Genomic DNA, 122,033 nt, shown 5'->3' with positions numbered 1-122,033 from the left:
GTTATGCAGATTTTTAAAGAATGCATCATGGAAAAAGAGTTTGTATCACTATAAGAAAAAGCAAAAAGAGACATTTTGAGGGTATTTCATATTCCACCAAACATGCCAAATGGAAAGTTGTTCACACGATACATCACACATCCATGTCGCTTTGCCAATAGGCGGATCTCCAGAGCATTAGTGATTGCAATAGTCAAATGCTCATAACTTTCTCATTATTTGTCTGATTTTTCTCAAACTTTCTTTCTTCTTATTCTTTGATTTTTATGTTTCGACACAGGCCTACTTGTTCCAAAGGTTTCAATCCCCCTTTAAGTGTACAAAGGAATTGACGTTATATTGAAGAAAAAACGACAGAATGGAGAGGGAGAGACAGGGAGGGACGGGGAAAGAGAGACGAGAGGGAGGGGGGGTGAGTGTTTACATAATGTTACCAACATGATGAAATGACCAAGGTTGATGTTAATTAAATTTATGTGTGTGTGTGTGTTTTATTGCATGCACTACCAATGTAACACTTCGTATTTTGTTGAATAAAAACATGCACATAATTCATTAAATTACCAACTCAAGTTATGGGTCAGTTTCAGGTGCGTTTGTGTTCCCTGTGTGTGTACATAATAATGCATTGCGGGGTAGCTGCATAAATGCAGGGATATGCATATCCCTGATAAATGAAAACAAATATTTAATTTCCTAAGCCGCTTTATATCTTAGCATGCACGTCACCATTATGACAAAAGCCCCGAGACAGGGCGAGGGAGGTGTGGGGGAGGGGCTATCTAGGCCGAGGGTCGAGGAGCCCCCCCCCCATCAACGATTCGCGTAATATTTTCGCCGCGCGAATTTTTTTTTACTGCGCCGCTCGCTGACTTTTTACTTTCAAGTCGTGCGCAACTTTGAGTCCAATTTTATACGTATGGAATGATAGATGCCCTTCATGTGTGGTTATTTTTAGTTTTGGTGGTCTAAATGGATATAATTTATGCTATTTATGATCTCAAGAGTCCCCGACAAAGTTCATCGAAAAACAATGAAAAACAAAATGTCCAAAAAACAGAAAGGTCCAGAAATACCATAAAAATTGCCAAAAACAATATAACACATAAGAAATTGATCTGCTATCGCATTTTTTTACCTAGATTTGCTGAGAAAACCATAAAGACTTTATATACCAAAATTTGAACATTTGGAGCTTTATTTAGGGAGTTAGAGGAAAAAGTATGATTTTGCATATAAATTAATATAATTACTTAGAAGTGATTTGCATGCAATAAATTACGATATAATTTTATAGATATGTCCCACCTGCGTGCTAATTTTCGGCACGATCGACGACCGAGTTCTCAAGGGGGGCACCCCGGCCATATAATCTCCCGATTTACCACGGCTTAGATAGGTTTAACCCGAAATAGACTGTTTTACTTTTACAAACGAAGAAATGGGCAGGTTCTGGAATGGACTTTGTGATATTTTTGAAATTGTAAAGTAATACTAACATCTAAATGAGGAGGACTGGCGAATGTTCGCTTTGCATGTATAGGGGGTCATAAATTTGCTTTATATTCATTCTCTTTTTATAGAAATGAGCATACATTGATAAGAAATTTGTGATAATTATAAAGCAAATGTTTACATGCTTTTCCCTCATTCATTTTGATGCTGACTAATTGAATAAGATATGTTCCTCTAAAACGACAAGTTTGCTGTATCTAGGCCCTGTATAGTAGAAGATATACAGATGATATCCGTTCCAATCCTTTTTTTTGCGTGATCACGCTTCAAAGAAACCTATTTTGCAGTATGACTTTATTTGCTGTCCATGAAATGGCCAGAGTGGAGGATCATTCAATGAAAAAAAAGGGAATTAATGCATCGCTTCGAGAGCAAACCACTTCATCAAAAACTATTATAGTCATATATGGATCTATACTAGTATGTCCATGTAAATACATTGTACCGAGATTGCGAACATACCGAAATTGAAATTCTCCGGATATGTGGAATGTTTGAAGAAAAAAAATTAAATCAAACCACTTGTAACTTAAATCTGAATAGAGAGCATAGAGTATTTCAATGTTATTATCAAAGTAAGTCTTGACCGGTGGATTTAAAATATTAATTTAAAAAAATATGTAAAAAAAAAATAATCTTAGAATAAAGACTGTGGAGCACGTCCCTTTGGCTTCATGGTTGACCTATTGGGATGTGCGTTTGCATCTATCAGCAAATTTGTCGATTTCTTTTAGCCTTCTACATGGACTGTGTAAGTATGAAGTTAAATATTAAAAAATAAAAGAAATCAGAGGCAAACCCGAGATCTTGGTTTCGTTTTAGGCTATCAAATTCAAGAAGCATATCTTTGAACAATTTACATTATTTCATTATGAAGTAGTAAATTTCACGACGAAAGCACAAACCAGATTAATGGAGGAATCTTTTGATATCTGATATGTCTTGCACTGATTTCGAGGTTTTCAAAATAGAGTTGTATGAAAGTAAAGATACAGCAGTAAAAAGTAAAAAGAGAGAAAATAGAGACGGGGGAGGGAAGAGAGCAAGAAATATATGTATACATAAATATATACATATATACGCCTACCATTGTTCTCTTCATCCATTTCTTTACACAATATTTAAAATAAAAGAGTTGCCAAAGCTGTTGTACATGTATAGCTTCACACACATTTGTATACTTTCTCCCATACGTGTACTGTATCAAAGCACTAGCTTTGATCCAGCTGAGGTATGGCGGCTTGTCATTGTTCAAAACCCAACTTTAACCAAAAAAGGAAATTACAATTGGAATGGTGTCGAAAATCTGTCTATCTGACGGTCAATTGGATCAGGCTCGCCCTAACTACTAACCCGTCTATGTGGTCTAGTGGTTAAGGCACCGGCGTTCAAAGCTGGGGGCCCGGGTTCGATTCCCGGCAGAGGCATTTTTTCGGCATCACCAATTTTTCCAAAGGGCAGATAGCTCTGGGGAACCTTGATTTAAGCTACGCCTCCAATTGTTCTCTTCATCCATTTCTTTACACAATATATATATATATATACACACAGAGAGAGAGAGAGAGCGTTAGGGACGGTAGTTTCTCTCTGGTGTTGTGAGAATCCATGTACAAGTCGAACGTATAAAGTTAATTTGTGCCCCGAATGATTATATTCACGGTTCTAACATGATCAAGGTTTATTAATTTACACTAATTTATTTTGAAAATACGGGAAGTTTCTACTGCCATGAACTTTTGATTTACTTTCACTTTCAGATGGGTGTTTATTTTGATATATGTACGTATATATATATTCATGTTTAAGGTCATATTTATCTACAATAGCTCTACCATACCTCGCCCGTAAACCCATCGTACTTATCACAACGAAACGATCTCCTAGCTTAGACGACAATTAGCTCTGATCGAAATATTATCGTACATACTACTTAATTAAGTCATAACGGGCATCGTATTTGTCCAGTATGATGTTCTCTAAGCCCGTATCCCGTAGATTTGCCGTAAATATCACGGCATGTTCATCGCATGGGAATTGTAGGTAGGACGCGCAGATCGTAGAGTAATCGTAAGAATTTAGTTAAGCTTGCAGGGTAGATATAAATCGTGCGGATATCACAAGGCCTCCGCACGATCTCTGTATGCTGTAGTACGATTTACGCACAGAGGATGATGAAACAGCTGGACAATGAAAAAAAATGTCCGATTCACGAAGACATTGCGAACAAGGACGATCGCAGCGACTGAACATGCTGAAGGAACCGCGGGGTCGTACATGAGATTACGACGTTTACAGTCAATTGTGACTTCAGCATTTACTAAGAGGGAGTGCTTGGGCCAGCACATTTATTAACGGAATATGATTGTAATGATTAATTTTTGCAGACAAAATCCTACTAATGCCACCTGTCGCATGTTGGAAATGCTTTGGCTTATATCCAGATGTTTGTTCCGCTTCAAATATTGGCATCGCTGTGGCAGTATTCCTGTTACAAGAGTTAAGGCCGATACAGTAAAACAACAGAAGGAAAAGTCCTAAAAATATATTGAGATTAAATAATTGATTATTAGACAAATTCTGCGAATCTGAAGAAGAGTACATAAAGCATTCGAGGTTAACGTGGTTAATAGATTTTTATATTTTACTTCGATAATAAAGAGCATGGTCGGGAACATGATTTGCAAATAATCATTTCACATTACACATTGATATACATATATAAACACATATACAGGTGTTGAAAGTTCAATATAAGGGTGTGATGATGAGGAAATACTCGTTGTAAGTGATGCGAAAGCTATATCTTTTCGAAACGAAGCTGACGAAAGATGACGTTTGTATTCATATCCCCAGGGACCCGCTGCATAGTTACGTTCGCAAAAAAAACACTTTGGTAAATACCAAACTTTTCCCCTAATTTTTTTTTAAAGAATGCCAATGACGATAAGAATTCTAGCAACTTTTTAAAAGAGTTTTTCAGGTTTCTTTTTAAAGCTATAACACCAAGTTTGTTTAAACGATACCAGTAAGTGTAAAAACAGCATTTCATATGATTCTACGTGTAGTTTCAACACTTCCATAATATAGAGAGATACTGTGCTGCATTTTCGCTTTTTTTTTGCAGCGGATTCGCTAATCCCATTGTGCATTTTGTGCTCGATAGAACGGTATTACACTGTTAGTAATAAAGTATTATAAAATTCACGAATGTTCACTTTCCTTTTGCCAATTTTTTAAGAAACCAATTACAAGGGGATATGTTCATAGACTTATCAAACTGTACTCATGCCCGACATCAATGAGACCGGCACGATTATAGCCATGTTCATACCGTTCAAACTGACTCCAAACTAGCCATCGGTTTATGAGAGTCGGTTTCATTGGCGTGAGTGTAGGTTAGATTACCACCAACATTGAGAAAAAGCACTTATTCCACAGTGGTGAAAATAATGGTGGCGACTGCACGTGGACAACGTTTTCGCAACTTTGATAAAATTTTTGACAACATTTTGTTACCTAATTCGATTTACAAACTAGAGTATATATATAAAAAAGACTTGCAGAGATTTAAATATTTTGCCTAAAGCTAAGTCTATGATATTCAATAGAAAAAAGTCCACGAACCCTTATTGTGAATTAACAGTTAGCGGTATAACGCATTTCAATTGTTAAATTCATTTGTCAAATTTTAGATCTGTCATTCTCATTCCTGTGGGCGTATTCGTGTTCGAACAAAAAGACATTTTCCAAAGTTATCTCTTTCCCTGTATAGCTCTCAAAAACGCAGATGGTTCTGGAATCCTTTTCCAGTCACAACGCAAAATGATCCTGAAGATGACACGAAAATGAGGATGGTTGAAGCCATAAATGATGGGGTTGAGTATACTCGACGCGGTTACCAGCACACCTAGGTAGACCAGCACCTTTCCGCTGTTCGGAATCGCAACTGCGATCGCGTACGGTATGATGGATACGAAGAACGCGCAGACGACGTAAAACAGATTCCGCGTGATTTGCACCTCTCGACGCGTCGGCAGTTTCGCGCCCTTTTCAGTCTCCCCCGCAATTACATTGCCGTTCATTTCCTTGACGCTGTCCTTGGTAGCCTGCGTATTCGATAACTCCGTTGATGACGTACTTGGAGCGACGCGACGGGTGTTGCCGCCGTTTGATGCGAATTTAGGTGATGGAGATCGTTCAAAGAACATCTTCTGGCGCAAGAAGCGATATATCAGTCCGTAGCAGACCGTGATGACAACGAAACAGGTCAATTGGATGATGGCGGCACCGAACTCGTAGATGAGAGCGTATCTGTGATTTCCGTCCATGAGACAAAGCTTATATTTATTGGTATAGCCGATCCTGCCATACCCAATGGCCTGTGGGAAAACCATCGTCATGAATGGGAATAGCCAAGAGAACGCGACCATGAGGAACACGTTGCGAGGCGAAAAGATTTGCTCGTAACGGCGTCGGTCGGACGTAATGATAACGTAACGGTTGATTGCGATCTGCGCGAGGGTGATTACACTTGCTATGGCGGAACTGATTGCGATACCGCCGATAATGTTGCATAACGCATACGGTAACATCCATCCTGTCCTGCTCAAAACACCACTGATCTGGAACGGTAGCACGAGGCATGTCAGGAAATCCGTTACGCTAAGACTGACGACGAAGGCGTTTGTGGAAGTGTGCAGCTTTCTGGAAACAGCAACAGCCATTAAAACCAAGCCATTGCCGATGATGCCGACGATGAAGATGATGGCCATGAGGACTGCGACGGCGATTCGCTGGTTGTAATCGGTGAACTCAAATATTGGATCGGCCGTTGGCTCCATGTTAACCAGGTTCGAAACACTGGCCGTTTCCATGTTGCGAAAATTGCTCCTTCGAAAAATCAGATTACCTAAATCATGTAAATGACATTCATCGTTAGTATGGCATAGAAGGTTTGTAGTAAATCGATTCACGTCACTACCTCTTGTGAGAAGTCAAGTATTCGGGGTTATAAAGAAAGGCATATACCACAAAGGCAAGTCACCACAACAGTAGGTTTTTTTAGATGAAACACTATTTTTATACACCAGTTTTCAAAATAACCAGAACGCGGGCCAGAACGGAGTTTATTCTGTAACAAGCGAATTTAGGCCCACTGCATCACTTTTGCAAAATATGATTTTGATGTAGGCTTTAATATACATAAACCTCTAAACAAAGTCAAATTGATATTTCTTTGATCCTTTATCCTGAATCAAACTTAATGTTTGCCTGGCATGCGTTCGTGTCTCCGCATCAGTAACTAAGCCGACTCATTCGCGATAATTTTCTTCCTCCAAAATCAGACTTGGCAAAGGCACATACAAATTTCGCTGATATTGACAAATCAAAAACGAGATTGCAATCCTTAAAATCCTTTCCAGACTAATTCATCTACGGCATTGGCATGAAAAGAGTACAACCTGCCTCCCCGGTCCACGCATCAAAATGTTCATTTCACAAAAAAAGTAATATCAATATTGGTCATGTTGGTGTTTGATTTGCAAAGTACATGACCCTTTTTCAGATTGTGCGGATTCTATCTAGCCTGTCTTTTGATAAACATGATAAAAGGCATATTTTAGGTCATGAAAGTTGAAATTATATATAAAAAAGCCACGTATGGCGCCACTTTCGACTTCTCCCTCAAATCACGTAATCGAATAAATTGAGCGTTTCAAATAAACAGAAGCAAAATACTTTCAAAGGTCGCTGTACACTGTTCTGGAAATATCAGTTCCAATCATTAAGAGTATTTGACTATCAGACAAAGTTAATTTTCTAATAATGCCATTAATGTGAATGCTTTCTCGCGAATCATCGCGTCCTTTAAAACCAATATTTTCCCTTTTCAAAGTATGATTATCGACGGAGACTGCTCACCATGTTGACGTCGGTGTGGTTGTTCAATTCGACGTCGAAAAATAAGAAAAGTCGCTGCCGTCGTATGCACGATCCAAATGCCAATTTGTTAATCATTCTGGGAAATTGTCGTTATCCATCTTCCAGTTTTAATTCCCGACAACCACATCATCTTAAAGATCCTCTTGAAATGCCTCGGTCAACAGAGTAGGTAATTACCTCCATCTCAAGAACTTCCGCACAACAGCGAGTTCATTAAGAAATAGCTCACTTCACGCTAACAACCTTGCACGTTGACCCGTTTTGGCATAATATGAAATCGGTAGCGTGCATTCGGTAAACGATCGCTGGCGACTAATGAAATTGTTCGGCTTCCGTGATGGCATTGCGCGCCAAAACGTTCAAAGGTTCGCTGAATAAGCTTGGTTCGGAAATGAAGTTGGCGGTCATCTCGATCTGATGATTGTCGTTGATTTATCTCTGTCTGATGGCCTTGTTCCTTGTCTCCTCTTTTTACGATGTCGAGTGATTACTCGACTTAATTTGGAAACATGATTTGATTTAATGAGAATGACTCGATTTAATCAGAAACATGATGATACCTTAAAGATAATTAGCGATGGAAATTCGCCCTTTCTTCAATGTACATGTATGTCTCTGTGCAAAGAAAATAAGATGATAATAATATAAATGATTATGTTCCATTTAACACAGCTGCTATAATTGCATATACTCTACTGCGCTTGATAGCTTGGTATCACATTATTACCCTGGCTGTAGCTGAGCCGCCATCTAGGCTCTAAAGCATTCGAAGAATAAATCCTACCGGGTACCCATTCACCTCACCTGGGTCGAGTGCAGCACAATGTGGGTAAATTTCTTGTTGAAGGAAGCCCACGTCCATCTGAAAGACGTGAGACGTAACCACTAGACCATGACCCCCCCCATATTGAGGCATCTAATAAAACAAAATCAATGATAAACATACGTTCAATTCTTACACGAGTTAACGATTCTCGTATTGAAAATTTACGAAATGAATAAAACACAATTATGAGCGCAGGGGCGGATCCATTCTTCGCCAATAGGAGGGGGCTGGGGCGGATTTTTTTCAGTCATATTTTTCCCGATATCGATTGAAGATGATTTTTTGTTTGTTTCTTTGAAGGGGGGGGGGTAGTCCTAATAGTCATTTCTTAGCTTTATTCTTATCAATCAACATAACTACGTAATATCATAATCCTTATTTTTTTTAATTGTACGCATTTTCCCCTACAATTTGAATATTCTGGGTTTTTATCCTGAAAAGATGTGTCTGCAACTAAATAATTACTACGAACGCGAAGCGCGAGCAGAAAATGTTTATATACGTTGTGAACTGATCGAAAAGGTGACTGTTAAGGACTGCTTGCACTAAGCCATGAAAACGATACAAATTTCAACAATCAAATAATGCGAGTGCGAAGCGCGAGCTGAAATTTTTTGACATTTCTACAGAAAGAATGGAAAATTTTAATCAATTTGTGTAATCGAGAACAGGATAGCTATATATAACTAAACAATTGATGCGAGCGCGAAGCGCGGGCTGAAAAATTCTAGATTTAGACCTAGAACGGGACACCCTATTCATGTTTTGTAAATCATGAAAAGGATGAGTAAGAGAGGAATCTTTCTACATTAATAATGCGAGCGCAAAGCGCGAGCAGAAAATGTTTATATACGTTGTGAACTGATCGAAAAGGTGACTGTTAAGGACTGCTTGCACTAAGCCATGAAAGCGATACAAATTTCAACAATCAAATAATGCGAGTGCAAAGCGCGAGCTGAAATTTTTTGACATTTCTACAGAAAGAATGGAAAATTTTAATCAATTTGTGTAATCGAGAACAGGATAGCTATATATAACTAAGCAATTGATGCGAGCGCGAAGCGCGAGAGAAAAAAATCGAGATTTAGATCTAGAACGGGACACTCTATTCATTTTTTGTAAATCATGAAAAGGTTGAGTAAGAGGGGATCTTCCTACATTAATAATTCGAGCACAAAGGGCGAGCAGAAAATTTTTGATATTGCGATCTGAAACTGGACTCTTAATAAACATGCGCGCGCGTATTTCAGAGTTAGACCTAGAATCTAGGCATTCTGAATACATCTTTTATCATTAAAATATTTGATATTCCGATAAATTTTATCTTTATATTTCAAGCACTTTGTAGGAAAATTATGTGGTGGATATAAATCGTACTTAATAAAGAGCTGATGTTTTTCGTTATTATAATGTTGAGACATAGGACCGGGACATCCTTAGGACATGTCATCATAATTTCTGAAAAAAGATGACTATCTTCCTATTCCTCTTGCTAAGCTCGAGTTTTAACAAAAGGGACAATTTGATTATTAAATTGATATCTTATTTATCAATTCATAATGAGTGCATGGAGTCTGATGATATCATCGCCTGAGCACTGTGTGTGTGTGTGTGTATTTGAGTTTTGTCAGACGTGTATCAATCAGATATGATTATTTACGTCTGGGACCGACCTTTAACGTCACCATCCGAAAGACGTGACCAGGGCTCGAACCTCGAACCTCTGCATCAATTTGTAACTTCCCCACAGCTTGGATTACAGGCGCACGCCACAACGCCCAGTTGTACTGTACATTTCAAAAGCTTTTATAATTATGAATAGGATGTATCAGTTAACAGTTAATATATTTGTAACCATTAATGCGAGCGCAAATCGCGAGCCGAATTCTTTTTTATAAATTCTCATGAAAAGGGAATTTTAAGTAGTTTGTTACATAATAAATATTGAGACATATACTCGCCAATCAAAATGCAAGCATTGCAGCGCTAGCTAATACGTTTTGACAATCAGACCTAAAAAGGGATATTTTGAAAACTCTATGGAATGCACGAAAATGATAGGTACCTGATAAATCAAAATTCACGAGCACGCAGTGCGAGCATAAACTGTTAATACTCAGACCATAAAACTGACATTTTTACAGAGCACTTTTTAAAAATCAATGTGTCTATGTCAAACAAAATAATGAAAGTTCGATTTCCGAGGAAAAAAATATTGTGTATATTGACTTCCAAACTTGATATTTAAGCTCCATATTGAACAATGCGAGCGCGAAGCGCAAGCGAAAGTTTATATAGTGACATGAAAGATCTTTTTTATAACCAAGTCTTCCTTTCATCTTTTTTTTTATTTTGTCGTCTTCTTCCTCCTCTTCTTTTTTCTCTTCTCTTTTCCCTCTTTTTTCTCTTCTCTTTTCCCTCTTTTTTCTCTTCTCTTTTTTTTCTTTTTTTGCTCCGCCAATAGGGGGGGGGCAGGCCCCTCGCCCTCCCCCTGGATCCGCCTATGTGAGCGTAAATTGTTTTTATTTCATTCAACATAATTTATTACACAGGAGACCGTCGCAATTCGATTGTTAAATATCAACGACGATCGTGTAGTTCGTGGCACCCTCGAAATTTTCAATGAAACCTACACTGGAAGAGGAAGGTGTTATCTTTAACACCAAACCAGCAGTTGTTGAAAAGTAATCACACACGTATTGCCAGGGGGTGGCATCAGGATATTTTGATTTGAGGGGCGCGGCAAGACAACCTATGTGACGTCATTTGATCTTTAATGAACAAATTACTTTTTTATATAATATATCTAATCTTTGTAATTTTTCCTCCACTTTTGTTTTCAAAATCACTTTGTGACATCCCTTTGGTGCTGCCCCAAATCCATAAATCAATAAATCAAATCAAATCATCTCTTCCCTACTGTAACCATGGTAACTGGTTATGTTAATGACAATGCGTTGTTGCCGCATGGATTTTGTTTGACACCGACTGTACTCTCATAGATATAACAACGACTAAGCCGAAACCTAACACCCTGTGTTGTTACAAAGGCGTATTTTTTTCAACTTGTGGTACATAGATGTGTTAATAAGTGAACATCGGATGTTTAATTCGAGAGTAGAATGTCGCATAGTTAAGACAAATCTATTTCGAAATTGTATAGCCGGGGAGGGGGGCTGTTTTGCCCCCCCCCCCCTATAGATTTTTTTCAAACAAGTGCACACCTAGTTACCATTAATGCATATAGCATTTCCATTTATTTTCAAGCAGGATAAAAGAGCATTGTAGATTAAATGCCTTGCTCACAGGCATATCTGCCGCGGCCGGGAATCGAACCCCGGACTTTTTCATGTATAGCCAGGCGCCTTAGACCACTCGGCCACGGCACCTCCCCTAAGATCTCGATCATTGATCACGCGATCGCGCCGAAAAGGGTCGAGCATGCACGTCTCTCATGATGTAATGTCGGACAGTTAATTAATTATATCAAAATTATTCAAATTTATTGTAGACTAATTATGCCAATTAGTCCATAAAAAATGACTTAACTGCTTAACTTTGTTCTCCAAACTCTTTTAGGATTCTTATCAAATGAGTATTGAAAAAAATGGTGATATAAAATTTTCCTATATATTTTCCTTGTTTGTAAATTTCTTTGTTTTTCGATTTTTTTTAAATTGTTTATTTTTTTCTGTGGAAATCATCGGCGACATTGTTTCAGTCATAAACAACATGAAATAATTTGGTTTTTATCATTAAATGTAAAGATAAATTTATGAATTTTTGCTAAATGCAGAATGTGCATTGGATTTGTACATAAATTACGTATTTTGAGTGTTTGACATGCACTTACAAATTCGCGAATACGGTTGTGAAAAAAATCACAGATCTTTGCGGTGCAATCTATTTTGCATTACAAATTTATAGTAGAAACTGTCGGCGGGGGGGGGGGGCAAAACAGCCCCGAGTAAGGGTTAAGCAGTTGTTATACGAACCTACCAATAATAACAACAACCATTCCCAATTCCCTTTATAGTATAGCTTCAAAACGTCACCAATTATTATATTTTTGAAAAGGCATATATGCATGCTCGTCAGGATGCTCGTTCATATTGGTTGCTTGAACACTTAAAGGGATCCTCCGGGCTGAAAATATATATATCTAAATGAATAGAGTGATAATCACAGAGCGAAATGCTGAAAATTTCATCAAAATCTGAAAACAAGTAGCCAAGTTATTGAATTTAAAGTTTAGCAATTTATCGTGAAAAACAGTTATATACACGTCGTCATGAATATTCATTAGGTGGGCTGATAATGTCACATCCCGTCTCACCCCCCCCCCTTTTTTTATTTCATTACATAAAATTATAATTGTTTCATTATTTCATTCATGTGTAAATGATGTGTCTCCATTATGATGAAATAAGTTGCGGCAATAAATAACTAATGCACTTAATCAGTTGTCAATCCAATTATTTTAGTTCTTGGTAGACAATTTTTGAATAAACCTAATTTCATAAAAAAAAGTATAAAAGAACTAGTGGGGATATGACATCATCAGTATGCTTATTGAATACTCGTGAAGGCATTCCTAGAACTGTTTCACCGGAATAATGCAAGTCTTCAAAATGCCATAACTTTGTTATTCCTTGTCCGATTTTGATCAAATTTTAATTTTTTTGTTTGTCTGATTTTTATTAGTCTGTTCAAATCATATTATTTTCAGCCTGGAGTACCCCTTTAATGAACATAATTAACGTGACATCATTTTCTCTCATTGCCTATAGTCAAGCTGGGTAAACTGTTCAGTGAAACTATTTTGCGCAACAGTTATAAATTATCTAAATTTCTGATGTCAAGTTCGTTGTTTTATTTAATAGGGCCTAAAAATATACATACATTAAATTCAAATCAGTGTGCTGTCTGGGTTGACTTTTTCTTTAGATATCTCAGGACTTTAGTGTAACTTTAATCGATGCAAGTTAATGGGAAACTCGGATAGCGTACTAAAAATCGGGCGGACATTTTAATTGCATGCAGGCCTAAATATCTAGAGGCAATGCTTTGTCAAGATAATACTTTTAAACATAATACTGTAATTATCGTTATCATCAAATCTATAATTGCTCCCACTGAGAAAAACAGATGTGGCCCACACCTACAGCATTTTCTATACAGTGCGTATTAAAAAAAAAGTTTACACTTTGAAAACGCTCTGGTAATTAAAAAATATACAACACATGGGTAAATTTTTCACATATAATCTTGGGTTTGGCTCTCATCTATCCAATGAAAGTAAAAGTTTTGACAGAATTTTACACTTGACTGAGCACTGTCCATTTTTGTAAAGCTCGCAGAAATCTGTTTGCGCAGAAATGCTTGTTTTCACACAGAGTCAAGGGAAAGGGCGAAATCAAACTTACCCTGCGTCCTACATTTCCCTTGCACTTGTAGTCAATTAAGATAAAACAGATACATTCAAGCATTTTTAAACAAATTCGCCACCCAAATTGAAATTTCAAGCACAACTTTTACCCTTTTTGTGCCAGCTGGATCTGATGACATAACTGAATCGGAACAAAAGTTTACATCAGACATCTCCAGAACTTTTTCACTAAGTTTTGATTATTTAAAGTGGATTGACATTTAATTTTTCATTTAATACTTGTTTCTCCACACTTTTCCCAAGCTTGACAATGATTAACAAAATGAAAATCAAGCCTAATTCATTTTATGTAAATAACAGCTCAGTGTAAATCAAATATCGTCTTGATGGCCTTGGTGTGTGGGGGAGTGGGGCGGGGCGCAATGCACTCTTCGGAGTGTATTGGGCAAGGAAACAAGTTAAAGGAGGTCAAAGATATCTTCATATCAACTTTACTTGCTAAATTCTACGTGTTCTTCATGATAAAGGTTTACTTTTATTCGCATAGCTAATTCAAAGTTCTGCGCAAATCATTTTTCACTAACTTTTCAAAAGTAAGTGGTGCTCACTCAAGCGGAAATATTTTTCGATAGTTATATCGTCATTTGCTTAAATGGATCTGTACCAATGTTAAAATGTGGAAAAATCTTCAGGATATTACAAATGTATAATTTTACAGGATTTTTTCAAAGTGTAAACTTTTTTTTGATACGCACTGTATAGGCATGTTTTGATTGTGCTGGATTGTCTTAGAAGAGGAGTGTTCATTATGGTATGATTTGAACCAATGAGCCTAAAAATGCTAGGAGGACAATCTCGATCTCCAATTTCATGAAATAAGTGGTAAACAGATAAATTATAGACCTTTTAAATCAGTCTTTATTTGTTTTTTTTCTCAAGAAAACAAGTGCGTTCATGGGATAAATCAAATTACGATAATTTCAATCTCAAAGAAAAACATATCAAAGTACAAAGTAAAATTCAAAGTAAAAAACAAAATCGAGTTCACGATCAATTTAGGATGAACTGCCAGAGATGAATGATTGAATAGACTAATCATTGAGGCTTGACTAGAATAAATGATATCTAAAAAAATAAAAAGCATTATATAAATAATTGATGAAAGCAAAAAAAAGAAAGCAAAAGATTAAGTGAAAATAAATGACTTAATGAAATAATACATGGAATATGTTAATGAATAGTTGCTTGAAGGAAAGATAAATGAATGGACAGGTGAAGTGAATAAACGATTAAGACATACACTAAATGAGCCTAAACAATTAAACTAACAATAAATAGAAAATGATGATATTGAGGATTCATTACATCTTGTGAACACAACAAATAGTCTAAGTTTTTTCTTTAATTTGTAATTCGTCATTGTTCTAATTTCCTTAATTAACAAGTCGCCTAAGAGTGTCAACTCAACAAGGAACACCAACCGGAAGGAATTGTCTGTACCAACCTTTTCCCACAGGTCAAGTTCGCTTCGGGCTATAAATGACGTCAGCAGTATGATTAATGAAAATATAAAAACAAAAATATTGTATGAGAAATGGGGGGAAACCGATATCACTCGCCGCACGGTGAGGCATGGCCATGAATCCAAACGAAGATTGAGAGCAATATCAAATCATCCTGTCTATATATAATTATTAATAAGAATGAAATAAGATGACCACGTATTCGGTAACAAAAATTAAAAGACGATAAAATTTGTGAAAGGGGAGAGTTAGGATAGCGAGAGGTGATACTAATTTTGTGTTCCGTCTTTTTTGACAGTTGAAGGAGGGCCTTGAATTTGTGTGACAGATTGTGTGGAAAATTAAATTGGACGATGCCGCTTACCAAAAAAAAACTAACAGAAAATATTTTCCTATCATCAGTGGATATACATTTACGCGCTATATACCTAGACGAAGTTGGCGAGCCTGGTCTCAAGGTATGTATGGGATAAATCAGATTAACTACTACTACTACTACTACTACTACTACTACTACTACTGCTGCTGCTGCTGCTGCCGCTACTACTACTACTACTGTACTACTACTACTATACTGCTGCTACTACTACTACTACTACTGCTACTGCTGCTGCTGCTGCAACTACTGCTACTACTACTAATACTACTACTACTACTACTACTACTACTACTACTACTACTACTACTACTACTACTACTACTACTATACTACTGCTATTAATAATGATAAGAATTATATTATTAATTATAATAAAAAACAGAGAATGATATATTTCCAAGGGCCTATTTAGATCAGCAGGTCTTGTAAATTACCGTCTTGAGCTTCGGAGCAAAATGAATTTCTTTTTGTATGATAGTAAAGATTCTAAAAATCTGGGAAGGAAAATATATACACATAAATATTTAGATCGAAATTCTATTTGTCTGTAAATAAGCCTTAAGTTTTTGTTTAGTTCTGTGTAATGACCAAACTGAGTTTAATCCCATAAGAGCCATAACGCCGATTGCATGATTTTCACAACGTAGCTCGGAAGAGCATGATCGAAGTTTATCATTTCTTTACAACTTGATAAAGACTTTGGACTGTATGGGTGGATGATGTATTAAATACATATCGCAGTTGTCAAATTTCTATTATGCTCTATTTCATAATGTGTTTTTTTCTATATTTAGATTACAGTCTTAACTTAAGTCCTTCTTGCAATCACCGATTCTGTTAAATATCAGTTAATTTGTATTTTAGTATCAATTTGTATAAAATAGAATTAAAAATGGAACTAGTATTGAATCTGTTGAATCACGGTCATTTCGCCTCTTTGTAAAAAGAGGGGAAAAGATATGACGTCATACTTAGTTGCTCTTTCAAATACCTTGGCTCCACCCTGGGGCATTAGATATCTTTCATCTCATGATATTGTGGCTGTCGGCCGCACACTTCAAAAGTAGGGCAGGGTCACTGGCTTACCCGATAAAGATGGTATTTTTTACATTTTGATGAAATACATTAAGTTGTTTTCCATAAATAGATTTAACAAAGAACTTGGCCTAAAGTTCGGATATAGGATAAAGGGGGTTTAAAGTCGCTCTTAACTTACAAATGGCTTCAGGAAATTCTCACCTGGTGAATTCACAAACAAAATGAGAAAGCAAATGAAGTGGAAGAGATAGAGTGAGGGACGGAAAAGAAGAAGAGGTTAGTGAAGAGGGAGAGAGAGAGAGAGCGAGCATTAGAGGGGGTGGGGTGCACTGTAAAAACTGTGGTGTTAAAACTGACACCAATTGGTGTTAATAGAGGACCACACCCTGAGGTGTTAAAATTACACCCTAAAGATTGAACATAACACCAAAGAGTGTAAAAGTAACAACCAAAGGTGTTGTAATAACACCTATAGGTGTAAAACTAACACCACCAATTTAACACCGGTCTAAAATAACTGGTGTGGTCCTCTATTGTACACCGGTTAACACCACAGTTTTTGCTGTGTGGCAACAGAGTGAGGGATGAAGAGACGGAGAGAAGCGGAAGAGGAAAGAGGAGGGAGATGAATGGAAGAGAAGAAAGGGACTCGGGATGCCGAACGAATAAACTGTCTTATATTTTCAGGCGTAGGAATGGACAAAGAAACAATCTGTTCTGTCCTTTAACTTGACTCGAGTTGAACGTTATATAAGAGGATTTACTCTATAATCAGATAATGAAGAACAACTACTACAGTGCGTATCAAAAAAAAGTTTACACTTTGTCCAGTATAAGATATATTAAGTACGATAATAATTCTCAGGGGCAGATCCAGGATTTGCTAAACGAGGGGGGGGGGGGTTTGGAGGACAATTTTGACGAGCCAACAACAAAAAAAAAGGTTTTCAACCGCAAATTAAGGATATTTCGTACCCGAAAAAATTGACAAGCGAAAGGGGGGGGGTGATACATGGCCCTTGTGCCCCCCTCTGGATCCGCGCCTGATCATTCTTTTGGAAAGACAGGACCAACCACACACACTCTTTCCTTCTCTCGATACGGTATCCTTGCTGGTCAAGAAAAGTTAGAAGGGGGCACCCGGATTTGAACCGGGGACCTCTCGATCTGCAGTCGAATGCTCTACCACTGAGCTATACCCCCTGTCTTGGAATTTAGTTGCTAACTAAGTCATTTATCTATATTTTATGTCAGGCGTGTAAATATTGATCAAGTATTACAAACCCTCCACTGTTTGAGCAAAAGAGCAAATTGGTGCATGTTGTATGGTGGAATTGAAGTTATGTTTTCGTTGATGTTAATTGTCATTCATAAACTGATTAATCGAAAACAGAATTTCGATCTCGTGATAATGGTTCTGTGTGAATAAAAACATCAACAATTTTATTTCAAATAACATGTAAATATAACTTTCTTTGAGAAAAGACTTGGAACAAAATGGGTAGGGACCCCATGATCTGCGATGGAATGATCTACCACTGAGTATGTATACCTGACTAACGAACTTTATGTCACTCGGTACATGAAAAATATATTGATTAAGTGAACTATTTATGTCAGATGGGTAAATATTGATTCAATGAAATATTCTACTTGGAAAAGAAAAAGAATGGAAAATGTCGGAGGGGGCATCCAATTTGCACTCGAATGCTCTACCACTGAGCTAATTTCACTCAAGACATGTTCGGGGAATGATCTCGCTAACTTAATCAATATTGCATATTGAATGTAAGGTGTGTAATAATCATCGAATGAAAATTTTCCACCGTTGGCACATAAAAAGAAATTGACGCATATGATACGATGGGATATATGAAGTTTATCATTGATGATTATTATACGAATAATATTTTCGTTCATTAATCGAAACGAAAGACATGAATATTTTGTAATATTGATTATGAGTGAATGAAGACCATAAATTTATCTTAATAGTCAGGAATCGGTGGTCAAAACTCCGATTTCTTCGAGAAGTATTTAAGATTTGACATCCCTGCTTTAATTGGGCAGAGCCGACGAAAAAGAAAACAAAAACCATCCGAGGGGGCACCCGGGTTTGAACCGGGGACCTCTCGATCTGCAGTCGAATGCTCTACCACTGAGCTATACCCCCTCTTATTAAGTTCAGAGACACGTTAATCCATTATTGTACTGTTTATTTTCATGACATTTTGTGTCAATATTGATCAAAGGAGATTTTCCACTATTTATTTTGGTACATTTTGTACATGCAGTACGATATTCTCTTTCTTATACGAATGATTAATATACATAAGAACTACACAAATTTTACAAAATTCAAATCTGCTCTTTTGTGACATCAAAATATACTGAATTCATTTTAACATAATGTATTGTACTCACTCTCTTGAAATAAATGGATTATCTCCAGGCCCAAGATGGGTGATATTATAATTTGCCATATACCCTTCATGAGAAGTGGCCAATGTTGAACCCGTGGTTTTTAAAAATCCATTGATTTTTTTTTGTAAGTAAAGACTATTAACACTTTTTTATTCATTCAGGAAAAGGAGGTCTTTAATCCGATGTCTTCGAGAAGTATATTAAATGTTTTTCATTTTCTGCACACACTGTATTATTTTTAATGTAAATTTCATTGAACAAAAAGAATTGAAAAGTTAATTTTAAAATGGTTAATCTCCGAGGGGGCACCCGGGTTTGAACCGGGGACCTCTCGATCTGCAGTCGAATGCTCTACCACTGAGCTATACCCCCTCTCATGGAAAATTGCAGCAAACTTAATCAATTATTTTCCTGTCTGTCTTTGTGTCAGGTGTGTAAATATTGATCAAATGAAATATTCCACTGTTTGAACAAAAACAAGCAAATTGATTCATGCAGTATGCAGGGATCTTTGTTCATTGCTGTTTTATACGAATATTTCTCATTCAGTAATCATGGTAATATATATTTTTGTATTAAATTCAAACAAATAATTAGTTTTTTTTCCATTTTCACAAAATATCATTTTTTTTCAAATATAATCCATACAAAATTATTTGTCATTAAAAAGTGTAAATATGTACAAGATTTGTTAACAAAAGAAGGTGTAATTTCCTCAGGGGCGGCGATCTTGGGGGGGGGGGCAAAGGCACAATACCCCCCCCCCCCCCATTTTTGAAGCACTGAACTGAGGTGCCTTTTTACGCAAGAAAATTATATACATGTACCCCTTACGAACGTGCACAGTGCCCCTTTCACCGGAAGAGGACCCGTTTTAAATATTTCCAAGTGCCCTTTTTTGTATAAGCGCCACCCCCCAAAAAACCCTCATGAACGTATTCTGTGCCATTTTCACCTGAGAAGGACCCGTTGTATGTGTTAGCATATGCCATATCTCGTATCAGTGTCAATAAAATCCCCCCCCCCCCCCTCACGATCGTGTTCTGTGCCCCTTTCACCTGAGACGGACCCGTTTTATGTCTGAGCAAGTGCCCTTTCGCCATCTTATAGGTGCCTTTTCTCGTATCAGTAACCCTTTTTACCTCAAAAAGTGCCCCACGAATTTGTTCTGTGCCCCGTTCACCTGAGAAGGATGTTTTTATGTGTTAACGAGTGCCCCTTTGCCTTCTCATATATGGGCATGTTCTTAATATCAGTTAAGTTGTCCTTTAAATCACTTTTTCGTGCCCGGTGAGCGCCCGGTTTCTTTATCTAGCGCCGTTCTGCCTCGTAAGTGCATAATGAATGAAAAAACTTGACGTATTAAAAAAATAATCCTACGTGCCTTAAAGGTCAAGTCCACCCCAGAAAAATGTTGATTTGAATAAATAGAGAAAAATCAAACTAGCATAATGCTGATTTCATCAAAATCGGATGTAAAATAAGAAATTTATGGAATTTTAAATTTTCACTTATTTTTCAGTATAATGATTTCTGAGCTTCATTATACATCATGTATTAACTATGATTATGAATGCATTTTCTTTTTTTATGTATATAAATGCATTCTCTTCATTAGTGTTGTTCGAAAGTAGTATTGAAAAAAAAAGGAAGCACATGATGGCGCTATTGAATGTGGTGTTTGTGTATGATATAGTGCGGAGTGGGAGAACGAGCCAGCAAGAAAAATACATCATTTTCATAACATAAAGTGAGGAGGCATGCGATCTTTTTAACCCTCCCCCTCCTCCCACACACATCAACATGCAACCAGGTATACAGCATTTCATTTTCTCTCAGAAAAAAGGTAATTTATTGATGAAAAAAAAATATTCGTATTTAAACTGATAAAGTTGTCGACCAGTAAGTAATAGACTATTTCGAATTATGTTCCACCTTCACAGCCAGATAGAGAGAGAGAGAGAGAGAGAGGGGGGGGGGGGGGGGGGGGGGGGGGGGGTGGGGGAAGGGAGGGGGTGGGCAATGCGTTACTGCATTAAAGTAATATTTATAATTGAAAAAAAAAAACAACTGGTATGTGGAAAGGACTTTGGCGCAACTATTCGGGAGGGAGATTATGGGGGGGGGGGGGGGGGTGGCGTGAGGTCTACTAATAAGGTTATATACTTATATAGGCCTACAGGTTTCTTAAGTCCCTTTGCAGGTATTTACCAGAATTTCAGCATGCTTCTTCATGAAATATTCCGATATAATCTTTAAGGGCATATCCATTTTAGCCCCGGATGTTTTGGGATTTGACAGTCTTAGCAGTTCATCCCATCAAAAAAAGATAATAACCACTTTGATTTTTTTTATAAGTATGGCCTATTTGATTTCATATATTATTAGGCCTATTTACTCGCATGGTGATTTCAAATTTACTGGAATATAACACAACGACCATGATCAAGAAATGACAACAGTCAGTCAACGACTCAACTACAGTCTAAAGTGAAGCTAGTAATCTTTCCTGGGTATTTATCAATGTTGAAAGAAATAAATGATTTAGGGGGGGGGGGGGGTGGGTACCTGTCATTTATGGTTTCTTATGCACGCCCCTCTCCCTTACACCCCTCCTCCCTCTCTCTATTCCTAACTATACGCCATGATGGTGAAGGGCTTTATCAGAATGATGTTTCTGCATTTGCCCTTTAGTTTGAACAGCTCAGTGACCAGTAGGCCCATTGTTTGGGAGTCAATGATATTTGGTTGTGATAGTTATTATTATTGTTAGATATCATTATCATTTAAAATTAAAAATTATCATTTTTTGAAGAACTAGCAGCAGTATTTGTGGTGGTGTTTACTACTACTACTACTACTACAGAAGATAAACATGATTTCATGAATTTGGATATAGAAGACCAGGGAAAGCATAAATAGAGAAATAATCTTACTGTTTTATTTCCCTTCTCAAAATCTGTATAGTCTGCATATTGGTCGGGGGGTGGGGGGGGGGGTGTACAGCCACCCGAAAGGATCTGTTTATCTGTAAGCGGCACTGATCAAGCTTACTCGACGAGATTAAAGAATGTCCCAATGTTGTCTTGAATAAATTTTATTGATATAATAAACCTCGGAATACGATTGCACAATAATCGCCAAGGTCCAAAGAGCAGCATTGTATTGTTTAAATGGCTAAAAATGAGTCATGTTTTGCCGGCGAGGCAGTGTGGATACATCGCTCTTTACTCGAGACTTGGTCTCTCGTCGGTTCTTGGATTGGCGGGTTGTGGGTTCGAATCCCACCATATGATCCTCACGCGCTATCCGGCATTTTTTTTCAGTTAGTGTCAACACGGATTTGAATGCTAATCTCGCTGAAGCTTGACCTGCCCCATCCCAGTGCCCTTTTTGTTTGCTATATAATAGGCCTACACGTTTAAAAAAAAGATAACTAAGAAAATTACATTACGGGGCCAGTTGTGCTATTTCTACGCGGAAACGACTGCGGATAACGAAGCACAGCTATTCTTACTATTTACTGTAACCCCAACAAACCAGTGGCGTATGCAGCCGGCGGGAGTTACAGGTGTTCAAACCCTCTTCAATTTTTCTTGATACCCCCCTAAAAAGGTGAAGACCTTTTTTGTTTTGCTTGTCGATTTTTTTTTTTTTGCTTTGAAATGGCTGATTTTGTGGACAACTCTCCATTTGTTTGTACACAATTTTTTCAGATTTTCCCTATTATCTCTAAAATTGCATATTGCCTCATTCTGAGCATAGCATATGTCATGGGAAAAAATAATTCACACCACATATGTCAGGCCAGGAGGAAATGAAACGAAATATGTAAAATAAAGGGGGAAATGTGGAAATATGTGTACAAAACAAAATGTTGTCCACAAAATCAGAAATTTTGAAGCATGTTTGGCAATTTGAGGATCCACATAGAAAGTACAAGACTTTTCAAACTTCCATAACTCGCTTATTCTTTAACCAATTTTGATGAAACTTGTTTTAAATTGTTCCTCTCATTTAACTCTTTCCAAACAGATTGCTTCTCTTCTTGGGTTTTGGTTTCTTTTAAGTCAAGCGATTAAATGATTGAGCAGAAAGCCCCCCCCAAAAAAAAATATATATACCCACCATTCGTTATGTTCATGATATTAAAAAGGTTTTTAAACTGTCTCGTTTCCAGGTCTTAATGTAATTTATTTTAGCTCGCGCTTCAGTCACTTTAACATTATTCAATTACTGAGTATACGTCTATCATTTTCATCAAATCCTTCAAAAAAGTTGTTGAAATGTCCCTTTCAGTTCAGTATAATAAAATTTACACTTATACTTCAGTTCCTGATTTACAAAACGTTGTAAGTAAAAAAAAATCGTGGTTTAAATCTTAATCTGCCAAAATTTCGGAACGGCCTTCGAGCATAATTAATGAAGGAAGATTTTCAATTACTCATCCTTTTCATTATTTACAAACATGAATAGAGCGTTCCATTTTTAGGTGTAAGTTTTGAATTAATGTGCAAATTTAGGTGTAAATCTCGAATTTGTCCTCGCGCTTCGCGCTCGCAGTAATTATTTATTGGATACACATCACGTTTAGGATCACAAACATTGCCCAGATTTTTTTAGGGCAAAATACATGAATAATAAAAAAACTCGCGCTTCGCGCTTGCACTATTTAAATAAGGCTTAGGAGATTATCAATTATATATTTATTCGAGCGGCCAATCGGGGAAAATGTGGCTGAAATGTTTTTTTTTGCCCCCCCCCCATTGACGAAGGCTGGATCCTTCCCTGATATTGGTAGGCCTATAAGCCTATTACTGGTCAATTGATAATTTATAGACCAAATGGTTTGTAGACGAATGGTACTGGGATGAGATGAGCAAAACGTAAAGTAGAGAAAAGCGATTTCTGTGGAACCGATTCTGATGACGCACGAGATGTGCATGGATCGCATCATTGGCAGGTAGTCCTACGTCATAATTATAGTAAACAAGTTTTCAGTGAGATTCCCACCTACTGGGCCTACTTACTGGAAGTGAAGCAACTTGTCGATCGTTCGCCAGCTAGTTGTCAACTTTTAAAAGTCATGACTCATGGCCTGAAACAGCACATTTTTTGTACCTAATGACCAGGGATGGTTTGACGTTATAAAGTAGCATAAATATCTAATCACAGCAACGTTCTCAACATAATTTGAATCATCATGATTTGAATTGAAAACAAGTTTTCAGCGAACTGGATTGATACTCCGAATGTACATACACGCCCCCCTGACCCCTTGACTTTCGGGGAAGAGCGAGCTCGGTCACCGACCAACGCGGAGAGCGCGGGTTTCCTCGCATATTGCACTGGAGTGCGTTCATATTTATTTTGTTGGTGATGGGATACGCAAGTGGTAGTTTTGCTGCTGGCTTTCCAACTGAATTTATGGAATCTATATCTTCCCGCGTTTTGATTTCCGCATGAAGGACTAACAATGGAATCTCGTGTAGGGATTTGTTTATTTTGTCTGACTTTGGTTGCGACGGTACCAAGTAAGTTTTTACAGTTATTAAAAAAACCCAACTTGTTCTCATATTTTTGTATGATGTTGGGACAAGGGGTTGTATGGTTTGTTATGTTTTACTTTTTGAAAATACAGTAATAGATGAAGAGGTGTTGTAACTTTGGGATCATGAATGTAAATAAAGGTTTAAAAACTATTATTGCAGGATAAGAAAGCTTTTATTTTTTTCTAATGCTGTTATGATACTTGTAAACAGTTTAATTGTGTTTGATTGTTATTTACTGGTCTGTGTTGACCCAAATAAAACAGTACATACAAAAAAGAGCTTGTTTTTAAAAGCACCCCTTGACTAGTTTTAGTTTGAATGTGACTGTTTTCTTTGCTTTGCAATTTAAAGATCTATATGCCTATTTAGGCCTGTATATAATATTACCAGGGAGTAGGTATGTACTATGTCGAAATTTGTCTGATTGATGATTCTGGCTTAGTATATACTCTGCAAGCACAAACTCATATTTGACACTTCAACCGATAACAGGTCTATACTAGAGACTAGTGAAGACTAGACACCAGAGCAGAGACAGTATGCACCTTGTTAGAACCAGCCACAGTACAAAGTGAATCTAGTCTCACTACATCAGACTCTGCATTATGAACTATGCAATTGTGAAATGTTGAAAACCATGGGTCTGTGCCTGCAGACTAGTTAGTATTTTGGAATTTTTATTGTGAATTGCAGAATTATCCATATAAACAAAACTATCTGAATTTATCTGGAAATTAAAAAAAACGAAGGGACAAGAACTTTTTGAAAGAATGATACAAAGATGGAGAAGAATGGGGAAAAAGTGACAAAGAGAGGGGGAAATGGAAAATAAGATAGGGAGAGCTGGGAGAGAGAGCTAGAAGGAGAGGGGTGGGGGTAAAGACACTTGTTCATGAAGCTTAGAAAATGTTTTTATTTGCACGGGTATCTTGTGATTTATGATTTAATTGCCTATTTATCTTTTTTTATAACTCAATGTGTTCAGCAGAAAAGATACATGTACAACCACACTCATCAATTTCAATGAAAATAGGAGCCATTCTTCGCAGAAGAAAGTGGCATTATTAAAGGGATAGTCCAGGCTGGATATATTTAAATTTCAATTAATACAGTAAAATTCACAGAGCAAAGTGCTGAAAATTTGGTCAAAATCGGATAACAAATAACATAGTTATTGAATTTTGAAGATTTGCATTTTTCCGGTGAAACAGTTCTAGGCATGCCTTCATGAATATTCATTAGGTAGGCTGATGATGTCATATCCCCACTTGTTCTTTTGTATTTTATTATATGAAATTAGGTTATTCACAGTTTTTCTACCAAGAACTAAAACAATTGGATTGACAACTGATTTAATGCTTCAAATATTAATTGCTGCAACTTATTTCATCATATGGTGACAAATCATCTACAAATGTGTGAAAAAATGAAACAATTACGATTTCTTGTAATGACATAAGAAAAGGGAAAGTGGGGATATGACATCATCAGTTCACCTAATGAATATTCACAATGATGTGTATATAACTGTTTTCACAAAATATTGATAAACTTTAAAATTTAATAACTTCATTATTTGTTATCCGTTTTTGATGAAAATGTCAGCATTTTGCTTTGTGAATTTTACTCTATATTTATGTAGATTTTTCAGCCCAGATCATCCCTTTAAGCCAAGGCCTTCAATGTGGGAAAAGGAAAAAATGAAACAGAAATTGTTAGTTTCACTGTTACATTCTTTCCTACATTCCCATCATTCTATTTTTACTTCTCTCTTCCCCACCTTTTTTCCCCTCTCCCATTTCTCCCCTCTTTCCTCCCATAATTACCTCCCCCATCATTTTCCTTCCTTCCCACTCTCCCCTTTCCTTTCTAATCTCATCCCTTCTTGTCTCCCACTTTCCTTTCATTCCTTGCCATCTGCCCCTCTCTCACTCTTTCTCATTTCTGATTTATTTCCCCTCTCTTTACTCCCTTGTCCCCTTTCATCTCTTTGTATTTTCCCTTTCTGTTTTTTTCCCTGCTAATGTTATCTAAGTATTTTTTTTATACCAGAACACACATTTTTTGCATTTTTAAAGAATTTGTTTACATTATGATGATGGTGATGATTAATATTGTATTTATTATTATTTTTAATATTATTATTTCCCTTGTCCATATAACTTGATGTTATGTTGGTATATTACAAACAGCAACCAGACTTCCTCCAGAAATAGGCCTATAGGGTTATTGTTCTATATTCTACCAAATGGGTCCTCTTCTCATTGTTCACTTAACTTTTTAATTCAAGACCTTCCGTAGGATATGAGCTGTTCCAAGTAAGCTTGCCTTCTGTATCGTTTCAGAGGACACCTTGACTCCTAGAACCATCAGAAAGCTTCTGTGTCTTGTTATCACAGTTCCTAAGGCTCCGATGAATATTGGTACCACCTTCGTCTTCACCTACCATATCCTTCTCAGCTCCCATGCCAGGTCGTTATATACTTCTGTATATTTTCCTCCTCTTAACGCCAAGCTCTGCAGTCTCCTGGAATCGCAATATCTACGATGAGACATTCCTTCTCCTTCTTCTTTAAGAGAATGATTATTATAATTATTTTGATAAAATTTTATTATTATTACTCTTATCAAATTCATTATTAATGTTATTGTTATATTTGTATCATGTTAAACAATATCAGGGGGGGATGAGGATATAATTACGAGGTCATGAAAAAGAACTTTATTATGAGTAATTGGGGAAATGCCAAGTTAGAGGAAGTTAAGTGGTCTAATCCTTTTTTACAAACCTAACCACCTTATCATAGAAGTCTGGTTTTGTAGGTATCCTTGACCAAACTGAAAAACACCAATACCTAATTGTCAAAACAAATGATATTGATATCAGGACATTATGCATGGGCATGACCACCCCTGAATGTCGAAACAACTTTCAAGAATGATTGTAAATTATCATATATTTAAAACATGATAATGTTTATCATTCAACTAACAACTTCCAAAACAGGGAGTGGTCACTTGGTAATGATTACCCTTTCTTTAGCCCTGCAAGGATTTTACAGTGCGAAAGGCCTGATCTAAAGAATGTCATATTTTTATGAATATAAATTGTTGATCATTTTCCTTGAGTGTGTGGAAATGCGAATTGGATAATGGTACAGTACTTTTCAAGCAGGCCTGTATTGATTAATATATTCATCCTCGAGTATCCCTTTAACCAGAAGTAACGTTTTTTATCCCAGTATCCACTCTGGGCAACTAAAATTCTCATAAAGGTGTAACTCAATCATGGCTAAGTCTAGACTCACTTGGTCTAATTAGAATAAATTTGGTCAAACTATTACTTTGTCTATTGAATACTAACTTGGACTAGATGTCATAACTCATTTCTGCCCAGTTGGTCTTATTTCCACTTTGTGTACTGAATCTGAGTCTAATGAATTATACTTTTACGACGTTGAATGAAAATATGGTGCATAAACACATCATCTTTATAGATTAAGTGGTGTTAGAAGAATTGGATATTAGATAAAATGGGAAAGTATTTTTTGAGACAAAGTGCTAAATGGGCTAATTGGCAATTAGACAGTGTTGGTTTTAAAGAGATGAACTAGGATTAGAGGGACAATGTGGCAGGCACTCTACCACTGAGCTAACATGCCCCAAACAGATAGACAAAGTGGTTGTAGACCAACTGGTTATGTACAGTTTCTTATAAACATAAAAAAACAGTAAAATATTTTATCAGATATCAATGTGTTTTGCTTGTTTGACTCACCAACCAAGCAAAGACGAATCAGTTGTCTCCATTGATATCTTGGAAGTGGGAGTGATGTTGTAACTGTGTTGATGATTCACAGTATACTCTAATCCAATACACTTTGAGCAGATAGTCTTCATCACAAACCTACTAAAGTCAAGCAGACAAGGACTGTTGAAAGTCTTAGTTGAAACATAATAGTTTCTTGGCATCTATGTTCTAAACGAAATCACTACAGAACCCCTGTCTTAAACTATAAAAGTGTGTGGACGGTGGACTGCCAGATCAATTATCCTTCAGGTGGACATGGACTTGTTATGTCAAGTGTTTACAAGCGATAATGACAAATCTGTTCATGAATTTCCACATCATTACAAACATGTTCTGGTTGAATATATATAGGCCTATATGCTATTTAAATTATCATTATCAAGTGATTGAAATTGAAAAAGCTTTCTTTCCACCCCCCCAGGAAAGACCGCCCCTTTTCCCCTGCTGATTGGAAAGATACAATATTGAATGAGGAGTCTCTTGTAGTTGTACATTAAAATTTACATCCAATTATGAACCTATACCTGAATTATAGTTTTGATATCAAGATATTGAAATGTTTTTATCAGGAATAAAATGTGTTTTCCCACAATGTTGCATGAGGTTGAAGGGGTATCCCCTGCTAAAATTTTTAGTTTCTCATAAAAAGATGTAAAAAATCTAATAAGCAAAACACTACAATTGCTGTCAGATAAAAAATACCAAAGGTATTGCATTTCAATGTATTCCAGTTTTTTGGTGAAACAGTGCATGTTGTCAAAAGAGAGTCACACTGCGCATTTTTTTACACCAGTGTTAATTTCATGGATTTTAGTTCTGTAGGCCTACCTATTGGTGTTCTCCCGTTTGAACCAAATTATCATTGTTTTACTTGTTCATTACTCAGGTCAGTCATGATTCAATTTAAGACCTGAGTAGCCTATTCTCCTACCACTTTGTACCTTTCCTGATTCATTGTAATTTTTAGCTTGGATTCTTCAAAACTGCAAAGCCTTGATGTGAGTTCCATTATTTGTTTGACATTGAATTCTTCCTCTAAGAGAGGAGACTGACTCTGAGGATCTGAAAACAACAAATCGGAATAGAGGTCAGACCCATGCAGATATGTCAGACTCAAACATGAGGCAAAATCGTATTCTGACAACTAAATTTTGTCTTAAACCATGAGGGTGTTTCACAAAAAAGTTAAGTGTGACAAAGATCATGCTTAAGTGGCAACGTGGACATATCACTAACATGGATATCTCATTGATTAATGTGTGGAAGAGTACACATAGATCCCATGAGCACAATAATGCTGTGATTTGTTATGCACCAGACGTAGCTGGGAATTTAAAAGTGATTTGAGTCAAGATTGATGTTTGTGAAAATTCCCCCTCCCCCCAAAAAAAAAAAAAAAATGAAATATACAGAAAAGTATATAATCTTGATAATTATCAACATATTTTGACCATTTATTCTGTTCTGTTCAGAGCATGTCCTTGGGACTTTCTATGTCCTGTGTTCTGAAGTTCAGTTTGAATAGGCAATGGTCTACTTGCAGTTAAAATTATGGGAAGCCAACAATTCCAAAAAGTCCTCTGCATTTATATATTTGATTTGGCTCTTTCCTCATGTTTTAATGATGAAGAGAACTATATCAGTAATTATTCTTCATCAGATACATGTATGACGGACTTGATTGCCAAGTAGCTGACAAATTGAATCTTGTAAATTTTTTTTTTGAATTTTTGGTCACAGTGGGCTATCCATAGTTAGCCTGAAACTTTAAACCAGAGTTTAAATCAAACCTGAGTTCAGAATATGGACTTATATGGCCTTGGTACGTCCAGGCCTTTGATATTATAAAACAGGAAGTCTTTCTGTCTGGTTCCCAGTTGATGAGCTCTGCATGACCAGGCAAAATTATGTATCGCATCTGTGAAGTAACCAGGTTCTTTGTTTTGTTCTTATTAGGACTGGTTGAAACAGTAGACCCTAATCATGTAGATCATGGCCATGACCAAATGGACAGCCAGGGCCACATGATGGAACCTGGACAGCCATTGGTGACCCCTCCCCCTAGAGTTGCTACTACTGGCAGAGCTGCAACAGTCAAGACTTCAAGTCCAACTCTGTCATCCTCCAACTCCACCATTGAAGCCAATACAACGGTTGGCAATTCTACATTAGCCACAACAACATCCAACTCTACGACCGCAGTGACTTCCGTGACCAGGAGGTTGACCCGCTCATCAACAGTATCTAACTCGACAGGGACAGTGTCTTCAACCATAAGGATGTCGTCGGCAAGAGCACTCCCGTCCGCAGAAACTCCTACATCTCCAGACAAGAGTACAGTGACAGTTCCAGAGCACCAGGAAACAACAGATGAAAACAGTACCACACCTGTTGAGCTACATTCCACACATCCACAGTGGACATGGTGGGACTATACAACAGAAGCAGTCACTGGTACAAAGACACCCACAACAAGAGCAGCAACCCTTACAACAAAACAACAGACAGCTCAAATGCTGACAACTCCCTATCCCCAAAGTACCACAAATACCCCACAGACAAGTCAGGTCCCTGTTCAAACCACTCGGCCTACTCCAGTCCAAACTCAGCCAAGGTCTACCACCACTTATGCTTTACCTATAACATCTGAAACTGTTTCAACAACAATGCCTACAACAGTAAAGTCAACTATTGCATCAACAATTCCATGGCACTGGCCCTTTCCAGCTACCACAAAAGAAACAACCTTGATGTCCTCCACAAGTCAGGTCTCTAGACTCTCCACACTACCAGGAAACACTCCATCTGAAGAACATCCCGTCAAGACTCCTACTCTGTATCCAATCACCACCCTGGCTCCTCCTGTTGCCAATGCATCCTACAAACTTCCCACCTACCTTCAGCTTCGCCTCAGCACCACCTGGCAGAGGTTCTGTCCAGGCAGTGATGATGTCCAGCTATCCCTTTCTAACTTTGCCCGTCAGGTCCTGGGCCAGTCTCCCTATGACAAGGTGGAAGTACCGTACCTGAACGTCAGGGACCACTGCCGGGAAGCCAGAGTGAACAGGTTGAAAAGGACCCTGTTGTTGGTTGTGATACCCGTTGATTTCTTTGTCACCGTAAATAGCTCCTATTATGAGAATGCCACCCGAAAGGTTGGAGCTGAACTGATTTATGATCATTCCATGCTCCAAGATGACATCCCTTATCAAGTAAGTAAGCCATTATTCTCCTTTAAAATGCAGTATTCCTGTTTTGCCTTTGTTATATTTGATATTCTTGGCATATCACATTTTTTTCTAGTTTGATATTCCATGTTACCTTCAATGGAAGAAGATGTAGTTTCAGGGGAATGACTTATCTTAAAGAACAGCAAATATACCCCTTGAAGATTTGTGGGTGCAATGTTATTCTAATCATGAGAGGTCGAGAAGCAGAATAGTGTAGACTTACGAAGTACTGCTATTAGAAGGACTCACTCTGGACTATAGATGTATTTGAACTCCTGATGAATTCATGTACAGGTTTCCCAAATAATACAAACTCTGCAGTCAATTTCCTGCACTGGTTACTAATGATTTAATCAAACATCAACATTTGCTCTTAGATAATTCACTGAACATTATGTTTTATATTCATCCATGGTTTAATTCAAATTCTAAGCCAGTGGCTGAATTTTACACAATTTACATTTTAGAAATGATACAAACATGATCATGATGAAAGGCATAATATTAAAATCCACAGTAAAATTTCATATGAATAATCAGAGATAAAAAGTAGTCAGAAATAAAAAAAAAATAATCAGGAAAATTCAGACTATATTTTTCTTACTGTGCCCATTAATTTCAGACTTATTGAACAATTTTAGGCCTATAGGTCCTTACTACTCTGATCTGCACTATTTGAGGGTAAATTCATGAAAGGGAGCTTTAAATTCATTAAGAAACATGGATAACTGTGATTAGTTTTTTGGAAGCAGCAGACAGGAGTAATAGAATCTCTCCTTATCTTTTTTGGATTAGCTAATCCAATGCCATATGGTTGCATATTCCTGATCATCTGATTTGACTACTTCTAGTCATGGATGATGATAAATTAACAGGAAGAAAGATATAAGAAACAAACTGAGTTGATGCTGTACATGTAGGAGATTTAAAATTCATCCTGTTTTTAATCTGAACATCTTTAATTATCTTGAAGGCTTCCTTATTGATTATGGTTTCCTTGGCAACAGAAGGATTTGCTTTATCTGCTTTTTCCAATGAACAGAGAGAAGTTGATTCATTTGAATTACTGTTAGCTATAGTACTTAATTAGCTTAATTGTAAAAGCCATGAAATTAAGTTGCTGTTACATTCATTAGCATATCTGCCATCTTGGTTTTTCCAGTAGTGACACTGATAGACTCCAGAGAAATTTAGGAATTCAGGGAATTTCTCAAGGAAATGAAGTGAATCTTTTATGATCTTATTAATTTCTTTGATAGATCTATAGTACATTTTCCTTTTCACTACATCAAAGTCATGAATTACATTGTTTTTACAAGGAAGCAGGACATCCTTTTGTCTGTCGCTTGTTTGAGTATCAAGCAATTTCCTTTTAAGTTTGGATTTCAATTTCCTTTCATTTATCAAGTTCCCCATCTGTACTGTAATATATCACAAAAATTTTACAAGGTTATTACTCTTATGGTAAATGATCTCTCTATACACTAGAAAAATACATATAAAGTAGCATGTGTGAGACATAAAAAATGAAGAAAATTTTATAGGAAATCCATTATTTTTTTTATAAATGTGTGCGGTAGGCTGAAATGCTGATATCTCAATCAGGCACGAAAAAAAGGTTTATTGATAAATAAAGTAAACTAACAATGGGGATGGTTAATGAAAATGGTCACCATGACAATGGAATAATAATTCATGATGATGACGATAATGATTAAATATAATAGAATGTAGTCCATGAAATTGAAGCAGTGATAATGATGGTTCTCGATAATTCCACATCAGCGTGTCATATACAATTTTATTCTAAAAATAGTACAACTATGTGCTTGATACAAAGCATGTGCCATTGTTGTTTTCTGTACAAAATAACAATCAATCCGTTTTACTTATGCTGAAAAAATATCAATGTTTGAAAGGGAAAACAAGTAATGCAGTATAGCAAAGGAAATTTGATTAAATTTTATCATTTTCCAATGATTATTTTATACCCTTTTCTCTGTATTAGATTATCTCGGCTCATATGCTTGTTATCAACAAGCCAGTCACCCCAGCCCCTCCAAATGACGGGAGTAGCCAAGGAGCTGTTATTGGTGCAACTCTGACAGTGTGTGCTCTGGTGTTTGGCGTCATTCTGTCGCTTGTGGGAATGAAGGTAAAAATGGAAATAATGGATGAAATAGAAAAAGAAAATGGCTAGAAAATTAAGGAATATGGAGATAGTTATTTGAAGGTGGACATTATGCTCGTCCATGGATTTTTTTAAAAAAGGGCCCTAATAAGTAATCTTGCTTTGATTTCAGAGTACCCTGAACAATTATTTTTTCCATTTTTCCCCATCATAATAAATTAATGTCTCAAATGTTCTAAATATTTTCATGATAGTTTGACATACCCTTCCCTTCACCATACAAATTAGGCTGTTGATAGTGTATCATTAATGAGGCAATTCTGATACCCATTTCACTGTATTGCCTAATAAACAGCCCTATTTATGTCTTTTTTCGGACCAGCATAGTACCCCCGGGCTTTCTGCAGAAAACCATGTCATTGTTATTGATCATTTTAAACTCAGAGCTAGACAAAATTCTAGAGTTAAAATATATACAGTATTGTAAATCAAGAATTGATAGTACAGCCTACCACTGTCTGTTTTTATTGGGAAAAAGGGTGCAGTATTATAGGCCTGGCACCGAAACCCAGCCCTTCAAGGGCAAAAAGCGCAGGCTAAAGACATCGGCACTGGAAAATCAAGATATTTTACACTGTTCAGACAGTTTCACACATTATTGCTTTCATAGTACTCTTACAATAAAACAAATATATAAGACATTATTGATACACTTTTTTCATGCTGTTCATACTATGTTTTCTCACTCTTCTGATAGCCCCCATTCTTTTGTAATTGATATGGGTAACTGCAATTTACTTTTACCTTGTATGTTTCCTTTTAATTTAATGTTGGTATCTTAGTTTGCCTTTCGTTAACATGAATTTTGTATTTTTGTCTGAACTGGAAGTGTAAACATCAAAGCTAGATGTTGTTTTCAAGGCCACTGGTATGGTTGCCAAGAAAAATAATCTCAATTTTTTCAGGATAATGTTATTTTTTGGCCCGGTATCTTAACTTAATTTGCTGTTTCATGCTTGACTCTACCTATTTGCAAGCAGCACTTCTTTTTGTAATTTTCTAGGTTGTAGGGGGTTATTTTTCAATTTGCAATAAACAAATGATAAATGTATACAATATTGAAATTACTTCTAAACATGTATATTTTCTTTTGGTTTGTGCACTTCAATAAAATGCAAATACATTATTGCAATCATGAATATTTATCATCATCATCCTAATCCTCACCATCATTACCATTTTCTTCTCTTAATTGTTAATTTTTATTACCCTTTGTTGTTAATTTTACAGGCCCATATTCACAACATTTGGCTATGATATGAACATTTTTTTTGCTGATACATATAATATCAATCGTTTAAAATAATCTTATTCTTTTATGACAGAAAAAGTGAAATTTAGTTACATGTATTACACAATTCATTTCCAATGGAATATTCTTTGGAATCCCCAGGTCTATCGAGTGCGCAAGTCCCATGCCAGCATCTCGGACCGCTATTACTTTGACGGCAAGCAGCTCCAAGATGCCCTGAGTGAGTCCCACCAGATGGCGGGGGTCTCGCCCCATGGAAGGGCTACCGGAGGGGTTGCCCACCCTACCCCAAGCTACAGGGAGTATATCCTAGCGTCAATCAACAAGGGACTGGTCATGGATGACGAGGACTCGGCAGTAGAGCTGGATGCGGTAGAGGTTAGTCTTTTTTTAACAAAAATTATGCATCAACCTCTGTTGGTGAAAATAGAACACAATTATCAATGATGGTTACTTTTGATTTAAGATTTTGTGTTCCTTCTTGTTTGCTTTAATATGTGTAGATTTGTTTTTCTTTTCTTCTTTTCTTATTATTAGCATTAGTATTGTTAGAATTTTGAAATATTTTGTTTATTCGTTATGATTTCTTTTACAATTATTATTCTTTTATGTTATGTCTTTACAATGACTAACTACAAAATGTATGAAAAGAGGCTTCTAGATTACACTAATAAAATAATTACTAATTTGTTCTTTATGAGAAATAAAAAGTTTGATTTAGGTTTGCCTAAATATATTTTTCTCATTATTTGATGTGCCAACATTGGGCTCAATGTCCGTCTAACCTTAAAGATCAAAGCGACAGGCAAATGTTGAATGGACACAGCATAGCACAGCAGTACAGAGAACACTTTTGAATAGATGGAGAAAGTTCAAATAACTAGTTTTGTCAAGACAATCAAAAGAGAACAACATTTTTAGAGCAAATCTTATATCAAATTTACAGTGTAAGAAATGAAGAACTCTCACCAGACCTGTGCTTTTACACCACTTACATCACAAAAATACCCAATAGTATGCTAAAGTGAAGACAAATTACTCCTGATAAAGCGCTCTTGTTGCTATGGAAACGCTCTCAGTGGGGTGACACGTTTCGCGCGAAATTCGAAACCGCAGAATAGGCATTCTACACCTGTCGTGTGGAGTAGCCCGCTCAAAATGTGCGAAGATCGCTTCCCGAAGAACGGTTGTGTCCTCACCTACGCTAAAACCAGTTTAACAAGGCAAAGCGATCTTGAAAACTACATCGCGAGGTGGTTTTCCAAACTGGTTTGGAAGATCGCTTCCAAGACCGCTTTGACCGTTCTCACTACGCGTTAAACTAGTTTCCACTAAACTAGTTTCCAGTAAACTGGTTTTAGGAACGTAGTGAGAACAGCCTCTAAGAAAACTTTGTAGGGTTCAGGTAGGTTTGAATTATGGAGGGGGGGGGGGCTATAAAAAATGAAAAGGCTTGAAGACTTTATTTACAGGTATTTTTCTGATCATTCTGATATGAATAACCTAGCCATGATGGATGATTAGGATGCCAACTTGACATAGAGCTAAACTGTTTCTTATGTATTAGAGTTTGAATTAGGGCTAAGCCAAATATTGATCCATCAAGTCTCTGCTCTTTGATGGGCATTGACTTTTTATTGATGCCAGGAATGCAAGCCACAATGTGAATCTGATACTCTACATGTAGTATCAATGAAGAATGAACAAGCTTTGGAACCGTACCAAGAAATTAATCAGTGCAGAGTGAAACACTAGAATATAATATTATTCATCAACTTCATCTACTCTGAATTTATGTTGTACTATTATCATTTAGATACATTTTTATAACAGTTTATTTTCTCTTTTATTTTGGTTAAGGTTAATTGTCTAACATTGATATAATGTACGTGTTAGATTTGCAACAAATCTTATGTGATAGATGTAGTCATTGTGCAGAATATATCTACTACTCCTTATCATGCGTATTATGAGTAACAGTATTTTTTGGCCATCATACAAAGTAAGTCAACTCAGACATTTATTTGACAGTTTATCTGTACAATACCTGTTTTGAATCAAGGTAGAAGTAAAGGTACAAAGTTCCCTTGGATGATTAAATTAAGCCATGCACAGTAGTATGATGTAACTAGTGGCATCAAACTTTTCCATGGCTAATAGATCGGTGAATACCTTGTATCTAATAGGGCTCGAGCAACAGCCAAATATTGATATATCAATTCAGGAAACAAAAACAGGATAGATCTCAGTTTTCATTAATTGATGAGAGGGGGGGGGGGGGGGGGGCTTATACAGGAAGTTTAATGGGTTTTTTTTTTGGGGGGGAGGGGGTTGGGTCAGAATTTTATGTCAAAAACTAAAAAAAGAGCAAGATTGGTCTACCATAGGATGATATAATGGAGATCTAGGATTTGATGGTGGGGGTGGTGTAAATAAATAAAGTTGATTGTTTTATTTTATGTCGCAGAATGTTGTGTTAAAAAAGGAGATTGAAAAAAGGGAGAGGGAGGGTCTGTTCCTCTGAAGACTTAATTGTTTCCAAAGAAAGGGGTGCATACTCCCTGTGCCCCCCGCACATAGTATGCACCCATATGCATGAAAGGGAAGCTAGGAATCATTAAATAATCAAAATTGGTGTCTATGTAGGAATTGGAATTAACCACATTGAATAAATGATTAATTAATTACAAAGTTGTGAACACATGCATTCAGGCTTTGATTCAATAGTTTCACAAATCTAATTACTGTGATCAGTAATACAAATAATGAGTGCATAATCAATTAAAACAGATCTACTATTGAAAGCTCTTTCATGCAGCTCTCTGACATTACTACACTGCAGCAAAACTGAATATTTATGTAGAGATTTCTGTTAAATGACTCCACTGATGTATAAAACAAGGCTTATGCCTGAATACAAGGAAATGTTTGCAATTTCCTCTCGTTCAAGCACATGACACATGTATGTGTAAAATTATGTGTCCATGGTATAGGATTTGACCTCATATACATCATTGTCATATATGAGCCATGAAGTGGGGATAACTTTGACATTTTGTGACTAACTTTGTATGGACATCATTTGACATTCTGCAGTGTCCCAAAAGAATGACTCATGAATTGATATTTCATTGCTACAATGATTTTTTTTGGTGTTTATACATTGGCTAGCCATCAATAAGAGCTCACCCCTTGAACTACATGTAGGTAAGATGTTTGTCCACACTCACTGACATATTAAATCTCGAGCAAAAATCCCTTTAGATGATTAAATTGTAGAACAAAATGATGGCAAGAATAGCACTATAAAGTTGATTAAGAAACTAAGTTTTGAGTTTGTTGATAAATTAAGACCCACAGTCCACACTACTCAAAACTGTGAATGCTCTCCCCCTTCCCCCCTTTTCACCCCCTCTGAGATATTCACCGCAAAAACGAATCATTTTTTAAGAAAATGGTATTTTGGGGATTTACTTGACATATGGAGGATGTACTCATATTTGTGGGGATCACAATATGAAATAAAAAAAAAAATCATAACTCCATTATATTTTGACAGATTTTCTTAAGACATTCACCAATGTGTTTCTCTATTTTCTTTGATGCCTTTATCAAAATTAACTGTTTTGTTTAGTCAGGATGGACTTCCTATTTAAAGTTTCCTATTAAAGTTTTTAATGCATCCACAACTGCAAGTTAACCAACATAGTTTATCGTGTGAACCTAACTAAAAGAAACTATCCTAATCAAACTTTTATGGCAGAACGAGGGAAGTATGTATAATCTGGGAGATTATGTGACCTCTTTCTTCCAGCAGTCATCAGCTGAGTACAAGAAGGACGTAAAGTATCCGTGAGTTACACCCCTTTGTTAGTGGTGAATATTGTAATTCCAGATTGCTCGAAATCAAAGTATACAAGAAAAGAAGGTCATAGGTCAAGCATGGTTACTTGATACATATAGATAGATATCTGATGACAGCTGATAGCCCTTGTACTTGAATTAAAGTGCAGACTGAGAAGGATTTATTGAACAGCTATTCGCTTTTAGTTTTTACATGGATGGGATACTTCAAGCCAGACTGCATTTTGTTGTTAACCAGACCCCTTTTTCAATTTCAGTCCTATAAATCCAGGAATTAAAGTAAGACAGTATATGTTCAAATTAAATTATTAACATGTTTATTTGTAAGACAATATCTTAAAAAGAAATAAAGTTATTTAGTGATAAATGCAGGGGACCAAATAAAGGGAAAATGATTAGGAGTATAATTATTTAGTATGCAGTAGGCCTAATAGAGGAAAACAAAGAATATGAAAATATATGTGACAACATATTTTCACAAGTGGCATAGGTTGTCCATTGTTGGGTTTTTTGCTTACTACGTGCCATTGCCCCCTAAGAAACTGCCCCTTAGGCTTATGCTTTATATTCTAGACTGTTTTATTCTTAGTGCATATGCACATGAACCCATATTCACTACCATATCTTGTTGAGGGAAAAATTAAGGTCAAGTCAACCCCAGAAATATGTTGACTTGAATTAATTGAGAAATATCAAGGAAGCATTATGCTGAAAATTTCATCAAAATCAGATGTAAAATAAGAAAGTTATGACATTTTAAATTTTTGTTTATTTTTCACAAAACAGTGATATGCACAACTCAGTGACATGCAAATGAGACAGTCGATGATGTCCCTCACCCACTATTTATTTTGTTTTTTATATTTTGAATTATACAATATGTCATTTTTTACAGATTTGACAACAATGACCAACTTGATTGAACCATATAGTATTAAACAATGCTAATTGCACATGTTCAGGGAGGAATAAATTGTTGTTTCACAAGACAACAGGGAAAAATTTGGAATATATCATATTTCACATAATAAAATACAAAAGAAATAGTGAGTGAGTGATGTCATCAGTCTCCTCATTTGAGTATACATGTAACTGTTTTGTGACATTGAGCGAACTTTAAAATATCATAACTTTCTTATTTTACATCCGATTTTGATGAAACTTTCAGTGTTATGCTTGTTGGATTTTTCTCTTTTTATTCGAATCAACTTTTTGTTGGGGTGGACTTCAATATTCAATTGCGTTGAATACTGCTCGAGTGATTGCAAAAGCTGTGTCTAGACTTGCGTGCATTGCAACCCTGCCGGCATCGGAAATTTATGAGCCAATAATCAGATGGGCAGATTAAAGCATTACTAACTGTTGTAATGATGACATGCTCTCTTATCTTTGGATTTAAGAGGATTGAGAGAGCTATGTGTATTAGTAATGCACCTATCAAGATTTGATTCATATGAATAGACATGATAATCATAAGAATAACGTTGACGATAATTATAATGATAATAATGAGGATGATGATAATGATAATAACATTAATAATGATATTAATAACAGTAATAATAATGATGAAAATAATAATGGTAATGATGATAATGATTATAACGATAATAATAACACAAGTAATAATAATAATGATAATAATAATAATACTGTCATTAAGTGCTACTACTTACTACTACTGCTGCTACTACTACTACTACTACTAGCTACTACTACTACTACTTACTACTACTACTACTACTACTACTACTACTACTACTACTACTACTACTACTACTACTACTACTACTACTACTACTACTACTACTACTACTACTACTACTACTACTACTACTACTACTACTACTACTACTGCTGCTGCTGCTGCTACTGCTACTGCTACTGCTACTACTCCTACTACTACTACTACTTCTACTACTACTACTACTACTACTGCTGCTGCTGCTGCTGCTGCTACTGCTACTACTACTACTACTACTCCTACTACTACTACTTATAATTCAATACTTATAATAATGTATCCTACAAACCACTAAAATCCACTCTACAGTATATACAGACTTATTAAGAACTTAATATAACGGTTTTGTGCAGGTTTTTTGCTTTTTCATTAGATGATGAAATCACATTCATTTTCCTGACTTTCTAAGTATTTTTTTCACAATATCACCATTTTGAAAATGTTTTCCCATGAAATATCAATTGCTTAAAATATCAATTTGCCATTAAAGTGAGGAATTGATCCTTGAGCAGAAAATGTGAATAATTAAAATTTCCAATTAAGTAATTGTTATGATTAGAAAAACAGGCCTGTTGCAATAAAAAACATAGTTATTATAAAAGATAAACATACTATATATTCCCACTCAAATGGATTGAGCAATTACCGAAGTCCTATAAGATAATTTCAAGAGTTCATTTACTCTGTAATATGCTTAAGTGGCTGTGAACATGAATGTAAACAAAGAGTAGCTATTACTTTGGTATGAAATCGCACTTTTTGATATCTCAAGTAGCTTTGGTAAATGCAACCGAAATAGAATAAAGTAAGTATATCATCAATTGATTAAGTGTGAAGTAATAGATATTGTAGTTCTAAATAACTTGTGATGTACATATGATAGACTTATGATGATCGATCATGAACTGAAATTTTTAAATGTGCCATTTGGATGAATTTAGGGCCCCATACTACTAAGAGAACTTTACAGTTGATCTTATCAACTTCAAGTATATATGGAAACCCATCAGTGCCATAATTTTTATTTAGGAAATTTGCACAATGCCCTTTGAAAACAAAGAGAAGCAACAAAACAGTTAATGTATGAATACATCATGATCTAGAAATTATTTTGAACAAACATGTGTTTTAGATGTTGACATTGCTGGCTTTCCATAGTTGTCATTGATTGGATCATTTGTATTATTTGTTGAAAGTTGGTGACAGCGGCACATTAGGCGGTGCTGCACCAGCCAGAGTTTGCTCAATCTCGAGAGTTTAATCCGATCGGCCCTCTTCGCGATTAATCTCGAGATTCAGAAACCCCGTCTCCACCAGCGCAAGAAGAGCAGTTTGTGCTCGAGCGAGGCATCGATGCATTATTATTGTGTGGCGCGGTGAATAAATAATCCCAAGTGTGACTGCACCTGCGAATTAGCAGGATAATTCGTAAATAGCGCGCTCATTTTGCAAATAATCCTAAGTTGACTTGGGATTGCAATCTCGAGATTAATCTAGTGAAGTATCCCGATGATTGCATCTCCATTACAAATAATCTCGAGTTTTTTCAGATCGGGATAATTTGCCGGATCAGAAATAGTGCACTAATTTGAAAACTTGGGCTGGTGCAGACGGCCCTATTGAGAGTTAAGATTAATAAAAAGGTGATTGACAGACACCTGGCTTTATCTTGTTTATAATCAGGCAACATCTTTTTGTCGGAGAGAGGGGGGAGGAAGGAGGGGGCTGAACATAGCAATCTGGGTCATAAATTTATACATGTGAGCAAGCAAAGGGAGCAAGAGAAAAAAATATGTCGGAGAGGGGCTGAACATAGCCATCTGGGGCTTACTTTTAAAAAAAAATAGTAATTTTCTGATTTTGTCAATGACCACAACATTCTATTTTTTTTTTCTTAAGCTCTCTGATCTTTTTTATCAATACCAAAATTGGTTAAAATATTAGCGTACAAACTGTTGGTTAATTCACTTTGCAATTGCATGCAATTTGTTTTTAACAGTTCGTGGGTTCATAATTGAACCAACATAGGAACATAGGCTATATACACAGTAAGAGCGATGTTTAAATTTTATACAATGTTGTTTACTGTCTGAACCTTACAGTAGTTGTTTACAGTTTTAATAATCATGCTTAATTTATGGAATCAAATTGAATATTAAAAATTAACTGTGTCGCTGAAGATTTCAAACACTTGTTTATACCGTTTAAACAAGTACTGTATTGCTCATAAAACAACATTGTATAGAAATGTCAAACAGCGTTTTTACTGTGTAGGTTGGTTAAAAACTTTCCAAGAGTGTAGTAGGCTGATGTTTTCTGTTGATGTTATTATTGTATTTTTTTATCACTATCAAAGTTGCCATCACTTTTTGTATTGGTAATGATATCTGGCAGACACTCCTTGTACTCCACAATCATAATCAAGAGTTTTATTAAATTTATAGATTAAACAAATATTTGCATTTCTGTACTACAACCATAACATCAGCAGATTTCTGTCATAATAATCTGGTATTATTAGATCATTGCATAGTGTTTGATTGTTCTTGAAGCCATTTTAGTCGAGCAGTGCACCTGTAAGCTGTTGAGTAAACAGAATTTTGAGTTTTATTCCTGATCTGCAAATACAATCAAGGTTCCAAGTCTTGTTTTAATTGACCCAGTTTATAAGCAACCTTTGGCTTCTTGCGATGCAGTACTTGTTTATTACCATCAAATATCAAAAGTCAATACCTGTATGCGCCCTTCAAAGTTTATATTTGCATCCTCAATATTTGAATTGTTACACCATACAATATCCTTGAAGATACAGTTGCAACAATTTTTTGAAGCTTTGAGACCTCAATTGGGTTGAGATGGTGGTCTGATAATTTGTTATCAGGAAAGGGCCTTCTGAAAACTTTTAACATACAACTTACAAAATACAACATATATGTGTGTATATACATGTATATATATATATATTTTTTTTTTAGGGGGTTGTAGGAAACTTGACTATATTGAAACCACAGACTGTCCCTATTTTCTGTTTTTCAAAATAATACTGTATTTATTTTACTATGTTTTGGTGTTCGATGTAGTGAATGTACCAGGGGGGGTGGCGGGAATCAGCCAGGAAGTTTTAGGGAGCACAACATCATGCATTTTTAAGGAAAGAGTAATAATATGTGACTTTTTTTATGTAATGAAAATCTAAGTTTGTGATAGGTTTTTGATATTATAATATTCAAAAAATGATATCATGTTTCACCCTTCACCTTTCCTTGTAATATTCACCATCTTTTTCCCTCACTCCTCCCACTGTGAAACATTCTCCACCCATATTAGGGATTTTCTACCACAAAAGTCCAGACATATATGGGCAAAACATAAATTCAAATTGATTTACTTTAAGAACAGTCCCTTCACTTTGATATTTACCTCACTTTTGGTATACATGTACATGTAGCTTACCTTGCTGTTCCTCTCTTTTTGTGTTTGTAACACGGAATCTAAACATACCAAGTGCGTGTTGCGTCTTAACCATGAAAACCTTCCCTCTTTTTAACCAGTTTTTGTGGATACATGTTGCAGTGCCCCCAAGTTTCAAAGGTCATGCCAGGCTTTTAGAATTAAGAAGTAAAATAAATTGTGTCAAGTAATCCTTATATTTGAAGCGTTTGGTTATTATCGGTCAGCCATTTAAGAGCAAATATTGATGTGTGGGGCAGTTGTAAGGGATTTATTCAAATTTGTGCTTTGTTTGCAGCAAAAATTGGGTTACTTTTACACGTATATTCACATATATTCCAACTTATTCAGGCCATATTTCTCTAGCATTTCTGTAGTAGTTTTGAAAAAAATATTTACCCTATTTGAAATCATCTAAATTTGAGCTTATTTGACTATTTTATGCTCTGCAGGCACATTTTCTGTATACTAATGGGGACAAAATTAAAAAAGTAATTGCCCTTGCAATTGTGCAAAAGTACCCCCCCCCATTTCCTTGATTTCCCAATTGTAGAATTCTAGTATCACTCTAATTCTGCTGTTGGTTTTGTGGTGATATTTTTCTAAATCAGATGATGAAAAGGGAAATTAATATCATTTTTATAAAAAAGAAAATGTTACCGCAATGGAGGATGTGGTATATATTTCTTTCCCTTGCTCTTTTAGTTATGGTTTGAAGATGATCTGTGGTTCGTACGGGTGACGATAATTGCCAAGTTTTTTCTACATTAATTAATTGAATTCATGCTATTAGTAATTCATTTTGCCTTCATAAGTAATAGACAGCTGTTTGATCATTAGTATGAAATCAAATCTAACTTATATTAATTGAGTTAGGAATTATTTTGTGGGGGGAAAGATAAATCAAAGGAGTTATATGACATTTTTAAAGCAATTATCAAGCTTTATTTGATTTAGAGGAATATTGTCTTCACTAGTTGATATATCATGAGTCTACCAAGATGCATCAATGGGTATTGAATGTATGCTCGTGAAATCTATAACTAATCAAATTATTTGGCTCATATTATGAATAAATTGAATTATGAACTGAATGAACTATTTTCCTGCTTTAAATTTGAATAATGGTTTTGAATCTGAGTTTTGACTATAGACAGCCAAATGACAAAACTTTGACAAACCTGAAACAGTAGATACTCAGTTTATTAGGTTATGTTGAATTAAAATCATTGAGAAAATAATATCTAGAAATCATTAAGAAACTTGTTGTAATCAATGTTGAAGAATTGTAAAGGACCTTGGTAGATTTATACCATAAAACAAAGTTATTGATAATAATAATACAAAACATTTATAGGGCGCTTAATACAGTCATTTCTAAGCATGCTGTTTTCTGTATTTAAGGGTCATTTCACACTAAGTGTACACTTTTAGTCTCACTGGGGGTCAAAAATGAAAGTTGTTGTTGGGTGAAAAACTTCACAGATTCTGAAACTTAAGGATATATACCTTTAATATCTAAAATTACAGAGCGTCAAGTCCATTTTTACATGTTTAAAAAGTTAACTGAAATACGGTAAGAAAAATAGGCATCTGGAGAGGACACTTTGTTTAACAAGAAACACATCAACTTTATAACCCTGTAACTATTATACAAATGGTTTTGTGTTCATTTGTAGGCATCTGTATTGCTTATCAATTGTCAATATACTCATTTCACCTTCACGCATTCTGTATTCTGCCATGAAATTAGTGTGTGGTATGGCAAAACGAGAGACAAAGGGGTAAAATTTATGTAATAACATCATAGAATCCATTTTTTTCTTTTGATATAGCATCAAATTTGAATTACACTGTTTTATTTAGGTCTAAACTATTTATTTAGGGGTATAATTATCAAGTCAGTGGGAGACCTAATCAAATATGAGCTTCCAAACCTTCATTTATCTCAGTATACTGGAGAGGACAATTGTTTAACAATATTCCCTACATGTATGAACTCCAAGAATGTGAGTTAATATGTGAATAACTGTGCATCAATAATATTTTATATAACATGTCAAATGTTACTGCAATGTTACATAGCAAAATGACACATTTGGGAATAATATAAACTACAAAGTTTTCACCTTAAATGCAACTTAAATATAACATGTCAGAAAATATGGCCCTAATTTGTTTAAGTTTTTAATAACACACACTGATATATCAAATAATCAGTATTTTATCATTAAAGTGATACCTCTGAAGTTTCTTGGTGTGTTCATTATTAATGTTATTTAGACTTTTGTATTGTGAGCCCTCGAAGTGTTACTCATTGATAAGTTCTGGAGAGGACATTTTGTTTAACAGTTTATTTGAATGCAACTTTCTTGCTTGGAACTAAATCATTTGACATTCTTTGCTTAAGAGAAATGCAAAGTAAACATATATACCCTACATACAACAATATAAGTAGTATTTACAGGTGTAGGAATTTTATCTAAAACATCAGCATATATTATCCAAACCAACGTTCCTTGTATATTTAACTGCTGGTGCAGTAGTAAATGATGAATGCTTAAAACACTTAAAATGCAGCCCATTTGCCAAAATGAAAACTTACACAGGTGTCTTGTAGTATTATAGGACAATGATTAACAAAGTACATGTACTATTAATTATTAAAATACATGTAGGCCTACCTTTAATGATACTGGCACAGGCCTTTCTTTTTTCATAGTTAACAGGTCTTCATGAAAAATAACGTCACATTAGTGCACATTTAGCACCTGCTTTTCTTTGACTACAGTATGTTAAACAAGATTAATGAAACATTTTTTAATTATTTACCATTATTACTATAATATTAGTAGTAGTTGTAGTAGTGTTTTATTATTATTATAAAAAATTGTTATTTTTGTTGTTTTTGTTATCATTATCATTACTATTATTATTAATAACATTATTATAATTATGATTATTATTATTGGTATTGTATTCGAGTTCATATAGAACAGTTAAATGGCAGTATGGAAATGCAGAGAGTGACTAAATACCCCCGTCTTTGGTTTTTTAGCTGAAGGAACTTTTTTTAACCAACTCTAAGAAGAAACCCTGAAAAGTTTTGCACTGTAGAGAGAGAAAAAAGGAAGCTAAATCTGCAAAGAGGTCTACTTTCGACAGTGCTAAAATTTATGTGATATAAACTACTAGGCTACTACTAAGTAGTAAACTCCCACATAATTTGTGCCTGTCGATTTTTCAAAAAAAAATATACATGTGTTGCCAAGATGATATTCAAAGTGCACACTGGAACCAAAGACAGAGGCAAAGTGGTCTGCAGGAAAACTTGACTCCTGATTGTATGTGACAACTTGAATCACACAAAGAACAAAGTGTTGGCAATCTGATGGACTAGCAGCAATGCTGTTTAAAAACCAGTATATTTGCAGAAGCAATACCAGTTCTTAAAGCCAGACAACAGATCAATCTGAAGTAAAATTTCTTGCGACCTAGCAGGGAAAAGGTCCAGTTTTAAGGAATCAGGGTTTTATAAAGCATGATGTCTGAATGCAGGTAAAACACAAAAGGCAATTGTCACGAATGGTTCAATGTCTTCCACTCCTGTTGCTGCTGCATCAGGTATGATGAATTTCTGTGTTTCACTTATGAATCAAAGCGATCACAGAAACAGAAGCCTTATTCTGCAGTCATTTTTTCAGAAATCAAAGCCTATCAAATAGAATCTTTTCAAGGCGTATGGGGAGTGTGGCTGCATACCAGCTTCTGGAAGATGCTCCTCTTGATGAAAGTAGCATGCCCACATATGATACTGTCCATTTCGGTAAGACTGACTAGTGCTACATGTATGCTGTTGAGAATGAAGGGGTCCTTTACCCAGGAGAAGTAATTGCAGTAGGAAATATGGGTGACTACCAAGTTATAGTCACAGAACGAGTGCATTGATAGTGACCAAATCCTAGAGATAACATTTTCTATCGCAAGAAAAGCTTGAAGATCAAGTAAAATAAACCAGATTTAACCAAAAATCACAGCCATTTCAGGTCTTCTGATCACACCTTTCTCAGACTTTTCATCAATAATGATGAATGAAACTGTATCTTTTGTTATACAAGTCGATATGATTATTGCATTTCTACCATTTTGATACTACATGTACATGAACATTGCTTTCAAGTAGAAATATAAATTAAATGATTAAACCTGGGTGAGAATTACAAATGGATACCAACCAATATACATGTACATCTGCATTTGATTTTAGTTTGGTAGAGGACAAAGAGTAGCACTTTCTGTTCTCATATTTTTTTTTATTGGGGTATATTTTCTTTCACCAAGAAATGCAATAGAGAAAATGTTTTGATCAGAGTAATTTAATTATCTTCTACGAGATTATTTTGTTCTTCAAGAACATGTAGTTATAATGTACATGTACAAGTATCATCAGATAGGTTTGCTTGATTCACGTGTTTGGTTGGATAAGATTTTAAATACTCATTTTGCTAGTTGTTAAAAAAATAATAATTACTAAAATCTTAAAGGACTAACTACAGTTAAGATATAAGTGTCTCCTGAGTGAACCACGGAAACTTGCAAGTAATTGAATTTTTAAAAATAATAGAACAATATTTTTCACTCTGCACCACTTCACTTAATAAAATGTAATATAAGTAACAAAAATATTTTACTTGTATGTTGACGAAATACATGCAGGTTATAAGAAACAGTTTTACGCCCCAAGTATTGAATAATTATTTATCTAAATATTCAGCTTCAAGCTGTTAAAGTTTCATGGTGAGGAGCATGACAATGATTATGTATATATGTGTAACATGATGAGTAAAACTAATTTTGGTAAAATTGTCAATCATTATGTTTCTAAAATTTTGAACTTTAACATGTACACTTGTGAACCTCTGCCAGAAATCACATACCCATTGCCCACTGCTTAGTATGTACATACTGTACAGTGTATGAGGACTTTTTTTAATAAAGACATGCTCTTATTAGTACCAAAGGTTTGTATAATTTCCAAATTTTCTGATAAACTTGTTGAATCAAATTATAATAATATACCAAGGTGTATTAAGAAATCACACACCTTGTACAGAAAAGAGATTGTCAAACTCCATGGTAAAAAATGTGGCAATTACAATATATTCTAGGGTGCCTACAATGTGTCATTTGAGCAACATTGAATTGCCCTGTAGTAAGAACCATAATGCCAATTAGCCACCCTACAACTTTAAAATAAAAATAAATCAGTAGTTAGCTCTAGATATGTGTACAAGTGACCCAAGAGTAAATGCAACCATCGTGTTAAAATAAATGTCCTCTCCAGAACAACATGAAACCATACAGTTTGCTGCTTGTAAGGGTAGTATATAAGTGCTAGGATCAGCAGATTTTGTCATTTACACAATTACAAATAGTATCACATTAAATTTTCTAGAATATCCAAACATGGTGTGAGGATGTTTTCGTCTGATCCTCCTATATTGCCCAATTATATTGATAATGTAAAATATAATTCAATTGAAAATGAAATTCTCATAAATAAAATGATATTTTATGAATTATATCTCTGTGACCAACAACAGATCATTATTTTCTTACATAAAAGAAGGGCTTTTCTTGTTAAAATTATTATTTCTGTGCATTGTTAAAAAATGATGAACCTTTGTGCTGGAGAGGACATTCCATTTAACATTGCATAAGTGTGAATTACTCACCATCTATATGAATTAAGAGGGAAAATTGAATCTCATTGTGTTGAACTGAAGTATTCTATTAATTCCATACCACAACAATGGGTATCAGGTTCCTTAGTGCTTCAAAAAATGAAAAAGTCTTGCGTTCTGGAGAGGACGCACTTTTAACGGAGAAATGATACATCAAAATAGCCAAGAGATAAAAAGTATCCAGCAAAATAGAGTCCAAGATTTGACATATGTCTTGACTTACATGCATTCTGAAGATTGAATTAGCAGAGTTTTTGCACAAATTTATCAATTTTATTCACTGCTGGTGACATATTTGTTCTGGAGAGGACATGTCCTTTTTGTTTAACGGAGAAAACACATTTTACAAGAATATTCATAAGTTTCTCATTTATAGGTCGAATTCGATCAAATAAAGTTTATTGTATTGCTTACTAGTTGTACTTTTCCATAACATTAATATTCAACACATCTCTCTTCAAATTTATCCAAGATATCAATTAACTTTTTGGAAAATGTTGAATGAGACTCCATTTTCTGTTGAAAATGCACAAAAAATGCCGAAAATTAATCGAAAAAGTACTTGAACCATCATGAAATTGCAACTGTAGATTGGAATAGATCAGGTGCATCAAACCAAACTGCAAGTACAATCAATTGAATGTTACAAATCAGCTAAAACAGGGGAAAGTCCATTTTTTCAAAAGTGTACACTTAATGTGAAATAGCCCTTAACTTAACCTGGGGAAAAAAAATCAATGGGCATAATAACACAAAGTACGGTGACAAAAATAATTAGGAGATAGAGAAAAAATACTTTACTTAAGTGTTCAGAATATGCGACATTTTAATCTTACTTAGCCATTCCTTTTTGAACAATTTGCAATTGTTGAATAATTTATTAAAGATCTTTTTATGCAAATACTACATATTAAAATTTACACCATCTTTTCCAGTTTCTAAAGAAGTAAGTTGTAGGGAGACAACTTGCGCATATTTTCCCCCCAGAAATCATGATTGTATTTTTAGTGCCATGTATGTCTAGATCATATTCCATAAAAGGTCACCCATTTAAGAATCTCTATGATATACATGTTTATTACAGAAAATAAGATCTATCTAATACACCCAGTCATAACAAAACCCCTTCATTAGTCATATCATATTATGTCTTACTTTTAAACAAACATGTTAATTTAAGGAGACATTTTCTACATACATGTATGTATATCTTGTTTGAATAAGAATATAATATTTCAAGATTTCACCCATTTATGAATCTCTGTAGATCTATAAATAGCTGCCCACATGTAAAACATGTCTATTAATGCAAACATATAGAGCTGACACTTGATCAGTCATATCATATTTGTCTATTATTATTTGATATGAGCTATCACAGTGGAATTGCTTCTTTAAAAATAATCTTTTCTTCTTTTTTTGTTTTGTTTTCTCCTTTTACAGGCGTTGCCCTCACACACCCTAACCAGCAGTGCCCTTGCAAAGTTCTACAGCTACAGAGAGGCTATTTCTGAGGAATTCGAGGTGACTGTTATCTCATTAACCGTGTCTCTGCTCTCTGCATAAGTGCAGGGTGGCACAGGGGCATTAATTGTTTCCCCTCCCATTTTTTAGCAAAAAAACCAGAAGTGAGACATCCCACCTTTTTTCAAAAGCTCTACATTTTAAAAAGATGAACATTAAAAAAAAAGGAATATTGATTTGGGGGAAGTGAGAGTCTATTTCATTATTTCCTTTCATTTTGATTTTCATTTTTTATTCAGCACATTGCCTATTTTTAGAGGGGGATGGTTAGAAAAATTGTAGTGCTTGGTAAAATGAAAAATTGAAAAAAAAGTGATTTTTATTCAGTGTTCCCACATACATTCATGAATCCTTGAATATAAAAAAAAATCTTTACATGTGAAATGAATCATGCCATTTTCCAGTTCTAAAACTTTTTTATAAACAAACCTCATTACAAAAACTTGCCAAAACCCGCAAGCAACTTGAGTCTCTATTGGAGTATTAAATGATGACCTGTTGTCCCTTTCATCACAACACGGCGCTTCGTCAGAAAACCTTTATTTTGATACTTACATAAAAAACTACCTGAATGATAATACTGCTGATCTTAACTCAAACTTTGACCCAAATGACCCATGTGGGCAGCTTATTACTTCACAGTATTTTACAGAACAACATTTTAAATCTTTAATTAATTCTAGCAGTCTTGAAGAAGATATTTTTCTTCTCCATCTGAATATTCGTAGTGCCAATAAAAATTTCGATAAGCTAAAATTATTTCTTGATAGAAATCAGTTCCCGAAACATTCAATCATTGGATTAACTGAAACGTGGTTTTCGGAAAATCCTTGTTCTCTTTTTGCACTCTCCGATTTTAATCTAGTTGTTAATAACAGAACTCTTAGACCTGGTGGTGGTGTTGCACTTTATATACCCCAGCAATACGAATATAATCTTATAAATAATATGACTTTATCCAATGACGCTTTAGAATCACTCTTTGTTGAAATCATCAATCCAAAAGGAAAAAATCTGATACTGGGAGTCTTATACCGACCTCCTAATTCAAATACTCGACATTTTCTGGAAACCCTCAATGACTTTTTACTCAATCCTTTTCTGAAAAACAAAGATTGTTTTTTTATGGGGGATTTCAACATCAATTTAATGAATTGCAACAATAACAATATCTCGCAAGAGTTTCTCGAAATGTTTTTGACTAATTCTTTCTTACCACTAATCACTAAACCAACGAGAGTGACTAACACTTCTGCAACTATTATAGATAATATTTTTAGTAATGTAAATTTTCCTACCCCCCAAGCTGGTATAGTTCTTAGTGATATTTCTGATCACTTTTCAATTTTTGCGAAGCTGTCTAAAAATAAACTTTTTAAGAATGAATCATATAATACTTCCTATCGTAAAATAACCGATGATAACATTTCTCATTTAATTAATGATTTAGACAATACAGACTGGTCGACCATTTTTGACTCCACAGAGGTTGATGTAGCTTACGACATTTTTATTACCAAATTAACATCTTGTCTAGACACCAATGTCCCTCTTATCACCCACCGAAAGTCAAATTATAAAAAAATCCCAATACATCCGTGGATCACTAAAGCTATTTTACGATCTATTAATCGTAAAAATAATCTTTATTATAAATATATTTCTAAACCTAACGAAAACTCTCGTTCTAAGTACACTTGTTATAAAAACACCCTTACCACATTATTACGTATTGCCAAAAGGGAATACTACACTTCCCAATTGAACATTTACAAAAATGATATGAAAAATACTTGGAAGATTATTAATAATGTACTGAACAAAAAGAAAAAAAGCTCTACAATCACAAAAATAAAGTCAAATAATACTATTACAGACGACGCTAATAAAATCACAGGAGAGTTTAATTCATATTTTTCAAATGTTGGCAACAACTTGGCTAAAAATATACCTCGAACTAACAAATCCTTTTCTGATTTCCTTGACGACCCTAACCCCAATTCTATGTTTTTCAGCCCTACTAATTCTATGGAAATCATTAACATTGTTAGCAATCTACAGAATAAGAAAAGCCCGGGGTATGACGGTATACCAAACTTTCTTCTAAAAAAAATCATTGCAGCCATCGTTGATCCATTGGTACATATTTTCAATATCTCTCTTACCACTGGACGGGTCCCCAATAAAATGAAAATCTCCAAAGTCATCCCACTGTTCAAAAAAGGTGATAGCCAACTCGTTTCTAACTATCGTCCAATATCCTTACTAACTTCACTATCTAAAATTCTAGAAAAACTGGTCCATACCAGAACTAGTGATTTCTTCAAATTACATAACATTTTTTCAAACTTCCAATTTGGATTTCGTAAAAATCACAGTACTTCCCATGCAATTTTGTCATTTATAAATAAAGTCACCACTTCCATCGATAATAGTTGTCATACTGTCGGTATCTTCCTGGACTTCTCCAAGGCCTTCGACACTATAAATCATGAAATTCTCCTTCATAAACTATGTCATTATGGAGTTAGAGGGAAGGCCTTGGAGTGGTTCAGGAGTTACCTCACTGATAGGACCCAATTTGTATCAGTGAATAATTGCAATTCGACTACTCTTCCAATTACTTGCGGTGTCCCCCAGGGTAGCCTACTAGGCCCACTTCTTTTTATTACTTACATCAATGATATTAAAAATACATCAAATTTACTTTCATTTATACTTTTTGCTGACGATTCAAATATTTTCTTTTCCCATGATGATATTAACCAACTCGTTAGAACCTTAAACTTTGAACTAACGAATGTTACAGATTGGATCAAGGCCAACAAACTTTCACTTAATCACCAGAAGACAAACTACATGCTTTTCAGTAATAAAGTCAATACTCTAACTGACAGGATTTTCTTTGATAATTTTGTTCTTAATAATGTTTCCACTACTAGATTCTTGGGTGTCCTTATTGACGACAAATTATCCTGGAAGCCTCATATAGATAGTATATGTAAAACAATTTCTAGAAACATTGGAATTATTAATAAACTTAAACATTTTCTCCCTTCCCGCACTTTGTTAACATTATATTACACACTTATTCTACCATATATTAATTATGGAATTATTGCGTGGGGATGTGCAATACAAACACAAATAAATAGAATATTACTTCTCCAGAAAAAAGCTCTAAGAATAATTTTTCAAACACACTTTAGATCACATACTGATATCTTATTTTTTGAAAATAACATTCTTAAAGTAAATGACATATATCTTTTCGAACTTAGTCAATTTATGTTTAAATTAAGCAGGGACGATCTCCCCGCCATTTTCTTTAATATGTTCCGTAAAAATGCTTCCGTACACAGCTACCCAACAAGGCAACGTCTATGTTATCATCTTCCTTTAACAAGAACTTTATTTGCAAAAAACTCGTTTGTCTTCTCCGGGCCTGCCTATTGGAACTCTCTGCCTCAAGATTTCAAAGAATCCCCTAATGTTAATATTTTTAAACGCAAACTGAAAAAAATGTTAATTCTAAAATATTCGTCGCAAACAGGTCAAGCTGAATAACTAAAATAACTAATTTAATCACACTCAACTTTTATGTATATGTGTTTATATTATATACATATAGTCATGTATATTATTTGTTTTACATTCTTTTTTTCTTAAAACTGCAATTAGCCAAGTACCTGCTCCTGCTGCCTGCCATATTTCTTTTCTACTTAGTGTATTGCACTGCTCTGTCCCGTCTGTCCCCCCCCCCTCACCTCCCCCTCTCTTAAAATATTGTATAACGTAAATATTTCTTTACATGACCCATCAGTTACGTTTTTTCAAGTGCACAAAAATTGTATTTATTTTTAAACAAATTTATTATTACGAACCAATATTTATTTGTTGTAGTTTTATATTGAAACTAAGTTAGGGGCTTGCCTCCTGTACAAGCTTTGCTTTTTTCGGCAAGCCCCTCCGTTTTACTTTCAAATACAAATGTCATTTCAGATAAATTTATTTACTCAATTGTGTTCTTTAAATTTATGATTATTTATGTATACATATTATATTTCGTAGTATTTTCGACCTTGTTTTGTTATGTTTATTATATTATTGCTATGTTCATTATACTATTGTGAAACGGAAATAAATAAATCAAATCAAAATCAAATGAGAATGAAGTGAACAAATTATTACATGGAAATGTATGTACCAGAAAAGAAAGTGTTTTTGAGAGTGTTTTAGTGAAAGTAATAAAGTACAATGAACCCTCTAAATTTTACTTTTGTTTCCAGTATGTTGGAGAGGTCTTACAATATGTAAATGTATCCACTGGTGTACTTATATGGGGAATCCTCCTCAAGTTTGATTAATTTTTGGTGATCTGAGCCTGTATAAGTTTGTCTATTCATTATTAGTTCGTAATCATACAATGTCATAATCTCAAAGCTCCCTCCCTCAGAGGATATAGGAATACGTATGTAAACAGGGTTGTCAAGAGATTCACCAGCTCAAGATCACAAATGCATGCAAGGCATAGGCCTAGCTATAAATTCTCATGCATGGTGGCACAATGACCTCAGTGCATAATGTCTATCATTCAATATCTCTCTCTCTTTCACCCTTCCCATCTTTGAAGAATCTTCCTGGACATCACCTGATTGCCTCGGACACAAAGAAGAAAATGCCGGTTCCAATGACATCCAGGCCAAAGTCACCCGTGATCCACTCGCCAGATCGAACTAGGGTACCCTTACCTCCTACTAGTCCGACTAGCCCTAGTAACCCAGGCTCTAAACCAGCCGATTTTGTGCTGGATGCTAGTTTTATCAGAGTGAGTATTTTCATATTACATGACAATAATAATCTGCTAATTCATAAGGTGCTTAAATCAAACGCTGTATAGTATTTATCTACAATAAGCCCTCACTGTTAATTATTGCATGGTCATTGGATTCAATAGCTCATTCCTGCACATATTCCCCTCCATGGGAGTTTTTCAGCCAAAGGTGACTTTCACATCCCCACTTACTTAATCCTCTTCGCAGTACGTACATAAGGCCTCCAGGGCTGAACACCAGTTTCTCCTATTCTGGGCGAGTATCGCCTGCCCATTCCGGGTTGTTCTATCGTTTTTCTCCATGCCCCTTTTGGTCTGCCCCTCTTTCTTTGCCCGTAACACCCATCAAGTTATGTGATTGATTTACAAAACTGGTAGTTTCATTCCATAATGCATAATTATTATTTCATTTTATTTTCTTTCTATTCCCAATGATTACAATATAAAGTGTTGTTCCGTACGTCTTGATATTATAGTGAGAAATAAAACAAAGCCAAAAATGGATAGTCAAGATTATCTTACAAACAGGTTGGGAATTGAGGGGTTGATAAAAAGCATAGCTTGAAGTTGTAGAGTGTGGCCTCCTATTATTTTTCTTATAAATAGTACAGGCCTAAAACCTCAAGTTCAACAAGATGACAACTTGAGCATAAAACCAGTTATAGTCATCTGATACAATTATACACTTTATATTTGACTAAAGAAATTGTTTGTGAATTGTATCGATTAAAACATTATACACAGATTTATTCATCTTCACTCCTTTTTAACTTAATCAAAAGATTGTGCATTGAAGAGGATCATTCTGGTTAAACAAGGAAATTTATTGGGTTAAAGGAGTGGCAAGGCGAGCTATTGTAAACACACAATGGCTTACACCTTTTAATTTCCGTCTGCTAAGAACATTCCGGTTCCAATGATACTCTGTCAGTATCGAGATAGACCAGTTCATGAAAAGGAAAGTATTCAAGGAACTAAATTCGCAACACATACAGTAGCTTAATTGAATGTTGGAGCATATAAACAGTCGAATTAAGAGAGAGTACGTGGCAAAATGCACCATCGTAGGTTAGAATGTGGTTTGTGGGAAGAAAGGAACAGGACAAGATAGCTCTTTCGATGATTATCATGATCTTAATGTTCTAATTGTCACTTTCACCATAAGAGTATTGTTGACACTATATCCGACAGCTATATTTTTCACAGGAAATTGGGCACAGGATGTTACTATACATTACCTGATTGCTCTGTTTTTGTTACATGTGTATACAAAAGGTGAAAGCATGCCTGCAATTGGGCAAAGGGGGCTTTGACAAAAAAATTATCAGAAGTTTCCCTCCAAATTATATAAATTGCTGTAAATATGGAAGTCGGAAAACATCCTCTCTACAGCATCTGGCTTCACAGAAATGTTAATGAAGCCTAGATGCGGCTCCAAGATTTCTGGAAGGGGTTAGGTTGTTTTCTGTCAAAATATAATTAGTTACAAATGAAGGAACTTTGTCTCCTTAAAAACTTGACAAGTAACCACCCCCCCAAAGTTAATCAGGATCTTCTCCTTGCTCAATTTCTTTTTACTGAATGTGCCTTCCTTTACTTGTGAAGTTTATTTGATGCACTCGCCCCTACCACCCCCCTCCCCCTGGATCCATGCCTGAAGTCATTCAACAGAGCCATAATTCACACAGTTTATTAGATTCTTTACTTTTACAAATCCCATCCTCAAAACAAATGTAACGATAAGTGCTCGGGCATTTGATTTTTCAGTTCCCACACTCTGAAAAGAGAAGCTTATCTCTGAAAGTCAGGAAATCACCATCAGTGAACAATTCCAAATAAAAACAACTCTTTAATTAATAAAGAGCATATCAGGAGCTGGTATACAGCGCTGTAAAATCATACTATTTTGGGATAATTTGTGTGCTTTATAAATGAAATTTGTCCTTTAAAGAGTATTGTTTGCCTATGTTGCCTTTCAGGGCTATGATTCCAGTCACTGTAGCTACATCGGGGCCAGGGTGAGCGGAGCAGACTCTAGTACAGCGTTCTGGAGAACAGTTTGGGAGCAACAATCCAGGACAATTGTATGCCTTTGTTCACCTTATGAACTTGGAAAGGTACTTCTGACATTTTTTTTTGTTTAATGAGATTTAAGGGTGACTAGAAATCACACTTAAATTTCCAGTTTTATGTTGTATGTAGCGCACTAATGCATTTGTCAGATCTATCTCAGATCTTACTCAAGGACTTGCTTTACTTCATTAAATAATTAAATTTTGTGCGCGCATTGGCATCGAAGCGGGATTCAACATAAACCTGTGTGAACTCCTGTTTAAGAAATTTTAATGTATTTGGAATTAAACTATAATAATCAGGATGTTGACCCACTTTAGAAGTTATTTCATTGATTTTGCAGGAGAAAATTGACATGAATTATATATTAATCTTTCATTAATTCAGGATTTCAGGCTAATGATCACAGAAAAAGTATGTCAAGTTGAAAAAGGAGAGAAAAGGCATTTACTAACAAGGAAAAGATACAACATACCTATTGCACAACGGAATCTGTAGACTAGCTCAATAGCTGGGCCGGGTAATTAAGGAGCACCTTGAGCACCGAACAAGGTGGATATGTGCACTATACAAATTTCCTATATCATTATTAGTTCCATTCAGCAAATTGTCCCACTCTCACCAATGTTCAGTCATCCCTTTGACCTTCACCTAGTTTTCGCTTGTGCCTTGAATATACTTTACATTGGGCCATGCAGACTGGTAATATTTTCATTGTTCCCATCTCTAGGTGTGCCCCCAGTACTGGCCCACGAAGGAGGGAGGTCCAGGTACCCAGTTATATGGCAACATTCTTGTGACCTTGAAGGGAGGAGCCAGTGGGGAACACTACTTCACATCATCTTTGCTTATTAGGAATGTGGAGGTTAGTTTATTTTGGACTTTGATTTAGGCAATCCCACTGCTGCCACCATATGCCATGCTAGTGTGCAAGCACATGCAGACTCAAATTTGACATTTTAACAAATAATACCATGTCTAGGGTGGAGACTGGATTCAAAACCCTCTGCTTTTTAACAAATAAATATTTTTATTATTCCCATTCTAATTATCATCTTGAATCTCTCATCCTCTCCCTCTTACTTTCCCTAATTTCCTCACTCTCCCTCTCACTCACTTTACTGATCTCTCCGACTTTTTCTCCCCTTTCCCTATCTCTGTTTCTTTTCACAGAAATCCCTATGCAGACCCGTCACCCATTACTGGTTTAGTAACTGGCTTGATGGAGAGATCCCTGGAAGCCCACAAGCTCTGATGTCTATGCTTCTACAGGTTCACAATACACACCAGGAAAGCTATGGACCTGTCATTGTCCATTGCAGGTTGGTTTCAATATCTGTACTCAAGGGCAGGGTGGGGGGAGCGAAGTCCCCATGAACCCCCCTTACCATTTTGTAGGTGGCAATATCTTTTTTTAAGATTAGAGGACAAAATCTACTTCAGATACGCCATACTTACCTATTCCCTTAAATGCCATTTGATCGCCACGCTCGAATACACCCGGCAAAAAAAATTTCTCCTATAAAAGGAGAAAAAGTCAGCAACGCAGACTAGAGCCCTGCACGACAAGGAGGGAAACCCCGCCCTATACTATAAGTACCTTGTGTGCGTGGCTCACTTCCTCTTTCTTTTGCCGGCGCCCGAACCTAGCGGTTGTGTGGCGCTTACGCTCAGTTAGAGTTTCTATACACCCAAACAGTAAAAGACTTATCCCAAAAGTAGACAGAGGTCTCAGAACCCACGTCTCAGGACAAAAAGTAGACAGAGGTCTCAGAACCCACGTCTCATGACAAAAAGTAGACAGAGGTCTCAGAACCCACGTCTCATGACAAAAGTAGACAGAGGTCTCAGAACCCACGTCTCATCACAGAAGTAGGCAGAGGTCTCGGTACCCACGCCTCATCACAGAGGTAGGCAGAGGTCTCGGTACCCACGCCTCATCACAGAGGTAGGCAGAGGTCTCAGTACCCACGCCTCATCCGATCCCACAGCCATAACCAGACGGAGGTACATTTCAGGCCCCACGTCTGTATTATCCACCATAATGAGCCAAACAACTGGATCGAAAGACTCTCCCCGTCAGGGCCCCAATCAAGCCAATAATAACACTTCCCAGAACAATACGAAAGAGGATGGAGCTATGAAAGATGATGGAGGAAAGAAAACCCCCAATATAGCCAGGTCTAAACGAGGTACAGGGTTCAAAATCCCCCTCAAAGGAAAAGTCAAGACCCCCTCCCAGGCCAAACCCAAGGGGAAGACAGCTAAAACCCCTACTCCGGACGAATTAAACCTCGGGACGTCCGTCACCTTACTGGGAAAGATACCGAAGGGGGCCGAGTTTTCTTTGGACGACTCGGATAAATTCGAGACGATTCCCGTCACCAAGAAAGTGAAGATGGGGGGAAAATCAGGGAAGGACGTAAAGTCGGGTTTTCATCCCCCTGACGATACGGACATTGCCTCGGCGGCATGGTTCATGAAGATGTTCCAGGCGGCGCAAAAATGTATGAACTTGTCGAATCAGCCGATTGCAGGCGACACCAGCGCCCCTACCATCTCAGCGGCGCAGACCAAAACCCGGCCCGACAGCCCAGGCGCCCCGACGCCGGACGGGCCGCTGAGGCATGACGGAGTACCGGCGAAGCGGCCACGGCCAGGACAACGGGACATTGAAAGCCGTACTCGGGGGAGAAGCCCGAGCTCTCAGCGGGTGGAGCGGACCTGTCATGCTCCCTCTATTCATATTGAGGATGATTCAGACTCAGAATATGGCTACCATCGGCCCATAGCATCCCGCAAGCGAAAATGGACAGACTCTTTGCTGTCTCAACTCTCCACTTCAGGATCAGAGAGACAGAGCATTGCTAGCGGTCGTTATGAGAAGGAGGGGGCTTCAGTGATTAGTGAGGGTTTTTCTTCAGCTATTTTTGCTTCCACCCCCAGTTCTCGCCATGATAGCGTAGAAAGCAAGCCTGTTTCGGCTGCAGATTTGATTACGAAATATTGCCCCCAGCTTAAGGCAGAGACTACCGACACAGAGGATTCTAAGCCTATTTTCTGTTTGGGACCAAACGAAAAAAATGGTAAATTTCCTAAGTGCAAGCCAAAAGTTTTTGCCAGGAAGGGGGGGGGGGTAGAAAAACCAGGGAGATTGGGAAAGGGGGTCATTTCTTAAAGCTGTTTGTAAATTTCACATGATCTAGATCTTATACTAAATGATATTTTTTCCCAGAATTATTTCCTTGTTTTATGAAACAAATGATGCACAGGTTTGATAGCAATACAACATCTTGGGTATTCGTGATACAGAAGCACTGGTTGTGGTCACCTTGTACTTTGCTTTTATGCACCATAAAACCTAGTGCTGCAAGTCAGAATTGAGCAGCATGTTCGGGTTCGGTTCGGTTCGGCAGGGTTCGGCAATTTTTTTCCGAACTTTGGTTCGGTTCGGGGTTCGGCAATAAATGCCAAATTAAATTTAACATATAAAAAATAAAGATCGCCGACCCACAAACAAGTTATCTACAGGATGATCTGTCATATATTTATAATAAATTTTGTTTCTAAAAAGAATAGTTATGAAAATTGTTGAACTTTCTTTTGTTTTAATCTTTAAACAAAAAATAACAGTCATTTCTACTTTCTTTTTTTAAATGAAAATTAAAAAAAGAAAAAATATTGATAATGAGAGAATCAGGACAGAAACAGAATTACAAAGATCAGAATATTTTTTTCATGATTATTTCATGTAGCTATGATCATGATCGATTACGATTAGGCCTGGGAGTAAACATCGAGTGATCGAATGGTTCGATTGGCATGCCGCCAATCACCAATCGATTAGAAAAATTTACACTAATCAAATGTTCGGTAGATCCTGATTATGACATTGGGATAACTTGAATACCCAAGTAATAATAACAAAAACAAGAAAACAACGATGGCAACGGTTTTTGAATACTTCATACAGGTTTAAAAATTATGTTACCGAGGTAATTTTTCAAAAAATATCAATGATTGTATCACATTCACAGTTACACACCAACATGAAAGCGCTCCGAAAATTTTAATCCCACCCGACCTTGCCGTCGATACACAAAATAAGTCATTGTCTGCATGCACAAAACAATAAGTAAACACACAACCAGCTCACTTGAGCTGATTGGACCTTCGGATAGCCAATGAAACTTTGGGAAACAAAGAAGAAGGCAGTGGTTCCCTAATATCAGGAAAGGTCATGACTTCAGAAATGAATTGACCCCTCCCCCATCTGTGTGTGTGTGTGTGTGAGAGGGAGAGAGAGAGAGAGAGAGAAAGATAGGGTGGGAGCCGGACAATTCCTTTCATGTTTCAATACAATGCAACCTTTTTTATATCCCCCTCACACAATGAAAACGACATTCCAACATGCGCCCGTCTTCACCGGTACTTTCTCGACTAGTCTCCAAAAATAGACCCAGTTATACATGTAGGTTCAAATGATTAAAAAAAATCGTAATTTTGAAGGTATTTCAAATGAAATATCTTGCAAAATATTTTTTTTGAAATGCATGTGTAGCATCGTGGGCAGTGCCGCAAGTGGGGGCGGAGACATGGTGTGGGCAAGGGATGAAATTTTTCAAGTGAAATGCTCCACATGGGGTCAATCTCAAAGAATACTTCATGAATGAGTTGTTTACATCTTTGGGCTTTGGCTGATACGGGCTGATTCATTCATATGCAGGGGTGTGGCACTTGGAGGGATGCATGCATGATGCCAGAGTAACAGCATTGATTTAGGAAAGATTTTCATTGGAACAATATACTGAAAGATTTAATCTCATTTCATGTTTCTTTTGATATAAAAATCATGGAAAAGGGGGAAAAGGGCCTACTTTCATTTATGCTAAACATGTGACTTTGATGGAGATTTCTTCATGGGGGGGTCACCATAAATTAGGTCACCTATTGTGACTTAAAAGACGTGATTCCCCAACGAACAATCGAATCATTCGATTATTTTTTCAGGAAATAATCGAATGGTGAAAATGACAATCGTCCCAGGCCTAATTACGATGTCATTGCCAACGCAGCTTCTCAAATTGGAAAGTGTTGATCGGGAATGTCGAAACAGTAGACAAACAACCTCCACTCAACTGTTATTATACCGGTAAAATTCACATTCCAAAGAATATGAGTGTTTTAGAAAGTCCCTATTTTCTGAAAAGTGGTGAAATCTGGTCAATTAATTACTTTAAAAAGATAAAATATCAGTCCATTCTTGGTCCAGAAAGATCGACGCTATGTGACTTCAAACATATTTCCAATAGAAAATGAGTACATGGGACTGTACCCCGGAGGGGCCACTTACATTGACGAGTGGATACCATGCGCAACCAAAAAAACACGTAAAAAGGATGTCTTTTTCACGATAGGGCACGTTACGTACGTAACGTGAAAAGGGTGTCAAAAACACAAAAATAATGAAAATAGGGTATCTATTTCGCTAGGAAAATTACGTGTTTAGGGTCGAATTTGCGGGGATGATAAAACAAACTTCAAAAGTCTTATAAATGATGTCCTTTTTGCCCCAACACTTCGTGTTTAGAGCCCGGGGGGCCACTTACATTGACGAGTGGATACCATGCGCGACCAAAAAACACGTAAAAAGGATGTCCTTTTCACGATAGGGCACGTTACATACGTAACGTGATAAGGGTGTCAAAAACGCAAAAATAATGAAAAAGGGTATCTATTTCGCTAGGAAAATTACGTGTTTAGGGTCGAATTTGCGGGGATGATCAAACAAAATTAAAATGTTTTGTAAAGGATGTCCTTTTTGTCCCAACACTTCGTGTTAAAGCTTGTGTATAGTTTTGGTAAATCCACCAAAATGCACCTATCACTATTCCAATTCATTGCTAGCTAATATGAATGGATATGCCCTATAACAGTTATGATGTGGAGGATATGAAATGAAAATGTGTTTTACAGGATAAATTTTGCGATTTTACATGGAAATTTAACTTGATCGGGTCACCCGATCAAATTAAAATATCTGTGTGTTTTTGTCTTTCAATTAAATCCTATTCCAAATCATGGAATGGGCTGAAACTTTCAAGATATGTTCTTTGTCTGTAACTTTTGGATATCTAATCACTAAATTTATAAGATAATTGCTTGAATGCCCATTTTAAATTTAAAACAAGCATCGCCGAGAGAGGGCGCTATATATCCAAGATTTGAATATTTGAAATTTTCTCAGAGAAGTGCAGTTGGAAAAATATCTAACGATCTCTACGCTTCAGTAAGACTGTCATATTAGATGATATTCGATTATCAATCACATTATTGACCCTTTACCAAAGCTATACACAGGCTTTAAGAGTCCGATTTGCGCGAGGTGTAGAAGGTGGGGTCGTACTAAACCAAATAAGCCGACGACCGAAGGACCCGTAACAATAAAACATTCTTGTACTTGTTTAGGGGTTCATTTCAGGGATTATTTGCCAGTAGTATCGTTTTGTTTCCAATACTTGTTAAGGGTAGGGTTTCACACGCCAATACTTGTTAAGGGGTGCCTTTTCAGAATATGGAAATTACGTGTTTAGGGTGCTTTTCGAGACCCCATGGTCGCGCATGGTGTCCACTCGTGAATGGAAGTGGCCCCCCCGGGGACTGTACACTAAATTTTAGTGTTGTGAAATCACCTGGCGTTGATCGTCAGAACTAAGACGGAACTGATAATTTATCATTTCATTTTCAGTAATTGACCAGATTAAACCACTTTTAAGAAAATATTGACAATGGAAAAACGTTTCAAGTTCGGAATACGAATTTTACCTGTATAATAGCAACCGAGAGCAGGTTGTTTGGACTTCCTGTTTCAACTTTCCTTACCAACCATTTCCGGATCATCGATCAGGGAACATGCGTTGATTTGGTTTGAATTTTACATTTTCTGTTTTTTCACCCTCATTCCTTCATCTCTTATTTATTTATCTTTTATATTAATATGGAAATTTCAGAAGGTGGAATATATATACTTTACCATTACTTTGTCAGTCACAAGGAATTAATTTGTCTTGTCTTTTTTTTTAAATACAAAACAATTAAATGTACGTCCGATTACAGCAATACGTAATTCAACTACACTTTTTAACTGAGCTAAGCTTAAAATGTCTCCACATTTTAGAAGGAAAAACATATATTCATGTTTATAAAGAAAATTGAAAATGATAAAAATTTAATCAAACACGAGACCGAAACTGTCATACTTTGTCATTTACGAGGAATGAATTTATGTCTGGTTCTTTTTCTTTATTAAATACAAAATGATTAGGTCCGATTACGATCACGATCGATTATGGCAATACGTAATTACACCACACTTTTATACCGAGTTTAGCTTCAAAATGTCCCCTCATTTTATCAAGAAAAAATATATTTATGTTAATAAAATATTCTTAAGTTGATAACAGTTCAATCAAAGACGTGATGGGAGCTATCATAGTGGATTTAAAAAATATATTGAGTGGAATTCTCTTTGTGCACAATCACTAACCAATATTTTTTTGTTTAATTTTATAGTTAAATCTATGTATTTTTTTTTTACCGAACTTCCGAACCAGGCCTTGGCGTTCGGTTCGGTCCGGTTCGGAAGTGCCAAGTTCGGCGAACTTCCGTTCGGTTCGGCGGTTCGGCTGCAGCACTAATAAAACCTCTAGTGTGCTTTTTTGGCACTAATACACTCATACCTGTGTATATTTTTGTAAGCACCATGGTGTAGTGGTTATGACTTTAACTTTGACACCTCCCCCCTTCCACTCCTTGTTCCTGACTATTCATTATGTAGTAGAATCTGTTTGGAACAGAAAGAGACCTTAGCCATTGTAAGAGTTAGATGTGATTCAATAACGTGAATTTACTTTGATTTATTTTCAGCGATGGGGTCGGTCGAACGGGATTGGTGATAGCAACAGATATCAACATGCAGAGGTTAGAGGAGAATCATACCATTGATATCCCTCATACAGTATCTACTATCCGCCAGGACCGCGGTCAAGCCATCCTGAATGTTGACCAGTATGCCTTCATCTACAAGGTAAATATATATATTCTTGCATGAATTTGTGACCCTTGACCTCAAAACCAACAATAACCTCAAAGGCAACATTTTTTGTAATTAGCCAGAACAATAATTTGGTCTCCAGAGATACACATGCACACACAAAAATTAGTTAGCTTTGAGTTTGACAAATTTACCTCACACTCACAGATATTGCTCTTTACACACCACTCTATTCAATGCCTTTTCCTACTCTCCACTGCCACCACTTTTTATTTTCCATAATTTATTACCCCTTCTCCTCAAAGCATCCAAATGGAACATCCTCAAAACCTGATCAACATCCCTCCTGTGCACTTGTCCATACTCTTAGTTGCCTTTGTTATCTGATCCACAAGCTTCTTTTGAAGTTCTTATTTTTACTCCTTAGTAGCCATAGGCATAGCAAATTTGATGGCTGAAGAAAATAGGTGAACATTTTCACTAGATACATTTTAATATTTAGTCATTTATAGTTTTCTCTTTCCCTTTCCATTCCAGACTCTGTATGAATTCTCAAAGTTCTTGAATAGCCCGGTTGCATTGGAGACAAGTGACACAGAAAGTGTGGTCCTGGAGAACCCTGATGACAGTGTCAGTGATACTTGCAATGAGGATCTCTCATCACAAGGAACTGACAGCAGTCGAGCATCCAGTTTTCTTGGTGACCTGTCCTCGAGCGTGAAACGCCGTCTTGCCCTCAAGTTCCCTTCACTCGGAATCAGTCTGCCAAGACAACTAACCCCCACGTCCAGCCGCATTTCTACCGGAGAGTTTGTCGTTATCAACAGCCCAAATTCCACAAATTTGGACATGAGTGTTGTGTCAGGATTAAGTGAATCGGATAAGGGGGACAGGAACAGTTCAGTCTCCTCGTATCATTCGCCGTTCGATCAAACTAGCTTTTGTACACAGAATGATGTGTTTACGATAAGTCACAATGACAGTACGAGGCTTGTTCCAAAAGGAAGTGGAAGACATTTCACTGTGGGTCAAAGACCACTAAAGAGAGAATCCAGTATTGCTACACCTAGACCTGTTTCAGCCTTCTGCAGGGGCAGTAGGGCCCTAAGTACTAGTGAAGGCTCCAAGGTATATGAGGACTGGAACCCTCAGTTTGGTCAGTCAGGCCAGTCCAACTTGCCACAGTCTCTGTCATCTCCAAAGCCAGACCTTCGGGTAGCAGAACTCTCAAAAGGTAATAGGAAGCGAAGTGCCACCTGCGAGTCTGGAAGGTTCAGCGAGAGCTTAGCCAGTACAAACCCTTTTAAATTTGAAGAATCCCCCCATGAACAACGTGCTAGTGAACCAAAGGTGCCATCTGCTCATCACATTCGCCAGACATCCTATCCAGCAGATATGAATCCTTTTGGTTCGTCCCAAACTCTAACTCAATCAGACAGTCCATTTGTTTCCTGTCCGTCATCTGTATCAATCCCATCCACTACCCACTATGATACCTCAGAAAGCCATTCAAATTCTCAACTAACCACAAACCCCTTTCCTAGTGATGCCAGCTCCAGCAATCCCAGCAGCCAATACCCAAAAGACAACAATCCTTTTGAGTCTCCCAGTGATTCTGAAGATGCATTTTTCCATTCTGCAGAGAGTGGCTCTTCGGGCAACAGGGCGTTTGTCTTCACCTCGCAGCCTGACACGCTGGGGCACTTTGAACGCCAGGGCACCTACCCCAAGGGAATGAACCCCTTTGACGAAAGTGGAAGTCTCCAATTGCCTTGTAGTCAAAGAGGAAGTGCCAATGTGTTACGCCTTTCACCTGTTCCTCCTAAACCAAATAAATCCAATCATGGAGAGACTACGCAACCTACCACTGCCAGTCGTAGTCAGAATCCCTTTGATGATGATTGGATGGACTCTGCCGAAGAAAGTTTCACATAGCTTTGACAAGTTGGGAACAAGCTTCTCCAAGGAAGCCTAACATTCATAACATCGATTACTTGATTCTGTGATTCCCACAGACTTTGTGCAAAGATCATCCAGTGCCAGAAGGCACTAACTTAATCTATTGGCTACTGAATTTGATGATTCCCACAGGCTGCGACAAGGATCACCCAGTTTCAGAAGACTACAAGTTTATAGAACGATACAAACTGTTGAAATCCTTGAAGGACATCTAATAGTCTGTACATATATTCCTGCAGTACTTCATATATTATCCATGTGTGCATGTATTTCAAGTGGACTTGACTTTGAAAAGTAAGGTACCTTGTGAAAAGTCAGAACCATGTCTTTTATGCAGAGAATACTGCAAGCGGCCTCTTATTACCAATTCTCACACTTTATTAAAGACAAAACAATGAGCAATGCAGAAAAGCAGCCATGGAAAGATGCATATTACCTATATAGCGGGATTCTTGCTAGAAGATGTGGCACAGACTTTTGACTATGTACAGTACCTCATCATTTGGTCCAATTGCCAACTCGTCTACTATAATTTTGTCTACCATCAGTACGTCCAATATCCACATGGTCTAATTGCCATTTTCATCCACTCACCATTTTGCCTAATAACCAGTTGGTCCAATAGCGATTGAGTCCTTATACCATTTGGTCTAATTAGACGAAGTGTTACTTGGTGAAAATGAATGAAAATAAAACACATGTTAGACCAACTGGTCAGGAGATGAAATGGTCAGACGAACTGGGGATTAGACGAAGTGATGATTGGACCAAATGGTTGTTAGACGAAATGTTGATGGACGGATCTTTAGACTAATTGAAGTTAGTCCATGTGGTGATTGAGTGGACGAATTGGCTTTTTACCCCTCATCAGTATTGGATACATATTTTTGCCCTTCATCCAAATATTTCGAAGGGTGTATCTATTGATACTTTCCCTTTTTTAATGTCAATGGAATTATTTCGTCATTGGCATCTCTTGGTTAGAACAGTACTACATCAAATATCAACTCAAGACGTAACTCAATTCATCATGTACATCATTCTAAATGCATTTAATTTACATTTTTAGTTTGTGTTTTGAAGGTGTGCTCCTATTCCAGTTAAAATGTCTGTTAATGAATAAGAATATATATATTTTACAGTATATAATTTAGAGCTGTATTATTTTGGTATTGATGAAGAATTGGATCTATTGACACATACTTGTTTGATTGATCCTATGTATATAATTCATCTTCTTCCCTTTTTTTAAAGCTACATGTTCATGTTGTAGCCCTATTTTGCTGGTACCGTACCTCATATTATGGTAATTTTAGTACATTGAAATCTCATTCATTTGTACACTGTACATGTAATTGCTTGACTAGCTTCCCCAGAGCATGATTAGACCAATACAATCAAAAATGCGTTCTAAAATACATGAAAATTAGAATGTATTAACCTGAAAATGGATGGGAGTGGAGGGAAAGGGGGGGGGGGGGGGTGAAACAACTCCAAAACACTATTATGTGGTTAAAGTCAATGCACAGATTTTTCTCATCCTATTGATCAAAATGACTCAAACGACTGAACTTAATTGATTTTAATATAAAAAATTGGTCCCAAAACTTGGAAAAACAAAAAGTAAAGAAATGTGTAAAGAAATTCATGAAATAATAAAATGTAGAAGAAATTACATTTCTAACCATTTTTTTTTCAAACATGAATATTTACATCATAAAAAAAATCAGCATTCTAGGAGCTTTATTAAGTGAATAAGAACAAAAATGTATGATTGGTGTTCAAATAAACATTTATAATTAATATTTAATACAATGTTATTTTCAAAAGTAGATTATATTGCACACTACTATTGAGCATATTTTTGCAGTCACGCTGTTTTTAGAAACAAAACAACATATGATGCACCACGCCGTACACCGGGGTAGCGTAGTACCCCGGGGTACGGCGTTGTGCAGCACCATCTCGTGTTGTAATAGTGTACAGTTACATTGTTGTCATGGTGATCACGGTCGTACGATCGGTGAGACAATCATGACAATGAATGGGGACAATGATCACAACGCCTATTTCCTTTCTTTGATACAATCTAATGCCAATAGTAAACAAATTATGTTATACTTAAGAATTTTTTTCGACAGCTAACTTACACAAAAGATTAGCTTATAGTCCCAAAACTCGCCCTGGTACACGCGGTGGGGGTGGTGTAGACTTATTACTCGTCCATCACAGGCACAGCGCAGTGCATGTGCAGCGCATTTGCAATGGTATTGCATGAAAATTAGAATAAAGTTATCATTTGCATGCATTAATTGTTACATAAGATCACTAAAAAGAAAAAGAAAAATCTGTACAAAACATTAAAATATACTTGTACACATTTTTTGGTAACCCAGGGTACAGCGCAAAAAATAAAATAAATAATTCAACAAAATGGTGGATTATTATTTGGTACCCCAGGGTACCAAATACTGCATCATATATAGATTCCTGTACAGAAAATGTATCCTGTTATCAATGCTAATGGAAATCTATGCATGTTTATTTTAGTGTGTAATTTTTTTTCATTTATATTTTATGTATGTGTATTTTCTTCCATGTAATTTCTCATTGCTTAAAACCTTGCCAAATATGTGATATAATTTCAAAATCAGATACATGTATTGCACTGCTATCATTTTGTATCTATATAGGGCCTATATATTTTTCATTATCGGCAGTTAACTTTTAAATCCTATGCAATCATTCTAGATGTTTAATTAAACTGTTTTTTTTAATTTTCAGATACAGATCTTTAATGTACATGTCCTTCCAGCTTTTATATGAGAAAGATTTATATATTTTTTAAAATGATATTTTTAAGAATAAAATATGTTCCTCTCATGTACTTGCTTGTGTGCTGCAAGAAAGATGATTTATGGACAAATTTTCATTTTCCGATATTATATAATCAAGACAGTAACATTCTGCCTATTTTGAAAATAGTGTAATATTTGTTGTACGATGAAGTATTCATACATGTAATAAAATTGATCTATATTTTATGATGACAATGTGTGGTATTGTGTTATTAACTTGGCTGTGATATGACCTTTTGTTAGCTTGAAGACTTAAGCAATTTTTTTAATGCACATTTTGGCAAACTGTTCATCGGAAATTCAAGAGCTGATTACATTGTACAACTGCAACTTTACAAACTACATGTATTTGTTAAAAAAGTAGCATAGAATTCAATAATTTTCTTTTTACAAAAATCATCTTTTATTTCATAGCATTTCACTTTCAAATGTTATACAGATATCATTTGTCTTTTAGAAATTTGTATACGTACATACATTTTGTTCACAGAAGTAAACAGTACAATTTGCAACATAAAGGCACATTTTTAGGTCACATACATTGTATAGGAATAAATATGCTCAATTGATTCACCCCTGACCAATATAAAGTATTCTCAATAATTTTTTTCTCAAAGGACAATACTTATGATATACCTCATTTCAAAAGACAGTGACTGTACTTGGCTTATTCAACTATAGAGTATACATGTACCCCTTAACCGTAACCAAACCAGGGGGGGGGGGAGATCAACCCCCTTGAGATCTCAGCCGCCGATTGCGCGAACGCCGTGAAAATAGGCATGATAATAGTGTGGGATGTACATGTAATCTACAAGGCTGTATGGTTAATTTTCAATCATCAGATTAATTTTATATGAATTAATTATGCTACTTTATGCATAAATCATACTTTTTGCCCTAATTCACTATAAAAATCCCATAGGATGCTTATTTTTGGTGTAAATATTCTTTACACCATTGCTAATAATTACAAATTAAACAAATCCTGGTTTGAAAATGAACTTCTTATGTATTCCATAGTTTTATGAATTTCTTATGTATTTCTTTGTTATTCAACATTTTAATTTTCTTCTTGTATTCACCAAATTCATAGCAGAACCTTTTTAAAGCAGCATTATGCTAAAAATAGATTAATTTCATCTGATGAAAGTAGAAATAATCATATCTTTATGAATACAGTGAGAAAACTTAATTTACACTGACAAAATCATGTTTTGGAGCAATTTGGGGTCCGAGATGCACTTATGCAACGTTGTGTAATTATTGATCCGCATACCTGGGCATCGTAAATTTGGTCTAAAAAAATGTGCAAGATTTAAAAGTAAAAAAGTCAACAAGCAGCGTGGTCAACAAATTTAGCGCAGACGAATAGTGGCGGAAACTGTCGAGGAGGGAGGGGATTGATTATTTCCCCCCTTGCCAGCTGGATTATGGTTAAGAAGCAGTAATGTTATATACATGTACATTACCATACAATGTCCTCACTTGATCACATGATCACAGAGTTATGCTCCATGGTTTACAATGTATTGCAAAAACAACCCAGAGAACAGACACGTTAGATTGAAATATGCACCCAACAACGTGATGCAGGCTATCATAGGCAAAACAAACTGGCAAGATTTACACATAATTTCCTGGAATTTCATGATTTGTTGACATTCAAATTAGGTCTACCAACATCTTATGCTAGAATTTACACAGTAGTTAAGATTAAGGCTAAATTTCAAATAAAAATTAATGCTGACAAATTCCAAAACATTCACACTATTTAGTTACTTTGGTCTCCACCATGTTTTATCTCTATTACTCATTTTGTATGATAACATTTATTACGGTCCAAACCGCAATGAATAGGATGAACATGAATTTGATCAGGGGGGGGGGAGGTGTTTCATTCCATATAGTAACCAGTTGGAGAATGTCACCTTGTCATCTTGGACCCCCATCCCCCCCCCTTGATTGCTCCCCATGCCAGTTTTAATACTTGCAATAATAAAAATGAAAAATTCTAGAAAATGCTGTCTCATGACAGGCATGAATTTAGCACCTTTTGCAAACTTTTAAATTCATTACATTACCTTTTTAACAACAGTGAAAAAATGAGTATAGGCCTACCTTCACTATTAAACAAATCTGAATAATCTGCATAATTTGCTGTAAAGTTCCACCTACGGTAGTGTTACATATAAATATTTCTAAACTACATTTACAAATGTTATAAATATATCTTTGAAGATTAATAACTTTTTATAATAGGGACTGTCACATAAATGAAAATTATTATTGCAGTAACATTGCCATTTGGTAAGCTTCCATACAGAAATTGACTTTTATTGAGTGCTAGTCCATGTTACCATTGTAACCTTTATAATTTTAACAATCCTAAATTCTACATGTACATAGATGCTTTGAAAGATCTTAAAAATGATTGATGTATGATTTGAGTTTGAGTTTATTCTTTATTCACAAATTAAAGTTTAATATACACTGTAATCCACCTTTATCTACAATTTGGGTTTCAGAGAAATTGCTGATTTCTGTTAGGTAATAAAAGTAGTAAATAGTAATCAATTAACAAAAGAGAAATTACAGTACTGCGATTCTTTTTCTCTATGCAGATACACATTTGTATGCTTTTCATTTTCATTATAAATACAACACAAGGTACACATGTACAAAGACCCTAAAAATACTAATAGACATATACCAAAAAGCTCTCTATAAATGCACAATTGGTAAACAAATTCATTTACATGTATGTACTCGATGTGTCTACTGCAGATACCATATAATCTTGGAATATAGCAGCACTTAACATGTACATTTTTTGTAATCAAGATACAAAATTGCAATATTTTAAGCCTTTTCTAACCTGAAAGACTAGCTAGTCTATATAGAATTGGAAATTAAATTCACAAATAAATCTCAGAAATGGTACAACAAGCATAACATTACCAAAAGGAAAACATTTCTCATAGATCTGTAAAAAAATGCATTCATCTTTCTCATTTCCCTGTAAAAGAGAAGCTTATTCTAGGGCACACTTTTAGGTTGATTACATTCTATATGGATTTAATTTACAAATTGCATATATTCTTCAATATTTTTGTGAAATTTTCATACAAGTACAATAATAACATAAAACACAAATATTTTATAATAGTGACTATCATAATAATCATTTGGCAAAGAAATAAATGTATTTAAAAAATGTAAAATGAAAGGGCTAGAAGGTCAATCATGTGAATTCTCCATGATTTCATCTTTTTTTTCAACCTCACATGTTGACTAGGGACTGATGATCTGTGATTTACATTGGGAAGCAACAAATTTCACATTTTTGTTCATGCCATCATGTTCTATAACATCCAAACATGAAAGTTAAATTGACTTTTATCATGCTTCTAAGGGTGTGTTTATGCTTCCATTGAGAGGACAGAATCAGCGATTTCAAATGTCGATTCAAAACGCCGATCGTAAACGTGGTTCTGGGAGTGCTGTTTATGCTTAACTTTTCAGAGCAAATCATGATCTCCAGCTGGCTTCGCATCGTAAAACGAGGTAAAATTGGGCGCACCTTTTTTCGAAAGTTTTTTTTCCGATTGTTGTTATTACGTGGAGATAACATGAGCAATACGACTGAATTTGCCCGCGGATTTTCATCTCACCGAAAGCATGTACCAAATGACGTCATTTAAACACGTTTACGATCGTGGTTCTGTTAACACTTCCCCAGAAAGCCTGATTCTGGTCAAACAACGTTTACAAACGCACCTTTTTGTGAGTTTACGATCGGCGTTTCGAAACATTGTTTAAATGAAAGTAAACATGGACGCAACCGTGTTTTGGACTAATCACGTTTGGAAACGCTGATTCTGGCCTAAAAAGTGGAAGCATAAACACAGCCTTAGATCACTAAAACTTAACAGCCCATTTGCTCTATTCAAGCTACATTCAAACACTGGTCTGAAATTGTGGTATAACTTTCTCACTTTTATTAAGTCTATCCATAGATCATATGCTATTTTTTTTCATGGGAGGACGAAAAAGAATGTTTCATAAAAAACATCACAGACAATTAGTGTTTACTATCATAAGAAAAGAATGAGATTTTTTTTTATAATGTTTTGGGGAATATTTTAAGCGTACAAAGGAGAGAATTGTACTTGTGTGACATCATAAATCTTGGTCGCATTGCCAATGGGAGGGTCTCAACCGCAATAGTGATTTCCATATTTCTAAAATTTATCATTCTTTGCCCATTGCTTCTCCAAATTTCATTTATCTTGAAGCTCTTTCACTGAAGTTGTAATTCTCCTTAGTTGAAAAGATTGCCATATTCCCCAAGATTAGACCTTGTCACTCAACATACCACACACTCACTGTGCTCTAAATAATAATTAAAAAAAGAAAGCCCCTTTAATGTGCACACACAAGGACAGACTTTCATCCATTTATTGAGGTATACTTGGTCAAGGAGTTTGCTTTCCTGAGGGCTATCCTCTTCTGGCATGCGACGATGACTCCTCCGAAAATAATGAGAATAACAGGGATGCCAAGCCCCACCGAGATGATGGAGATGATGAGGATCGAGAGACCGTCGCTAGGTGGGGTCCCGTATCCCGTCACACTGTTCCTGTATATCATCAATGAGAAATCAGGGAGATGGATTGAGATTGAGAAGATATGGAGTTTGGCATTGATGAATTTCTTGCACTTCACAATTATTCACCAAGTTTTTAATAGTAATGGAGCTGCCAATGAGGTAAATTTTAGCATTATTCAGCTGGGTACCCATTTACCTCCCCCGTGTTGAGTATGGCAAATGTGGCATTAATGAGCACACTGTGTTTACTTAGATAAACAGCTGCCTCATTATTTAATACAGTAAATAAACCCAGCAGGTATCAAGTGACAAAACAAGCATTGAGAGCGGTGTTGGCTCAGTCGGTAACGCGTCTGCCCGTCGAACCAAAGATCGTGGGTTCGAGTCCACCCCGGGCAGATGACTGAAGCCAGTGCGTTGTGTGTAAACGTCTCTCCCATGTTTCATAGATGCAGGCTATGTTACAATGGAAAACACTCCGTCCCTCAGATAGGATGTTAAATGGAGGCCCCATTTAGAGGAGAGTCACCACCTTTGCACATTAAGAACCCAATGCACTATTCGTATAAGAGTAGGGGGAAGCCCCGGTGTAGTGGTCCACCTGCTTTCCCCCCAGTAAGTTATATCGGGAGGAGAGACCTGAGGGCCATAGTGATTCAGGTCGCTTTTTGCCTCCCAGGCACAGGTGATGCCAAACAAATAATAATAATAATAATTCATTGTTATTATGAAGGCTCAGAGCTATCCAATTCACTTTCAACTAGCCATAAATGGATACTGGGTCAAATTCTGCTGAGCCTACTGCGAATGTACATGTATACAGCCGAGACTACAACTGACTGCTGACTCAAGCTCAAGCATTGGATGAAAGTTTGAATCTTAACCCTAAAAAGACTGGGGGGGGCTGATTCAGTCCCCCCCCTCGACATTTTTCGCGATAAATCCACCGCGCGAAATTTTTTGACTGCGTCGCTCACTCACTTTATACTCTCAAGTCTCGCGCAACTTTTGAGACCAAAATTGTGACCCCCGGGTAGCGGTTCCAAAATTACGCAACATTTCGTAAGTGCATGCAGACCCAAAATTACTCAAAAACATGAATTTGTGTACAAATCCAATGCAAATAGTGTTCTTAGCCAAAATTCATAAATGTATCATTATTTTTCCTTTTTCTTCTTAAAATCAATTAATTTTATCTTTTTTATGGTCAAAATAAAGTCCCCAACAATTTCCATTGAAAAAACAATAAAAAACAAAAAGTAAAAAAAAACAAAGAAATACATAAGAAATTTTGAAAACAAATAGAATACATAAGAAAATAGATGTGATTTTGAAATTTTTTTAAAATCAATTTGATCAAATGCCTATCTAGAGTATGTGAAACAAAATTAGCATTTCAGGGGCATTATTTTATTAATTAGAGCAAACTTATGATTTCACGCATAAATTAGCATAATTAATGAGACATGAGATTTTTTGCAGAATTTGATGTTATAGTTTTGTAGATAATGCCATGGGTAACGCGTGTGCCAATTTTCGTCGCGATCACGCGATCGACAGCCGAGATCATAAGGGGGGGCTGAATCAGCCCCCCCCGTCTTCTTAGGCGTCGAAATAGCCCAGTCTATTTAGGGTTAAGGCAAACTGTCATTTTCAGTCAACCAATGCCTATAGATATTGATCCAAAATCTGCTCCTTCTTAAAATATTGTTCTGAAAATTGACTCCTCTATAAATTAACTCTTTGTGTGCTGAGCCATGAAACCCTCTGTGCTGAATTATTTTCAGGGAGGGAAACAATGGATTGTTTGAGTGTGAAATGCAAAGTTTGCACGGCACCAAGTATGCATCGGTGCGAAGTACGCATGGAAAGGGTTAAAATTCCGCAAGCTTTCTTTTAATCTTGAGGAATAACAACAACATCAGTGAAAGTAAAATAAAGCAATCAAAAATACAAATTTGAAAGAAAAAGGTATATGCAATCACAGTATTAGTCATGCGACATAAATTTGAGGACAGTGATTGGTGGGATCGAGTGTCTTCATGAATATTCATGAGCTCTATGATAAAACTGATCCCAGCCAAATTATCATTTTGGTGAACCAGTGATTTGGGAATGAAGTTCGACAAAATTAACACCAAGCCACAGAACAATAATGAAACTATAATAATAATAATAACTCTTATTTACCCAGGGTAGCCACTCTCAGCTGTAAGCTGTTCTTCCAGCGCTTCCTGCATAACATAATATGTTATTATTACCCTTCTCCATTCACTCATCGAGCACCTGACAAGAAGGCAGAAGGTCCCATTTTTATAAGTCTTTGGTATGACTCGGCCGGGGATCGAACCCGCGACCTCCCGTTTATGAGACGGTCGCTCTACCACTGAGCCACCATTACAAAGGATATTACTTTCTGAAATTGAAAACTATATCAAAGCTCACTTACCATGCATAATATTTAGTGGCATTGTAAAAACCATCTTTGCCAATACCGAACGATATGTTAAAGCTGCCTAAATCGTAGTCAGACAAGTTACCAAAATAAGCATGTGCTATGCTGTAACTGCTCATATAGTGATTGGTGAAATTTACTGCATAGGTTTTGATCTGTATAATTCAGGATAAAATGAGAAACAGAGAGAATTAAAAAAAAACATTTTACTTAATAATAAGAAGATGAAAATGACATTGGCCAGATATGAAATATGTTTCCCTTTGATGGACTATAAAATACCCTCAAAATGTCTCTTTCTACTTTTTCTTGTGGTGATACAAACTCTTTTTCCATGATGTATTCTTTAAAAATATGTATTACATGTACATGCCCTCCTATAGAAAGAACACATGATCTACTGATAGATGTGATAAAAGAGGCAATTTAAGTGAAATATATACTGAAGTAATAGGGAGAGTTGTTCACTAGTGACATCACACATCTTTGTCGCATTGCCAATTTGAGGATCTCCATATCATTAGTGATCACAATATTTAAATGCTCATAACTTTCTCATTATGTGTGCGATTTTTCTCAAACTTTTGTTGATCTGTTTCTTTGATTTTCTGTTTCCATACAAGCTATTTTGTTCCAAATGTTTCATTCTCCTTTAAGCAACTTACGGGGCTTGAAGCTTCTGTATTTCGGTCAGCACTGGTGTACGCAATAGGTTTCCACTGCATAAAGCTACCTCTGTCAGATTGACTTGTTCCATTTGATAAAACTTGGTAGGTCTGTTTCAAACGAATAGGTAAAGACCATGAATGACAAAAGTATTAAGAAACTTACAAACAAAGACAGAAAAGGGACAAATGAAAGGCTCTTCAAACCAATCGGGCGACCAAAGTTTACAATTCCCCCCAAACTTGTGTTTTTTATTGACAATAATAAAAACATTTTGATAATTATCTTAAAAAAGTTAGTTAATCTATTTAATGAAAATAAAACTTCAATTTATGTATACACACACAAACGAATAATCATCAGTCATTAATCACTTACTTTAGTTTTTCATTGTTTGTCTTCTCCTTCTTACCCTTCATTATTCATCAATTTCAATTCATTTGTTAACATATTTCAAACAAACCAGAAGATGGTATAAAACTTTCAAGAACACCTTTTCACAGCTTTTAATATGAAATATTTTTTTAAATGTTCTAAACAAAATTTGGGGAAGGTCCTGACAACCTTACCAAACAGGTGTGTTGGCTCAGTTGGTAGAGCGTCCGTCTCACAACTGGGAGGTCAGGGGTTCAAACCCCGGCCCCATCAGACCAAGAGACATTAAAAGGTGGGAGTTGCTGCTACCCTGTTTGGCGTTCAATGATTAAATGGATAGAGCCTCATCGATCTGGCACTGCACAGCAGCTGCCGTTCCCACGATCAATTGGGCAAAAGCAAATTTTTAGAGTATTTCATTTCATGTCTATTTCGAACAATAAAACTGGATGGATTTTTTTTCAAATGTTTGCTGGCCATCTCATCAGTCATTGAGTTTACCTACTTTAAAAACAGCTGGTGTGTACTCGTCATCTATGGTGGGTTTATCTTCGAGAGTGATGCCCGATTTCTTGGGAGTTTGCTGATCCCTCACGATGAGCATCTCCAATGCAAACCTTGGCTTCATGTAGTTCATTTGTAGGTTATCAAGGATCAGCGAAAATTCAGTGGTGTTTGGCATATGTTGTAGATGAGGTAGATTCTCGCTTCTGCCTTCAGCACCAAGGCTTTGAACCTAAAGAAGGGTGGGATGTGATGATAATACAGGCCTGGTCACACCGCCCGAGCATTGTTGGAGCGGTCGTGGAGCAGTAGGGAGAGAGGAACGAATTTCGCTCACAAAATTGGGGAAAAATATTGAAAACAAAAATCGAAATCAAAACAAAAACAATCAAAATCGATAATGGTGAACGGTAGCGAGCGGTAATGATTTTTTCTCTCAGCTCCACAACTGCTCCGACAACGCTTGGGCAGTGTGACCAGGCCTTTAATTGACCCATTCAGAACAATGAGTGATTTTAATACCCGCATCTATCAGTGTGGGTATTGAGCTGACTTTTATTGGTATTAAAGGGATGGTCCAAGACTCCAGGGGCCGATTGCACGAAAGGGTCTTTCCAAGGACCGTCTTTCGTGTCGCCCATCTTTTATGATATGCTATAAGCGGGGTGTTTCTTAAATTTATGATAAAGAATAAGATTTATTAGCTTGCTTTTAAATCAAATTTTATACAATTTCATGATATATCATATCATTTTATAAACAAATATTCTGTTAATTTTAAAGGACGAATGAAATATGTTTGGAGATTATTTATTTAAGATGCGTTTCACATGGCGCATCATAAAAGATGGGCGACACGAAAGACGGTCCTTGCAAAGACCCTTTCGTGCAATCGGCCCCAGGCTAAAAGTATTCATAGCTTAACAAATAGATTAGAATTCACTGAGCAAAATGCCAAAAATTTCATCAAAATTGGATAACAAATGACAAAGTTATTGAATTTTAAAGTTTAGCAATATTTTGTGAAAACAGTCGTCATGAATATTCATTACGTGGACTGATGATGTCACATCTCCAATTGTTCTTTTGTATTTTATTATGTGAAATTAGGTTTATTCAAATTTTTTCCTCCAAGAACTGAAAAATTGGATTGACAACTGATTTAGTACATTAGATAATTATTGCTGCAACTTATTTCATAGTAAGGGAGAATATTATTCACACAAGTATGAAAAAAATGAAAAAATTCTGATTTTATGTAATAACGGCCAAAAGAAGCTGCTGAAAACTGCTTATCTAATAAAAGAGAGCCAATTTAGTAAATTAAAAAGTCAAAAGGGGCCCAAGCTTTCGATCCTAGCAGAATCTTTGTTGGAGGCAGAATGACAAACATAGCTTCGCAGGTGAGACAAAAATGGAACAACCATAATATAGACCACAGACAAGCTACAGCAACACTATAAACAAGGAGACAAAAGGGGCATTAGTAAGTAGAGAAGACCAATCAGGTTAGTGAAGGGGATGAAAGAAAAGGAGAAGTATGTAATAACATACAAAACAGAAAGTGGAGATGTGACATCATCAGCCCACCTAATGAATATTCATGACGACTGTTTTCACAAAATATTGCTAAACTTTAAACTTCAATAACTTTATCATTTGTTAACCGTTTTTGATGATATTTTCGGTATTTTGCTCAGTGAATTCTACTCTATGTGTTAAGATATAAATATTTTCAGCCCGGACCATCCCTTTAATAGTTACACACCAAAATTGTAAAATTAAGTAGATCCTGGGATGAATCTCTTTCAATAACCTTAAGTAACACATTTTTTTATACAAACTTTAAAGATGACCTACATTTAAATTGAAGGTAGACAACTTGAATGGACTCAAACATAACTCTACTTTGAATTTAATTTCTGATGTTTTATGAGATAAAGATAATTTTAAATTAGTCAAATCAGGTTTTGGATTCAGGAAAAACTATCTAGATTGTGTTACCAACACCGACAACACCAAACTTGAAATTAACCCACTGAATTATTTCCTGTCTGATCAGCTTTTATTCAAATTGGCTACAATAGTATATTTCTATTATTGGTTTCACCTTTCATTTCAATTTTGCTGTACCAGAAATAAATAGAGATTGATAAATACTGCCTTTAAGATTTTGGGTATTGCCAATGTGCATGGAAAAGCAATTCTGACAATGCCGTTGGATTGCCAATTTTAGGGATTTTAGAGATTACTTTCATTTCAATCACCACTTCCCCAGCTTACTATGACAAAATTTTCAGAGACATTACACTACCTTCAAAACTAGTGATCCATTATCAGTTGCTGGCTTCATGCCTGGCACTGTCTTAAAGAGGGCGCTCTTTTCAGTGCTATTTATGGTAACGTTCGTCCACATCAGATCAGATATGTCTACTGTCCGGGTCACGTTGACCTTGGTGATGTCTGCTGTGTCCTTTTCATCATCGTACTCCAATAACTGTTGACAGAAATAAGAATTTAATCTTAAATATATAATCAATTCGTGTATATTATACCCTAATGATATAGGCCAACCATTATGCAGTATTGAAAAAGATGCAACGAATCCAAACATCTGACATCACAAGCCAGGAATAGTACCCTGAGCCATAAATAGTTCAAAAACTTTCTACGGCTTGATGGGCAGGGCTTACAAGTATAAAAAACTATCCCATTGAGATTGTAACAGTATGTGTACAAACAATGCTCAATCACTTTTATCAAATTATGTAATTAATTTCTCACTAAAAGACCGGGATTCCTTACTATTCAAATTCATCCAATTACATTTCCAATCGGTTGTTTTTATGATAATACCATGGAGCTACTAATAACGGATATAATCCACATATACAGCCTTCAATCATGGTGAAACTATAGTCCCCTCTTGCGACCATCTTCCTTTGCATTCTTTCATCACTGCGGCAACCATAGCTTTCATTCACTGTATGAATGTGAATGCTACAGAAGAAACTCTTGGATTGTAGAAATCTGTTCCAATTTAACAGGCAAACTTCAGCTATAAACAGGCACACATATCACATGCTCTGCACATTCTGGTCTGAAAATGAAATATTGCATCAATTTCAGATTTGATTCGAATTTTTGCAAGGTCTACTTCTACATGTACACTGTAATACCATTTTGATTCTAAAAAAACTCAATTACAAACCCTTGACATGACAAATGCCGAGACTGAAAGCACATCTTCTTTGGGGGTGAAAGTGATTGCTCCTCCTTTCCTGGCGATAGCATTCTTCCAATCTACTTTCATCATCGCCGTTTTCGTTGTTCTCGCGACCAGCACACTTGGCGATCCAATAGAACACCAGACATGGTGTATCGTATCTGTAGGACCTATCGCATGGAAGTGTATGAGATTGTAGAAGGTGCCATTGCTGCCCTTACATTCTGGGATGTCGCAGCCATCATTGTAGGTGATTGTTACCTGTGAGATCAAAAATTATAAAAACAATGAAAACTATGAGGATGGAAAAAAAAACATTTTTGCCCATTTTATAGAGAAAGAAAGGGAAATCAAAGCTATTCTTAGTACTGTTGACATTGAGAGCTTCGAATTTCTAATTCAGGAAAAGCGATAATTCAAACATACACATAAAATTATTCATATAAATTAATTGATCATTTGGTCAATTCCATCATTCGAAAAAAATATATCCATTTATTAAGATGTCAGCAATACCGTTGCTTTTCAAAGCAATAAAAGAGAACAAAATATCAATCATCGGTGAGGAAGAGTGTGTTGTCGAGTATAACACAGTGACTCAGTTCTTTTCCATAAAATAGGGAGGTAATTAATGGATGTTATCGCATAGCATTCTAGAATTTACTACGTAGCTGAATATCCAGTACCAACCGCACAGTAACAAATTGGCGCTGACAATGTGGTCACTGAGGCCCTGTGACAAATGGTAATGTGCTTGTGATGCCTAATGTAATAACAATGTATCATTTACATCTCATTGATCTTAGATCAATGTTTGACATCACAAGCCGAAAGATCTACTGTAAGTGCTCTGTTAGCCTTAACAGAGATTCTGTTCGGCCAGTAGAGGTTTTTGGGGTTGAAACTAGCCTGCAATAAAAAAAATCCTAATTGGCTAAAAATCTAAGAAGAGGAAGGAGTATTTGCCTAACATGTACAGGACACATTGGTAAACCAAACTATTGTACTTCTATATGTTCAACCCCCAAATAATATGCCTTTCATCCTATATTTCCATTTTACGATCCGAGGTAATGCAGACTCTTCCAACGAGTGGTGAATTTTCAGTTACTAAAAGGGGGAATTACACATATATACGTGTAGATGTTCAACACCAACTGTAGTAAAGATTTGGTCCTGTCTCATTCATACTTATGGGGGGGGGGGGGGGTTACAGATGAACCTCACACACTAAACACACAAAACACCTACACCCATGAAAGCATGAATCTGTTTTTAAATATTTTTTATTATTGATATCCATTAAAATTAATTATTTTTAGATCTATACTGTCTCTCTCTATATTTTTTTTTAATTGAATGTATCTATCTATTCATTTCTATTCATTCAATCATTCGTTTGTTCATTCATTCATTCACCTATTTTTAATGTAATTTTTTTCCATTCTTTATTTATCACTTTATTCATTTATTTATTCTTTTATATATTTATTTACTGATTCATTTATTTATTCGTTTATTTATTGATTCATTCATTTATTCATTTACTTATTTATTTACATTATCATTTATTGATTGATATATTTACCTATTTATTTATTTATTTTCATTATCATTATCAATTTTATTTTGAGGGGGGCATCATGGGTTAAAGATGAAGAATAAATAAGCCCATTTGTTTTTGTGGTTGTATAAGAGTATGGACTATATGGTTGTGAGCGTAATAGCTCCATGTTGTGAGGGTGTCAAAATACACTTAAATAGATGTACTTTATAAAATTGATTTTAATAATACATCCAGCACTGATTACAAAAACAAAACATCATGAATGTGTGTTTTAATTTTTCAATCAATCTAGTTAATGACCATTATTATGACACCCCCCCCTTGAAATAAAAAAAAAAAGAGATAAACTTGGACTCCCTGAAATCCCTGTGGGCTCCCTAAAAAAGTGCTGGAGGAGGAGGGGGGGGGGGTACTGAAATTATAACATGATACCTTTGTGCTGCACCAACTCGAAAAATAGGAGACTCTGGATCTAAATTTTGGTCTTAACATGAGGGTCTCCGGACCGGCTCTTGGATCAACGATTGCTGAAAATGCAACGCTCTGGAATGGATCACATAAAAAACGGGGGTCTCCAAAAATACTCATATGATACTAAAATTTAATAAGTGATTATAAATAATTAGTATTTACTACTAATTATTTATAATCACATGTTGGATTTGAGTATTTGTAAAATAATAATTTTTATCTATAAATTGTTCTTCAAAACGGCATCGCTAGTCGGATGTACCTCATAATGAAGCGGTTCAAGTGTTAGGACAAGTGTCTTTGCTTTGTTGACAAAATGATCAATGGATCTATGGGAGATTGGGTCTTGTAAGAAACGTCTCATTTTTACCATTTATAGTGAAATAATTTTTATTCCTTTATACGCATTAGGCGCCTAAAGGTTCAGAGATAAATAAAATTCAACCCTACAAACTGATTTCACCCTCTATGGATTTCCTTGGATTTCCCTCATCTTTGTGTACACACGTGTCTCTTAAATATGGCCGGCGGTACTTCAAGACTCCATGATGAAGTATATATGGTAGAGTGACCTTAATTCGAATGAAACCTAATTTTGCGCACGGGCAAATACCTCAATATCTAGTTAATATTTTGAAAAACTGACATCACCAACAGAAAGAGCGACTTACAATTACCCAGTCTTGTACTTTTCTTGAAGGTATTAAGGTCTCTATTAATGAAAATATTGGCAAAACATCGGCAAATTTTGTTACCTTTTGCGTCTGCTCCGAGAAAATCTAACCTTCTTGACAAGCATCAAGAATTCCCCGGTTTGCAATGGGATGTCTCCAATTCCAAATAAGTACGGTAAGTAAAATGTGATTCCAACCGAATTTATGGCATTTTAACCTCCATCTGATACAATTATCTTACCCTTTTCTGCTTGATTTCTTTTCTAAAGCCTTGCAAAATGATCGTGCGCAAATTAAGGTCACGCTTTTTTATGACACTTTTTCAGCCGAGTGCGCACTAGTCGATAATGGAATTTTGAGATCGCGATACCGGCGAAACCATTGGCCTGATTTATAATTCCGACAAGCTAATTTGACTTTGGAATCTTGCCTTCTGTTTGGTATTCATGATTTGATTAATTTTGTCTGAATTATGAGATATTTTGGATTGAAAATCAACTTCATGATAATTTTTTAAATGTGCGCAAATTATGGTTACCCCAGGGGCCCGTTTCTCAACACCCGGACAAGTTAGTCATATCTTTATCCACAAACCACGGAGTTAGTTCCAATCTTACTAAACCTGTTTCACGAAAGGCTTCCTAACTAAAATACCTTGATATCGATACTATCGGTAAAAAGAGCAGACAAGACGTAGCCTTAGTCTCAAAATAGCATAATTTTCAAAAAGAAAAATTATGACAAAATTGAAAATATTGTGGTGAATTGGGAATCACATGTTTTGAAAAATAATAGCACAGGTAAATTATGCATCAATCATACATACTTAGAACATGAAGACTGGGGCATTTAATTCTTGAAAAATTGAATTATGAATAATTTATTTCATGACTAAAAAAATCACATGTGGACGTTGAGATGGGTACCCCTGGGTTATCCAATTATAATAGTTTACAAAAGTAAACCATAATGGTTTTATTTGTAAAATTATGATAATTATTCAATGTTTTACGATTCCAAACATCATCGAAATATAGTTTAACATTTTATTTTATAAATCTTTGATACCGATCTTACGATTTGACAAATTCTATGCATAAATTAGAGATTAGAATTTATCCAAATGTCAATAGGGTCTGAAAACGACAAATACAAGTCCAGTTATGGATGGCCTGACGTGGTAGAATTTTTATCGATTAAATTATTTTACTATTTCAAAATGAATAGTTTTGTGGCGTTTTACCAACAGTTTTCATAGTTACTTTGTATTACAATGATCATTGAATGCATTATCCCACTTGTCTTGGGATGTAATTTCAACCTCTATGACTATGGTTGATTACGTAAGATTATAATTTTCAAATTTCTCGGCACTTTTGCATGTCATAGTCTACCCACATGATGCCACTACGTCATCAAGAAAGAAGTTATGACAGGTTCGGAGGTGTCATAAATATTTAGTGAAGTTGTTGTACCCGAAGGCGATCTTGGTAATGAGCACTCACACATTGTACGAGGTTAGTATGTACTAACCTCGTACAATAGACCGTGTTTGACCCTGGATTTCGAAGTAGTCGGCAAACATCGCTTCATTGCTGAAGTAATATTTGCCGAAGCTCCTTCTCGCTACGCACCGGGGCTCTTGCCGGTAAGTAGCAATGGTTTGTTGAATATGAAAATAATAATAAAATAATAATCCGATAAAAAAAGCACATTTTGCTTACCTCGGCCTCGAAAGTGACTTCGCTTGTCTCTTCCACGGAAATACAAGGAAGCCCGTTGGTGGCGCTAATAATTTCACAACCTTGATTCAGCTCCTCGGTAATTTTATAACTGTATCTAAATTCTTTGAATGCGCAATCCTCATGATTAATTTACTAATTATGGGCACCAATTAATGCCTTCAAAAAACATAATTAATGATTATTATTGGTGATGATAACACTCATTTGCATTAATTTAAAAAGATGACTGATAAAAAAAAATGAAAATAACATACGTGCCTGGAAAGAAACCAGCAGTACAAGCTTTGACGAACGTCAATAATACGTATACGGTATACCAAAGTCTATACAATGAAAAGATTGGACACTTCACGGACTTTGCGTAATGCCTTGCGTCGATATGCGTGTAAAATAGTGTAGGTGCCTATTCTTTCCCTTGTCGTGTCTTTGATATGAATATAAATCGCGCGCCCTCTTCAGGAGAAAATTGATATCAACGCTGACTGATTTCTATCTCCGTAAAATCTTCACTGAAGATCAAGAAAATATACATATTTTTAGAAAGAAACTTCAAGGAGAAGTCACGGAAGGATCTAAATGATTCGGTAAGTGTCATAGCAGGATGTGGAATATTTATTTATACATAATATTTTATGTGGGCAAAAGCCCACTGTATTTTGGAAGTGTAGTTGTGTGTCGCGTGCGTATGACTGATAATCCTTCGCTCGCGAGACGATATGAACCCATGGGTGGGTAATGAGGGCTTCGTGAAATGGTTAGCGGACAAGTAGCTCACTATCTGCGACTTAGACTTAGTCAAGAAGTTAGACTTAGAGTAGAACTATGCTTTATGACGGTGTTGAGAAACACTATGAGATCGCCGGCCAAAATCTCTCCATACTCTCTCGTGTTTAACTCATTAATGTCACGAATGGTCTCCAATTCAACTCCTTTTCTCCTTGGCCAAAATCACTCGTTTTTATCTCTTTTGGGTGAGAGGGGGTAGTTGTAAAACAGTTGAAAAAAATATATATTTGAGATTTTTCATACATCGTTGAGCCTATGGCGAAGGTCAGAGAACTTCAATTCCTCTCAATTTTTGACAACGGTCGTAAACCATTGCTGAATCACTAGAAACCATCTCGATTTAATGTCTTTTTTTACGAGCGGACGAAGGGCGCTCGCTCCCCAGATAGGTAATCAGATAGTCTGTATTTTCATACATTATACTGGATACGATAATGGCATCGACCAATATGACCAGCATTTTCTATTCTGCAAGTTCATAGTTAATGAATTAACTATGAAATGAATCAATGTATCATATACTTTATTTCTTCCCACCAACACCATTGTTTATTGTTTTTTTTTTATCTGCCATTCACACTAAGCTGGTCTGGACAAACAACTATACGTAGACTACGAAGTCTGGCCCCGATATAAATAGAAGGTCATTGGGCTGGGTGAAGTATAGAAATTAGCTAATTATGATTTTTCCCTTTATCATTTACGTAATTTCGACTAAACATGTAGAAAAATGAATAAAGTATGAAATTTCATATTAAAACAAACTTTGAACGAAGAAAATTGATGCACGAGAAGTCGACTTTCTGCACATGGAACATAGCCTCATGTCAAGACTTTTGGTATCGATTTATTATTTTGTTCTTTTTGTGGCAGCAACATGCTATTTATTTCTGTTGCCTTCTGATCTGTCTTCTCGCTTCACAAATCATTTCGATTTCTTGTGTATCTCTCGCATGAGAGTGCGAGAGACACACCGCACAGGCTTGATTAATGCAGAGACGCAAATCATGTGCAGATTAATAGGTTTATTTCTTGACGTTTGTTTCGAGAACCTCTATTCGTATGCTTATAGTATGCAAATACATTTACTCTCGCATGAAGGAAATATTAAGCTTACCAACTGAAACTTTCGAATCAATTTCCGGCTACATCAAAATAATTCTGGCACTATGGTGGTTGCAGCAGGTTTTTTTTTTAATCATTAAATTAATGAACCTCGCATGAATTGTATAGGTTTTCCCGTCCAATTTCGTCAAAATTTCAACCGATTTAATGATGTAATAGTTCAATTTGCAACTAATTCGAATGACCTATGAGATAAACATTTAAATGCCCAAATAATTTATTTGATTTAATCATATTGGCACGCGATTTCATGATTATTTCATTTAAACAAGTATAAAGATCGAGCAAATTCAAATAGCCGAAGAGATGTTTTCAAATTCGCAACGGCACCCTCCTTGCGAAGGTTTAGTAATTCAAAATCATTAATATGCGATCACTTATAGGATATGCACAGTGTTTTTCGTTTTTATTTTTTCATTTTTTTTACTTCATTTGAATGATTATGGAAATTGGTTTTACTTCTTAATTGGATGTTTACCATTATACTGAAATGTATCATCCATCTGAAAAACCATCATCGGAACGACAACTCGTTTTTCCACTTTCATTCAACTACAGAACGTGGTCAATACCATCCCTTCCCCACAACGATATAATTTACAATTATGTGAAATAAAAAAGAACAAGATGATGAAAAAAAACCTACCATTGGCATAGGTCACTCACTGGCGGATCCAGGGGGGAGGGCACACCCGGCTCGTGTCCGTGCCCCCCCCCCCTTGAGAGCCACAATTAAAAAAATCGTGGACCGTCCCTTATTCTTTGGTTAAAAACCTTCGGTTTTGCTCGTCAAATTCTTAGGGTAAATGCCCCTTTTTTGGAAATCCTTGATCCGCCCCTGCACCCACTCATTAATCACTAAAATAACCGTTCACAACCATATCCTATAGTGTTACATGAATTACGTCTTTATCAAACATAATGGAATGAAATTATTCTAACTGAAAGATCAGAAAAAAAGGTAGGGTAAAGTTTGGAGAAAAAAAATGTATAACGTTATAAAAGAAAAATGAACACAGAAACATGTTATCTGAATGTGGACGTTTAAAGTGCAAATATGTGTGCCGATTAATGAAATTAAAAATGGTATTTTGGGTGAAATTAAACGATCAGTTCGTCGTTGCGAAATTAAACGACGACTTTGGGCCATTAATTTGAACGAATTTCTCCCTAAATTGAATTTCTACCAAATTCAAAGAAATGATATAGAACGGAATTAAATGATGAATAAATGAAAATGAACCATGTGTGCAGAGGGTTGACAAAATATTTCGAATTTGAAAGTCCTTTCATTAATTTAAATGCAACCCTGATGAAATTGGACGGGAAAACCTATATTAAATCAGTGGCGTAATGAGCAAAAAAAATTGAGGGAGCTGTGTAGCTTTTCGGGTATATTCATGAAAGAGATTTTAACATTTTAAAACAATTATGATATTGTGAATGTTGACATAATATCATAATGAATTTCACACTTTTCTCTTTTTTCTTTCTTAATCGTGATTATCATTTCTTTTGGGATATATGGGGGGAAGCGACCCAAGGGGGCATCTGTGCTCCACTGAAATGTTTTAAGTTTAGCTCCCCCACCAAACTTCGAGGAAAAGGGGCCCATCTGCCCCAGGCTCTTAAACGCCATAAAAAAAAAAAAAAAAAAACACGATTCCACCTAATTATCATGTGGTACTGCCCGCGCATCCGTAACCATTGAAAATATTACGCAAGTTTTGTTTTCAAGAAAAAAACATGAATAATAAAAATGATTTTTAAAATCATAATTAAATAATTGATTAACTTATTTATTCCATCGTTTATCTATTTTCATTTACAATGCCAATGTTCAGGACTTAATAGGCACACCGCACAGGCTTGATTAATGCAGAGACGCAAATCATGTGCAGATTAATAGGTTTATTTCTTGACGTTTGTTTCGAGAACCTCTATTCGTATGCTTATAGTATGCAAATACATTTCTTTCAGGAAGGATTTCCCTTGAATTAATACAATATCAAGTCTATAGGAAAATTCTCAAGCATCTGCTCCGCTGATCATGCATTCTACCTGGAATTGGTATACATTAAATTGTCATCGCCATGAGAGTCATGTACAGGCGCTGGCGCAAAAGCGTATTGAAGTTCCTCAGTTTATTTTTCCATTGGGCAACTTCCCGCCACCACTTACGGCAGTCACACACTTCTGGTGAAATTTTGAGTTACTGTATATCCTTGGCTTCGCCATGGACATATCCGTTGAGAATATTGTACAAGCATGTACGTGAAAGAGGATGGAGAAAGGGAGAGAAAGCTTGATTGATTTAATCCATTATGTGCTCGACGGTCCAACTCTTGGAGGGTGGCAATATTGATAGAATAAAGTCATGAAACTTCTGTTTATTCTCGTGTAGATCTAAACACTTCGTGTGTCCAATCATAGAGTTAATAGCTCTATGGTCCAATATAATAAAACAGATACTAGTAGACAAAACTTTCATTGACTTTATGAACCAATCAAAGTAGACACACTGCCGTGGATGTAAGCGGTGGGGTCATACCCTGTCATCTTTGTGGAGGCGGATGATATTTTTTTTACAAAAACGTCCTATCCCACACTGCAAGGCAGTCAAGAGTGTATGATGAGATGACTTTGATCAAATCAAGCCGTTAATGAAACATTATGTTCGGACAGTAGTCCCCATATATCTTTGCAATAATTTATCCAATGTATAGGGTGACGGCATCATCTTTGAATATAATTTTAAAGATTGTTCACAATTTGTCCCACAATTTTTTTTATTATTATTATTTTAAAACATCATGCTATTTCCACGTATTTATATAAGCCTGTTGTGGCCTGTGATGGATTATAATCATTTCATAAAGCATCTCTTATGACAACGACCAATTTGACCAGCAATAACTATTCTGCAATTAAGTATGTAGTTTTTAAAGGACAAGTCCACCCCAACAAAAACTTGATTTGAATAAAAAGAGAAAAATTCAACAAGCATAACACTGAAAATTTCATCGAAATCGGATGTAAGATAAAAAAGTTATGGCATTTTAAAGTTTCTCTTATTTTCAACAAAATAGTTATTATGAACGAGCCAGTTACATCCAAATGAGAGAGTAGATGACATCACTCACTCACTCACTATCAACCTCACTATTTATTTTGTATTTTATTATATGAAATATGAAATATTTTTATTTTCTCGTCATTGTCATGTGAATTGAAGTTTCATTCCTCCCTGAATACATGGAATTCCATTATTTTAAACTTTTGTGATTCAAGGTCCTAATCGTCAAATTCGTAGAAATTGAAATATTGTATAATTCAAACAATAAGAAACAAAAGAAATAGTGAGTGAGTGACGTCATCGACTCTCTCATTTGGATGACTCGTTCATATAACTATTTTGTTGAAAATATTAAAGCGAAAGTTTGAAATGTCATAACTTTCTTATTTTACATCCAATTTTGATGAAATTATCAGCATTGTGCTTGTCTGGTTTTTCTCTATTGATTCAAATCAACATTTTTCTGAGGTGGACTTGACCTTTAAATTAGCAATTAAATGAAGCAATGTGTCATATATTACACCAACGCAATTGTTTTTTTTTTTGTTTAACTGACATTCCCACCAGACTGATCTGGAGAAAGAGTGAAGTCTGGTCCAATACAAACAGAAGGTCATTAGGCTGGGTGAAGTACAGAAAATTGCTAATTATGATTATTTATATTGCTCTTTTACACGATTTCGAAGGAATATGCAAAAAATGAATAAAATGTGAAATTTTATCAAACTTTGAACGAGAAATTTGATGCGCGACAAGTCGGCTTTTAACATAGCCTCATGTCAATACATTTGCTTTAAATTCGTTATTTTGTTCTTTTGGTGATGGCAGCGCCAAAGGCTTTTCTGCAGGTCTTACATGCCGTCTTATCGTTTATAAGCAAACATATTTGTTTTATTCATTTTTATATATATTTTTAATTGCACACATTTTATCTCTCTTCTTTATCATTTACTATTGTGAATCTAAATCGTGTTTAATTCTCAATTCATTTTTTTTTTCAATAAACCTTAAAGGGGTACTCCAGTCTGAACAATATTTATACCTAATGAATAGAGTATAATTCACAGAGCAAAATGCTGAAAATTTCATCAAAATCGGATTACAAATAACGAATTGAATTTCAAAGTTTGTCAATATTTTGTGAAAATATTTTTATGCACGTTATGAATATTCATTAGATGGGCTGCTGATCTCACATCCCCACTGTCCTCTTCAAATGTTATTACATTAAATGAGTATTGCTTCATTTTTCATACAAACGTGTGAATGATGTGTCTCTCTTATATTGAAATAAGTTGCAGCAATGAATATCTGATGCACTTAATCTGTTGTCAATCCAATTATTTTAGTTCCGAAAAAGAATGTATAAACCTAATTCCATAATACAAAAGAACAAGTGGGAATATGACATCATCACCTAGCTCACTGAATATTCATATAAAGACATGCCTACTGTTTCACCTAAATAAGGCAAATCTTTAAAATGCCAAAACTTTGTTATTCCATGTCCGATTCGGACCCAATGTTTGTTTGCCTGATTTTTATTTATCTCTTTAAACTTTCAGCCCGGCTGGAGTATGTATCCCTTTAGTTGAAATGAATTTAATTGAAAAAGTAAAAAGTGGCATAATGAGCCAATTTTTTGTAACAGCTGGATAGTATAGTATTCATTTTCCGTATAAAAAAAACAAAAAATGCCAAACGCCTGGATAGCACATTTTCAGTTTAGTCTACATGACCATACTGTTCTTCCATGGGGTCCATATACAATGCAATGTAAAAAGTAAACACATACAGGGGCGGAAATCTCTCCAAAAAGGTAGGGGGGACAAGGGTCTGGAAAATTTGACAAGCAAAAAAAAGGGTATTACCTAAAATTTAAGGTCATTTCGACGAAAATATATTTGACAAGCAAAAAAAAAAAAAAAGGTCATCTCGTCCCAAAACGCATGTTTTATTCCCATTTTCAGTGATATATTTCTTAGCATCACCAAAGACCCAAAATAGTAGGGGGGACATTTGATATTGTGTCCCCCTACTATTTTGAGTAGGGGGGACACGACCCCCCTGTCCCCCCTGGGATTTCCGCCCATGAACACATATGAAAGAAGCATAACATGTACGGTAAATCAAACAGAATAACAAAATGACATGATATATGTTGTTATAAGAAAAGATCATAAAATTAAATAGTTTGGCAAGAATCTACACTAAATTGTTTTATAAAATTATTGAATTGAATGAATTAGGCTGATATCACGTTATTGAAAAAGGTTTTCACAAGGAGCAAGGAATAATAAAATGAATATTAATGTACAAATGGATAAAAATGAATATGTAATGATTGTAAACTGTCGTCATAATAACACAAAATTCTTGTTCACGCATACAATTTTAAGAGGACAATATAAGAGAGTAAAATATTGAAAGGAATTCAGGATAAAAGTACAGATTACATTGAGACAACATAGAAATAAATATATAAAACATGTATATACACTGATTGGATTCATATGAGAAGTAAGAAATAAAAGTAAAAAGGATCATGGCTTATTGGACAACATTTGTGAAAAAAATTGTCAGCGTGCAAGCAAAAATTCTGACATAAGTATTATGATAAATTTCGACATATTCAGAAACTGTATTTCACCTTTCTCTCCTCTCAATTTCTGTTTTTTTTTCTTGGTCGTGATTTTTTTTTGTCAGGAGCAAGCGCCCCAAAGCCAAGTTCTCCATATGCACGCCACTGAGTTGAAGTTGAGCCCCCCCCCCAGCCTTCGTGGAAAAGGGACCAACGTTCATAAACATAAAAATGATGAATCCTCCTGATATCATACTACTCGCGCATATTCATTCATTCAATTTTATTTAATTTTATTTACAATGGCAATTTACAGGATTTTTAGTTGACAACAGGCCTAATAAACGAGCTGCTTTAATTTATGAGACGCCAATCGTGTAAAAATTACATAATTGTAGATTATTTTCTTGTTGACGTATGTTTCGAAAACACATATTTACTGTATGTGCTTATAATATTCAAATTTACATTTCCTTCAGGAAGAATACAAAAGGGAAAAGGTATACTCACAAACATCCACGTGTTCCCCTGGTCATGCATGCTAATGGTGGACAAATTGTCGACATGATATATATCACAATGTACAAAGGCCCGCGCGAAAGCATATTCCCTCATTTGTTTTCCAGTGAGAAAGTTCCCGCCAACACTGACATTAGGCGCGAAATTTTGAGTTCTATCCCGGAGTTATATCCCTGGTTTCACCGTAGAAAATACACGCATACATGTGTAAGGACGATGGAGAGAGAGAGAGAGAAAGTGTGATGGATTGTTCGATGAAAATATTAATCCATATATTGTTCCCATTAATGTAAGTTTGTGCCAGATAGCCCAACCATCTTGGAGGATGGCAATATCCATAGAGGAAAGTCACGAAGAACTGCTGTTTATTCATCTGTAGATCTGAACGTCTTTATTTTGTCCAATGTAGGGTCTATAACCATGGACCTATGAATCATGATCAGCATACAAATGTTCATTTCATCTTCTTCAGACCTTGTGGTTTGAGCTAGGGGTTAAACCCTTGACCCATGGAGCTATTATAGCTCCACGCTTGACCACTGCCAGGAGGACTGGACATGTGCACATGCAGAACGTGGATATACAACATCCACATCCAAGTAGGCAATATTATGCAAGCATTGCCCGCCAGCCAATAGAAATTTCATTAGAGATAATCAATACACCTTGTGAAGAGAATTGTATTTAAAAGAAAAAAAATACTGATTGATTCATGTTCGAATAATAACGCGTGTTCATAATTTAATGCAGTCAAAATGTTTTATTTTGGCTACTTTTGCATTCTAAAGACTAAAAATTCCTCTGTGGTCGCTCCACTTTTGCAGTCAATCATGATATAATTTTCTAGTTTCTAATTCATGTTATCTCGATTTTTAAGTATGCATATTTATTTTTTGTCTATTTATTGTGAATCTTAATCATTTTACCCGGGGGCCACTTGCATTGACGAGCGGAGACCATGCACGACCAAAGAACACGTAAAAGGGATGTTTTTTTCAAGATAGGGCACGTTACGTATATACGTAATGTGATAAGGGTGTCAAAAACCCAAAAATAATGAAGGGTATCTATTTCGCTAGGAAAGTTACGTGGTTAGGGTCAAATTTGCGGGGACGATAAAGCAAAATCAAAATGTTTTATTAAGGATGTCCTTTTCGCCCCAACACTACGTGTCTAGAGTCCGATTTGCGCGAGGTGTGGAAGGTGGGGTCGTCTTAAACCAAATTATGTGTAAAGGCGAAACCGGCGACCGACGTCCGTGACATAACAATAAAATGTTCCTGTACTTGTTAAAGGGTACATTTCGGGGGATATTTGCCAAGAGTATCGTTTTGTTTCCAATACGTGTTAAGGGTAGGGTTTCACACGCCAATACGAATATGGAAATTACGTGTTTAGGGTTCTTTCGAGAACCCATGTTTGCGCATGGTAATAATAATACCAACATGCTTATATAGGGCATATCACTGCCAAATGCGTCCCTATGCGCAGAAAAGGGCAAAGAAAAAATGAGAGTGGTATCCACTCGCCAATGGAAGTGGCCCCTGGTTATTTCAGATTCTCATTATTTGCATGTTGCTGAGTACATAATATTGTGCACAATTTAGTCTACGACCGCAATATTGTTTTTCAATATTATTAACGACTCCATATGAACTGTAGGCCTACTTCCAATAAAACTTTGATCATGAACCAATCAAACCATCCTTACATACACCGGCGTGGATGTGAGCGGTGTGCTCTTATCATTCTTATTCTGGCATATATTTTGTGGAAGCGAGTGATATATATTTTTTTTTAAATACTTCATAACAGTTAAGTGTATGATCAATGGCATTGATCAAATCAATGGAGTGATACGATAGGTCAACAAAATTTCCGACATATCTCTACAATTTTATTCATTTATAGGGTAGTTTTCATTTCAATTTAGTTTTAATTTATTGTTCACATGGAAATTCGTTCTGCTGATTCGACTTCAAAGAGCAAATTTGTTTGTGTTTTTTATCCTTATTTGCCAACTGTGATGTAACAACTAATTTATATTATTATATTTTTCTAGTTCTTGGAGGAAAAAATTTGAATAAACCTAATCTCATATAACAAAATACAAAAGAATAAGTGGAGACGTGACATCATCAGTCTACCTAATGAATATTCATACAGACTGTTTTTTTTACAAAATATTGATAAACTTTAAAATTCAATAACTTTGCTATTTGTTGTCCGATTTTGACGAAATTTTCGGCATTTTGCTCAGTGAATTCTGCTCTATTTATTAAGCTATAAATACTTTCAGCCTGGACCACCCCTTTCGTTCTTTTTCCCCTTACTTTCCTCTGATAATATGCACATTATACTTTCAAGAACTTGAGCGATCTTCAAGGCTCACTCACTACGCTCGCTTACATACCCCTTGAACGACGTTTTAGACACTATTCTGTTCTCAAGTGCTTTAATTTAATTTCCATAGCAATAGCCATCTGGAAAAAAAAATCGAGATAGGCCTTATCTGTTAACACGATAAGTGAGAAATGGTAGTATTCTTGTATACACGGAGCCCCATATATGCATAGCCCTTGATGTGATAACTACTGTAAACTACGTAATACTTGAAAGACAGTTTGGACAACATTTTCCCGACCATTCTGTCCTATGATATAGTAATAATTGAAAACAATTTCACTCGCCTAGTTCCCACATTGATTTACATCATTAACGCTATCGAACATGAAGAATGATTATATCTGGGTCGAGCGAGGGAAATAAAACTTTCCATCTCCGGCGATCAAACGAAGTCGGGAAACTCTTTCATGAAATTTATGAACGTGTTTCGTAGACAATAAAATCCAAGGATATCCCTAAAATTGCCAGAAGTCAGTGCTAACAATAATGGAACCCCGCCTTGACCCCCCTGACCCATGGTCTGCACGGTATTTTATATAGCTCCATGCTGGCCAGTATTATAGCTCTATGGTCTGAGGCATTAGTATACTTTCTTGCAGAAGACGATTTTGTTACAAGCTGTACATGCATGGAGGGAAGGAGAGGGATCAACAGAGCTCCAAAGCTTACCACATACAACTCTTTTTGGGACGTAGCCCCTTGATAGTTATACCAGTGACAAAAATAAAATTTTTAAAAAGTTGCATAACATACGAGAGTGGCAAAATCATTTTTCTATATAAAAAAAACTCCCTGCTCACCTGAATAATTGTTTATAGCCTAAAATGTTTCGTATGAAATATATTTAACCAACAAAAGAGAATTATATTTGGCTTTAAAATTCAATGATGAGCCACCCCATGGGCGGAAATCCCAGGGGGGACACAATATCAAATGTCGCCCCTACTATTTTTGGTCTTTTATGATGGAGGAAAATGCATCATTCACCTTCAAAATAATACATGTATTTTGGACTAAATGACCTTACATTTTGAGTGAAAGCCTTTGTTTTGTTTTTTTTTTTGCTTGTAAAGTTTTCCAGAGTGAGTAAAATAAGATGAGGGGAAGACTTGTATAAAAATAAAAAGAATCTTTCATGTCACTTTATAAAAATTCTAGCTCACACTCCGCGCTCGCATTGCCTGTAAGATGATTTTCAATATGGAGCTTAAAGATAAATTCCAGTATTGGTAACGATCTCAACATGACTTTTTCTTCAGTGTGAACATTTTTCAGCGTAGATTTCAAAATTTCACAAAGTTCAGTTTATGTAACTGTACCAGATCTAGATCCTCGATGATATACTGACAATTAAGCCTGGTTTACAGACTTTCTCATGAAATCAGTGTTTACTGCAACTACTGGCATTTCTCTTTAAATATCAAGTTTGGAAGTCAATAGAAATTATACATTTCACCTCGGAAATCGAACTTTCATAATTTTGTGTGATTTACAAACTGATTTCTCAAAAAGTGCTCTGTAAAAGAGACAGCTTTATCGTCTGAATATTGACATTTTCTACTCGCACTGAGCGCTTGCAACATTCGATTTATTCAGAACCTATTATTTTTGTGTATTCCATTTAGTTTTTTGAAAAAATTAATATCCCTTTTCAAGTCTGATTGTCAAAACGTAGCAGATAGCGCTAATCGCATTTCGATTGGCGATTTATGTATGTCTCAATATTGATTTTCATGAGAGTTTATCAAAGATTTTGGCTCGCGATTTGCCCTCGCATTCTATTCATAATTACTAAAGTGCTTGAAATGTACAGTATTCAGGCCGTAATATCATGAGATTTCTCGCCCTCATAAGGCATTATTAATTAAGATATTAATTTGATAATCAATATCCACCTCACAATTTTCATACAAAGTGCTTGAAATATATATAAAGCTGCAATTGACTTTTTTCAGATCGGAATATCAAATAGTTTAAGCTCGCGCTTCGCGCTCGCTGATACGTGTAGAATGCCGAGATTCTCGGTCTAAATCTGAAACACGCGCATGTTTATTCCGCTATTCAGCTTGTTTTTTTATTTAAATCATAATCTAGTTTCAGATTACAGTATAAACAAATTTAGGCTCGCGCTTTGTTAATATTATTTATTTTATTTTATTAATATAGAAAGATCCCCTATTACTCATCCTTTTCATGATTTGCAAAACATGAGTAGAGTGTTCCGTTTTTAGGTCTCAATCTCGAATTTTTCTGCTCACGCTTCGCATGCATCAATTGTTAGTTATAGCTACCCTGTTCATCATTACAAAAATTGATTTAAATTTTCGATTCTTTTTGTAGAAATGTCAAAAATTTTCAGCTTGTGATTCGCGCTAGCATTATTTGATTGTTGGAATATGTAACGTCTTCATGGCAAAGTGCAAGTAGTCCTTACCTTTTCGATCGATTCAAATTAAACGTATATGAACGTTTTCTGGCTGTATTTTGCACTCGCATTATTAATGTAAGGACCGGGTGTAAGGAAGACCCCCAATTATTTATCCTTTTCATGGTTTACAAAACATGTATAGAGTGTGTCGTTCTTAGGTGTAAATCTCATAAATTTTCCGCTCGCGCTTCGCGTTCGCATCAATTGTTTAGTTATATACCTATTATATGTTTAAGTTACATAAAGTGCTTGGAATTTCTAGTCTTTGGTTAAAAATTACAAAAAATTTCAGCTCGCGCTTCGCGCTCGCATTGTTTGAATGTTGAAATATGTCACGTCTTAATGGCTAACTACCGGCAGTCTTTAACAGTACCCTTTCCATCAGTAAACCTCTGCTCGCACTTCGCATTCGTAGTAAATATTTGGTTATATATACATCTTTTAGGATAACAAACATTGCCCAACATGTTCAAATTTTAGGAAAAACTACATGAATTTGCCCAAACATTTTGCTCGCGCTTCGCATTATATAAAAAATGACAATGATATTATGTATTTATGTTGATTTATAAGAATAAAGCTAAAAAGTGACAAATGAGGACTACTCCTTCAATGAAACAAACAAAAATTACCTTCGAGCGGTCGTTCGGGGATTAACGTATGGCTAACATTTTTCGCCCCCCCCCCCCCTATTGGCGAAGGCTTGATCAGCCCCTGTTGTCCCCCTACCTTTCGGGACAGATTTCCGCCCATGAGCCACCCCCCCCCCCTCCTCGGATCGTCGGTTATGCCAAAAATACGGCAGAAAAAATAAAGGCATATGCGCCGTGCAACAATCTTTGGTCCATGTCATAACAGGCCCGTGTTCATGGTGCGTGTGCTTATCTGATTTATTTTTCCATGACCCATGGCAGGACATAGCTTTCACATTAGACAATGATTTTTTTTTCTTCTGCTTATTTTTTCTGGTATGTTGTAAATTCCCGTGTCAATTACAGTTGAGCTTCCGAAAAAAAGAACATACGGTTATTCAATGTAGACCGTGAGTGAAACTCCGGGGAGTGTAACCCATCAGTATGTCCATTGGATTAAACGAAATAATTAGAAGTACAGCAATCACATCACATTAGTTTGCATAGCTTAATACAGTTAGCATTTACAAACTATCAACAGGAAACATGATAAGGCTGTGGGAAATATTTTAAGCCAGAATACTATATATTTCCTATTTTTTTCAGTTTCATTATTTATGACAGCTAACGATGTATCGATATTTTTTGTTGTTTGCCTAACTTTCTGTTCGCCAAGAATAATTCATTATTGTCACAGTTATTATTATTGTTTGTGTTGTTGTTGAAGAACTATCATTATTTTCTTGTATAATCAATTAAGATATATTATTCCAGAGGTCAATTTTTTTAATTTACTTAACAGTTGCTAATGGTGGGTTATTTATCTGTACATTGATATTATCATAATCCATAGATCTGTAATTCGACTTTAAAGGTGCACCCCCGCGCGTATACCTCAACATTTATTACCTACAAAATATGGGACTGGATTCTTTCTTGTTCGAGCCTCCGTGTACGAGAACAAATTGTTTAAAACTTTAAATAAATATTAGTGTTTAACTCTTATAAGCAACAAAGTTTAATTGTCAATACCTAATCTTCAATAAATTAAACAGGATTGTCTAAATGGTTAAACATTGCAAATACTGCAAGGTTCATATAGTAAACAGCGTTGTATAGAATATTAAACAGCGGATTTACTGTGTATGCCCTTGTTTACTTAATGTTCAATTTTTTAATGTTCTAATAGCGTCCCTTTTCCTTTGGCACAAGTTTTCCTATTATAAAGATTCTGGAAAAACACGTTTTAAATTACTGAATATATTATATCGCGCCTCAAGGAAAACGAGGCTGTTGCTAAAATCAAATGATAGGCTATGTACCTTATAGTTTCATGGGTTAAAGCTTTGTGAGTGCATGCATGGGTAGATAAGTTAGAAATTTTGCTTTGTTTCAAGAGAGTGCCATTTCTGGAAAAAAAAATGTGCCCTTTTCCCTGCCCCCCCCCCCACTTTCATCAACGCTCCCACCCCTAGAATTATATGAGCTCTTATTAGGCCATATAGGCCAAATATGATTGTCCTTGTCTGATGATAGTTCACTGTTGATTTCGTTCAATAAAGGTACACATATGATTCTTAAAATGTAAGGCAACATATATACTGTCCACACAAAAATTGATTTAGAATTTTTATCCAACTTCGGGTAGTTTTCAAACAAAGCACACATTATTGCTTTAAAACTACCCAGAATTGGATAAAGTTTAAACCGATTGTTGTGTGGACTATACAACACTTCTCAAACACACGGTTTGACAGATGTAGCTGAAATGAAATTGTAGCTGTAATTTGAATTAATTCATCTTGATCCATATCCCGTTTTTGTATACCAATGCAGATCTTCTCTTGAGTAGGATCGACTGTATTTTGTTTGAATAATAACAACACATAAAGTCAATTTTCGGTGCTCTTCCCATCAATTATTACCTCTGCAACTTGGCTGTTACATACAGCTGTTAGATAACTTTGTATTCTTGATATTAAACAGATCTTACTGGTGATTTTTTTAAATATATCTTTAATACCAACCACCAACAACCGTTTGCTATTTAGGCCCACCTTTCACAAATATAAATTCAATTAAAAGGCTTTGGTTCATTTAAAATATCTCCATGACTGAATCTCTGATATATCGAGATCTTACATCAATACCTGTATATATTATATATATTATATAGGCATCTGTTTTATTTCTTAGAAAGCCCTTAGCCTACACTTTGAGAACCCCCTTCATGGAAGGGTCACGGTGATGTGTTGTTCTGATAAAGGGAATTACACTATAGGTACTATGTTTGTGTTCTCTTTAATCCGTTTCAAATATGCAAATTAACTTTTAATGGATGTCATGTAAATTGTATAATATCCAGTTATCTCTGTGATTCATATAAACAATCTTCACTTGATTTTTCTGTAAAATGTGCAAAGAAATCTAAGTCATGTCAAGCCTGGCAATTCCAGCTTGCTGCTTCTACGGCTACGCCTGACACATCCCGCCTTGAGTTCCGGGGGAATTACAGTCCGGGTCGGGCATCATTCCTGCTGGATATTTTGAAAGATTTAAAGCTATACGTGTTTTCTCCTTGTTTTCGATAAGATCCGTATAATTTTCCCGTTTAACAATATAATCAAATGTCATTTCAACAGGGTTTTCGTTAAATTTACTCCTGAAATTACATGGAATATGTTTTGGCCTATAGAAAATGAGAATATTTGAAAGCTGTCTATGAAAATGAACCTTTCTCCAGCTTCCATAACAAAGCATTCGCTATTTGATAAAAACATATCGTACAAGGTTGATTTTTTTTATTCAGATTAATTAGACAAATCAATAATTTATTTTATCATTTGTATGATTTTATTTGCATTTGCTGATTTTTAAACGAATATTTCTTTTTTGAAATTTTACGCCCTCTATGGTTGAACATCAGTAAGAATATTATAAAATTATTGTAACTATTTTCTTTCTTAATAGTTTAAAAGTAACATGACTTTATACCATAATACAATGATATAGTGTATTCCTTTTCCAACTTTTTAAGACCGGATACAATGTATAAGGACTTCTGAAATGTTGTTATTTTGTGATGTTTGAAGTCAAATTGCTTACCTTTTTCATAATATGTATGTACTGGTAAAATTGCGAATGGGATGTTTTCCTTGTCTAATCATACTTCACTGTTGCTTTCGTTCAATTTACATGTTAACACATGTATAGTATACACTTCTCAAAAGTATGCATTCAAACCAAAGTTTGACAGACTTCCCATATGAAATTATAAAATGCTATAATTAAAAAAATAATAATCTTGATCCAGATCCCCTTCATAGTATCAACCGGATCTTCTTTAGAATAGGACTGGATTTTTTATGATAATAACTAAAAATGCACTCTTAAACTGTTGGGTAACAATCTGTCGACACAACAATTGGTTTAAAAAAATAAAATCCTGGGCAGTTTTCAACCAGTACCTTAGTTTTCACCCAAAGCACACATTATTGGTTTGAAAGTAAACACAATTGAATAAAGTTTTAACCAAGATGTTTGGACAGCATGACTTGTTGCCAAACATTTTAGGAGTGTGGGAAACATTCACCACCAACAATTTTTGACAACTGTTTGCTATTTAGGCCCACCTTTCACAAATACAAATTCAATTAGAAGGCTTTGATTCATCTAAAATAACTCAGTCTGTATGACTGAATCTCTGATATATCATGTATGTCATCGAGATCTTACATCACTACGTGTATATATTATATATATATATTATATAGGCATCTGTTTTATTTCTTAGAAAGCCCTTAGCCTACACTTTGAGAAACCCCCTTCATGGAAGGGTCACGGTGATGTGTTGTTCTGATAAAGGGAATTACACTATAGGTACTATGTTTGTGTTCTCTTTAATCCGTTTCAAATATGCAAATTAACTTTTAATGGATGTCATGTAAATTGTATAATATCCAGTTATCTCTGTGATTCAGATAAACAATCTTCACTTGATTTTTCTGTAAAATGTACAAAGAATTCTATATGTCAAGCCTTGCAATTTCAGCCTGCTACTTCTACGGCTACGCTGACACAACCCGCCTTGAGTTCCGGGGAAATTATAGTCCGGGTCAGCCATCATTTCTGCTGGATATTTTGAAAGATTTAAGAGCTATTTGTAATATTTATGTTTTCTCCTTGTTTTCGATAAGATCCGTATAATTTTCCCATTTAACAATATAAACAAATGTCATTTTAACAGGGTTTTCGTTAAATATACTCCTCTGAAATTACATGCAATATGTTTTGGCCTATATGAAAATGAGAATATTTGAAAGCTGTCTATGAAAATGAACCTTTCTACAGCATCCATAACAAAGCATTGGCTATTTGATAAAACAAATCGTACAAGTTTGATTTTTTTTATGCTGATTAATTAGACATATTAATAATTTATTTCATTATTTGCTTGATTTTATTTGCATTTGATGATTTTTAAACAAATATTTCTGTTTTGAAATTTTACGCCCTCTATGGTTGAACATTGATTCATTATGAATATTATAGAATTATTGTAACAGTTTTCTTTCTTAAAATAGTTTAAAAGTAACATGATTTTATACCATAATACAATGATATTGTAGTGCATTCCTTTCCCATCTTTTTAAGACTGGATTCAATGTATAAAAACTTCTGAAATATGGTCATTTTGTGATGTTTGAAGTCATAAGGCCTACTTTTTTTTCCATTACATTATGCATGTACTGATAAAAGGGCGAATGGGATGTTTTTCCTTGTCTAATTATACTTCACTGTTGCTTTCTTTAAATTTACAGGTTCACACATGTACTGTAGTATAAACTTCTCAAACACACCCATGCATCAAACCAAAGTTTGACAGACTTCCCAAATGAAATTGTAAAATGCTATCATTTGAATAAAAGTTAATAATCTTGATCCATATCCCCGTTATGGCATCGACCAGATCTTCTTTTGAATAGGACTGTATTTTTTTATAATAATAACTAAAAATACACTCTTAAACTGTTGGGTAACAAACTGTCCACACAACAATTATTTAAAAAAAAATCAAATTCTGGGTAATTTTCAACCAGTACTGTAGTTTTCACCCAAAGCACACATTATTGGTTTAAAACTACACAAAATTGAAAAAAAAAGTTTTAACCAATTATTGTTGTGTGGACAGCATGTTGCCAAACATTTTAGGAGTGTGGGAAACATTCTAGAATATCATATATTGCCAACCACCAACAATGTTTGACAACTGTTCGCTATTCAGGAACACCTTTCACAAATACAAATTCAATTTAAAATTGGTTCATTTAAAATAACTCCATCTGTATGACTGAATCTCTGATATATCGAGATCTTACATCAATACATTTATGTATTATATACATTATATAGACATCTGTTTTATTTCTTAGATAGCCCTTAGCCTACACTTTGAGAACCACCTAAATGGAAGGGTCACGGTGATGTGTTGTTCTGATAGGGAATTACACGACTATGTTTGTGTTCTCTTTAATCTGTTTCAATGAATATGCAAATTAACTTTTAATGGATGTCATGTAAATTGTATAATATCCAGTTATCTCTATAATTCATATAAACAATCTTCACTTGATTTTTCTGTAAAATGTGCAAAGAATTCTAAATCATGTCAAGCCTGGCAATTCCAGCCTGCTGCTTCTACGGCTACGCCTGACACATCCCGCCTTGAGTTCCGGAGGAATTACAGTCCGGGTCGGGCATCATTCCTGCTGGATATTTTGAAAGATTTTATGCCATACGTAATATTTATGTTTTATCCTTGTTTTCGATAAGATCCGTATAATTGTCCCGTTTAACAATATAATCAAATGTCATTTCAACAGGGTTTTCGTTAAATTTGCTCCTCTGAAATTACATGCAACATATCCAGGCCTGTATGAAAATGAGGTTATTTGAAAGCTGTAAGAAAATTAACCTTTCTCCAGCTTCTATAACAAAGTATTCGCTATTCGATAAAAACAAATCGTGCAAGGTTGATTTGTTATTCTTATTAATTAGACAAATCAATAAATTATTTCATAATTTGTATGATTTTATTTGCATTTACTGATTTTTAAACAAATATTTCTGTTTTGAAATTTTACACATTCTATGGTTAAACAGTGATTCAGTATGAATAAAATTAAAAGTAAAAGTAATATGCCTTTATACCATGAATGCAATGATATTATAGTGTATTCCTTTTCCATCTTTTTAAGACCGAATACAATATATAAGAACTTCTGAAATATGGTCATTTTGTGATGTTTGAAGTCAAAGGCCTATACATTTTTCATTATAATTATGCATGTACTGGTAAAATATGTTTTTCCTTGTCTAATTATACTTCACTAGTGCCTTCGTTCAATTTACAAGTTCACATGTATATACACTTCTCAAACACGTAAAATGCATGCATTCAATCCAAAGTTTGACAGACTTCCCAAATGAAATTGTAAATTGCTATAATTTGAATAAAAGTTAATAATCTTGATCCATATCCCCATTATACAGCAGTATCAACCATATCTTATTTTGAATAAGACTGTATTTTTTGTAATAATAACTAAAAATACGCTTGTAAAAATAATGTTGGGTAACAAACTGTCCACACAATTGGCCAACAATAGTTTTCAACCGGTACTGTAGATTTCACCCCAAAACTACACAATATTTAATACAGTTTTAACCAATTATTGTGTTGCCAAACATTTTAGGAGTGTGGGAAACATTGTAGAATAACATGTCTTGCCAACCACCAACAATGTTTGCCGACTGTTTGCTATTCAGGCCCACCTTTCGCAAATTTGAATTCATTTAAAAGGCTTTCCGTTCAATTGAAATAACACCATCTGTATGACTGAATCTCTGAATTTATCGAGATCTGCACATCCATCTCCTGTCTGTTTTGAATATCACTGAAGTTTTTTAACCAAGTTATATAGAGGTTATTTCTAAGCCTCGCCTACATGGAAAAGTAAAAGTCCCGCATCTAGCTTGCAGCATGTATATGCCTTTCATAATCATGTTGAGCTCTTTTTTCTTCGTACTCGAGTTATATAAAGAATATCAAAACTAGAGCAGGTTAAAGTTTCAGAAAAAGTTCTAAAATTCAGAGCTTCAACGCCATTCGCGGGAAGGAGTATTTGCTCCCTTTGCACATTTTACAGACAGATCAAGTGAATATTATTTATATGAATCACTGAGATATAAACTGGATAGTATACAATTTGCATAACATCCATTAAAAGTTAATTTGCATATTTGAAACGGATTAAAGAGAAAACGAACACAGTCGTTCACCCAAAGCACACATTATTGGTTTAAAACTACACAAAATTATTATTGTGTGGACAGCATGTTGCCAAACATTTTAGGATTGTGGGAAACATTCTATATATCATATCTTGCCAACCACCAACAATGTTTGACAACTGTTTGCTATTCAGGCCCACCTTTCACAAATGTGAATTCATTTAAAAGGCTTTCGGTTCAATAATTAAAATAACTCCATCTGCATGATCTGTATATCACTGAATCTCTGAATTTATCGAGATCTTACATTTGAGAAACCCTGTACGTTTCGAAGTGTGTCACGGTGATGTGTTGTTCTGATAGGGAATTACACGACTTTGATTGTTTTCTATTTTAATCCGTTTCAAATATGCAAATTAACTTCTAATGGATGTCATGCAAATTGCATAATATCCAGTATCTCTGTAATTCATGTAGATAATCTTCACTTGATCTGTCTGTAAAATGTGCAATATATGGGAGCAAATACTCCTTCCCGCGAATGGCGTTGAAGCTCTGAATTTTAGAACTTTCTCTGAAACCCTAACCTGCTCTACAGTTTTGATATTTTTATAAATTTATAACTCGATTACGAAGAAAAAAGAGCTCAACATAATAATGAACGGCATGATGCAAGCTAGATGCTGGACTTTTACTTTTCCATGCAGGCGAGGCATGGAAACCTCTGTAACTATGATTAAAAAACTATTCAAAACAGACAGGAGGTGGATGTGCAGCGATATAAAAAGTTTCAGCACATATACATTTTCATGTAGCATGACACGAATTAAATGCCTCCGCCCCTGTGAGCAGATACTTTGCTCAAAAATTGCTTGCTGAAAAGCGGAAAAAATAGTATTTTGGAACTCGGGGAGTGACGGAAGTGTTAATCCGCTCCGAACAGAAGAGCCGAAATTTTGTGTATTTATGTGCAATGAAAAAAATACTTTTCATACCCTTACATCGTGTATACTTTATAATTTCTGGCAAGATAGGGAAAAACTGAGTAGAAAAAAGGTGTGGGAACTAATGGAAACCAAAATTTATATGGAGAGAGAAGAACGTCTGGAATATAGGTTTTATTCTTTGGACAGAAAGAAAAAAAAACACAAAGCCATATAGAGGACTGTGTATTAAACGTTTGTTCTATCATGTGCAAAGGGACCGTGTTCATTATTAGCTGCCATGGCATTTGAAGCTTCATATCCCAGAGCAACAAATAGACAAGGTTCTTATTCCCCGGTCTTCTTCGCGTTTCGCTGTTCATTTGAAAGTATTAATCATGTTCACAACTTGATCGGTCCAAAAACACCCATCTTTCGAGACGGTGGCACCTTAGTCTACAAATGTAGACCCACATCTGCAGTGGGTGTACCTCAGCTGATTCAACGAGTCTGCATAGCAGACTAGGTCTACTGAGGCTGCAGAAGATGGATGAGGCTGCAGAAAATGGATGAAATGGCTCGCTTCGCTTGCCCTTTCAGGCTGGTTTGCTTCGCAAACCAGTAGCAGATCCCACCTCACGAGCCATTCAGAGTCTGCATAGCAGACTAGTGGCACCTTTGTTTTCCCCACTGAAGTACCCATAAAAAGGCTAAGGGTTAAGGTCGAGAATAGTTTACCTACATCATGGACCCTAACCACGTAATAGGTCCATGATGTGACCATAGAGCAATACATTGGGAACAACTTAAAGGTCTAGTTCACCTAAAAAATAGTGTAATTTGAATCAAAGAAAAATCAGACAAGAATAATGCTGACAATTACATCAAAATCGGATGTAGAATGAGAAAGTGGGGACATTTTAAAGTTTCGTTTATTTTTCACAAAATAGTTATAGGGCCTATATATGCACAATTTAGTCACATGTAAATGACAAAATCGATGATGTCCCTCACCCTCACTCACCACTTCTATTGTGTTTTATTGTTTGAAATCTACAATATTTCAATCTTTACAGATTTGACAATAGCTCTATGCTGTGACTAACAATTATTTACCATGTCATTACCGAGTCATAAAAGGTTTATTGTTTGAACATGTTTCTTAATAAGAATAAACAAATCAATCACTCATTTCATCATTTGGATAATTTTATTTCCATTTATTGGAAGACGTTCAAGTGCTAATTGATGCCTCTCCATAGCCATAAGACACAATATGAACAGGCGCGATTCTAGACGAAAGTGTTTTTTTTTTTATTTGGTGAGGGGGGCGCTTAGTTGGGAAAATTTTGACGTTGGTTTACTCATTACACTGAAAATGACCTATTGCTGCTAGCCTTATACTGACCAAGAAGCTGTACACCCCCTCCATTAAAATATTTGTAATATGCAAGGGAGCGTAGCGACCGACAGACGAAAAAAAATCAAACTTTCAAAATGCTTAAGAACACCCTAATGGGTGTTAGGGCTTTTAACGATAGGGGGGGGGACTCATGGGACTGGTACGTTCAGGATTTTTTTTAAGAGCGATATTCTCATATTTTAGAGCCCTTAAATGCAAAAAATGTATTATACAGAATAAAGCAAGATATTGGGTTTTAATGTCAATGACACCCTTTTATTACGAGGGAATGTGGTGACCAGGTAGAAACATTTTGAAGTGAAACCTTAATTGCATTTGGAGCACTTTATGAACATCCGAATGCATCTGCAACATCGTTAAGTTACTTAATTGGATACTCAGCATGTATACAGGCTGCAAATAAATGCACCCCAATAATCACTGCCTTGTATAACACATAAGTCAACACGATAGAGTATTGTAGAAAATAGAATCAAATCATTCTACATGTTATGATGTTGCTTCTATCAGGAGCATTGGCGGCGGAAGCCAAAAATTTAAGGAGGGGACAACCCAAAAAAAAATTAGACAAGCAAAAAAAAAAAAAAAAAAAGGTTCTCAACGTACAAATTTTAGGGGACACACGTAGGAAAATAAATTGACAAGCAAAAAAAAAAAAAAAAAAAAAAAAAAAAAAAGGTCATCAACTACAAATTTAGGGGGGGGGACCGTCCCCCTCCTCAAATTTAGGGGGGGACACGTCCCCCCCGCTTCCGCCGCCTATGATCAGGAGGCCGTGCGATCTCGTGAGACCGCGACGTTTATAGAACGAGCTGACAAAGGTGTGAACATATAGGTATATTACAGGCAAAAATAAGTGTGTCCCACTGTTTTTTCGCATGTTCTTATAATAACAAACCATGGTTTTTCATTTGCTTTCCTCGGATGAATAAAAATTTTGGCATTGAAGATTATAGCTCTTTATTTTCAATTAGTCTCAAGCCAATTGCCAACTCGTCTATCATAATTATGATTTACCATCAGCCTTTCCACTATCCACATGGTCTAATTGCCAATTTATCCACTCACCATTATTATTAACCAGTTGGTTAAAAAGCCTGCAGTATTTTCAAAATCTTATCGCTTTCCATTTCTCGAATTTGCCCATCATCTTCGAGAGGACATCACCCTTGGATACAGGTTACCTCCGCTCCTTAGCAATAAACATGCCAACAAGTGGTCAATAATGACTCTCAAACACCGCACACTCACCTGTGACTCATAAATTCTCTGAATTGGTACCCCCCCCCTCTCTCTCTCTCTCTCTCTCTCTCTTTGTTTACATTCTCCATCTCATTTGGGATGAAAAGTATTCCATGTACATGTACTTTCTTTTCTGGCACACTTCTCAAGGTTTCCTACTTTCGTAAACACGTGTTTTGAGAACGTCGTCAAATTACTTTATACCCCAGGCTTTATATTATGTGGACTTCCATCATCTCCCTTGGAGCAAACTTCATCCACTGTATCTTCCATCGTACTACCCTTTTTCTCCGTCATTTCACTCAGAGAAAAATCCCAAATACCGCTTGTGCTAGTCAAGTTATTTTTTGGTAATCTGTGTGATCTTGTGTATATTTTATACACGTATAAATACAAATACTGGGATCGTGCAATAATAATTGGAACACATTGAAGAATTGTCTGTCGGATTTCTCTACACGACGCATAAAGTCGGTAAGTGGAGATTGGCTTCCATTTCCGCTTCAAGCCAATTACTCCATATAGCACTTGGACTAAATAGTTATCGGCTTGGCCTTTAAAGGAGACACTCGAAGAATCCAAAGTATTTTATAATGCCTTTTTGTGGTCATCATTGTAAAGGGGAAGTATTACTAATCAGATATATAACTTCACTTTTCAAAATAGTCATTAGAGTTTGCAGAAATCAGCTCTCAAAAATGATTTATTTTCATGCCATATTTCTGCCTTCCATCGGTCCTCTTGCGAGCTCCAGCTGAGTGACGTCACACAATGAGCGTGAGCAGCTGAGCTGACAGCAGCCCATTGAAGACGATCTTTCCAATCAGCGTTTTTTTGCTCTTAGAATTGTTTATTCCTCACAAGATTGGTCTTGTTATATAGATAAAAGTTTGAATTTACTGAACAGTGAAATAAAGCGCACATTTAACGTATTTTGGTAACCGATATTTAGCTTAGAAAAAATGATTTTTTTTCAAGAAATATATTTGAATAAACAAAGCATATTTTCACTTAGAAATCACACTTGCGACAAATTGATATTATAATCAATATAAAGCATAGACATTCTTCGTCACGACTGAAAAAAAATTATGAAATTTCATTACGTAACAAAGTCAGGAACCACAAAATAACATGGCAATATCCATCGCGAAATGATTGAAATTGCAGTTGAATTGCCGAAACATGATTAGCCCACAGCGGCGAGCGGACTTTGTTTAATATAACTTAAAAGCACACCACAATGTAGGGAATGGTCTGTGGCCAAACGTGTTGGCCATCGTTTTGTCGTGTGCGAGGACCCTGGTTCAAAACTCGGATTAACTTGGTTATTTTTTTTTTATTCCTTCTCGTCCCTACCCAGCTTTTTTTTCTTGTGAAATCCCATTCAGACCTGTATTTATCAAATCTTATTTAATTGCTGCTTTTGATTTTCAAGTTCTTGATTAGATTCTACTCTTATTTGGGATGGGAGGGGTACAGGATGAGTTAAAAGTCAAGTCCACATCAACTAAAAATTATTTGAATAGAGTAATTTCCCTTGCTGTTTTTACTCAAAACAGTCACAAAACAATGATATGCAAATTAGTGTTGTCACATCACATTCGTTTCTAATTTTTTTGTGGCATTTTGTTTTTTAATTCTTTGCAGATTTGAGTATAGGAATTTCTTCATCCGAACACAATAGGTTACATTTACGGAACTGTAACTCTAAATGTTATTTGGAGGAATTAAAATCCCTCTGAAAATTTTTCAGAAAATAAATAGAAAATTAAATATCAAATCTACATGTCATGTAAATATATCAAACAACAAAATACAAAAGAACTTAGTGCGTGTGACATAACGGTTAGTGTAATTTGCACATCGACACAGATGAGCATATCATCGTTTTATAAATTAGGCAAAATTTCTCAATGTTAGAGTAGTAATTATATTAATTTGAATCAAAGTTTTTATGAAATTTCCTGCAATATCTTATTTTTCTTTAAATTCAAATGAATTTTTGATTGTGTGGACTTCTCCTTTACTCTTAATGTAGGGAATGCATAGCAATATTTATCCAGAAACAAAATTGTCTTAAAATATGCAAATCTGTAATTGGGCACATGTTCACTTTTCTTTCATCCAGGCCACTTCCTCACACCCACCAGGCTTACAGTCTTAGAACAAAAAAAAATGATGAACCATCACACAACAGCACACAACATTCAGTGCTTCACAATAAATATTTCACTTCTGTTCATACATGTACATGCAATAAATATTGTGGAAAACAAATAAAAGGCGTACCCATATTCAAATACCGTTTAAAAGGACAAATATATTATACCTTTCGAGAAAAATCAGCACGTTAGATATCTGATAACAAAACACAAATATGGGGCACTGCAAGAAACTTATGTTCCATTGCAAATCAAGCGTAAGTCTTAAATTCAAATTCAAGCGTAATAAGGTTGAGTTGCAATAGCAGTTCAACTACATGTACATGTTTGTCTTTAATCAAAGGACTTACCCTTGATTTGGGACGTGTGATTGATTAGAAAATTTCTTGCAAAATGCCCTAATAACATTAAAATTGTTTTTTTCGTTTTAAGTTGTGTGTTCTTATTTTCGACAAGCTGTATTCCTGTCCAAGTCAATTTTTTTAGTTCTCTCCAAAACTGTGCTCAAAATCGTTTCCAAGATCGATAAAGATAAATTTTCTGTTGCATCATTATCAGTCCAAAACTTGCATCGTAGCTCCTGGAAAGAGTGAAAAAAAAATGGCTATATCCAAATCAGTAAGAAGACATGATGGAATCTCCCAGATTGAAGTAGCGAGCAGAGACCAGAAGTCACCAGAGTCAGCAAGTGTGCAGATCTGTGTGTAGAAGAGAGAAAAAATAAAGAAATAATTTAAATAATCAAATCAAAGTATGAATTTCATTATCTTGATGATTGACGACGTGCGGTGGCATGTAATTCCCGGTCAACAACAAATAATAGTAGGTTTAGACACCTGAAAAATTCCACTCAGAACACTGGTGCTCTACCTCAACGCTCAAGTGATGTTTGTGTAGGCCCCACTCTACTTACCACTTAGCGGTAGTGAATCACTTGAGGTACGGTACTCTGTGTCATTACAAAGAGTGCATTTATCTTCATTGTTTTATGTTGAAGGCACTACGCATTCATATGTAGAAGCACTCTAATCAGAAAGAAACACCAGACTCTAGTTTTGGCCAGGAATCAGCATGATCAGGGTAACCACTGCTGAAAATTTGTCTTGCTTCATGACATCGGCATTATGGTGATATAATTCTGTGTATCTGGATGTATACGATACAGGGCCCTCCTGAGCATAAACGCATTGGGTACTAGACCTGTGTATAATAAAAACTTAAACATTTGGCCTTATCGTGAAAACATTCGGCCTTATCGTGAAATTTGGTGTTTGTGCGCTCGTTGTGTACAAAGTCAATGGGAGTGGATCACCGCCGTTGACGAAATAAACGGCAGTGAATGGACTGGGGACAAAAACTACGATAATGCCAAACATTCCTCTGAAACAGCATATTTTCAGCCATGGTCCATGCCAGTGCTCCTAAATAATTTAATCGCCCGAGTCCTGACCAGTTTATTTAGAAATCTGACTGAAGTCTTTGTGAAGAAAAATCTGCTGGAATAGTGCAAAAACATTATTTCTAAAATAAAGACTTTTTAATTTTAATAGTAGTCATGCCAAAATGCATGATTCTAAAATTATATCAGATCTGTATCTGTCATCTGACCTGAATGCATCGTCAGAACAAGTACAGACTACAGTTTCCAAACATGCTTACCTTGACTTTTGACTGGATCAAACAGCGTAACCTGCATCGGCAGCAAGTGAACGGGACCGTACAGCTTGGAATCAGAGCAACACAACGAAGACTGTCGAGTGGACAAAATCGGTCTTTCCAGTTCATAATTCAATAAAAATGGACAAAGTAACACAGTTCTGGTTCTCTTATAGTCTGAAGATGTCGAAATCGGATATCACAACACATGAAGAAAACGGTAAATTCGAAGAAAAATAGAGACCAGGAAGGTGTATCAGTGTATTATGCACAGAGAGATAGTGTGTAGTCGATCATGTGACGTCATTATTCTCGACTGTTTTCGATCGCGTGAATGTCTGCCTGGGGGCGGCTGGGGGGCTGAGAAGGGTCTCTATTAATGTCATTTCTTGCATTTCCACAACATCTGTAAGACTTTTTAGTGACATATTTGTGTATAAAAAGACAAGACCTTTCCATTCATATATAATTTGTCTATAATCATCACTTTCGTGAATTTTCTTTGTGTGTATCCTTTAAAAGTCAAGGACACTTTTCCCTCAGTACACCGTTATTCAAAAGCAGAACTGAACCAAAGAAATATCAAAATTGCTTTCGTGATTCCGACCATGTTCCAACCACATACATTAAAAATTGTGCCACGCCCATCTACACCCTTTCGATCGGTCACTCTGCCAGCAGCCACTGCCCTGCATGCAAATATGGTCAGTCCAGCATTCAGTGACTACTAAGTACTGAAGCTAATGAAATATGGAGAATAATACCAACCACGTTCCGCCAAAAGAGGCAAAAACAGTGCAATGCCCTGCCAAAGGAAAACTTATCCGGCACGGTAAGTGGATCAGTTATCATATTTTATGTTTGGGTGTGCGTATGGGTGTATGTGCGCTGGTGGTATGCCTTTAAAAGAAAACTTGCAAATTAACTACAAATAACAAAGAAGGAACTAGGGACATGTACATAATGGTGTAAAAAGACATAAAATATTGGAGAAGTGGATGATTGTAACAGAGTAGTTCTCCCGGAGACGCTACACATAAATTGTTATATTCCTTTACTGGCGTACCTTGGGTTGCGGCATGGGGGGGACCGGCAAAAATTCCAGGTATTCACTTTGACTGACCAAATAGGGACAGTGCCATTGAACGGATATGTATCTCACTGATCAAATAATGCAAGCGTGATGCGCAATCTCAAAAGTTTTGATATTCAGACCTAAAAAGGGACATTACAAGCAATTTTTCTAATCACGATACGTACCTGTTTAGCTAAACAAATAATGCAAGCGCGACCTGACATTTTCGTGTATGACCCCAAACAGAGACATTTGAGGACTACAGTTTAGGAATCCATTAATAATATATAGGCCTACTGTATATCTAACCATAGCCATCTTATGCGAGTGCCAAGACCAAAAAAGGTAAGAGATAAGGGTGAAGTATGATATTTCATTTTCTGAATATTATGTCAAAATCTATCACAAAATTGGATCTTTTTTGCTTGCTCGCAACTTTTTTTTAAGATAATTTCTTTCCGATACGCCATATCTGACCCCCTCAAAAATTTTGCCTCATTAAACCACTGCCCGTTCATACCATGATATGACTGGTAAATTTTTGCCCCCTCCACTAACGACGCCTGTTACGCCCCTGCACACAATGACCTAATTAGTTTGCAGGCACAGACCCTAATTGAAACTTTGATCATCAGGTGTGTCTCCACGCAAAGACTAGCACATACAAAACATTCTGTTTCACACAAGGCATAGGCTGCAAGTCAGACCCTTTACTCGAGTAAGGGTTTGCACAGCAGACTATGTCGTAAAGGGCTTACACGTGATGAGATTTATCTTTACCTGTTTTTTTATGTTATGGTTATGAGCGTCATTGTAGAGTCTGATCTAAAGTGGGCATGTTGAAGGTCGCACGCGCCCGATGATGTCGCTAATCACGGACCCTACTAGTATTTCAGGGGAATCCAACCCAAATACAAACGGTTTTGACTTTAAGAAAAAGAAAAATCAGACAAGTTGAAAGGGGAAAGTTGAATAGCGGACAAAGTGCTTCTCTAACTCCTTTACACCATTCTGTTTTATTTATTTTGCCCTTTCTACCACGACATTTTATGATCAACGCTGGTTTCCCCTGTCCATATTCAGGGGTGGGGGGTGGGGATATTGGTGTATATGTAATAAACACACTCACACAAATCACACACTCAAATGGACCCCGCCCCCACATACAAATTATTTGACCCTGGGATTTGACCTATATTCATCGTCAGTTCTACTCAAATCTCATCGCGTAATATTCGTAATATTAGTGCAACATAATGTTGAATTATTAATTTTTACCATGGATCCTATAGAACCATGATTTTACAAAAAGAAACCTCTGCAGATTATAAGTATGTTTAATTTTAGACATTCCTCAGACAGTCTCTTTTATTCAAACATCCTTTATCGATCAAATCTTGCCATATATACTCGGGTATAACCACCAAGAATTACCCTACTTAAAGGAATGGTCTGGGCTGAAAATATTTATATCTAACTAAATAAAGTGAAATTTTCAGTGCAATATGCTGAATATTTCATCAAAATCGGATAACAAATAACGAAGTTATTGAATTTTAAAGTTTATCAATATTTTGTGAAAACAGTTATATGCACATCGTCATGGGTGGGCCGATGATGTCACATCCCCACTATCCCTTTTCGTTATGTTATTACACGAGATCATAAGTGTTTCATTTTTCCATGCATGTGTAAATGATGCATGTCTCTCATTTATGATGAAATAAGTTGCGGCAGTAAATAACTACATGTAATGAATTCAATCGGTTGTCCATCCAATTGTTTTAGTTCATGTTAGAAAATTTTTGAATAAACCTAATTTCATATAATGAAATTCAAAAAAAAAGTGGGGATATGACATCATCAGCTCACCGAATGTTATAAAGACATGCCTAGAACTGTTTCACCGGAATAATGCAAATCTTTAAAATTCACTTCGTTAGTGTTATCCGATTTTGATGAAATTTCAGCATTTTGCTTTGTGAATTTTACTTTATTTTTTAAGATATAAATATCTCCAATCTGGATCATCCCTTTAACAATTTATTTTGAGAAAAAGTGTCGCCTGCCTGCAAAGAACTCTTACAACATTTACGTAGGACCCGTTTATACTCACTACGCCCCAATGCTTCCTGTCAATAGAACTAGCTTGTATGACTTGTGCGATCGTGCCCCCTTGATTAGATGCCTCCGTTATTGTTGTTTCCTTGTTGTATGATTTTCTCTCTTTTATTGAAGCCCCACCCCATTTATCCATGGCCATCTGCTCAAAAATTTCGTTCGTTTTATATTTGCGTTCATTTTGAGTGTTATAAGCCTCTCGCTCCTTTGCTGTTGATCTCATTTTAAACGCATTCATTCAATATGTCAGATATGCCTAATTTCAGAATTGTTTAGTTTATCCCCGGAGTTTATCTTATGAAAATGTCGATATGAGATTATTGTATTGAGTTTGCTTTGCTATAACACGATGATTTGCATCTGTACGCTCATTAACTTTGTTGACTTTGTTTGAAATTGAAAATAAAATGAATAGGTGAAAACTGGAAGTAATAATTCTTTAGGGTGTTGTCTGAGCTAATGTTTCCTTTATTTTTTTTATTCGCTGCGAATAATGATTGTTCAGCCACAGATGCGATGAATGCATGCAGTATGTACTTTACAAAGCAAAACTATACTTGGGTATACTTTGCATTTTTTTCATCTATTTTTTCAATTTACAAGAACTGAAGAAAAATCAACTGTAACTTTTAACCCGTTTTTTGCCATTACGCTTTCTACAGGGATCTGTGGAAAATAGCACAGAACAGTAATTGGTTTAAAATGTGATAAAGTTATAATAACATTTACAAATTCATAAAATATTATTGAAGTCATGCTGTGATATGATACTATTCGAAGACAATTATGATGAAGAGTTTTCCCAGTAAATTTCAGATATGAGAACAGCCACTATCTAACAGCACAATTTTCTTTCCTGTTCGACGGTGCCACAAAATTCTGGGCCTTTCAGATCCGTAGAAGTATAAAAACAACACAAACGTGATACTGCCAAAGGCTGCTGCAGAACACCGTCTATCAAAAGCTCTTTTCATTTTCAAACTTATTCTAATAATTTTTTATAACGGTTTTTATGTACAGTTCACTGCATAAACCTGCATTTCTTTTTATTTCATGAAAGCCTGGGACTAAGATTAAGCGCACTAGTGGCCACGATCGAGAGGGAACGGATACTCCCTGTAGGATCGTAAATCCCATCAGCGAAGTGATTCGCTTGGGCCATTCAGGGCCAAACGGCCATTAAATTCTAGGTGTGGCCTTCGAGAGGATCATAAAAACTAACTTTTCTCTCGAAAATTTTGAGATGAAAATCCGTTAAAAATAGTTCAAAATGAGACACTTTTTCGTGAGAAGTGGCTCTCGTTTTATTGAGAGTAAAACGAGAGCAATTCCTGCTCGTGTTCATAGTGAAACGGGCCCCAGTCTCCAGTCCCAGATGTCAAAATATTAAAAACACATCATCATGGAGTCTTTAAGACTAGACCATGCCCACACTCCACAAACAATACAAAACAAACAATGAAACACACAACTCGACAGTCACATAACCCCGACTTCATTTTCAGCAGGACCCTACTACTACTAACATCTATCGCCGCATCTCCCCGACGCACTTCTCGCCCGGGCCCGTTGCTTGGCCTGTGATGTGCGGGAAAACTGGATTCAAAACGCGCTCAGCTCAGCTCATCTAGCTGCTAAATAACAGTACCGGTACATCCACTTACATTTCTAATCTGATCATCACATTTTACACCAACTGTGATAGTTGAAATAAAGAACAAACATCTGAACATAAATCTAGTTGCAGTCATTTTGGAGATAATTCTTGATACTTGCCCCTCGACTCCTTTCATATTTCACTGACTAGATGAGCGCTGAGCCGATTTCCGCGAGACTAACGATCATGTGATCAAGTAACGTGACCTCTGTCCCGTACCGATAACACAAAACTTTACGATTGACATAGGGCCGATTTCACTAGATTGATTGTAATGAAACGTAAACTGAGGCCCGGGCTGAGGCCCTCAACACAAAGCTAACAAAATCAAGCATACGATTGATCACTAGCCTTTTGGCTCCGGCCGGACTCCGGACGGGAAGGGAAATGGTCAATACATTTTGACTACTGGGTCAGGGAGCCCTATAGTCTGCAGCTATAGGATTTTCTTTTTCCTCGGGGGGGGGGGGGGGGGGGGGGCGGGGCAACATTTTTTTTCTGTGTTTGTGTGTGTGTGTGTGTGTATGTGTCACAAGGGCGGATCCGACTTTCGTCCATAGGGGATGGGGCCCGAAATCATCTTCACCTATATTTTCCCCGATCATGCAGTTACTTAATTGACCTGAAAAATTTCATATTCTGCATGGGCGATGGTTGTGATCCTGAACAAGATGCATATGTAACTAGATACTGCGAACGCCAAGAGCGAGCAGAATTTTTAAATTAATGTTCCTGCATGATTGGAAGGACTGTTTATAGTTATATACCCACGAAGACGGTACATATATCAATAATGCAAGCGCGAGCAAAACAAATTGACATTCTATGCACTTTTTGTAATCATAAATGGGATAGGAATGTAACTAAACAATGGATGCGAGCGTGAAGCGCAAGCGAAGAAATTGAGATTTTAGGAACAGACACTATTCATATTTTGTAAATCATGAACCCGGGGGGGGGGGGGGACACTAACATATGACGAGTGGATACCATGCGCGACCAAAAAAAAAACGCGTAAAAAGGATGTCTTTTTCAAGATAGGGCACGTTACGTACGTAACGTGATAAGGGTGTCAAAAACACAAAAATATTGAAAAGAGGGTATCTATTTCGCTAGGAAAGTTTCAAAATTTCGGGGATGATAAAACAAAATTAAAATATTTTATAAAGGATGTCCTTTTACCCTGGCCAACACTACGTGTTAAGAGTCCAATTTGCGCGAGTTGTGGGAGGTGGGGCCATACGAAACCAAATGGTGTGTAAAGGTAATATATAACCGACGACCGACGGACTTGTGACAACAATATCGCTGTATATCAGGGAACACTTGCCAAGAGTATCGTTTTGTTTTCAATACTTGTTAAGGGTAGGGTTTGAGTCGCCAATACTTGTTAAGGGGTGCATTTTCAGAATATGGAAAATACGTGTTTAGGGTGCTAGTTCGAGACCCCATGG

General features: G+C 35.8%; 3 protein-coding genes and 4 non-coding genes across 8 annotated transcripts; 1 reads left to right on the top strand and 6 right to left on the bottom strand.

Moving 5' to 3' along the window:
* Window positions 1–5,267: 5,267 nt before the first annotated feature.
* Window positions 5,268–6,389, bottom strand: LOC121415413 (G-protein coupled receptor moody-like). The gene has a single exon (XM_041608612.1). It carries the CDS (start codon window positions 6,387–6,389, stop codon window positions 5,268–5,270), a length of 1,122 nt encoding a protein of 373 aa, XP_041464546.1.
* Window positions 6,390–17,744: 11,355 nt separating this feature from the next.
* On the bottom strand, window positions 17,745–17,816 carry TRNAC-GCA. Its single transcript has one exon. It is a non-coding gene; the product is annotated as a tRNA-Cys (tRNA).
* An 898-nt stretch (window positions 17,817–18,714) lies between these two features.
* On the bottom strand, window positions 18,715–18,786 carry TRNAC-GCA. The gene has a single exon. It is a non-coding gene; the product is annotated as a tRNA-Cys (tRNA).
* A 551-nt stretch (window positions 18,787–19,337) lies between these two features.
* Window positions 19,338–19,409, bottom strand: TRNAC-GCA. Its single transcript has one exon. It is a non-coding gene; the product is annotated as a tRNA-Cys (tRNA).
* Window positions 19,410–24,030: 4,621 nt separating this feature from the next.
* On the top strand, window positions 24,031–68,946 carry LOC121415972. 2 transcript variants are annotated; one of them, XM_041609382.1, is made up of 11 exons: window positions 24,031–24,571; window positions 30,357–31,612; window positions 33,639–33,785; window positions 35,215–35,451; window positions 51,319–51,399; window positions 56,033–56,227; window positions 58,213–58,350; window positions 59,037–59,171; window positions 59,480–59,628; window positions 66,233–66,392; window positions 66,897–68,946. In XM_041609382.1, the coding sequence occupies exons 1-11, from the start codon at window positions 24,514–24,516 to the stop codon at window positions 68,292–68,294; spliced, it is 3,954 nt and encodes a 1,317-aa protein (XP_041465316.1). In that variant the 5' UTR covers window positions 24,031–24,513; the 3' UTR covers window positions 68,295–68,946. The 2 variants fall into 2 exon arrangements, with proteins under 2 accessions (XP_041465316.1, XP_041465317.1); XM_041609383.1 differs by lacking the exon at window positions 24,031–24,571 and adding an exon at window positions 26,875–27,061.
* A 6,065-nt stretch (window positions 68,947–75,011) lies between these two features.
* Window positions 75,012–85,851, bottom strand: LOC121415412 (glycosylated lysosomal membrane protein B-like). Its single transcript, XM_041608611.1, has 7 exons — window positions 85,837–85,851; window positions 83,000–83,275; window positions 82,103–82,285; window positions 79,790–80,020; window positions 78,909–79,019; window positions 78,238–78,398; window positions 75,012–75,818 (listed from the first exon to the last, which is right to left on the bottom strand). The coding sequence occupies exons 1-7, from the start codon at window positions 85,849–85,851 to the stop codon at window positions 75,629–75,631; spliced, it is 1,167 nt and encodes a 388-aa protein (XP_041464545.1). The 3' UTR covers window positions 75,012–75,628.
* TRNAM-CAU lies at window positions 78,114–78,189 on the bottom strand. The gene has a single exon. It is a non-coding gene; the product is annotated as a tRNA-Met (tRNA).
* Window positions 85,852–122,033: the final 36,182 nt, after the last annotated feature.

The sequence above is a fragment of the Lytechinus variegatus genome, chromosome 5 (genome assembly GCF_018143015.1).
Source record: "Lytechinus variegatus isolate NC3 chromosome 5, Lvar_3.0, whole genome shotgun sequence".
NCBI lineage: Eukaryota > Metazoa > Echinodermata > Echinoidea > Temnopleuroida > Toxopneustidae > Lytechinus > Lytechinus variegatus.
The sequence above is the reverse complement of the archived record's forward strand: the minus strand, read 5'-3'. Positions and strand labels throughout refer to the sequence as shown.

Bases quoted from the DNA above. Each gene is read 5' to 3' on its own strand.
- LOC121415413 (XM_041608612.1), bottom strand. From the start codon at position 6,389: ATGGAAACGGCCAGTGTTTCGAACCTGGTTAACATGGAGCCAACGGCC.
- LOC121415972 (XM_041609382.1), top strand. From the start codon at position 24,514: ATGGAATCTCGTGTAGGGATTTGTTTATTTTGTCTGACTTTGGTTGCG. The intron at 35,452-51,318 runs GTTAGTCTTTTT...CTCCTTTTACAG, and splicing joins TAGAGCTGGATGCGGTAGAG to GCGTTGCCCTCACACACCCT. The intron at 51,400-56,032 runs GTGACTGTTATC...CCATCTTTGAAG, and splicing joins CTATTTCTGAGGAATTCGAG to AATCTTCCTGGACATCACCT.
- LOC121415412 (XM_041608611.1), bottom strand. The intron at 82,286-82,999 runs GTTTGTAATTGA...TTCTGTCAACAG, and splicing joins CGGCATTTGTCATGTCAAGG to TTATTGGAGTACGATGATGA. The intron at 80,021-82,102 runs GTAGTGTAATGT...ACCCTTCTTTAG, and splicing joins ATGGATCACTAGTTTTGAAG to GTTCAAAGCCTTGGTGCTGA.